A 120,896-nucleotide genomic window follows, 5' to 3' on the forward strand; every position below is an offset into this window, starting at 1 on the left:
AACCCTGATAATTGACACAGAGAAAAAACATTAAGAGGTAAAAATATGCTTAGCACTGGGAGGGAGGGAGGGAAGTAGGTTTAGAAGCCAAGCTGAGAAGCAATGAAAGGGATTGGTTTCTATCATTTGGTGGCTCAAGCCAAACACAGAGACATATATGGGGGGACAGGAAGATCTTTATCTGTTCATAAGCACACTTCTAACTTCTCCCTCCACTGGTGGTTTTAGTGAGAATGAGTGGAGCAAGCGGCTTTGTGGGTCGTAGTGGATGGAAAAGGGCGCCTGAGTTTGATCAGTGGACAGTCCCATCTTAGATTTAGGTCTTTAATCTACTTTGAGGTGGCTATCATTATTTATTTATTTATTTTTCAGTATATGGTGTTAGAGAATGTTGTAATTTCACTCTTCTCCATGTATCTGTCCAATTTTCCCAATACCACTTCCTGAAGAAGCTGTCTTTTTTCCTTCATGTATTCCTGCCACCTGTCGTACCAAAACCAGATAAAGACACTACCAAACAAGATTAGAGGCCAATATCTTTGATGAATATAGGTGTAAAACTCCTCCATAAAATCTCAGCAAACTGAACCCAACAACACATAAAAAGGATCATACACCATGATCAAGTTGAATTCATTCCAGAGACACAAGGATGGTTGATTGATGTATAACTGAATCACATTGCTATACAGCTATTGTATAGCATACCTATTGTACACTAATACAAAATTGTAAATCAGCTGTACTTCTTTAGAATAAAAAAAAAAAGCTGCCCTGAGAATCTAACCACCACAGGTGCAAACTGCAGCCATAAGCAGTTTCACATTTCCAATTACATCAACCTGAATTAAGGAGCTGGTGATCCTACACAGGGAGTCATAAATGATGTGCTGGGTATGATGACAGGACCAACAAGTGACATTTGTTTGGCTGTGAAAATGACTTTTTGTGCACAAAAAGAAAAGTGAAAAAACACTCATAATTATATCACCTAAAGATATCTGTTGTTGTATTTTGGTATGCATGTGTGCATGCTAAGTCACTTCAGTCATGTCTGACTCTTTGTGACCCCATGGATGGTAGCTGTCCAGGCTCCTCTGTCTGTGGGATTCTTCAGGCAAGAGCACTAGAATAGGTCGCCATTGCCTTCAATGGAAACCCATTCCAGTACTCTTGCCTAGAAAATCCCATGGACGGAGGAGCCTGGTAGGCTGCAGTCCGTGTAGCCTACCCATGGATGGAGGAGCCTGGTAGGCTGCAGTCCATGAGGCAGCTGATGCTTTCAGACAAGTTACGTAACTTGGCCACAGTCCCAGCCAGTAAGTGCTGGAGTCAGGATTTGAGCCCAGATCCGACCAGTTATGGATCTTGTGGCATTAGTCACCCTGCTCCACTCTGGTCCCAGCCTGAACTCCCATCCTGAAAGCCGGGGAGACTGGAAGTCCCCCATCAGGGACCCTGGAGAGGAAGAGGCTCCTTCAGAGAAAGGTGGGCCGCTCAGGTCCCTGCCAGCTTTTCTGTAACTGCAGTCATCAAGGCTCCCTCTAGTCTTCCTTGTGGATCTCCCAAGCCTTCTCTTTTCTTGAACAATCTAGAAAGCTCACAGCTTGGCATTCAAGGCCCAGCATCATCTAGTCTTACCAGACCATCCCCTGGAGGAGGTAATGGCAACCCACTCCAGTATTCTTGCTTGGGGAATCCCTCGGACAGAGGAGCCTGGAGGGCACAATTCACAGGGCCGCAGAGAGTTGGATACAACTGACTTGTATGGACTGAGGCAGAGACTTGGGTACTGGTGCTCAGGGCCCTGGGGCTTCCATGCTGGCTCAGCGGTAATGCAGGAGACCCAGGAGATGCAGGTTCGATCCCTGGGCTGGGAAGATTCCCTTGGAGAAGGGAATGGCAACCCACTCCAGTATTTTTGCCTGGACAGAAGAGTCTGGTGGGCTACAGTCCATGGGGTCGCAAAGAGTTGCTACAGTCCATGAGGTCGGACAACAACAATGATGCAAAGTCTTACCTTATTAATTTCTGAGGACTGAGGCATGGGGACATGTCAACCCTTTTCCTGAGTCAGTTCAGTTCAGTTCAGTCGTTCAGCCATGTCTGACTCTTTGCAACTGCATGGACTGTGCATGCCAGGCTTCCATGTCCATCACCAACTCCCAGAGCTTACTCAAACTCATGTCCATAGAGTCGGTGATGCCATCCAACCATCTCATCCTCTGTCGTCCCCTTCTCCTCCTGCCTTCAATCTTTCCTAGCACCAGGGTCTTTTCCAAGGAGTCAGTTCTTCACATAAGGTGGCCAAAGTATTGGGAGTTTCAGCTTTAGTCTCAGTCCTTCCAATGAATATTTAGGGCTGATTTTCTTTAGGATGGACTGGTTGGATCTCCTTGCTGTTCAGAAGTATCAATTCATCAGTGCTCAGCTTTCTTTATAGTCCAACTCTCACATCCATACATGACTACTGGAAAAACCATAGCTTTGAATAGACGGACCTTTGTTGGCAAAGTAATGCCTCTGCTTTTTAGTATGCTGTTGAGGTTGATCGTAACTTTTCTTCCAAGGAGCAAGCTTCTTTTAATTTCATGGCTGCAGTCACCATCTGCAGTGATTTTGGAGCCCCCCAAAAACAGTCTGTCACTGTTATCTCAACTATTTCATTGCAGGGACTTCCCTGGAAGTCCATTGGTTAGGACTTTGACTGCATTTTCTCATCTCTCACACTGGTTTTAGCTCCTCGCTGAATGGGTGGCTTGTTTTTTAATCATACAGAATCTGAAAGGGAGATCCTTTCTCTGCAAACATAATGAATTCTTTATTGGCCACATAAGAAATGATGGGCTTGGTAAATGGATACAAAGGTATGAACACTTGGATAATTGTACAGTTGGAGATGTGAAGTTTGGGATCATAAATGGCTACATGCTAACCAAGGATGTATAAACTGCTAAAATTCTGAGTTAGGTGGTTTTCTAGTGACCCAGGTGCTGAATGATAGGAACTGCATGGAATTCTAAGGAACACTAAAGTTAAAGGGTTGAAGAATTCCCTGGTGGTCCAGTGGTTAGGACTCTGTGCTTTCACTGCAGAAGTCCCAGGTTCAATCCCTGGTCAGGGAGCTAGGATTCCTCAAGCCATATGGCGTGGCCAAAAAATCAAAATAAATACAAGGTTGGATGAGGGAAGCACCTTTAGAATGAGAGGATGCTAGTCAGATAGGTAGAAGGCTAACTGAAAGGAACAGCATCCAGAATTCAAGTCAGAAGATCTTTTTTTTTTTTTCATAATCCTAATCTTTTTATTTTCTTTTTTAAATTTAATTTTATTATTATTATTATTTTACTTTACAATATTGTATTGGTTTTGCCATACATCAACATGCATCCACCACGGGTGTACATGTGTTCCCCATCCTGAACCCCCCTCCCACCTCCCTCCCCATCCCATCCCTCTGGGTCATCCCAGTGCACCAGCCCCAAGCTTCCTGTATCCTGCATCGAACCTGGACTGGCGATTCGTTTCTTATAGGATATTATATATATTTTAATGCCATTCTGCCAAATCATCCCCCTGCCCCCACAGAGTCCAAAAGACTGTTCTATACATCTGTGTCTCTTTTGCTGTCTTGCATACAGGGTTGTTGTTACCATCTTTCTAAATTCCATATATATGAGTTAGTATACTGTATTAGTGTTTTTCTTTCTGGCTTACTTCACTATGTATAATAGACTCCAGTTTCATCCACCTCATTAGAACTGATTCAAATGTATTCTTTTTAATGGCTGAGTAATACTCCATTGTGTATATGTACCACAGCTTTCTTATCCATTCATCTGCTGATGGACATCTAGGTTGCTTCCATGTCCTGGCTATTATAAACAGTGCTGCGGTGAACACTGGGGTACACATGTCTCTTTCCCTTCTGGTTTCCTCAGTGTGTATGCCCAGCAGTGGGATTGCTGGATCATAAGGCAGTTCTATTTCCAGTTTTTTAAGGGCACACTGTTCTCCATAGTGGCTGTAGTAGTTTGCATTCCCACCAACAGTGTAAGAGGGTTCCCTTTTCTCCACACCCTCTCCAGCATTTATTGCTTGTAGACTTTTGGATCGCAGCCATTCTGACTGGCATGAAATGGTACGTCATTGTGGTTTTGATTTGCATTTCTCTGATAATGAGTGATGTTGAGCAAATTTTCATGTGTTTGTTAGCCATCTGTATGTCTTCTTTGGAGAAATGTCTATTTAGTTCTTTGGCCCATTTTTTGATTGGGTCATTTATTTTTCGGGAATTGAGCTGTAGGAGTTGCTTGTATATTTTTGAGATTAGTTGTTTGTCAGTTGCTTCATTTGCTATTCTTTTCTCCCATTCTGAAGGCTGTCTTTTCACCTTGCTTATAGTTTCTTTTGTTGTGCAGAAGCTTTTAATTTTAATTAGATCCCATTTGTTTATTTTTGCTTTTATTTCCAATATTCTGGGAGGTGGGTCATACAGGATCCTGCTGTGATTTATGTCGGAGGGTGTTTTGCCTATGTTCTCCTCTAAGAGTTTTATAGTTTCTGGTCTTATGTTTAGATCTTTAATCCATTTTGAGTTTATTTTTGTGTATGGGATTAGAAAGTGTTCTAGTTTCATTCTTTTACAAGTGGTTGACCAGTTTTCCCGGCACCACTTGTTAAAGAGATTGTCTTTTCTCCATTGTATATTCTTGCCTCCTTTGTCAAAGATAAGGTGTCCATAGGTACATGAGTTTATCTCTGGGCTTTCTATTTTGTTCCATTGATCTATATTTCTGTCTTTGTGCCAGTACCATACTGTCTTGATGACTGTGGCTTTGTAGTAGAGCCTGAAGTCAGGCAGGTTGATTCCTCCAGTTCCATTCTTCTTTCTCAAGATTGCTTTGGCTATTCAAGGTTTTTTGTATTTCCATACAAATTCTGAAATTATTTGTTCTAGCTCTGTGAAGAATACCGTTGGTAGCTTGATAGGGATTGCATTGAATCTATAGATTGCTTTGAGTAGTATACTCATTTTCACTATATTGATTCCTTCAATCCATGAACATGGTATATTTCTCCATCTGTTAGTGTCCTCTTTGATTTCTTTCATCAGTGTTTTATAGTTTTCTATATATAGGTCTTTAGTTTCTTTAGGTAGATATATTCCTAAGTATTTTATTCTTTTCATTGCAATGGTGAATGGAATTGTTTCCTTAATTTCTGTTTCTATTTTCTCATTGTTAGTGTATAGGAATGCAAGGGATTTCTGTGTGTTGATTGTATATCCTGCAACTTTACTATAATCATTGATTAGCTCTAGTAATTTTCTGGTGGAGTCTTTAGGGTTTTCTATGTAGAGGATCATGTCATCTGCAAACAGTGAGAGTTTTACTTCTTCTTTTCCTATTTGGATTCCTTTTATTTCTTTTTCTGCTCTGATTGCTGTGGCCAAAACTTCCAAAACTATGTTGAATAGTAGTGGTGAGAGTGGGCACCCTTGTCTTGTTCCTGACTTTAGAGGAAATGCTTTCAATTTTTCACCATTGGGGATAATGTTTGCTGTGGGTTTGTCATATATAGCTTTTATTATGTTGAGGTATGCTCCTTCTATTCCTGCTTTCTGGAGAGTTTTTTTTTTTTTATCATAAATGGATGTTGAATTTTATCAAAGGCTTTCTCTGCATCTATTGAGATAATCATATGGCTTTTATTTTTCAATTTGTTAATGTGGTGTATTACATTGATTGATTTGCAGATATTGAAGAATCCTTGCATCCCTGGGATAAAGCCCACTTGGTCATGGTGTATGATCTTTTTAATGTGTTGTTGGATTCTGATTGCTAGAATTTTGTTAAGGATTTTTGCATCTATGTTGATCAGTGATATTGGCCTGTAGTTTTCTTTTTTTGTGGCATCTTTGTCAGGTTTTGGTATTAGGGTGATGGTGGCCTCATAGAATGAGTTTGGAAGTTTACCTTCCTCTGCAATTTTCTGGAAGAGTTTGAGTAGGATAGGTGTCAGCTCTTCTCTAAATTTTTGGTAGAATTCAGCTGTGAAGCCATCTGGACCTGGGCTTTTGTTTGCTGGAAGATTTCTGATTACAGTGTCAATTTCTGTGCTTGTGATGGGTCTGTTAAGATTTTCTATTTCTTCCTGGTCCAGTTTTGGAAAGTTGTACTTTTCTAAGAATTTGTCCATTTCTTCCACGTTGTCCATTTTATTGGCATATAATTGCTGATAGTAGTCTCTTATGATCCTTTGTATTTCTGTGTTGTCTGTTGTGATCTCTCCATTTTCATTTCTAACTTTATTGATTTTATTTTTCTCCCTTTGTTTCTTGATGAGTCTGGCTAATGGTTTGTCAATTTTATTTATCCTTTCAAAGAATCAGCTTTTGGCTTTGTTAAGTTTTGCTATGGTCTCCTTTGTTTCTTTTGCATTTATTTCTGCCCTAATTTTTAAGATTTCTTTCTTTCTACTAGCCCTGGGGTTCTTCATTTCTTCCTTTTCTAGTTGCTTTAGATGCAGAGTTAGGTTATTTATTTGACTTTTTTCTTGTTTCTTGAGGTAAGCCTGTATTGCTATGAACTTTCCCCTTAGCACTGCTTTTACAGTGTCCCATAGGTTTTGGGTTGTTGTGTTTTCATTTTCATTCGTTTCTATACATATTTTTATTTCTTTTTTGATTTCTTCTGTGATTTCTTGGTTATTCAGCAGTGTGTTGTTCAGCCTCCATATGTTGGAATTTTTAATATTTTTTCTCCTGTAATTGAGATCTAATCTTACTGCATTGTGGTCAGAAAAGATGCTTGGAATGATTTCAACTTTTTTGAATTTACCAAGGCTAGATTTATGGCCCAGGATGTGATCTATCCTGGAGAAGGTTCCATGTGCGATTGAGAAAAAGGTGAAATTCATTGTTTTGGGCTGAAATGTCCTATAGATATCAATTAGGTCTAACTGGTCTATTGTATCATTTAAAGTATGTGTTTCTTTGTTAATTTTCTGTTTAGTTGATCTATCCGTAGGTGTGAGTGGGGTATTAAAGTCTCCCACTATTATTGTGTTATTGTTAATTTCCCCTTTCATACTTGTTAGCATTTGTCTTACATATTGTGGTGCTCCTATGTTGGGTGCATATATATTTATAATTGTTGTATCTTCTTCTTGGATTGATCCTTTGATCATTATGTAGTGTCCTTCTTTGTCCCTTTTTACAGCCTTTGTTTTAAAGTCTGTTTTATCTGATATGGGTATTGCTACTCCTGCTTTCTTTTGATCTCTATTTGCATGGAGTATCTTTTTCCAGCCCTTCACTTTCAGTCTGTATGTGTCCCCTGTTTTGAGGTGGGTCTTGTAGACAACATATGTAGGGGTCTTGTTTTTGTATCCATTCAGCCAGTCTTTGTCTTTTGGTTGGGGCATTCAACCCATTTACATTTAAGGTAATTATTGATAAGTATGATCCCATTGCCATTTACTTTATTGTTTTGGGTTTGAGTTTATACACCCTTTTTGTATCTCCTGTCTAGAGAATATCCTTTAGCATTTGTTGGAGAGCTGGTTTGGTGGTGCTGAATTCTCTCAGCTTTTGCTTTTCTGAAAAGCTTTTGATTTCTCCTTCATATTTGAATGAGATCCTTGCTGGGTAGAGTAATCTGGGCTTTAGGTTATTTTCTTTCATCACTTTAAGTATGTCTTGCCGTTCCCTCCTGGCCTGAAGAGTTTCTATTGAAAGATCAGCTGTTATCCTTATGGGAATCCCCTTGTGTGTTATTTATTGTTTTTCTCTTGCTGCTTTTAATATTTGTTCTTTGTGTTTGAACTTTGTTAATTTGATTAATGTGTGTCTTGGGGTGTTTTGCCATGGGTTTATTCTGTTTGGGACTCTCTGGGTTTCTTGGACTTGGGTGATTATTTCCTTTCCCATTTTAGGGAATTTTCAACTATTATCTCCTCAATAATTCTTAACTATATATTTTATTAATTATTAACAATAATTAATAGCTATTATCTTTCTCATGGTCTTTCTTTTTGTCTTCTTCTTCTGGGACTCCTATGATTCGAATGTTGTGGTGTTTAATATTGTCCTGGAGGTCTCTGAGATTGTCCTCATTTATTTTAATTTGCTTTTCTTTTTTCCTCTCTGATTCATTTATTTCTACCATTCTATTTTCTATTTCACTAATCCTATCTTCTGCCTCCATTATTCTACTATTTGTTGCCTCCAGAGTGTTTTTGATCTCATTTATTGCATTATTCATTATATATTGACTCTTTTTTATTTCTTCTAGGTCCTTGTTAAACCCTGTTGCCCATAAGAAGTATTGCTACCATTCCTACACTGAGAATATAACCAAACTTTTCTGGACTCAAAAAAAAGTATATAAGGTCATGTATAATACAAGTAAAATAAACTATTAAATAATCTATTAACCAGAGTTAATCAATATAAGGAGATCAAAACACTCAATCCTAAAGGAAATCAACCCTGAATATTCATTGAAAGGACTGATGTTGAAGCTGAAGCTCTAATACTTCGGCCACCTAATGCAAAGAGCCAACTTATTGGAAAAGACCCTGATTCTGGGAAAGACTGAGGGCAGGAGAAGCTGGCAGCAGAGGATGACATGGTTAGATGGCATCACCAATTCAATGGACGTGAGTTTGAGCAGACTCCAGGAGATAGTGAAGGACAGGGAAGCCTGGTGTGCTACAGTCCATGGGGTTGCAAAGAGTCAGACACGACTGAATGACTGAGCAACAACAATCAATATAAACATATTAGTCCCTATACTTCTATTCTCATGTATGTAAATGTTTAACCATCTCACATTTGCCTAAGAAAAAAGGGGTTTTCCAGGATGTGAAACTTTCAGTGCTAAAGCCAGAAAAGTCCTGGGCTACCTGGGATGAGCTGATCACCCTGTTATAGTTTTTTGATTTCTTTTTTTAAGCAAATAAGTTTTAATACATCTAAGTTTAACATCTTAAGTACATTTTAAAACTTTTAAAAACTGAAAAAAATTTTTAAATATTTTATGTCAGCATTTTTTCTCCTTTTTTTAATTAGAGCATAGTTAATTTACAATGCTGTGATATTTTCAGGTATACAGCAAAGTGAATCTGCTATACTCTGTTATAGTTTTTTAATGTGTTTTTTAAAAAAATTGTTTAAAAGAATGCGTTTTACACAAAGATGGTGAAAATGTAGTACATGGCTTTCAAGAAGCAGTTCTTCCTTGGGTGGTCAGCCACTGAGCCAGCTGACCAGTTTACCAGAGTCACCAGGTTATGAGACTCCCCACACACACAGCACTCACCAGGCAGGAGGCAGAACCAGAGCTGCACTCAGCCCTAGCAGCTTGTCCATTGGCCTCAGAAGGCAGTCCCTTAAGTAGGTCAAAGGGCCTCGCCTCCCCCACCCCAGGGCTTTGGCCTTATACTAGTCCTGGTAGAAAGTGAAAAGTGAAAGTTGCTCAGTCCTGTCCGACTCTTTGTGACCCCATGGACTATACAGTCCCTGGAATTCTCCAGGCCACAGTACTGGAGAGGGCAGCTTTTCCTTTCTCCAGGGGATCTTCCCAACCCATGGATCGAACCCAGGTCTCCTGCATTGCAGGTGGATTCTTTACCAGCTGAGCCACCAGGAAAGCCCAAAAATACTGGAGTGGGTAGCCTATCCCTTCCCCAGCAAATCTTCCCAAACCAGGAATCAAACCAGAATCTCCTGCATTGCAGGCAGATTGTTTACCAACTGAGCTATCAAGGAACTCCTGTCCTTGGTAGAGACGGGGGCCAGTCATTGGCAGAGCAGGTCCACTAACAGGGTCTTTTTTTTTTGACTGAAGGATAATTGCTTTAAAATATGTGTTGGTGTCTGCCATACATGAACATTAATCAGCCATAGGTATACACATGGTACCCTCCCTCTGGAACCTCCGTCCCACCTCGGTCCCCATCCCACCCATCTAGGTTGTCACAGAGCCCCGGGTTGAGTTCCCTGAATCATACAGCGAATCCCCACTGGCCATCTATTTTATATGGTGCTGTGTATTTGCAGGGCAGCAATGGACATATAGACACTGAGAACAGACTTATGGACACAGCACGGGCTGGGAGAGGAGAGGGTGGGATAACTGCAGGGTAGCATGGAAACATGTACACAATCAGGGTCTTTTAACAAGCTCAGTGCTCTTCTACCACTGACTCCTCACTTCAGGAGGTATCACAGGCTCTCAGAGTAAATCCCCAGTTGATGAAACTTTTTCTGTTTTTCAGGGAAAGTGAGAGTGTTAGCTGCTCAGTTGTGTCCGATTCTTTGGGACCCCATGGACTGCAACACATCAGGCTCCTCTGTCCTCCACTATCTCCCAGAATTTGCTCAGATTTATGTCCATTGAGTCGATGACACTATCTGAACATCTCATCCGCTGCCATCCCTTTTCCTTTTGCCTTCAATCTTTCCCAGCATCAGGGTCTTTGCCAATGAATCGGCTCATTGCATTAGGTGGCCAAAGAGCTGGAGCTTCAGCATTAACATCAGCCCTTTTAGTGAATAAGAAGGAGCCCAAGAAACAAGCAGAGAATAGAGGTCACTAAATATAAACCCGTGATATTACTTAGTTCCAGTTTTTAAATTAAATTTTTCTTAACTGAATTCTCTAGTTAATAGTTGAACAGAAAATGAATATAAAGAATTGAATGCAGAACTGAATGACTTAAGTGGAATTATATTTCCTATTTCCCTAATGGGGAAATTGGGGGCTATAGATTAATGACTTGCCAAGGTCTCCAGTATTCTTGCCTGGAGAATCCCCATGGACAGAGGAGCCTGGTCACACAGAGTCGGACATGACTGAAGCAATGTACCATGCAGGGTTTCATAGCCAGTAGATGTTAGAGTGAGTCTTTAAACCCAGATTCACCTAATTTCTGAGTCTGGTCTCTGGCTGGGACACTTCCTGGTTGGGTTTCTGCCTAGATACATTACTGCACGATCTGATGGAGATCAGCGTGGGCCTGGAAGCTTGTGGTGGTTCTAGACGCCACTTGTCTGGCTGATGCCCTGGAGAAGATTCCTGCACTGAGAGAGAGATCATGCCTGATGACCTCTAGGTCGACTGACCATATAATTTATTCTCTAGATTGAAGCTCCGGAGAAGGCAATGGCATCCTACTCCAGTACTTTGCCTGGAAAATCCCATGGACGGAGGAGCCTGGTGGGCTGCAGTCCATGGGGTCGCTAAGAGTCGGACATGACTGAGTGACTTCGCTTTCAATTTTCACTTTCATGCATTGGAGAAGGAAATGGCAACGCACTCCAGTGTTCTTGCCTGGAGAATCCCAGGGATGCAGGAGCCTGGTGGGCTGCCGTCTATGGGGTTGCACAGAGTCGGACACGACTGAAGCAATTTAGCAGCAGCTGACTGAAGCTCTGGGGAGTGAAAGGGGCGTTTACTAAGTAAGCTTGGAATACCATGAATTAGAACTAACTGTTAGTTCTCTCCCAACTTTGTAAGTCTCATGGGCTCAGGATAAATTTAATATATGACATTATCAAGTGCTCAATTTCTGATGGACCTCTGCAGGCTCCTCTCCTGAAAAACCAGAAGAATTTCACAACACGTCATTCACGGAGGTGCATGTCTTATTCAGCATTAACTCCACCATTTAAAATGACCATTATCTTCCAGTGCAACCTGGTTGGACACATTATGGAATGTTGTTTAAGAAACTATGAGGAAGAATGGATGAAGGAAGGCCAGCCAGGAATGTGGGGCAGCATATTCTTCTTTGAGGCAAGCATGGCCTTTTCTGGTGTCGATTTAACTCACGATACTTCTAAATGACTTATGTGAGGTTCAGATACACAAGTAGAGCTATTTTAGTCATATCACATCTCCATTTTATTTTAGCATAATCAGAAAACTGTCACCGGCATTTTCCAGTGGGGCCACATTTCCTAAATCTTTTCTAAAAAGTATAAGTGTTGGTGATTCATATTTACTGTCCTTAAAGTATAAAAGTCTTTTTTAAAAAGTATAGTTGATTTACATTACTGTATTAGTTTCTGGGGTACAGGAAAATGATTCAGCTTTACGTAGACAGACCAGACACACATACGCACATGTATGTATCCTTTTTCATATTCTTTTTTTTTAAATTTTATTTTATTTTTAAACTTTACATAATTGTATTAGTTTTAATACATACATAATTGTATCATATTCTTTTCCATTATGGGTTATCACAGGATATTGAATATAGTTTTTGGTGCAAAACAGTAGGACCTTGTTGTTTATCTATTTTATATATGGGAGTGTGTGTCTACCACTCCCAAACTTCCAGTTTGTCCCACCCCTATCCACTCTCACTTTTGTTAATCATGGGCTTGTTTTCTAAAGTGAAAGTGCTAGTCACTCAGTTGTGTCCAACTCTTTGTGAGTCTGACTATAACATGGACTGTGGCCTGCCAGGCCTCTCCGTCCATGGAATTCTCTGGGCAAGAGTACTGGGGTGGGTTGCCATTCCCTTCTCCAGGGGATCTTCACGATCCAGGGATCACACCTGGATCTTCTGCATTGCAGGCGTATTCTTTGCCATCTGAGTCACAGGGGAAACCTTGAGTATATTTTTGTTTAGTAAATAAGTTCCTTTATGTCATATTTTAGGTTCTATATAGAAGCGATGTCATGTGGTATTTGTTTTTCTCTTTCTGGCTTACTTCACTTAGTATAATAATCTTGAGATTTTTCTACGTTGCTGCAAATAGCCTTATTTTGTTCTTTTTTATGGCTAAGTAATATTCTATTGTGTATATGACCACATCTTCTTTATCAATTCATCTGTTGATGGACATTTAGGTTGATTCCACGTGTTGGCTATTGTGAATAGTGCTCCAACAAACATTGGGCTGCATGTATCTTTTTGAATTAGAGTTTTCTCCAGATATATGTTCAGGAGTGGGATTTCTGGGTCATATATATATATATATATATATATATATATATATATATATATATATATATTTGGACTGTTTTCCATAGTGGCTGCAATAGCTTACATCTCCGCCAGCAGTGTGGCAGTTTCCCTCTCCTCCTCACCCTCTACAGCATTTGTTATTTGTAGAGTTTTTCATGATGGCACCAAGATCTTTCCCTGAGGAAGCATCAACATGTTTGAGGAGCATAAACTTCCATGAGAAGTTTTGGCCAGCTCATTATCTTCTGCTTTCCACTCTCTTTTCCTAGCTTCCCCAGTGATAGATAACATGCCTCTTTCCAATATCACAGTACTCATTGTGTCCTATGCACTATTATCATCAATACAACCTTCAAGTTTGCATAGACCAGGGTGGAAGTAACGCTATGGAAGAAGAATTTTGTTCTTTGGTGGCTCCAATAATCTGTTCATATCCTGCTTTCTCCATTTTCTACTCCTTCCTCACCCTCTGTTCTTGCACAGTGATGACCGGAGTGATGTGGGACTCAGGGCTCTGTGGGCAGCTCTGGAACCCCACTATCCTGTGAGAGGGGCTGCTGAGCATACAGGAGATTCTGGACCATTCAGCAAAGTTCATCATTGTGGGGACTGGGTATCAATGACATCCTTCATCCAAGCACCCCACACTGCTGCAGAATTTACTCTGAATCACATTTGTCTTTGGAAGGCGGTGGAGGGGAGTTCTCTCCTCTCACAGTGTGGGAGGAGCTGGACTCCCAGTCTGTGGCTCGTGGGGGCTCTGGGCCCCTTTCCCCTCTGATTGCTTTCTGGGCTGGCAGACCCTCATGCATTCATGTATTTGTCCTACTATTCTTGTTGAGTCAGAAATAGGGCTGAGCGCCTGCTCTGTACCACGCAGTGTATGGAGAGCTTCTGGGGAATGATTAGCATGACTGTCAAGGTCTCTGCCATGAAAGGGTTGTTCTGATGGAGAAGGAGAGAGGGGAATGGGAGACACCCCCCATCCTGCATTGTGACCTGGAACAGTTTCTCTAGCCCCCAACCTGCATGCTGGGACCTTGCTCCATCATCTTTCTCCTTCCTTTGGCTGGATCTCCTAGAATGAATACTCTTATTTGGGAATTAGCTATTTTTATTACACATGACTAATCAATTCAGGATGACACAAAATTGTACTTTCAAAGGTACTGGGACATAGGTGTTCCTTTGGGCAACAGCAACAAAATTTTAAATTAAATTATTTGCTTCTTTTGTAGTCTAGAGAAATAAGAGTAATATAGCAGGAATTATTTAATATTTTATAAAATAGACTGGTCCTCTATAATGCTTTAGTTCCTTTTTTATTTGGAAAGTATTTGCCATACATTTAATGTGTATAAGGCTGAAGATACATCCTAATTCAGATATGCATGATAGCAGTAGATGTGGATACTGGTTTATAGAAAATACTTAGTGGATTTGTCTCTCAGTCATGTCTAACTCTTTGGGACCCTGTGGACTGTAGCCCACTAGGCTCCTCTGTCCGTGGAATTCTCCAGGCAAGAATACTGCAGTGGATTGCTATTTCCTTCCCCAGGGGATCTTCCCGACCCAGCGATTGAACCAGGGTGTCCCGCATTGAAGGCACATGCTTTACCATCTGAGCCACCAGGGTTTGCTTTGACAACTACCCTCGTATTGTCAACACGGATTCAGTATTGAGAGGCCCTGTGACCTCTCACTTATGAGCTCAACCAGAGGGAGGGGGAAGGGAAAGCAAAAGGCATGGGATGCACCTACAGTGAGTGCACCCCGAGCCCTGAGGCAGGCGTCAGCCAGGCCGGGTACTGGTTTGAACTCTGGGACTGGAGGGCAGGGAATAGTAGGGGACTTTGGACCCAGAGGAAAAAGCTATTTCAGCAAAGCCTATTCTCAGGAGAGGGCTTCCAAGTGGCTCAGTGGTGAAGAACCCGCCTGCCCGAGCAGGAAATGTGGGTTCGATCCCTGGGTTGGGAGATCCCCTGGAGAAGGAAATGGTAACCAACTGTAATATTCTTGCCTGGAGAACGCCATGGACAGAGGAGCCTGGCAGGTCACAGCCCATGGGGTTGCAAAAGAGTTGGACCCAGCTGAGCCGCTGAGTACATACACACCCACCCACAGGAGAGGCTCTTGTTTTGGGGCCCGGGGCAGACGGATGTCCAGAGAGTAAAGAGGCCAGGACTGGTATCCAGTTTCTCACCCAGCTTCCTGGACAGCAAACAGATTACATTGCATTGGTATTGTCACCACGAATGAAAAAATATTATTTCATTAGCGGTGACAACAGTAGCAACAGTACTCTTTATTATTAACTAAACTCCATATTGTATTCAGAGTTCCTTAGCTTCTTGCCTAATTTTTCTTTTTCTCTTCCAGGATTCTTACATTTCTTTTACTCACCACATCTCCCTACCTGCTCTGGACTATGACAATTTCTCAGAATTTCTCTGCTTTTTTGTGATGTTGATAATTTTGAAGATTACTGTGCAGTTATTTTACAGAATGTCCCTTGTTTGGGGTTTGTCTGATATTTTTCTTGCAATTAAACTAAGGTTATGGATATGGGGGAGGAGAACCACAGAGGGGCAGTGCTATTCTCAGGGCTTAGTATCTAAGTTATATGCTGTTAACCTGCTTTATTGCTGTTGATATCAACCTTGATTATCAGGCTGAGATACTTTTTCTCAGGCTACTCCAGATAAAGTGACTTTTTCCCTTTTACCATACTATGCTCCTTGAAAGCAAGTCACTATTGCCCATTAACTCTGTTTTTAATGTTCTTTTAACTTATTTGTACTTTTAAAATGTTTTACAATAGTCAGGGTTCACATTGCTCATGAGAATATGGCTAAGAATGCAGTTATTAAAAATGTTTTTATTTTTTGGTCACACCATGCAGCATATTGGATCTTAGTTCCCCAACTAGGGATTGAACCCAGGCTCCCAGAAGTGGAAGTGCAGATTCTTAACCACTGGACAACCAGAGAAGCCCCAAGAGGATTGCTCTTAAAATAAAAAGAACCTCTCACTGGTCCTGCCTCCATCACCCTGGCCGTCCATAGTTCTCCTTAGTATCCATGTGGGCATGTGAAGTCATTTCAGTCGTGTCCTACTCTTTGTAATACCATGGACTGTAACCCGCCAGGTTCCTCTGTCTATGAATTCTCCAGGTCAGAATACTGGAGTGGGTTGCCATGCTTTCCTCCAGGGGAACTTCCCAATCCAGGGACTGAACTTGCATCTCTTATATATTCTGCACTGGCAGGCAGGTTCTTTACCACTAGCACCACCTGGGAAGCTCTCTCCTTAATACAGCAAGATCTAACTAGACAAGCTTAATGTGGGCTGGAATACTTGAGTTGGTTTTTCACCAGCAACGCTGATGGAGTTTTTCCTGATGTTTTACAGGGTGTTTTTTTTTTTTTTTGTATTTTATTTTTGGAGTATAATTGCTTTACAATATTTTATTAGATTCTGCTTCACAACAAAATGAATCAGCTAAATGTATACATATATCCTCTCCCTATTGAACCTTCCTCTCCCAAACCCCCATCCCACCTCTCTAGGTTGTCACAGAGCGCAGAACTCCCTGTGCTATACAACAGCTTCCCACTAGCTATCTATTTTACACATGATAGTTTATATATGTTAATACTACTCTCTCAGTTTGCCCCACCCTCTCCTTTGCCCTGTGTCCACATGTCCATTTTCTGCATCTGAGTCTCTGTTTCTATGCTCTGCTAATGCGTTCATCAGTACCAGTTTTCTAGATTCCATATATATGCGTTAATATACGACATTTGCTTTTCTCTTTCTGACTTACTTCAATCTTTATGACAGACTCTAGTTCTGTCCATATCACTACAAGTGACCCAATTTCATTCCTTTTTATGGATGAGTAGATGGTCTGCAGCCATGAAATTAAAAGACACTTACTTCTTGGAAGGAAAGTTATGACCAACCTAGACAGCATATTAAAAAGCAGAGACATTACTTTGCCAACAAAGGTCCATCTAGTCAAGGCTATGGTTTTTCCTGTGGTCATGTATGGATGTGAGAGTTGGACTGTGAAGAAGGCTGAGCGCAGAAGAATTGATGCTTTTGAACTGTGGTGTTGGAGAAGACTCTTGAGAGTCCCTTGGACTGCAAGGAGATCCAACCAGTCCATTCTGAAGGAGATCAGCCCTGGGATTTCTTTGGAGGGAATGATGCTAAAGCTGAAACTCCAGTACTTTGGCCACCTCATGCGAAGAGTTGACTCATTGGAAAAGACTCTGATGCTGGGAAGGATTGGGGGCAGGAGGAGAAGGGGACGCCAGAGGATGAGATGGCTGGATGGCATCACCAACTCGATGGACATGAGTTTGGGTGAACTCTGGGAGTTGGTGACGGACAGGGAGGCCTGGCATGCTGCGATTCATGGGGTTGCAAAGAGTCAGACATGACTGAGTGACTGAACTGAACTGAACTGAATATTCCATTGCATATACGTACTACATTTCCTTTAATCATTCATCTGTTTTTTAACATTCAGGTTGCTTCCATGTCCTGGCTATATTATAGAGTTTAAAGACAAAGCTCTGGCTTAGGCGGCACCTTACAAAGGCTAATCTAACTGGCCTTACATTTTATTTTCTATCTCACTTCAATTTTAGGGAGAAAATACCATGAAAAAAATTTACACTTGACTTTCTGAAAATAGAAGTAGGTATACAGAAGACTTTCTCACAAGTTCAAAAAATTTTACTGAAATTAAAAAAATCATACAAAAATGAATTTTTAGACTCTACAAAAGAAACAAAATATTATTCATACTTTGTTTTAATTTATGAAAGAGAAGTGTAAGATTATAGTAAAGAAGTAAAGTAAGATGATAATATTCTTGCATCATGAGTGGTTAGGGAAAGAAAATAAAGGAAAAGGGTAATGACAGAGGAAACAATACAAAGGAGAAAAGAGAGGTCAAAAGGTCAGAAAAAACACACACAGAGCGACAGTGATAATAAGATGGTGACAGATATTTCTAGTCATAATAATAGAAGCATTTTTACTCTAAAGAGAAGACACAAATCTTCCTATGCCTGACAACTTACTAAACTCATTGTTCTTATAAAGCTGCTGTTCCACATTCTCAATTCTTCCCAAACTTCTTGGAAGAGCTGCCCACTCTCACTACATCCTCCTGTCCTGGTCCATTCGCTCCTGAACCTGCTGTAAGGTGGCTTCTGTGCCACTTCTCCACTGAACCCGCTCTGCAATAACATGCATGTTGTCATGGAAACACCGAACCCTGCTCTTCTGTCCTGCTTCCCCACCTACTTCCAGGACCGTAATCCATGAGTTAGTGACTAGACAGCAACAACAATTGTTACAGTGCTCTTTTTACTTAAATATGTGTGTGCTTTGGATGACTTTTGGTGCTGTCCTTGAAAATCTTTGGAGACCAAAATCTGCTTCATCCTTAAACCAGTGTAGTACTTATGCCCCATCTCTTTCCCAAGGGATCCTGGTCCAGGGTAGCTATATGGAATGCACTGAATGTGTTCTGCACACCCTTTTTGGAGAGTGACCTTCACCCACTTTTTCTTTGGGTAGCCTCTAGTGTCAATGACTTGTCCACCCCCTTTCACACCTCACTCCCTAGAGAACCTCTGTAAGCCTCATCACCAAAGCTGTCGATAGATTCTGAGTATGTATGTAGCATCTAAATCTGATGATCCTACTTTTTCTTCTTTGGACCTTGGTACTTGGTGTCTTCTTGGACTTTGAGGCCTCTCTGTCCATCTTCCAGGTGGACACATTTTCCTGAGTTTTCCACTAACTCCATGAATTCCTGATGTAGAAATGGGACCCATCCCCTTTCTGGGCACACTGCAGTCACTGCTGAGCAGGTGGGATCAGAAACCAGGCAGCCAGAGGAACAGAGTGACTGTGAGGGATGAGGGTGGGATGGGGATTTACAGATGTGAAGGAAGCAGGAGATGAACCAAGGGTGAGCTGAGCTGAGAGAACTTGGTGTTGGGCGGAAGGAGCCAGTGGCCAGGAGGGAAGTGAAGAGGGAAGCTTGGAGGAGAGAGGAGGACACTGCATGCTTGGCAGGAGGGCGTGTGGAAGGATCCAGGACCAGAGATGCCAGGAAGAGAAGGGTGAGGGGACACCGCCACTGACAGGGAATTAGCATTTAGTGACTCTTCCAATGCAGTGATCTTCCTCTGTACATATTGCAGAAATCTTGGCCTTTACAGCAAAAACTTGAAACTTTGAGGCGTCCGCGCACCAAGTTCCAAGCTCTACATTTATCGTAACAGTCCAGTTGCGTGTGGTTGTAGAGCCAGCCATCTGGATAGGAAGGATGTTGACGCTCAGCACTGGAGAACCGAACCTGGAGCCTCTCCCAGCCACGTCCAGCCCAGCCTTAGACCAGGGACATGTCCACCTCCCAGGGAGGGCCCTTCAGACTGCAGCCTTTCCCCAGGGTCAGGAATAAGGCACCTGCTCAAGGCAGAGAAGCCCCGTGTAACAGCATTACCTTTCACGTTGAAGAAGGACATATCGGAAGTTCTGCAACCGGGGCCTTCTTCGGCGGTGCAGTTCCCCTCGCCATACAAACAGATGCCCCTCTTAAAAATCGTGCAGACCTTACACAAGGTGGCTGGTGCTGCAGAGAAACACACAGGGAAGCAGAGGCCGGGGTAGGATGGGCTGCGACCAAGGTGTGTAAGACACAGTAGGACCTAGGAGTTGAGGGGCAAAGCCTGGCTCTAAATACTTGTCCTGCATGCTATCTGGGGAAAGACATACCCCCACTAGGCTGCTCCCATTGGATATTTAAGGAAATGGGGTCTTTCACATGGGAATCTCAAAATCCATTCAGGATATATAACTTTGTGTATACTTTATGAGTGAATTGCATACTATGTGAATGATGCCCCACTAGAGCTGTTTGTTTTTCCAGAATAACCTTGAACAAGAATATGACACATTATCTGCTGGGAGATATGGCAGAAACTAGAAGGTGAGATATGAGAAGGAAAAAAAAAAAAAAAGCTATGGGTTCTAACCAAGCGAGTGAAATTTCCAAGCTTGCACCTGAATAGCACTAAGATTATGTCTGCTCAGCCTTTTTTCCCTGGGATCTGGGCTGAACACCCCCATAGTATCAGCTCTGTGCTCACAAGCTGCCTTTAGCTTTGGAGCAATTGTGCAAACACACTCAGTGCATTCCATATAGCTACCCTGGACCAGGATCCCTTGGGAAAGGGATGGGGCATAAGTACCACACTGGTTTAAGGATGAGGAGGCAGATTTTGGTCTCCAAAGATTTTCAAGGACAGTACCAAAAGTCATCCAAAGCACACACATATTTAAGTAAAAAGAGCACAGTAACAATTGCTGTTGCTGGCTAGTCACTAAGTCATGTCTGACCCTTTGTGACCTCGTGGACTGTAGCCCTATAGGCTTCTCTGTTCATGAGATTTTCCAGCCAAGAAGACTGGAGTGGGTTACCATTTCCTTTTCCAGGTGATCTTCCCGACCCAGGGATTGAACCCAAGTTTTCTGTATTGGATGGTGGATTATTTACCACTGAGCTACCAGGGGAGGATGTACAGCAAGTACTTTCCAAATAAAACAGGAACAAAAGCATTATATAGGACTAATTAATTATATAGTCTATTTTTTTAAAATATGAAACAATTCCTGCTATATTACTCATTTCTCTGCCACAAAGGAAGCAGATAATTTTTTTTAATTTAAAATTTTGTTCTTCAAAGGAACATCTATGTCCCAATACCACTGAAAGGGGTCTGACAGTATCTTGAATTCATTAAGCATACATAATATTACATTAAGCATACAAAATATTACAAAATAGCCAATTCTATATAAGTATTGGTTCAAAATAAGCCATCCAATTACCTGCTCTTACTACATCACTGCCTCTTGGCTGTGTCTTTATGGAAAGTCTGGAGCAACCATTGACTCTGCCTCATAGGGCCAGCCAAGCAAAGCACAAATCCTCTCCCCTTGAGAAGGGGCCCCAGCCCCAGTCTGCCCCACGGAGGGACTGACCCCGCTCTGAGACCTTGGAAAGGAACCTGAACTCTTTCCCTGGGAGCAGTCCGGGTGGGGACAGCAGAAAGAGCCCTCAGATCCTTGCCGGTCAAACCATCCCACAACCTCCTCCTTGACTTTGTCCCCTCCCGAGCGGGTCGGGTCACCAGGCGGGCCCTGCTGCCGAGCCCAGCTCCACATCCCCAGCCCCGGCCCAGCACCCACAGGGACTCACCCACTCCTTGGAAGAACACGAAAGGGAAGACCCCCAGCAGCAGAAGCAGCAGTAGGAGCTTGTCCATCTCTGTCCAGGGGTGCAGGGGGGTGGAAAGGTGCAGAGGTGGCTGGAGCAGGGGAGCAGAGTGCCCAGGGAGGGTGAGGACAGACTGCGCTTGTGTGCGGGTGAGAGGAGGCCGTGCACTCTGGACAGAGCCGCCCTGGGCTGTGGGCAGGAGCTTCCTTTTACACACCTGCCCGTGGGTGTTTCACAGCCAAGTGGGCCCAGGAAATGATCCCACAGGACCAGCCCCCTTGGACACTTACAAGGACAAATGTCCCAGGTGCCACCCCTGTGCCCTTGAGGCTGCAATCTAATCAGTGGGGGACATGAGGCCTGATCAGATCTCTGGGCCCCTCAAGAGTCCCCGATTCTTTATTCTCTGGGCATTTCACTGCTCCAGGCCCAAGAGCAAGAGCTTCTCTTGTGGGTAGGGCTTTGCTGAAATAGCCATTTCTTCTGGGTCAGACGTCCCCCGTGACTACCTCCCCTCCAGTCCCGGAGTCCAAGCCTGCACCCAGCCTGGGGGGACACCTGCACTGAGACTCAGGATACACTCATTGTAGGTGCAGCCCATGCTGTTTGCTTTTCCTTCCGCTTCCCTCTGTTTTTACTCAGTTAGGACCATGCTGCTGCTAAGTCACTTCAGTCTTGTCTGACTCTGTGCGACCCCATAGACCGCAGCCCAGCAGGCTCCGCCGTCCCTGGGATTCTCCAGGCAAGAACACTGGAGTGGGTTGCCATTTCCTTCTCCAATGCATGAAAGTGAAAAGTGAAAGTGAAGTCGCTTAGTCGTGTCCAACTCTTCGAGACATGGCCCTCTGCTAAATGAAAAATACTCATGGGGCTTCACTGCTGGTGCAGTGGTTAAAATCTAGCCTTCCAGTGCATGGGATGTGCGTTTGATCCCTGGTTGGGGAACTAAGATCTCACATGCCTCACAGTCAAGAAACCAAAGCACGGGACAGAAGCAATATTGTGACAAATTCAATAACAACTTAAAAAATACTCAGGACATTTGTTAACAGCAGTAAGGCAGATTTTATTCCAGGGAACAACTCTAGCGGGGTTTGGTGGTAGGGAAGAAAGCTTGGACTCAGTTCTGAGTCCATCAAAGACTAGTGAAGATTTATAGACAAGGGGCTGGTTGGGGCGGAGGGTGGCGTCAATGATGTAAAATTACTAACAGGAAACATTAGATCTAAGAGAAACCTGCTAGGTTGACTCAACAGGATTCTTGCTGAGGGTAGCGTGTTAAGATATGGAGGCAGGGAAGGAGGAATTTGATCAGATTATCAAGGTGGAGGGTTTTACTAAAAACTGAGCCAGCAAGATTCTTGCTAAAACTGGACTGGCCTTGCCAAGAACACGGTCCAGGTCAGGAAACAGGACAAAAAGAGACCTTAGAGGAGCTTGACTCACTTTTGGTGAAAGTAAAGAGTCCCTGTCACCTCTCAGAGTCAAGTCGGTGTTGGCAATTGTGAGAGTAGTTAGAACAACAACACTTATTTAGTATTTTCAAAACCCAGGATCTACAAATGCAAATACATCATTTGAGATTTATCTTCAACCTATCATAAACACATAGTAAACAAATATGCAAAAGCAAATCCTATCCAAACAATAGAAGTAATGGAGACCTTAGAGCTAGGTAGATGGCTACATTGTTTTACAATGTATAAAACAATTTCTACCATATTCAACTCTTTTTCTAGCCCCTAAAAGCATAGATCCTGCATTCACCAAGTTGGATTTATATAGACAGAGATGATCACTGCTCCAGGACTAAATAGGAGGGCTCAGAATTTTTACAGACACTTGGTCATTGGCATGGACTAACTAGGTGACCCACACAAGGCAAAGAGGGTGCAAATATTTTTCCTATATTTTAATTACATTTTTTTTAGAGCTATGTCAGTTTTATTTTATTTTTTAATTGGAGGATAATTGTTTTAAATATTGTGTTAGTTTCCACCACATATCAACATAAATCGGCCATAGGCACAGATATGTTCTCTCCCTCTTGAACCTCCCTCCCACTTCCCACCCCATCCCACCCCTCCAGGTTGTCACAGAGCACCGGGTTGAGTTCCTTGCATCAGCAAAGGAGCAAATTCCCACTGGCTACCTATTTTACATACAGTAATGTATATGTTTCAATGTTACTCTTTCAATTTGTTCTTGCTACTTATATTCTTTGGAGTGTCTTCATGTTTTATAAAAATAGCCAGTTCCCCAACAATGATATTCATGCTTGGATCCAGCCAAAGGAAGGAGAAAGATGATGGAGCAAGGTCCCAACGTGCAGGTTGGGGGCCAGAGAAACAGTTCCAGGTCACAGTGTGGGGTAGGGGGTGGGGTCTCCCATTCCCTTCTCTCCTCCATCAGAACAACCCTTTCATGGCAGAGACCCTGACAATCACTCTCACCATTCCCCAGAAGCTCTCCGCACACTGCGTGGTACAGAGCAGGTGCTCAGCCCTATTTCTGACTCAACAAGAATAGTAGGACAAATGCATGAATGCATGAGGGTCTGCCAGCCCAGAAAGCAATCGGAGGGGAAAGGGGCCCAGAGCCCCCACGTGCCACAGACTGGGAGTCCAGCTCCTCCCACACTGTGAGAGGAGAGAACTCCCCTCCACCGCCTTCCAAAGACAAAGATGACTCAGTGTAGATTCTGCAGCAGTGTGGGGTGTGTGGATGAAAGACGTCATTGATACCCAGTCCCCACACTAAGGAACTTTGCTGAATGATCCAGGGTCCCCTGTATGCTCAGCAGCCCCTCTCACAGGATAGTGGGGTTCCAGAGCTGCCCACAGAGCCCCGAGTTCCACATCACCCCTGTCATTGCTGTGCAAGAGCAGAGGGTGAGGAAGGAGTAGAAAATGGAGAAAGCAGGATATGAACAGATTATTGGAGCCACCAAAGAACAAAATTCTTCTTCCATAGTGTTACTTCCACCCTGGTCTATGCAAACTTGAAGGTTGTATTGATAATAATAGTGCATAGGACACAATGCAGACTGTGATATTGGAAAGAGGCATGTTATCTATCACTGGGGATGCGCAGGTGGCTCAGTGGTAAGGAATCTGTCTGCAATTCAGGAGCCGCAGGAAACATGAGTTTGACCCCTGGGTCCAGAAAATCCCTGGAGGAGGGCATAGCAACCCACTCCAGTATTCTTGCCTGGAGAATCCCATGGACACAGGAGTCTGGCGGGCTACAGTCCATAGGGTCACAAAAAGTCGAACACAACTGAAGCGACTTAGCATGTATCACTGGGAAAGCTCAGAAAAGATAGTGAAAAGCAGAAAATGATCTGGTCAAATTCTCAGGTCAGTGCGTCACTCTAGAGAATAAATTATATGGTCCATCTACTTTGAGATCAGGTCAGTTCATTTCAGTTGCCCAGTCGTGTCTGACTCTTTGCGACCCCATGGACTGTAGCACGCCAAACTTCAGGCACCATCTCTCTCCCAGCACAGGAAGCTTCCCTGGGCAGCAGCCAGACGGGGTGTCTAGAATCACCACAAGCTTCCAGGCCCACTGGATAACATCCTTGTAAGTGTCCAAGGGGGCCGGTCCTGTGGGAACATTTCCTGGGCCCACTTGGCTGTGAAACACCCACAGGCAGATGTGTAAAAGGAAGCTCCTGCCCACAGCCCAGGGCGGCTCTGTCCAGAGTGCGCGGCCTTCTCTCACCCGCACACAAGCGCGGTCTGTCCTCACCCTCCCTGGGCACTCTGCTCCCCTGCTCCAGCCACCTCTGCACCTTTCCACCCCCCTGCACCCCCGGACTGAGATGGACAAGCTCCTACTGCTGCTCCTGCTGCTGGGGATCTTCCCTTTCGTGTTCTTCCAAGGAGTGGGTGAGTCGCTGTGGGAGCTGGGCTGGGGCTGGGGATGTGGAGCTGGGCCAGGCAGCAGGGCCCGCCTGGTGACCCGACCCGCTCGGGAGGGGACAAAGTCAAGGAGGAGGTTGTGGGATGGTTTGACCGGCAAGGATCTGAGGGCTCTTTCTGCTGTCCCCACCCGGACTGCTTCCAGGGAAAGAGTTCAGGTTCCTTTCCAAGGTCTCAGAGCAGGGTCAGTCCCTCCATGGGGCAGACTGGGGCTGGGGCCCCTTCTCAAGGGGAGAGGATTTGTGCTTTCCTGGGGTGGCCCTATGAGGCAGAGTCAATGGTTGCTCCAGACTTTCCATAAAGACACAGCCAAGGGGCAGTGATGTAGCTGGAACAGGTTGCTGAAAGGTCATCTGGAACCAATGTTTCTGTTACAAGGGACAATATTTCCATTGTCACTTAGATATGTTTGGACATCAGATTCCTTGTGGGGAGCGAGGTATGGTGGGAAGTTTTGTGAGACTGCAACCCTACCTTGGGGCCAGCACAAGAGTCTGGCCTCAGGTAGCTGTATGTAGATGATCTCATTGTGTTCTTCATAATAGCATCATAGCTAAGGGGACAGCTTTAATATTATTTTTAATAGAGTCAAAATCCCTGTGTAGGGACTCCCCTGGTGGTCCAGTGGTTAAGACTCTGTGCTCCCAATGCAGGAGGCCTGTGTTCCATCCCTGGTCAAGAAACTAGATCCCACATGCCACAATAAGACCCACTGCAGTCGAGTAAATAATTAAAAAAAAAAAAATCCCTGTGTAAAAAACGCCTGTCCTTACAGAATCCACAGTCATAATATGATGCAAATGTTCCCAAGCTTTAAGAGTATATTGGAAGGAAATATTTAGGATCTTGCTTTTCCCTTGACCCCTTGACCCTACCAGTGTTCTAGCCCACCTTAATATCAGCCCATTTGATTCTGTAATCAACATTTGCTTCTATTTTCTGTAGCTCCAGATACATTATGTATGGTCTGCAAAAATTTTAAGAAAGGTCAGTGTTTGCAGGGCAAAGGCAATTGCACCATGGAACAAGGTCCCGGATGCAGAACCAGAGATTTCTTCCTTTTCTCAGAGAAAGGTAATGCTACGAAGCCAGGTTCTTCTGGCTCCAGCTGGTGCCTCACTCCTGGGTAGGGGCTGTAGTCTGAGGGGCCCTTCCTGGGAGGTGGACATGTCCCTAGTCTGGAGGCCGGACTGGGTGTGTCCAGGGGAGGTTCCGGGTATGTTTCTATGGTGCTGAGAGTCACTGTCCTTTTCTTCCAGGTCGATGGAATTTCAACCACACTGAACTGGACTGTTATGATTTCTGTACGTCTTCAAATTACTATATTGGGGACCTGAAGATTTCATCCTTTTGCTGCAAAGGTCGAGATTTCTGTAATAAATATATCGGAAAAGGAAAAGAATGATCAGGTCACTAAGTGCTGATTCCCTGTCAGTGGTGGTGTCCCCTCCCCCTTCTCTTCCTGGCATCTCTGGTCCTGGATCCTTCCACACGCCCTCCTGCCAAGCATGCAGTGTCCTCCTCTCTCCTCCAAGCTTCCCTCTTCACTTCCTTCCTGGCCACTGGCTCCTTCCCCCCAACACCAAGTGCTCTCAGCTCAGCTCACCCTTGGTTCATCTCCTGCTTCCTTCATATCTGTAAATCCCCATCCCACCCTCATCCCTCACAGTCACTCTGTTCCTCTGGCTGCCTGGCTTCTGATCCCACCTGCTCAGCAGTGACTGCAGTGTGCCCAGAAAGGGGATGGGTTCCATTTTCTACATCAGGAATTCGTGGGATCAGTGGAAAACTCGGGAAAATGTGTCCACCTGGCAGATGGACAGAGAGACCTCAAAGTCCAAGAAGATACCAAGTACTGACGTCCAAAGAAGAAAAAGTAGGATCATCAGATTTAGATGCTACATACATACTCAGAATCTATCGACAGCTTTGGTGATGAGGCTTACAGAGGTTCTCTAGGGAGTGAGGTGTGAAAGGGGGTGGACAAGTCATTGACACTAGAGGCTACCCAAAGAAAAAGTGGGTGAAGGTCACTCTCCATGGTCCTGGAAGTAGGTGGGGAAGCAGAGAGCAGGGTTTGGTGTTTCCATGACAACGTGCATGTTATTGGCAGAGCGGGTTCAGTGGAGAAGTGGCACAGAAGCCACCTTACAGCAGGTTGAGGAGTGAATGGACCAGGACAGGAGGACGTAGTGAGGGCGGGCAGCTCTTCCAAGAAGTTTGGGAAGAATTGAGAATTCAGAACAGCATCTTTTATAGGAAGAGCGACCTTAATGAATTTAATCAAAGAAAAGTTTTTTCTTCTTAATGTTTATTTCTTGGTGTTTACATTTGTTTAATGTAAAAATCCTCTTGTTATAACTAGCTATGTATGTTTATACATCTTCTCCTTTTCTGTTCTTTTTGTCTTATCTCCTTTTTTTTCTTTTTCTTTTCTTCTCTTGTTCTTAACATGCTTTTTCTCTTTTATTTTGCCATGCGGAAATGGAGATCATTACTTGTGTTTTTACTGCTTATTTTGATTATTTCCATTCACAATTTAAAACAAATTAAATTGGGCATGCTATATTTCTTTTGAGAAAACAAATAAGAATAAATTAAACCACTTTATGACTTTCATTCACTTTTTAAATATTTGTTTTATTTTTATTATTTATTTAGCTGTACTGGGTCTTGGTTGCAATATGTGGATCTTCAGCTGTGGCATGTGGGAATCTTAGTTCCCTGGTAGGGATTGAACCTGGGCAGCTTGCATTTGGAGCACAGAGTCTTAGCCACTGGACCACCAGGGAAGTTCCATGACTTTTATTTAGTTAAAACATTTCAAAGTCATAAGAAAAATCTTCCAAAAATCCTATTTTTTTTTTCAGAATATCAGGTTTAAATTTTTTTTTTTTAATATTTGAGCTGAAATAGGAAGTGGAAAGGAAGACAAATTGGATAAGCCACTGAGGAACATGGCTTAAGCTAAAACCTTGTTATTAAATGTGAAAGTGTGAGCAACAACTCCATCAAGACCAATGACAATAAAACCCAACTCAAATATTCCAGCCTATATTAAGCTAGGTGTACTTATATTTGGTTCCACCAAAAAGAACTGTGGATGGGTCATGGTGATGGAACAGGATCAGTGAGGGCCTTTTATGATTTTAAAGACTGACTTTTATCACTTATCACCTAATAGGATGGCTAATATCAAAAAAACAGAAAGCAAAAGTGTTGGTAAAAATGTAGAGAAATGGGAAAGCTTGTGCACTGTTAGTGGAAATGTAAAATGGTGCAACCATTATAGAAAATGGCATAATGATTGCTCAAAACAGTAAAGATAGAATTCCCATATTATTGTTATTAGTGTATCCTTTTTACCAGCAATTTCAGTTCTGGGTATGTAACCAAAAGGGTTGAAAGCAGGGTCTCGAAGAAATATTTGCACACTCATGTTTATAGCAGCATTACTTATACTAGCTAAAAGGTGGAAGCTACTCATGTGTTCACCAACAAATACTGTAAATGGGTAAATAAAATGTAGTATGCTGCTGCTGCTGCTGCTAAGTCGCTTCAGTCGTGTCCGACTCTGAGCAACCACATAGATGGCAGCCCACCAGGCTCCCCTGTCCCTGGGATTCTCCAGGCAAGACCACTGGAGTGGGTTGCCGTTTCCTTCTCCAATGCATGAAAGTGAAAAGTGAAACTGAAGTCGCTCAGTTGTGTCTGACTCTTAGCGATCCCATGGACTGCAGCCTACCAGGCTCCTCCATCCATGGGAGTTTCCAGGCAAGAGTACTGGAATGGGTTGCCATTGCCTTCTCCAAAATGTAGTATTCCAATCCCAAAGAACGGTAATGCCAAAGAAAGTTCAAACTACCCCACAATTGGACTCATCTCACATGCTAGCAAAGTAATGGTCAAAATTCTCCAAGCCAGGTTTCAATAGTACGTGAACCGAGAACGTCCAGATGTTCAGGCTGGATTTAGAAAAGGGCAGAGGAGCCAGAGATCAAATTACTGACATCCACTGGATCATAGAAAAAGCAAGAGAATTCCAGAAAACCATCTTCTTGTGCTTTATTGATTACACCAAAGCCTTTGACTATATAGATCACAACAAACTGGAAAATTCTTTGCTGCTAAGTCACTTCAGTCGTGTCCGATTCTGTGTGACCCCATAGACGGCAGCCCGCCAGGCTCCACTGTCCCTGGGATTCTCCAGGCAAGAACACTGGAGTGGGTTGCCATTTCCTTCTCCAATGCATGAAAGTGAAAAGTGAAAGTGAAGTTGCTCAGTTGTGTCCGACTCTTAGCAGCCCCACGGACTGCAGCTTACCAGGCTCCTCCGGCCATGGGATTCTCCAGGCAAGAGTACTGGAGTGGGTTGCCAGTGCCTTTTCCAGGAAAATTCTTTAAGAGATGGGGACACCAGACCACCTTACCTGCCTCCTGAGATATATGTATGCAGGTCAAGAAGCCACAGTTAGAACTGGACATGGAACAAAAGACTGGTTCCAAATTGGAAAAGGAGTATGTCAAGGCTGTGTATTGTCACCCTGCTTATTTAACTTGTATGCAGAGTACATCATGTAAAATGCCGGGCTGGATGAAGCACAAGCTGGAATCAAGGTTGCCGGGAGAAATATCAATAACCTCAGATACCAGATGACACTACCATTATGGCAGAAAGTGAAGAAGAACTAAAGAGCCTCTTGATGAAAGTGAAAGAGGAGAGTGAAAGAGTTGGCTTAAAGCTCAACATTTAAAAAACTGAAATCATGGTATCCAGTCCCATCACTCCATGCAAATAGATGGAGAAACAATGGAAACAGTGATGAGACTTTATTTTTGGGGGCTCCAAAATCACTGCAGATGGTGACTGCAGTCATGAAATTAAAAGATGCTTGCTCCTTGGATGAAAAGTTATGACCAACCTAGACAGCATATTAAAAAGCAGAGACATTACTTTGCCAACAAAGATCCACATAGTGAAAGCTATAATTTTTCCAGGAGTCATGTATGAATGTGAGAGTTGGGCTATAAAGAAAGCTTCCAAACTGTGGTGTTGGAGAAGACTCTTGACAGTCCCTTGGACAGCAAGGAGATCAAACTAGTCCATCCTAAAGGAAATCAGTCCTGAATATTCCTTGGAAGGACTGATGCTGAAACTGAAACTCCAATACTTTGGCCATTTGATGTGAGGAACTGACTCATTGGAAAAGACCCTGATGCTGGCAAAGATTAAAGGCAGGAGGAGAAGGGAATAACAGAGGATGAGGTGGTTGGATGTATCACCAACTTGATGGACATGAGTTTGAGCAAGCTCTGGGAGATGGTGATGGATAGGAAAACCTGGCGTGCTGCAGTCCATGGGGTTGCAGAGTTGGACACAACTGAGGGACTGAACAGGACTGAATATACACGAAGGAATGTCGTTTAGTTAGTTCAGTCGCTCAGTCATGTCTATCACCTGGCTATCACCAACTACTGGAGCTTGTTCAAACTCATGTCCATCGAGTCAGTGATGCCATGAAGGAATACCGTTTAGTCTTAAAAAGGAAGAAAATTTTGACACATGGTTCCACCTGGATGAACCTTGAGGACATTGTTCTAAGTAAAAGAAGCCAGGCTCCATCTTATGACAAATACCGTATGATTCCACTTATGTGAGGTTTCTCAACAAGACAAATGCATACACAGGCACACCTCGATTACCATGCTTCACTTTATTGTTTTATTGTGGTGATCTGGAACAGAAGGAGCCATAGCTCCCCTGTATACCTGTTGGAAAGAAGTGGAATGTGGCTGCCAGGGGCCTGGGAGGTGGGAGATGGAGAGTTATTACTGAAAGGATACAGAGATTCAGTTTTGCAAGATGGAAAAGTTCTGAAAGTCAGTTTCACAACAGTGTGAATATACTTAACATTACTGAACTCTATTCTTTGGAATGGTTAAGGTGATACATTTTATTTATGTGTCTTACCATAACTAAAATTTTGAACAGCAAATAGAGAAATTTAAAAGATGCACTTTTATCCTTTCAGTAAAAATGAAGAAAAAACAATTCCCCCAAAATCCTGCTTTTTGTTATCCTTTACTCTTCACTAATGATTGATGGAAATTCTGTAGGTATTGTAGAAAATTTGGAACATACAAATAATCACAGAAAATAAAATACTTCTGCAGGAGGGCTATACTTATCAACTCGCTCCAAAGAGCAAAGCACAAAAATGGGAAGGAGTTAGGGAGGACACTTACAAGAAATAATCTGGCAAATAATTACTCAGTAGGTGATCAAAGTTAATATCATCCATGATAAGACAGGTTGGTATTATCTACACATAATCCAGGTCTAATAAAACATCACAAAAACCCATACTGAGGTTCCATACTCCTCAAAAGGATTGAATGCTATTTAAAAAAACAGGGAAAGTCTGAGAAACAGCCATAACCCAGGGGAGGGAAGGAGACATGATGAGAAAATGAAATGTGAAATCCTGGAAGAGAAAACAGAAATGAGGCAGGAACCTAATGAAATCTGCATGCAGTATACAGTTTAGAGCTAAATCAATATTTTCTCATTAGTTGTGATAAACTTTTCCTATAAATCGAAAAATATTGCAGAATTAAAAGTTGTTGGAAAAAACCACCCAAACATGTCATTAGAGAGAAACACTGTGATAATTTAATGTATAATGTGTATCTTATTGGCTTTTTCATGGTAAGTATATACACATACACAGGGCTTCCCTGGTGGCTCAGTGATAAAGAATCTGCTTACAGGGCAGAAGATGTGGGTTCAATTCCTGGGTCGAGAAGATCCCCTGGAGAAGGACATGGTAACTCTTCTTGCCTGGGAAATACTCTGGACAGAGGACCCTGGCGGACTATAGTCCATGGAATCAGTAGAGTCGGACACGACTTAGCGACTAGACAACAATTCACTTGGTTGCTGTATATTTTTGTTTACCAGAGCTCCTATAAAGTTGTTTTAGCCAGTCTCTAGTTATCATTGTAAATTTTCAGTGCAGTTGGATAAATATGAAGGCATGTGATTGCTGAATCATATGGTAAGAGTATATTTATTTTTGTAAGAAGTTGCCAAACCATCTTCCCAAATGGCTGTACCATTTTGGATTCCAGGCAGCAATAGATGAGACTTGCTATTGCTCTACATTCTTGCCAGCGTTTCGGGTTGTCAGTGTTCTCGGTATTGCCCCTTCTGATAGGTGTAGAGTGGTATGTCACTGTGGTTTTCATTTGAATTTCCCTAATGATGTATGATGGGAGCATCTTTTCATGGACTTATTTGCCTCCTGTAAGTCTTGTTTGGTGAGATCTTTTTAAGGTCTTGGCTCCATTTTTCAACTGGGTTGTTTGTTTTCTTGTTGAGAGGTTTTTTTGTTGTTGTTGTTTAGTTTTTATTTTATATTGGAGTATAGATGATTTTTACAATGCTGGGGTAGTGTCAGATGTACAGCAAAGCGATTCAGTTATACATGTACATATACCTATTCTTTGTCAGCTTCTTTCCCATGTAGGTTATTATAGCATACTGAGTCCCGTTGTTAACTTTTTAAAAATTCATAGTACGTTTTGGATAACAGTCCTTCATCAGCATGTCTTTTGCAAACATTTTCTCCCAATCTGTAGCTTGTCTTCTCATTCACTTGACAGTATCTTTTACAGCACAAAAAATCTTCACTTTAAAGAAGTTCAGCTTATCATTTCTGTCTTTCATGGGTTGTAGATTCAGTGTTACATCTATGTTATCACCAAACCCAAGGTTATCTAGATTTTCTTCTAGGTTCTTCTGTAATAGTCTTCTAGTTTTGCAATTTCCCTTTATGTCTTGTGATCCAGTTTGAGTAAAACTTGTGAAAGGTGTGAAATGTGTGTCTAGACTTTTTTTCTTTTTTTGGCACATGGATGTCCATTCGTGATCCATTTTTTGACAAAACACTGCAGTTCTTCTTTAATAAACAAAAAATTATTTTCAATTAAAAATCTCACGATGAAAATCAGCTTTGGACGAATGCTCTGCTGAGACAGAGGCAAAGATTTAGACGGAGGTCCTTGTGGCACCGAGCCTCAGGTTTATCCTCCTCCATGCTCTGTGAGTTGATGGGCTGCATGTATAGCTAGGTTGCCATTGCACGTGCTTGGTGCTTCTGTTGTGTTATCTCAGTAGATCTTAGTGATGTTTGACAGCTTTTCATTTATTCCTTGGCCTTGGAGAGCAAGAAAGTTCTGTTGTTCCATCAAATGTGTGTTCTGTATGCCATATTTATTTCTTTTTAAAATAATTAAGTTGGCTGCACTGGGTCTTGGTTACAGCGTGTGCAGTCCTCAATCTTCTTTGAGGTATGTGGGCTCTTTAGTTGGGGCGTGTGCGATCTAGTACCCTGACCAGGGATGGAACCTGGATCCCCTGCATTGGGAGCCTGGAATCTTTGCCACCGGACCACCAGAGAACTCTCTGTATCCCATATTTCTTGGAGAAACTGTATCTGGGCCTGGACTTTGCACTCTGGTCTTCTTCACTGTTTGAAGGTTAGATCTGACTTACTGTTCTCAGATGAAACGCTCTGTCACAGTCCTGCACCCAACAAAGGGCTTTCATTGCCCAGGGAAGGTGGGCATCTTCTGGAGGAGCTCATCAGAGGGGAGGTGGAGTGCTCAGTGCCATTAGATGTGGGTGGTGCGTTTCAGTACAGGCTTCACGGGTAACTGCGCAGAAAACAAAGGGCTTCAGGAGGTGGACAGGAAGGACTCTACGGGCTCATGATTAGGAAATAGACACAGAGAAGTACAGAAGAGCATGCCAGCACATCCTAGACATATTAGCTAGAGTAGCACTGATGTATGAAATCTCTTACCTAGCCCCTGGCCCACTCTGGGGGTCATTGAATCCAAATTATCCCAGCTAAGAGAGAAAGGGCTGAAATGGTGACAAGCCCTCAAGCCCTACAGTGCGTCTGAGAGGTGCTGGGAGGAAAAATCAGAAATCTTCATCTTAGAGACCCATGGCACCAGCAGCAAAATTGATTAAAAGATGAGGACTGCTGAGGCATCCAAGGGTCATAATCCTGCTGGTATAACCTCCAGCTCTCTGCTATATCTAGGGAAATTCACCTCCTCTGAATATACCATTTTCTACTCTTTAATTTGACTGTCTTTGAGATCTAGCTGATCTCCACTACACTGGGACAACCTCCCTTGCATCCCCCTGTCTGTGCTAAGGTCTCTGGTATACACAGCCTGCTGCTGTAGTGAACTTACCTTGCTTTCTCTATAAATCCTTTTTTCCCCTCTGGCTAAGTGGAGAGTTGCTTAGAAGAGGGAGCATTTCTTACATTAATTTTTTTTTAATTGGAGGATAATTGTTTTACAATATTGTGTTGGTTTCTGCCATATATCAACATGAATCAGCCATAGGTATACGTATGTCTGATCCCCCTTGAACCTCCCTCCCACCTCCCACCCATCCCACCCCTCTAGGTTGTCACAGAGCACCTGATTTAATCTCCCCGCATCATGCAGCAAGAACGACAGGCCTACCTTGCCCCAGTAAGCTAGGCAATTAGCGTGCTCTCCATAAAACTTGTTAACTCTGAGGGACTTCCGTGATGGTCCAGTGGTTAAAAATCCACCTCGCAATGCAGGGGACGTGGGTTTGATCCCTCATCAGGAGAACTAAGATCCTGTATGGTGCAACTACAGGATCCTGTAGGCTTCCCTGATAGCTCAGCTGGTCAAGAATCTTCCTGCAATGCAGGAGACCCCGGTTCAATTCCTGGGTTGGGAAGATCCCCTGGAGAAGGGATAGGCTACCCACTCCAGTATTCTGGCCAGGAGAATTCCATAGACTGTAATAGTCCATGGGGTCGAAGACTCAGACGTGACTGAGTGACTTTCACTTACGCTGCATCTAAGACCCAATGAAGCCAAATAAAATTTAAAAAGTATTTTGAAAATATTCTCCTGGTGTTGCTCACCACACCACCTCTAGTACTTTTCATTGAGCCTGGAACTCAGCAGGTTTTCAGCAAGTGTTCCGTGCTTCCCTGGCTTAGAGGGAGAAGCTGCTGTATGCAGTCAACAACTAGAACCACAGCTCCCCCTGATGGTGCTAGTTCCCCGGTGCTAAGTCGTTTCAGTCATAGGGACTGTAGCCCCATGGATTGTAGCCCCATGGACTGTAGCCCCCCAGGCTCCTCTGTCCATGGAATTCTCCAGGAAAGAATACTGGAGTGGGTTGCCATTTCCTTCTCCAGGGGATCTTCCAGGGATCAAACCTGTGTCTCCTGGGTCGCTTGCATCGGCATGCTGGTTCTCTACCGCTAGCACTGTACTAGCGAATCCTGGGAGAAGAACCTCAGATTGGACTTTTAAGAGGCATGCTCCATTCTGAAGCCTGTCTGTTCTATAAATCTCTCTTTCCTTAAAGCAGTATGGCTTCCCGCAGAGTTGGCCTTTGGGAACAATTTGTTCTGCTTTTTTCTTTCACAGGGAATGTTCTGACATGAACTAAGACCCCAGGTTCAACTTGCTGCCATAATGAAGAGGTTATTCTGGGAACTGCTCTTGAAAACCTGCTGCAGAACAAGGGATTCCTTCCCAAAGCTATTTGCAATATAATAGTGTGAGATGCGGGTCACTTGGTCACATCCTCTCCATCCTTATAACTCAGGCTTATCTATTTTCTTCTCTTCAGGATTCATATTTATTTATTCAGGTTTCTCTTGTATCACATTGACCTTGGGGAAGTCTGTTCTCTGGTCTTTCTGTAGCCCCATGGCCCACACAATGTATGCCTGTTCCCTGCACACCCCACCCCACACAGAGCCTGCATAGTGCTGCTTCTGTTTCAGTAAATACATTTTGTTGAGGCAGTCCAGGTGTGGGATGGAAAAGAATTTCCAGACACAGAGTATTTTAGAAGAGAGTTTATTGAGAGCAAAAGACTAAGGTAGTGAGGGGTGCTGCAAAGACGGTGGGCTGACTTCCCGAAGATGAGGGAGAGCCGACGGAAGGGAGAAGAGAGCGGGAGACCGGCTCAGTTAGAGCAGCAGGCTGGCTCAAGGGAGACTGATGCTTTTGTGGGCTTGTGGTCAATTTTTATAGCCTCAGGACAAGGCAAGTTCCTGTGGCAAGGGTTTGCATTAGGTCATTGGTCAGGATTCTACATGGCACATATGTTACTTAATATAGAGATGGAAGCTGGCTGGTTAGGAACAGGATGGCTTAAGAAAATCAGGATGCCATAGCTCATGACAAACAGGATGGATCGTGACAATAGCTGCCATGGAGCTTGGTTAATTCTGGATATACTGCCCTGTGACCCCAGCATGGGGCTCCACACTGTGATGCTGAAGGAAGATGATGGTACAGACGCATGAATGAAGATGTTACAGACTTTGGGAAAGGAAGAGAACATTCAACCACAGTGAAACCCATTTTGCCTGTTGGTTTGATTGACATAAACCTTTTGTGCCATACAGTTCACTAGTTTAAAACCTTACCATTCAGTGGGTTGGTATATCCACAGAGTTGTGCAACCATTATCATATCCCACATCAACATGCTCTTAACTGTGTTGACCACAGACCCAGTGAAGTTAACACGATGTGCATTAAATAGATGTTTATCAGAACACTCCTTTCCTGTATAACTCTCTTCTAAGATTTCCAGCACAGTCAATCCATCCTGATTTCCAATTGTGTAATGTGAAGAAAGCTGAGTGCCAAAGAACTGATGCTTTTGAACTGTGGTGTTGGAGAAGACTCTTGAGAGTCCCTTGGACTGCAAGGAGATCCAACCAGTCCATCCTAAAGGAAATCAGTCCTGAATATACATTGTAAGGACTGATGCTAAAGCTGAAACTCCAACACTTTGGCCACCTCATGTGAAGAGTTGACTCATTGGAAAAGACTCTGATGCTGGGAGGGATTGGGGGCAAGAGGAGAAGGGGACGACAGAGGATGAGATGGCTGGATGGCATCACCGACTCGATGGACGTGAGTTTGAGTGAACTCTGGGAGATGGTGATGGACAGGGAGGCCTGGCGTGCTGCAATTCATGGGGTCTCAAAGAGTCGGACACGACTGAGCAACTGAACTGAACTGAACTGAATGTGGTTGTGGATTCTAAATTAAAATAAATACTCAAAACTTAAAGAGCCTTAAAAAAAAATAAAGAGCCTTGGTGATGGAGAGGTTGAAGAAGAGAGGGTGGAAGAGCTAAAAAAAGGAGGAAGGTAAAAAGAAAGGAGGAAAGAAATGTCTATCTGTTAAAAAAGTGACTCTTCTCGTGGTCAGTTGCCGTCCTCCCTGTCTTCAGCTTGTGATATATCTGCCCACCCCATCTGTGCTAACGTTCTCCCTTCTGATTCATAAGAATAGACTAAAAGCCTGAATCAGCTCTATACATGTTTAATACAAAGAAACACCAGCCAAAAGAAAAAAGACTGGCTGAACAAGCAGTGAACTTATCTTTTAGAAACTCCTCATTCAGGGGAAATGATCAATCTGAAGGGAGTGAACATGGATAAGACTCCATGAAGGGGCGGTTTAATAGGAAACCTCATCCGGAATGACTTAGTGTGGTTATTGCAGAAATCAAAGTGGCAGAGCATATGCTCAGCATGCTGAAAAAACCAGAACTTGTTTCATAATTGGAACAGTTTTTCTCGCAGCTGATCATCTCATCCACCGTGCAAGAAAAAATCAGATCCACAGGGGTCACAGTGAGAGCCAGACTATTGGCCAGAGAAAACGACTGTAAGAAGCAAGTGTCCACTCTCCCTTAGGATTGGACGTAGAGAAAGAATATTCTCCAAAGGCTTGTTGTTGTTGTATAGTTGCTTCAGTCATGTCTGACTGTTTTGTGACCTCGTGGACTGTAGCCTGCCAGGCTCCTCTGTCCATGAGATTTTCTCAGGCAAGAATACTGGGAGGGGTTGCCATTTCCTCCTCCAGGGGATCTTCCTGACCCAGAGATTGAACCCATGTCTTCTGCATTAGCAGGCAGTTTCTTTACCACTGAGCCACCTGGGAAGCCCCTAAAAAGGCTGCATGCTCCATAAAAGGAGTTTGGCTTTACGTCTTGAGAAGTCACATCTCCTGGAAGACCCAATATCCAAGATAACTGTCCTGTAAGAAAGAGCTGTCCTTGCTGGTGGAATAGACTGGCCTCTTCTTCAAAACCATTGGTATAACAAGCACTTTCTGGAAACCTACTGGGCTAAGCACTGGATGAAAACTGGTGAGCAATAAAGAGTTTCTTTATCTCTAGGATATTTCAATGTATTAGAGGAGTTTTAGACTGTTAGAATATTGTGTGATTAACAGCAGGGAAATTTGAAGACATGAAGGTAGGCTTGGGATCTTAGGAGAGCCAGAGGCTGAACCCAGGAACGGTGTACAATGGCAGCTCTCAGGTCTGTCCCTGCTTACGCAAGCTGCTGCTGCCGCTAAGTCGCTTCAGTCATGTCTGACTCTGTTCGACCCCATAGGCAGCAGCCCACGAGGCTCCCATCCCTGGGATTCTCCAGGCAAGAACACTGGAGTGGGTTGCCAATTCCTTCTCCAGTGCATGAAATTGAAAAGTGAAAGGGAAGTCGCTCAGTCGTGTGTGACTCTTCACTACCCCATGGACTGTAGCCCACCAGGCTCCTCCATCCATGGGATTTCCCAGACAAGAGTACTGGAGTGGGTTGCCAGTGCCTTCTCCGCTGATGCAAGACTTCAATATTAAGTGTCTGATCACCCCACACCTAGGACTTAGCCCCTCACTCCCTCTTCTCAAAGAAATTTCCCAAGTATTCAGACACCATGCCATATAAGAAACTGATTTTATTGGGGAGAAAGTTGGATTCTCTTGTCTCTAAAGCTTAAGGTCTCACACCTCATTTAAGACAATGTCAAGAATAAACCATGGAAATAACCTCAGTGTATACACACATACACAGGAATATTTTTGAAAGTATTTCTCTATATATTATTTATTTGACTGTGCTGGGTCTTAGTTGCGGCATGCAGGATCTAGTTCTCTGAGCAGGGATTGAAACTGAGCCCCCTGCATTGAGAGCTTGGAGTCTTAGCCACTGGACTACCAGGGAAATACCCCCACACTGGAACATTATTTAGCCATTAAAATAAAAAATTAGAAAATCCTGCCAATCTGTTGTGACAACGTGGATGGATATTTAGGGCGTTATGTTAAATGGAATAAGTAAGACAGAGAAAGACCAATGCTATATGATCTTATTTATTTGTGAAATCAAAATAAACAAACTCGCAGAAAAAGAGATTAGATTTGTGATTACCAGAGGTGGTGGGTGAGGGTAGGGGAATTGGATGAAGGTGGTCCAAAGATACAGACTTCCAGTTATAAATTAAATAAGGACTAGGGGTGTAACACACAAGGCAACAATTGGAGTTAACAATGCTGTATGATATACAGGAGAGATGTTTTAATATTTTAATTAAGACTCTTACTAAAAACAGTTTCAGATTCATAGCAAAATTGATGGAAGTATAGAGATTTCTGTTATACCCCCTACCGCCAAAATACACAGTCTACCCCATTAATATTCCCCACCAGAGTGGTGCATTGGTTACAATCGGTAAACCATGTTAACACATGATAGTCACCCAAAGACCATAATTTATAATACAGTTCACTCTTGGTGCTACACATTCTATGGGTTTGGACAAATGCATAATTATGCGTATTCATCAGGTGAGAGATTTTTTACAGCCGTGTTGATCAAAAACATTGTCAGAATGTTCTCATGGAGAGGCTAGTAGTGTTTTCTGTGTTTTTCCAGCTCTTCTGATACATTCTGTGCAGATAACTCACATAAGAGAAATCTAACAGCCTAACTACACACCACCCACACCTTGAATCCTGAAAGCACACTTTCCTTCACCACCGTTCTGAAAAAGTAACCCCTTTCTGGGCTCTAAGAGCCCTCTGCAGCCACTGGTCAGTGAATGAAGTGAGGCTATGAGGAGGTCTCAGGTAGCTGCTGCTGGGAGCATCTACATCAGCTCAGAGATTTAAGTTACATCAAGAACTTCCCTGGTGGTCCAGTGGCTAAGACTCCGCATTCCCAGTGCAGGGGGCCTGGGTTTGATTCCTGGTTGGGGAACTAGATCCCACACGCCACAGCCAAGAGTATGAATGCCACAAGTTAGACCTGGTGCAGCCAAATAAGCACTAATAAATAGAATAAATATTAAAAGAGAAGTTATATCAGCATAGGCTAACAGACACAGAGACAGTAAAAATGAAGAGTCTTTTTGATTCCCAGTTTTCTAGGGACAGGAAGCAGACTGAGACCTCTGGGAACATGGGCCATTTCTTTTGGAGAAGGAAGAATGATTCAGAGGAAGGAACTAAGAACCCAGAGGGCAGAGGGCGGGGCTAAGACCCACAGGGAACCATTCTCAGCTGCAGGACTGACTACCTGTGAAGGGTCGGACTTCAGAATTGTCGTGGATCCGTGACTGTGTCTCAAATGATCCCTTTTTTGTTTGTTTGTTTTTCCCCTTTTACGATTTTTCTGATGTGGACCATTTTAAATGTCTGGATTCAGTTTGTTACAATATTGTTTCTGTTTTTTTGTGGGGTTTTTTTTGGTTTGTTTTTTGGCTGCGAGGCATGTATGACCTTAGTTCCCCATCCAGGGATGAAACCAGCATCCCCTCGCATTGGAGGATGAGGTCATCGCCACTGGACCACCAGAGAAGGCTCACATTATGTGCTTTTGAATGAAAGTGTTTATTGCAGTTATTCTACCTCTATCGTACTCGTCTATGTTAGGTGTGTGGAGAGCGGGTATCTGTCTCTTCAGTTCAGAGAAGCTTGTGGCCCTTATAGCCTGTACTCCCCAAGAGAAGCCACAGCAATGAGAAGTCCAAGCACAGCTAGAGAGTAGCCCCTGCTCCACAACTAGAGAAAAGCCCGCACAGAGACGAAGACCCAGCACAGCCAATGAATAAATATATTAAAAAAAAATAGATAACAAGAGTTTGGTGAGGATGTGAAGAAACGGAACCCTGGCACATGCTGATGGGAATAGAATCGGGTACAGCCCCTCTAGGAAACAAGATGAAGTTTTCTCAAAACATTAAAAGTAGAACTTTCGTATGAGCCAGCAATCCCACGTCTCCCACAACATTTTAGGACAATAACTGTAGCAGTAAAGTCATACCTAACCCGGTCTCCTTTTCCTCCTTTAAGCAAGACTCTATACATCTTTTCCAGAAACAGGGTCAAAGCTCTTTCCGGCTTTGTTCAGTAGCTTCCTCAAATATCACACACTCAAAACGTCAGGGCCTAAGAATCAGTTCTTTCCTGGTTGTCTCGATTTGTCTTACTCTCTGATTGGGTGGTGTCTTCAAATCGATGCTTCGTTTGTCTGTTTAGAATAATAAAACTGAAGAGAGCAGACTCAAAGGTTCTGACCATACACTTGAGAGTCAGAGGGGTGAATCAGATAGATTAAGGTGGCATAGTTTGACGAACAAAGCACCTCACCAATAGGACACAGACTTTTCCCTTGGGGTCATTTATTTGTTTAATTCCCTTTCTCTGTTCTTCATTCTCTCTTCTTTCTTTCCTCATTTTTTGAATTCTTCATTTAAAAAATGAAGTCTCCCTGGCTCTCCCTCTGAAACTCTCTTATCTATTCTACATAATTATCTAAATATGGAAATCCAGCACAGCTGAGGGGAGCTGGAAGCATATCTGATAAACTCTGCCAATGAACCTAGGAGAATTCTACACAGCACTGATATCATTGATTAGCATGCCCATTTAAAATCTATTATGAGGACTCCTCTAGTAGTCCAGTGGCTGAGACTCCATCCGTACTCCTAATGCAGGGGTTTGATCCTTGGTCAGGGAGCTAGTTCCCATGTGCAGCAACTAAAGATCTCACATGCTGCCGCTAAGACCTGGTGCAGCCAAATAAATAAATAAAATCTATTTCGCTTTTTTCTATCCACACTGTAAATGCAATACTTAATTTGGTAAAGAATATTGGGTCAGGGAATAGAATTGGAGGCCTTATTATGTAGTAATTATTATAATAATGCACACTCTGTCCTCAGACATTGGATTTTAAATCCTGATTATAGCATATATCAGCTCTATGAACTTAAACAAAGTACTTTAAGTCTGTGCTTATATTTTCTCATCTGTAAAATAGAATAATGCCAGTAAGTACTTCACTGAGCGGTGATGATTTTAAATGATTCAGTACTTGTACAGTGTTTAGAAAAGTGTCTGATGATTAGCAACTTCTCAAAGAACATTTGTTATTCTCATTTGCGAAGGCAAATTGATTTTTATTTTCTATATGATTTAAAACATAAACATAAAAAATTGTAAATCTATGTTATTGGGCATGCAATGAATAAAGATGCAATTTATGACTTTACTAACATAAATGAGTAAAACTGTATTTCAGTAGTTTTTGAATTGAATATTAATTAAGTTAAGTTCATATCAATCCAAATTGAATTATTATAACTGTAGGATGCTAACTGTAGTTTTTATGGTAACCAAAGAAAATATCTGTAGAATATACACAAAAGGAAACTTAAAAGAGAAAATTGTTCACTACAAAAAAAATCAACAAAATGCAAATTGTAATGGAGGAAATGAGGACTCAAAAAGCTATAAGACATACAGAAAACCAATATTAAAATGGCAGAGGTTTGGCCCTTCTTTGTCAGTAATTACTTTAGCTATAAGTGGATTAAACTCTTATAAAGAGGCAGAGATGGCAGAACAGATTTAAAAAAAAATTCTCCATCCATAAGCTATACAACAAGAGATTTACTTTAAATCTAAAGACCCAAATAGGTTGAAACTCAAAGGATGAAAAAAGATACTCCTTGTAAATAGTCACCAAAAGAGACCTAGGGTACCTAAAGTAATAACTAACTGATCTAAGTTACCAGAAATAAAGAATGACATTATATGTGGATAAAAGGGCCAGTTCATTAAGTGTGTGTGTTTGTGTGTGTTAAGTCACTTTAGTCATGTCCAACCCTTTGCAACCCCATGGACTGTGGCCTGCCGGGCTCCTCTGTCCAAGGGATTCTCCAGGCGAGAATACTGGAGCGGGTTGCCATGCCTTCCTCCAGGGGATCTTCCCCACCCAGGGATCGAACCCACACCACTTTATGTCTCCTGCATTGGCAGGCAGGTCCTTACCATTAGCACGTGGGAAGCCCAGTTAATTAAGATGTTGTGACAATTATACGTAGGCCAAATAGAAACCAAAATATATATTGCAAACTTTGACAGCGTTGAAAGAAGAAACAGACATTCTACCTCAATACTTCACCTTCAGTAATGATAGGAAAAACAAATAGACGATCAATAAGGAATTAGAGGATTTAAGCAATATCATAAACCAGTTAGATGTAACAGACATTGTAGATGCCAACGACAGCAGGATATGCATTCTTCTCGAGTGACATGGAATATTCTCTGTGGAATATTACAAGGCCCTCCTTGTAATATTGTTTGAAGACCTCTCCAGGCCTTGAGTGTTAGGGGTCTGATGAGATTTAGGATACTGGACATTTGAGAAGTAAAATAACTTGGAGAGTTTTGCCAGATCATTCTTTGTCCGGTATCCCTTCCTTCTTATTGAGTGCGTTATGGAAACAGCCCATGAGTTCCCCTGAATATAGCCTTTTTATTCAGTAGAGTTTTTATTGTAATACCTTCAGTGTCCCCATGTCCCAGTGCAGCCTCCCCCATTCCCACCCCCCCACCTTAGACTTGGGGTTTGACCCCAACAAGAACAGCAGAACCAGACAACGGGGTGTGGTTGTCTAAGTTGAGCCCAGACAGCATTTCAAAGTCACACTACATTTCTTTTTTGTCGACGTTTGATTTCTTTCGGGCTTCTTGGTTCTCAGGAGGCAGTGTGGGTGTTGGCTAAGTGTGAAAGCATTTCTGGATCTTGATGTTTGTTAAAGAATGGTGGGCAGAATGCTGTCAAGGGGAGGTCACTAAAAAATAGCTGAATATCTCGGGCTAAACCTCTTCTGCTATGGGATTGAATGGAACCACATCCTTTACTGGTAAGCTATTGCAGTGGCTTGTATTACAACAGAAGAACACATTTTTCTCCCGAGGGGTGATGCGTGTGTACTCTGCACATCTTCTTGGGCAACCCAGCACAGAATATTGGTAGATATAATCTGAAGAGCAGGAGAATAACCGGGCCACAGATTAGACATCAGACAGGGCACAGAATGTTCCCAAGTGAACAGTCCCTCCCTTTCCGCCTATCCCCATAGGTAGACCCTGGACTTGAAACCCCTTCCACAAAAGGGGCCGTTTCCTTCCAGGGTGACTTGCTTCTGCTCCCAATGCCCACACACCTTTACAGCAAAGTTGCTGTAACAGACAGACTCTATTAGGGATTCAGTCACTGAATACTAGAAATGCAAAGGAATTTGGAGACCATCCATCAAAACCTCATCACTGTACAGATGAGAAACTGTAGCACAGTCAAAGTCCCATCCCTCCCATTCTCCTCCCTGCATCTCACCTCCGGTGTAATGATGATAGTATACTTCTTTGGTCTGGCATGCTAAATCAGGATATCTGGGGTGGCAGGAACCTAAATTCTTTCTGCAGTTTTTGCCAATATATTCATCACAGGAGGTGCAAGAAATCAATCTCATCATGGGAGGATCTGGACAATATGGGAGAACCACAGGGTGAGAAAAAGGAATGCCAAGTGGTAAAGGGGAAGAGAGCTGGGCTGCCGCTGTAGGTGTCAGGATTGAGGCCGGAAGACCAGACTTCCCAGGCCTTCCTCCTTGCTCCCTGAGGATGCTCTCTGCAGCACCAGATCTACCAAGGAATCTGTTTTAGGAGTCACATGGTAACCAGGAAGTGGTCTCCCTTCTTTCTTTTCAGGCTCACCCTACAGCTATGGCTTTGAAAGGGGCACTGAAATGGGCATTTAATTGCTAGTAGGGCTGGGTGAGGTTAGTTGAGACAGATGGCCCAGGATCTAATGAGGGAGAAGAAGGAGGAGGATCTCCCTTCTGAACTTTCTTATTAAGCCCTGGGTGTTAGTTGATGAGTCTAATTTTCCCAGCTATTGATGCCTCAATGGTTCTTTATTTTTTTTTCCAATAAAATAGTATTTTTTGAAAGTCGCTCAGTTGTGTCTGACTCGTTGCAACCCCAAGGACCATAGCCCTCCAGGCTCCTCTGTCCATGGAATTCTCCAAGGCCAGATACTGAAGTGGGTAGCCATTCCTTTCTCCAGGGAATCTTCCCAATCCAGGGATCAAACCCAGTCGCCCACATTGCAGGTGGATTCTTTACCACCTGAGCCACCAGGAAAGCCCAAGGATACTGGAGTGGGTAGACTATCCCTTCTCCAGTGGATCTTCCCAACCCAGGAGTCAAACTGGTGTCTCCTGCATGGCAGGTGGACTCTTTACCAGCTGAGCTACCAGGGAAACCCACTGATTCTTCTTTTTTTCCAATAAAATAGAATTTAGAACGAGTTTATTACCTGGAGAAGGGAATGGCTACCCACTCCAGTATTCATGCCTAGAGAATTTCACGGACAGAGGGGACTACAATCTATGGGCTCACAGAGTTGGACACGACTGAGCGGACTAACACATACACATGAGTTTCTTAAGCGTTAAGAGCAGTTCCTAAGCTGGAAGCTTTCAAATTTGGGACTGATATGAAGCTCAGAGACCTGATGTTACAGGACGACTTATAGAGTGAAAACAAGGAAATTGTTTAACATTACAAAAATTGATTATTACAGTGGGGTTTTCAGAGGGCAGGGATTGGTTAGAAGTGGTTGTTATCGTTTGTTTAGTTGCTAAGTTGTGTCTGATTTATTGTGAACCTGTGGACTGTAGCCTGCCAGGCTCCTCTGTCCAGGGAATTTCCCAGGCAGCAAGAATACTGAATGGGTTGCTATTTCCTCCTCCAGGGGATCTTCCTGATCCAGGATCTAACCTGAGTCTCCTGCATTGGCAAGTAGATTCTTTATCACTGAGCCACCTGGGAATCCCTAGATGACTTAAGTTTCTTTTGATTATCAGAGGCATTTATAAGAAATAACTCCCTGGTAGCTCAGATGGTAAAGAATTGCCTGCAATGCAGGAGACCCAGGTTAAATCCCTGGGTCAGGAAGATCTCCTGGAGAAGGAAATGGCTACCCACTCGAGTATTCTTGCCTGGAGAATTCCATGGACAGAGGAGCCTAGTGGGCTACAGTTCATGGGATCACAGAGTTGGACATGATGGGCAGACTCTCAATTTCATTCACTTCAGTTCAAGAGTTAGATTTGGTTTTGCTCAGCCCCAGTAGTTCTTTATCATTCCTTTCCCTCACACCATTCTTGGGAGTGAGAGTGTGGAGAGCTACTGGGCGGCAGGAGCAGCGGAGTCTTCAGGAACGTTTTTCATGATGGGGAAGGGAAGTATCAGCCACTGAGGCTCAGGGGCCTGGCTCCAGCAAAGGCTGTCTCTGTAGCTCCTGTTCCCCAATCAGGTCTTTTTGGACATTACTCCCATCCCCCATCACCCTGCCCCTCTGCCTCCCTGCTTTTGGACTCACGCTCTCTGAAAGACCAGCACAGAAGCACGAGCGTTCCGGGGAGCAGGAGGAATAGGAGCCAATCCATACAGACTGAAGAGAGGACAATGAGGCAGGCAGTCAATCTCCCGGAAATGCTCAGCGATGGTGCCCCAGACAGGATGCAGAATGGAGCTACAGCTGCGGTTCCCTCCTCATCTCCTCCTCTGTGAGTTATGCCCTGGGCTGTAAGAGCTGCACTTTCTCTACCTATATTGGGAGGCCCTGACTGTAAGGTCGTGGGTGTCCTGCTTCCTCTTCTCATTCCACCGCCAACGTGGGGACTCAACCGAGGAATTTACATGGGAAAGAGGTGACCTTCCTCAAGATAGTAAGAATCTCATCCCAGAGAAGACAGGGGATCTAAGTAAAGCAGAGATGGAAGTCACCTTCAGAGTCCACATTTTCTGCTTATTCAACTTACTGTGTGTAAAGCTGCAGACTGTTCCCCTGAGCCCAGGTATAGGGCTTTGCTTCGCAGGCATCACAAGTGCACGGAACACTCCCGTGTTGTGTTGGGTTCCTTGATTTAGCCAAATCACGTCACTCTGGGCTGGTAAAAGGAGAGGCCACTCAGGTCACGGTAAGTAACTGGCTCACCTCAGATTTGGGGAATGTCTGATAAGAATGGACTTGGAGGGACTTCCCTGGTGGTTCAGAGGTTAAGAATCTGTCTGCCAATGCAGGGGACACAGGTTTGATCCCTGATCCAGGAAGATCCCATGTGCTGTGGAGCAACTAAGCCCGGGTGCCATAACTAATGAGGCTGTGCGCTTAGAGCCTGAGCTCTGCAACAAAAGAAGCCACCGCAGTATTCATTGCTCTCCAGGGAGGATAAGCCCTGTTCACCACCACAAGAGAAAGCCTGTACACAACAGTGAAGACCCAGCCCAGCCAAAAAAACAAGTAATTAATTAATGGAGTTGGAGACTATAAATTCAGTTATCATTAAAAAATGTCCAGCACAAGGAACCTAGCAAACCCTATTTTATCAAAATCCTCTCTATGTCCCATTGTCTTTGAATGACCCGGAAAACATTTGTTTCCCAAACTTTAACTCCTTATATACGCCTTACTTACTTTCCCTTGAAGACTCTGTGAAATGAAAATATCTCCTGCTGTACCAATAAACAAGAAATGTCACAACCATCAGTGACTTCTGGCCTCCACATGTGAATGAGAGTCCCAAAACTTCGATCCAGTGAGTGCTCCCCCCACCAGCCCAGAGATTGCAGAGGAGCTGGAGGAATGCAAGAAGCAGCCATCTGCCACTGCTTAAATGAACAAGGAAACAGGGTTTGCATCGCACGCCGGTCAGAATGGCTGCCATCAAAAAGTCTACAAACAATAAATGCTGGACAGGGTATGGCAAAGAGGGCCTCGTACACAGCTGGTGGGAATGCAAATCAGTACAACCACTACAGAGAACAGTGTGGAGATTCCTTTAAAAAATGGGAATAGAACTGCCATACGACCCAGCAACCCCACTGCTGGGCATACACATCAAGGAAAGCAGAATTGAAAAGGACACATGTACCCCAATGCTCACTGCAGCACTGTTTATAATAGCCAGGACATGGAAGCAACTTAGATGTCCATCAGCAGATGAATGGACAAGGAAATTGCGGTACATATACAAATGGAATAATAGTCAACATAATATTCAATATAAAAAAGAATGCATTTGAGTCAGTTCTAATGAGGTGGATGAAACTGGAGCCTATTATACAGAGTGAAGTAAGTTGGAAAGAGAAACACCAATACAGTATATTAACACATATATATGGAATTTAGAAAGATGGTAACAATGGCCCTATATGCAAGGCAGCAAAAGAGACACAGATGTAAAGAATAGACTTTTGGACTCTGTGGGAGAAGGTGAGGGTGGAATGATCTGAGAGAATAGAACTGAAACATGTATATATTACCATATGTAAAACAGATGACCAGTGCAAGTTCGATGCATGAAGCAGTGTACTCAAAGCCAGTGCTCTGGGACAACCCAGAGGGATGGGGTGGGGAGGGAGGTGGAAGGGGGTTCAAAACGGGGGGACACATGTGCACCTGTGGCTGATTCATGTCAATGTATGGCAAAAGCCACCACAATATTGTAAAGTAATTATCCTCCAATTAAAATAAACTAATTAAAAAAAAAAGAAACAGGATTTGGCCCCAAATAGCTGAGGTGCGTATGAAAGGAATGAATTCCATGAGCCCAGAGGCTTGCATCTTCCCATATATAGAATGCTAAATTCCTTAAATTAACACCTAATCTTTGATGTTCAGATGCCTGCTTCCTTTGTTGCAAACTTGTATATAACCTGACTCCCCCTCTCACCTCCTTGGAGCAATTTTCTCAGAGCTATTGAGCTCCTGTCTCCCAGGCTTCCACTGGGGAGGCTTGGGAGTCCTAAACGTTCCCAACAAAAGAAATAACTCTACTTTCAGGTTGCGAAGACAACAGGATTAGTTGGTTGGGGAGCTCAGATCCCACATACCTTGTGGCCAAAAAACCAAAGCATAAAACAGAAGCAATACTGTAACAAATTCAATACTTTAAAAAAGGAAAAACAAAAACAAAAACCCTTCAGGGAGCTCAGCATTTTTTTTTTTTTTTAAGAGCACGAACCACCAGACTCATTGCAAGCCCTGCAGTAAATCTCTCTCTGCTCCAAACTTAGTTTGTTTGGCCTCACTGTTCATCAGGAACATGAACGTGTACCTATAGAGAGACTGACGCTGGCAAAGGCCAACTCCAAGCACTTCCTAATCTGCAGCTCTGGGAGAGAACTGAATCTAGCTGCATGGAGACAGCCTGGAGGGCCTGGAATGTGGTCCCAGCCAAATCTTAGATCCCATTATTAATCAACTCTGGCTGAATATAAAATAGAAAGTTTTTTTTTTTTTTTAAGAAATGCCAATAGCCCATAAAGCCACTACCACTCTGCGTAAGTAGTCTACCCTCTGTCTTCTGTCCCATCTCCCACCAGTCAGTAACACCGCTTGGCTTTATGGGCTATTGGATTGGGGGCCCTATTTCTGCTATTTCCATTATCCCGACTCCCCCTGTTCTTCTGGGCTGATCCTTGGAAGACAATCGGCAGATACAAATCTGATTGCACTTGTTCAGGAGGATTCTTGGCAAGGAGCATAGGCCGCACTGTTAGAGCCAGACTGAAAACACTGTGCTTATTGGGCATGGCCTCTGTGCAGGCCAGCACAGAAGAGCTGTACAAAGTAACAATAACAATAGCACTGCAGATAATAACAGCAGCAACAACAACAGCAACACATAATAATAAATAACCTGACAATTAAATATGCATATATTATGATTCAAATTAAGCTCCAGTATACCTGTGGTACTATTCCATCAATTTTGAAATCATAGAGACCTGAGCAGAAAGTTCTTATCATGATATCTTTGAACCTGAATTCCAGACTTCTACTGGGGAGAGGAACTTTTCTGAGATGAGGAGGGGAGAATGGAGATGTCACAGGAATCTTTTTTAAAAAAAAATTTATCTGTTTGACTGTGCTGGGTCTTAGTTGCAGCATGCAAACTCTTAGTTGTAGCAAGTGGGATCTAGTTCCCTGCTCAGGGATCAGACTTGGGCCCCTGCTTTGGGAGCGCAGAGTCTTAGCCATTGGACCACCAGGGAAGTCCCTCACTTTCTTGTCCTGTGTTTGAGCACACATTCTCAGGAAATTTCTAAGACATAGAAAGGAGAGTGCGTCCTCTAATTTTGCATTGTCAACAGTTTGGCACAGTTTAAGTCTTTGAAATTACAAGAGTTGGGTTTTTTTTTCTCAAGCATATTTATTATCTTCTAAATGCATCCATGCCCTCTTGTTCCTTTTCCACCCACTTCTGGATGGTGCCAAGACTTCTTGCTTTGTTCCTTGTCTCACCTGACTAAGCTTTTCACCTCTCATCTGATGCCCATTTGGACTTTAATGACCAGAAACTATCTCATCTCTAGACCTCAAGAAGATGTTCTGTTCTCCTAACCCCGCAGGCTGTGTCCGAGTCTTAGTTGCCAGGCCTAACAGGCTTCCATACACCGAACTACTGTGTCCACAGCCTGCCTCCTACCCTATCTGGGCTATATGAAACTCCCAAGAACACTCCCTGCATTATTGCCCCTCTTTGAAAGCAGGATCCAATCTAACTCTCCCTGGGACTGTAGGTCATGACCAAGGGATGTGCTTCTCTCAGGGTCTCATCACCTTGACTTGGGTTAGGCAACACCTCCTGCAGTTTCATCATTGTATTCCTTCCTCCGAGCCTTCTCCCTGGTTGAAGTGCTTAAAATAATCTCTTTCCAGCTTTCCTTCCTTCTTTCTTCATTCCTCCAAGCAGCCTCAGTATCCCAGCTCTGAAACGACAGCTGTCCAGCGACAGTACTCCAAGCACCAGAAGCAAAGCTTGCTTCTCTAACCAACGCTCCTAAGACTCCCTTTCGAGGGATGTAATTCAACAAATGCTCAGAAAAACAAATACCGGATATTAACACATATATATGGAATCTGGAAAGATAGTACTGATACACGTCTCAGTTTGGGAATTTTACGGCCAACCACTTGAAACACAAGAACATTACAAGAGTTTTAAAAGTCTTGCCAAGTGATTAAGAATCCCTGGCCCATGGAAACCAACTGCTTTCTTCCCACAGGAGACCATTATAGCATCGTGCTCAGGGGTTGGGTGGAGCTCTGTTTAAAGCTGATTCTTCACCTGCTGGATGTGTGACCTTGTGCGTGTCCTTTAACCTCTCTGACCTGTGGAGTTTTTTTTTTTTTTTCACTAGAGAAAATATATATTTATCTATCAAGAAGAATTGTGAGGGATAAATTAGCACACGTGAGCTATTTAATTGTTTTAAAATATAGCTTTTGAGGAGGCCAGGAGACATCATCAGTGGAAATGACAGAGGAGGGAGCTCTGAAGGACAGTCCCCCTCAGAGAAACACTGACCACAAGAGTAAAAGTCATCACAATCAACTTCATCTCAGGTTTACAGCAACCACAGAAAGGATGAATCTGAATGAGACAGTTTCCACATGGTAGGAAAGTTTTGTGGCATTTTTAAAATAATAGCTTTTCTCCTAACTTGCTCCCTCCATCTACACACACACACACACACACACACACACACACACAGGAAATAACAGGGGGAATCTATATACAGAACTTCAGGAAACTGGTCAGGGATAGTCTCTCTGAACACAAATTGTTTTTATAATCTGAAGGGATACCATTTATTTTTGTTTCTTTAAAATTTTTTTATATTGGAATATAGCCGATTAACAGAGAAGGCAATGGCACCCCACTCCAGTACTCTTGCCTGAAAAATCCCATGGATGGAGGAGCCTGGTAGGCTGCAGTCCACGGGGTCGCACAGAGTCAGGCACAACTGAGCGACTTCACTTTCACTTTTCACTTTCATGTATTGCAGAAAGAAATGGCAACCCACTCCAGTGTTCTTGTCTGGAGAATCCCAGGGATGGGGGAACCTGGTGGGCTGCTGTCTATGGGGTCGCACAGAGTCGGACACGACTGAAGTGACTTAGCAGGAGCAGTATAGCCAATTAACAATGTTAGGATCGTTTCAGGTGAACAGCAGAGGGTCTTAGCCATACATATACATGTGTCCATTCTCCCCCAAAGTCTCCTCCCATCCAGGCTGTCACATGACATTGAGCAGAATTTAAAGGGATACATGTAAAACCTTGGTAATAAACTCAGCAAAACAGAGGGCTATACGCCCCCTTGGGACGGCTGGTCTCTGAGCATGGCTTTCACATACTGGTGAATTTACCATGAAAAGTGGAAGAGGAATCTCTTATTTCTCCTTTGCTGAAGTCACCCTTGGAAAGAGTTCTCCTGGTGAATAGCCAGAGTTGGCTGACGCGGCAGATTGAAAGCCTAGGGCCTTTTATTTGAGCTGTAAGCTACAACAGGAACAATGGGTAGATAGATTATTGGCTACTTCTTCATTGTTTTTGTTGACTACCTCCCTAGTCACTTTAACATCGTTTTATCTTTTCCCACCCTCAGCACCGTTGGCATGAACTATCTAGAGAATTGTGGACACGTTGAACAATTTTGAGATTCCCAGCAAATCCTTGAGGATGGGGAGTCTCATGGTAGAAAAGAATACACATAGAAGGTCTCCCCAGAAACACTTCTTTTATGTTCTTTCCTGGATATCCACATATTGTCTGAAAATTCCATTTTCACATCCCTCAAGAGGGTAGAACTTCTCTGGTTTCATCTAGTCTCAGTCAACCGGAACGGTGCTGCTCCCTTGCTTAAGGGAAAAGGAGACACGATTTTCTGACTGAACTGTTCCTTCAAACCCTGATCTAGAAGAAACTGTTCTTTTTCTGTCAGATCACTGGTATAAATCCTATGGGTACTGGAAAAACCCCAGGAGCTTATGGTCACTGGGCTGCCTTGGAATAGTAACTGTGGTTCTTCATCTTGTTGACCTTCCCCCAAGGGGCTTCCCTGGTGGCTCAGATGGTAAAAAATCTGCCTGCAGTGCAGGAGACATGGCTTCAATCCCTAGGTTGGGAAGATTCCCCTGGAGAAGGGAATGGCTACCCACTCTAGTATTCTTGCCTAGAGAATTCAATGCCTGGAGAATTCCACAGACTGAAGAGCTTGCTGGGCTGCAGTCCATGGGGTCATAAAGTGTTGGACATGACTGAGCCATTAACACTTTCACTTTCAAGGTAGCATCTGCCTAAGCTGAGAGCTTTTTCCTCAAATCAAATCCTGGCAATCACCCACCCCATTAAGCTCTTTAGAAATGACATTGTGTGAAAATATCTCAATTATCAATGAAGTTCAGGATATTTTTACTGTATTCACCTTGGAGAGTAGTGATATGTCTTTTGAAAATAATGGTAACCGTTGGAAAGTGGATGTCTATTCAAGAAATACCATTTTTATTGTTTTGCATGATAACGGAGATGCAAACCAAAAATCCTAGCTCATCATCTAAACATCTTCTAATCATCTACATAAAGGTATAACTGAGTACTCAGCTAATCACTTCAGAGGTGAGAAAAATCCAGGGCCAGGGCTGCTCCTCTGGACTAACTGTACCTCCAGAACCCTGATGGTACAGTGATGGAGAGAAGGGCATCGTGAGTACAGGGGTCTAGACTCCATGGGAACAAAGTAAATGTTAGTCACTCAGTCGTGTCCACCTCTTTGCACTGACGCCTGCCAGGCCCCTCTGTCCATGGAATTCTCAGGCAAGAGTCCTGGAATAGGTTGCCATTCCCTTCTCCAGGGGATCTTCCTGACCCAGGGCTCAAACATGGGTCTCCTGCATTGCAGGCGGATTCCTCACCATCTGAGTCAAGGCATAAGATCTGACTCCATGTGAGGTTTGGAGCAATAAGCAAAAAGGATTCTTTCCTGAATACTTTTAAGTCATGGGTCTATAATTTATGACATAAGAATAATTATTTTGGGTGCCCTAAGAGGATAAGAGGAGAAGGTGATGGCATCCTACTCCAGCACTCTTGCCTGGAAAATCCCATGGACAGAGGAGCCTGGTAGGCTGCAGTCCATGGGGTCTCGAAGAGTCAGACATGACTGAGCGACTTCACTTTCACTTTTCACTTTCATGTATTGCAGAAGGAAATGGCAACCCACTCCAGTGTTCTTGCCTGGAGAATCCCAGGGACGGGGGAGCCTGGTGGGCTGCTGTCTATGGGGTCACACAGAGTTGGACACGACTGAAGTGACTTAGCAGCAGCAGCACCAGCAAGAGGATAAGAAAAAGGATTAGGAACACTGAGAAAAGTATGGACTGTGACCCAGCAAGAAAATCAGGTATTATGGGATACTAAGACCAGGAATGTGGATTTGAGGAGATTTTAGGAGAAAAATAAGCTAATAAAATAGAGTTCAGGGACTTCCCTGGTGATCCAGTAGCCAAGAATGTGCACTCTCAATGCAGGGGCCCTGGGGCTTGATCCCTGGTCAGGAAACTAGATCTTACATGCCACACCTAAGACTTAGGACAACAAGCTAAATACTTAAAAATATAGTGTTCAAATATAAACACGGAGTTCAGCTGGATTGGTAAAGCTGAGAAGGGAACATTTCTGCTTTAGGAGAAGGGGTATAATAATATCAACAGAGAGTTATGAAGTGAGGAGACAGTTTCCGGTGGGGCAGAGGAAGAAAACCTTCCCTTCTTTTGTGTGGGCTGCCATTAGCCAAAGAATTAAATACAGGATTCCTAGAAGGAAAGGAGGGGAGATCTCAAAGGTCAAAGAAAGGAATGTGAGGAGGTAAGAGACGACGCTAAGTTTCCCGGCTTGAGAGCAGGAGAGAGACAGGTCTGCCAGTGGGAACACAGGGCTTCCCAAGTGGCTCGGAGGTAAACATCCTGCCTGTCCATGGGGCAGACTCAAGAGACGCGGGTTCGACCCCTGGGTCGGGAAGATCCCCTGGAGGAGGAAGTGGCAGCCCACTCTAGTATTCTTGCCTGGAGAATCCCATGGATTTTCTTACACAGTCTCAATCTCCTCCACAGGAATTCTACATTCAGTCACTGCCCCAGTTGGTTAACTTGTCACTCTCAGAGCTGAGGAAACTGCCCCTCCTCATACCTGGCTCGCTTGGCATCAAGTGGGAGGGACCAGCTGACCTCCCTTCAGGAGAAGTAATCTGATCTGTTTGTTTCATTCCAGTATGACCAAAAATGGGAAACTATTTCCCTCCCGAGTACCCTGTCACCTCATCTGCACTGAACCTCTCCATCTCTCTTCCCCATTTCCTATAGTACTGCCTTTTAAAGGCTCTTTGGTTACCCCTCTTTTGGACTTCCTACAGTCCAACTATTTACACTCATATTCTCTCAGATTTTTTTTTTGAAAAATTTTTTTTTGATATGGGCCATTTGAAAGTCTTATTGAATTTGTCACAATATTGTTTCTGTTTTATGTTTGGGTTTTTTTGGCTGTGAGGCATGTGGGATCTTAGCTTCCTAACCAGGAATTGAACCTTCACCCCTCTGCCTTGGAAGGCAAAGTCTTAACCACTGGACAGGCAGGGAAGTCCCTTCTCTCAGCTTCAATGAGCGTCTCAGTGTAAATGTCTCTGAATCTAACTCCCCGTGCCCTGATTTATCCTGGTCTTCTCCCACAGTGTGCTCTAGTGAAAAGACCGCAGGACACGGCATCAAAGCTTCCTGAATGCTAGGACTGAAATGAATCAGACCCAGGGCTTACCTAGGCAGTCCCTCTTCCTCACAATTTGCCAAAAAGAAACATTTTAGAGTTCTTGGCTTCCCTTGAAGCAGGAAACACCTTTGAAGGACTTCTGTAATGTCCCCACCCCTAGCCCTTCCTGGGGAAGCCCAACCTGGTAGATATATAAAGAGGCACCTTGCAGCTTCCTGCTCCAACCTGCTCTTTCCTCCCTCTGAGATGGACAAGTCCCTCCTGCTAGGGCTCCCTGTCCTCCTCTGCTGCTTTCGAGGTGAGAGTCCCAGTGGTTGACAGTTGGAGAGATGTGTCCAGGATGTTGGAATGGGTTGGGGTTCCCATGACAGAGGTTCTTTTATGAGAGTCATAGGTAACAGCAGCTGTCATTCTAACGCCATGACTTTCACACACGATGCATCCCATCCCTGGAACCTTCAGCAAAATCTTAGTGTGCTTGCAGAAGAAAATAGGTAGATTATAAGGGAACTGACAAGATTTTCATAAAAGCTGTGAGGTGAGTTTGTAAAATGAGGTCTGCAGAGAGTATATCTTTTTTTTTTTTTTTTTCTTAACAGTACTGTGCGGGTCATTTGCAGACCAAGAACATGAAAGTGAGTAGAGACAGAAGAGTCATGTGGGAAGGCCAATTTGAGGGGAGGGGGAGATGAGAGGGGATGCATGAGCATTGAGGGTTGAAAGGAATCCGGAGACTAACCTTGGATTCCAGCACTCGGCCACTTCTTCCAGCAGGATGGGGCTGGGGTGGGAACTGACTTTGAGCCTGATGGAAAAGCACAAGCAGCAGTTGCCAAGGCAAAGGATCCGTGTGTTAAAAGATGAGGGAACGGGAAAGGGGGAAGTAGAATGTTGATTTTTCAGGTGCTAGCTGGCTAAATCCACAGAGTAGCAATTTCATGAATTTCAGAGGCTTTGTCACCTTGCAGCTTTCAGCTACTTGTGGGTAAGAAAGTCAGAGAGGTCAGTTAAAGTGAAGGGAATGTGGGACTTTCTTGGGGGTCCAGTGGTTAAGAATCTGCCTGCCAAAGCAGGGGACACTGGCTAGATCCCTGGTCTGGGAAGATCCTACACACCCCAGGGCAATTACTGAGTCCGAGTTCTCTATCTAGCCCGTGAGCAGCAACAAGAGAAGCCGCTGCAATCAGAAGGCCGGGCCTTGCCACTAGAGAGTAACCCCGACTCGTTGCAACTAGAGAATGTTGGTGTGTAGCAAGGGAGACACACAGTTCAGCCAAAAATAAAGTAATTTAAAAAAAGAAGGCAATGAGGCACTCACGCACACACAAAATGTTCATTTATCTTTCTCCTTCGAGTCTGTGCTGTATCCTAAGGGGTAGTGGAGAGGCTGAGAGGCCCTCTAGAGGTGAAGAGAGTTGAAATGAGGGAGAGATACAGAGATGCCCTGAGATGGGAACTAGGCTTTGGAGGGACAGAAGGGCCCAGAGTGGCTCCAGGTGAAGAGTTCAGAATGGACCTTGTGTCCATTCTGTGTCCAAATCTTAGAGAAAATTGCTACTAAGTGTTATTTCTCTTTGCCAGCACAGTCAATGAACTATCTGTTAATGATCGCCATTTTCCTGGTGAGTATGGAGAGGATACGGTCTGATGCGCTCAGCCTTGATTTTGTTCCTCTTTTCCTTATCTTCCCACCAGTTCTATGAGCTAAACTCCAGAGACCAGAAAATCTAGCCCTTCTCTCGGCTCAGCCACCACTTGATAGAGGTGGATGCCCTCCCTTCACGGGTCTCAGGAAAGCCCTCGGGGCTCCCAGAGGACTTCAGGTTTGAAAGGGCAGATGGATCCTTTGGCAGCAGTGCTTTCACATCTACTTCCCTACTCTCTGGCCCAAATTATAGAAATTATTCAGTGTAGGATGTGCCACATCCAGTTTCCAAGACAGAAGTGTTCCAGAGGCAGAGGACTATGTATTGCAGTGAAAGAAGAGGCTTGCACGACTGGGAGGATTTTCAAATGTAAGTTGTGGGTGGGGGGCGGGAGGACGGGGTGGTGGAAGCAGACAGGGACATGCTGGCCACAGGAGAAAGGAGGGACCCTGCTTCAGACCAATCCTAGCGTCCCTAGTGTGAGTCACTCGGTTGTGTAGGACTCTGTAGGACCGCATGGATTGCAGCCCACCAGACTCCTCTGTTTATGGACTTCTCCAGGCAAGAATACTGGAGTGGGTTGCTGTTTCCTACTCCAGGGGATCTTCCCAACCCAGGGATCAAACCGGAAGTCTCCTGCATTGCAGGCAGATTCTTTACTGTCTGAGCCACCAGGGAAGCCCTAGGATGACTGAATATCTCTACCCCATCACATGCCATGATGAAAAATAGATACAGGTGGTCTCTACGGAGTGGGGATCTATAGCTATGGAATCAGTATTTTGAGAAGCCTGAACAAAACAGAGGAGACTAAGTTGACGGAAAAGGAAAGGCCAGTGGAGAACAGAGCTAAGTGTTGAAGTGAGGCGGGCACTTTGTTTTTTCCCGGCCTGGCCTTTCCCTGTGGGAAGTTTTAAACTGTGAAAATAGAGGGGCCAGGGTCAGCAATAGATACAGGCTAAGTGGCCCTTCATAGGTAAGTCTGAACAGCATGATTTCTTGGTTTTCCTATCCTTTGTGCTGAGCGATACCTTAGTATTTCTAACCCTTACTTATACCAGCGTCAACATGCTCAGTGGAGATGCCCAGCTCTGGCAATCCTTGAGTTTCTGCTCTCATTACAGCCCCACATTCAGGGATTTTTTTTTTTTTTTTTAATTTTTTTGCTTTAAACTGCTCTGCTATTGTCTCTCTTTTGGGAAGTAACCAGACTGCCACATCTTCCAGTTCTTCACGTTTAAACAACCGAGACTTGAACAACACGAGGTTGTGTTTTGTTCACTGGTGCAGGCTGGGAAGTTTTTTGTTTGGGTTTTGGTTTTAGAAACCTCTGTGCTGATAAGTTTCTCCTACTTCTGCAGATGATGGCACTCTCTGGTTAACCTTCAGGGGTTGCCTAAAGAACTGCGCCAATGTGAACAACATAAAGTGGAGTGTCTACCTGGTGAACTTCAGGTGTTGCAGGAGCCACGACTTGTGCAATGAAGACATCTAGAAATCACTGGTTCTTTTCTGGCTCCAGTCTCTGGGTAGGTGACATCTTTGGCTCCACCTCGTCACAGTAATCTAAAAAACACATTTCAGATTGGAAATACACAACTCTGCCTTCTGCACATGTAAGAAGAAAGCCCTCTCTCTTTCCAGATTTTCTGCCATGGCCCCTGGAAGGGGGTGTATGGGGAACATCTTGAACACAAGATCAATACATCCTGCATGTTGGTATAGAATCCAGTGCATTCACTGAACACCCAAGCTGCTTCAGAAAGGAAGAAGGGGGGATGGAGAGGGTAGGATGAATTGAGAAAGTGGCATTGACGTATACACACTGCCAGGTGTGAAACAGATAGCTAGCTGTGTGTTGCGTTAGTCACTCAGTCGTGTCTGACTCTTTGTGACCCCATGGACTGTAGCCTGCCAGGCTATTCTGTCCATGGGATTCTCCAGGCAAGAATACTGGAGTGGGTTGTCATGCCCTCCTCCAGGGGATCTTCCTAACCAAGGGATCAAACCTGTCTCCCATATTGCAGGCGGATTCTTTACCATCTGAGCCACCAGGGAAGCCCAGATAACTAGGGTAGCCACAGGGAACCCAGCCTAGTGCTGTGATGACCTAGAGGGGTGGGATGGGGGAGGTGAGAGGGAGGCTCAAGAGAGGATATATATATATACATACACACATAATTATGTCTGATTTGTGTTGTTGTATGGCAGAAACCAACATAGCCTTGTAAAGCAATTATCCTCCAATTACAAAATCAATTTAGGAAAAGAAAAGGCAGAAGAGGATAAGTCAATTTTTTGTTCCTGCTCCTTCCCTTCTTTCTGAGGCAGAATCTGTTCATTTTTTTCTCTTGGGATTTTTCTTCTTGTCTCACTCCAGTTAAAGCGCACAACCCTGGCCTCATGAGGAAGGAGGGGGTGACATGAAAAGAGATGACTTGAGTTTTCTTGAATTTTGTTCGTGAATGTTATTCCCAGAGTGAGGAGAAGGGCAGAATGGAGAAAGAAATTCGTGCCTGAACCATGAAGAGTGAAAGATTGTCTGCCGTATAGAATGAGACTCTCTCTGCGGTTTGGGGTTGGAGAAGAAAGGAAGGTGTGTTTGGAATTCTAGAGATAGTTGGGGAGGAGTGGGAGGCAGGCTCAAGAGGGAGGAAATATGTGTATACATACAGCTGTTTGACCTTGTACGTCGGAAACTAACACAACATTGTAAAGCAATTATCCTCCAATAAATAAATATAGCATAAAAAGCATAAACAAATAAGGAATAAATGCCAGAGTCTTAACAAAGAGACTTAAAAGAGTGTATAAATTCAGAAAAAGTCATGTCTAAGTGTTGTTTCTGGCATAGCAGATGGCTAATTAAGATAGGTATTTTCATGGAAGACTCCAACATTCTTTGAAGTCAAAGTTCTTAAAAAAATCTTTTGGTAAGGGAAAAAACATTAACCAAAAAACGTTTTATAACTTCCTCCCCATGGATAAGAGAATAAGAATGATACTTTGTGGATGTTTTCAGTGTACTTCATCAGAACTTGCTTTATGACCAAAAATATTTTGTTTTATGCAACTATAGACTATTTTCTCATTCTTTCTTGGACTCTTTGGGATTAATCTAGTATTTGTCATTTTATCTTCTCTATTACCTTATGCATTCTTTAAAAATTCTTTTAATAGATATGCCTACTTGACTGTTTACATGCTACGTTAAGTTAGTACATTTGCCAATTTATTAGCAACACAATAATATTATTGAATATAAGAATTTGATTCCACTTTCTCGTTTCTGCTGCTTATGCTACTATTGCCAGTGTGTTGGTGTTTATTGTAGTGAACTACACTTAACACAAAATTTGCCATTTTAATTATTTTAAATATACAGTTCAGTGGCATTAACTAATTCCACATTGTTATACAACCATCATCGCCATCCATCTCCACGTGGATCTTACATCCATCATCTTTTTCATCCTACAAAACTGAAACTCTGTATCCATCAAACAATACTCCCAATCCCCTGGCAGTCACATTCTACTTTCTAAGTTTCGCTATATTAGATACTCCATATAAATGCAATTATCCAGTGTTTGTCCTTTTGTGACTAATTTCACTTGGCATAATGTCCTCAAAGTTCATCCATGTTGTAGAATGTGCCAGCATTTCTTTCATTTTTAATGCTAAATAATATCCCATAGTATGTACTTATGGCATTTTGTTTATCCAGTCATCCACGGATGGACATTTAGGTTACTTCTACCTTTCGGCTATTGCAAATAACATTGCAATGAACACAGGTATACACATGTCCATTCAAGACCCTGCTTTCAATTCCTTTGGATATATACATCCCGTCCAGTTCAGTGCAGTCACTCAGTCGTGTGTGAAATGATTAAATTGGGTGGTAGTTCTGTGTTTAAACTTTTCAGGAACTGTCATGCGCTTGTCCACAGCGGCCGTGCTGGCTCACATTCCCACCAAGGGTGTCCTGGGCTCTAATTTCTCCACATCCTTACCTACACTTGTCATTTTGTTTTTGTTAGTAGCTATCGTTTTGAGTGTGAAGTGTTATTCATTATGGTTTTTATTTGCTTTTCCCTAATGATTAGTGATATTGAGCATCTTTCCATGTGCTTATTGGCCATTTGCATATCTTCTTTGGAAAAATTCGAGTCCTTTTGTCTACATTTTCATCAGCTGACTGTTTTTTAGTTACTGTGTTGTAGGAGGGTTTTTTTTTTTATACATTCCAAATATGACCGCTTATCAGGTATACAATTTCCCATTCCATAAGCAGCCTTTTCACTGTGTTGATTCTTTCCTTTGATGCACAGAATTTTTAATTTTGATGTATTCCAACTTATTTTCTCTTTTGCCTCCTATACCTTTTAAAATATTGAAGTATAGTTGATGTACAATATTATATAAGTTACAGGTGTACAATATAATGGTTCACAATTTTTAAAGGTTATACTCCACTTATAGCTATTATAAAATATTGGCTATATTCCCTTTGATGTACAGTATATCCTTGTAGCTTATTTTATACATAATAGTTTGTACCTGTTAATCCTCTACCCCTATATTGCCCTTCCAACTTTTCCCCTCTCCACTGGTAACCATTAGATTGTCCTCTATATCTGTGAGTCTGCTTATTTTCTCATTATATTCACCAATTTGTTGTATTTTTTGAATTCCGCATGTAAGTAATGTCATACAGTTTATGTTTCTCTGTCTGACTTATTTCACTTAGCATAATACCCTCCAAGTTCATACATGTTGCTGCAAATGGCAAAATTTCATTCTTTTTTATGGCCAAGGAATATCACATTTTTGGGGTGTATATACACACACCAGATTTGAGCAGTTTGTAATGGCTCAGATGCTAAAGAATCTGCTCGCAATGCAGGAGACCTGGGTTCAATCCCTGGGTCAGGAAGATCCCCTGAAGAAGAGAAAGGCTACCCACTCCAGTATTCTAGCCTGGAGAATTCCACAGACAGAAGAGCCTGATGGGCTTTACTTCATGGGGTCATAAACAGTTGACTGACTAACACTACTACTTTCACTATATACACCAGATTTTCTTTATCCATTCATCTGCTGATGGACCCTTAGGTTATTTCCACATCTTGACTACTGTACATAATGTTTCTATGAATATTCGGCTGCATATCAATATCAGTATCAGTTCAGTCCCTCAGTCGTGTCCGACTCTTTGTGACCCCATGAACTGCAGCACCCCAGGCCTCCCTGTCCATCACCAACTCCCAGAGTCCACCCAAACCCATGTCCATCAAGTCGGTGATGCCATCCAACCATCTCATCTTCTGTCGTCCCCTTCTCCTCCTGCCCTCAATCTTTCCTAGCATCAGGGTCTTTTCAAATGAGTTAGCTCTCTGCATCAGGTGGCCAAAGTATTGGAGTTTCAGCTTCAACATCAGTCCCTCCAATGAACACCCAGGACTAATCTCCTTCAGGATGGACTGGTTGGATCTCCTTGCAGTCCAAGGGACTCCCAAGAGTCTTCTCCAACATCACAGTTCAAAAGCATCAATTCTTCTGTGCTCAGCTTTCTTTATAGTCCAACTCTCACATCTATACATGACTACTGGAAAAACCATAGCCTTGACTAGATGAACCTTTGTTGGCAAAGTAATGTCTCTGCTTTTGAATATGCTGTCCAGGTTGGTCATAACTTTCCTTCCAAGGAGCAAGCGTCTTTTAATTTCATGGCTGCAACCACCATCCACAGTGATTTTGGATACCAGAAAAATAAAGTCAGCCACTGTTTCCACTGTTTCCCCATCTATTTCCCATGAAGTGATGGGACCAGATGCCATGATCTTCGTTTTCTGAATGTTGAGCTTTAAGCCAACTTTTTCACTCTCCACTTTCACTTTCATCAAGAGGCTCTTTAGTTCTTCTTCACTTTCTGCCATAAGGGTGGTATCATCTGCATATCTGAGGTGACTGATATTTCTCCTGGCAATCTTGATTCCAGCTTGTGCTTCCTCCACCCCAACGTTTCTCATGATGTACTCTGTATATATGTTAAATAAGCAGGGTGACAATATACAGCCTTGACGTACTCCTTTTCCTATTTGGAACCAGTCTGTTGTTCCATGTCCAGTTTTAACTGTTGCTTCCTGATCTGTACACAGGTTTCTCAAGAGGCAAGTCAGGTGGTCTGGTATTCCCATCTCTTTCAGAATTTTCCACAGTTTATTGTGATCCACATGGTCAAAGGCTTTGGCATAGTCAATAAAGCAGAAATAGATGTTTTTCTGGAACTCTCTTGCTTTTTCCATGATCCAGCGGATGTTGGCAATTTGATCTCTGGTTCCTCTGCCTTTTGTAAAACCAGCTTGAACATCTGGAAGTTCACGGTTCATGTATTGCTAAAGCCTGGCTTGGAGAATTTTGAGCATTACTTTACTAGCGTGTGAGATGAGTACAATTGTGTGGTAGTTTGAGCATTCTTTGGCATTACCTTTCTTTGGGATTGGAATGAAAACTGACTTTTTCCAGCCCTGTGGCCACTGCTGAGTTTTCCAAATTTGCTGACATATTGAGCGCAGCACTTTCACAACATTTGGGCTGCATGTATCTTTATAAATCAGTGTTTTTGCTTTTTTCAGATATGTACTCAGGAACGGAATTGCTGGGTCATACGGTAGTTCTGTGCTTCCCAGGTGGCGCTAGTGGTAAAGAACCTGCCTGCCAATGCAGGAAACACAGGAGACCTGGGTTGGGAAGATCCTTTGGAAGAGGGCATGGCAACTCACTCCAGTATTCTTGTCTGGAGAATCTCATGCACAGAAGAGCTGAGTGGGCTACAGTCCATAGGGTCTCACAGAGTCAGACATGACTGAAGTGAAGCAACAGCAGCGTAGTTCTGGTTCTAGTCTTCTGAGAAACCTCCATCGTGTTTTCCACGGTGGCTGCACCAATGTACATTCCCACCAGCAGTGGATGTGGGTTTCTCTACATCTCACCAGCATTTGTTATTTGTGCTCTTTTTGACAATAGCCGTTCTGACATGTGTGAGGTGATATCTCACTGTGGTTTTTTAATTTGCATTCTCTGATGGTTAATAATGTCGAGAATCTTTTCATGTGTCTGTTAGCTTAATCTGTATGTTTCTTCTTTGGAAAAATGCGTATTTAGGTCTTCTGCCCATTTTCAATCAGGTTGTTTGTTTTTTGATATTGAGTTGAATGAGCTGTTAGTATATTTTGAATATTAACCCACTGTCAGTCATGTCATTTGCAAATATATTTTCCCATTCCATAAATTATCTTTTGCTTTGTCAACGGTTTCCTTTGCCTTGCAGAAGTGTTTTAGTTAAATTAGGTCCCATTTGTTTATTTTTGCTTTTATCTCTTTTAAGAGACAAAATTTTATTTTATTTTATTATTTATTTTATATTTACTTTATTCAAAATAATTGCATTACCATTTCTATTAGGATGTGTTCTGCCTATGTTCTCTTCTAGGAGCTTTATAGCTTCATGTCTTACACTTAGATTTTGAAACCATTTTATTTTTATATATGGTATGAAAGAATGTTCTATCATTTGTGGCTGTCCAGTTTTTCCAGCACCCAGTGTTGAAGAGACTGTCTTTTCTCTATTGTATGTTTTTGCCTCCTTTGTTGTAGGTAACTGATCATCAGTGCATGGGTTTATTTCTGGGCTCTATTCTGTTCCATTTATCTGTGTCTGTTTCTGCACCAATACCACCTGTTTTGATTATTATGGCTTTGCAGTATAGTATGAAGTCTGGGAGGATTATATGTCCAGCTTTATTCTTTTTATTCAGGATCACATCTACATTCAAGTCTTTTGTGGTTCTATATAAATTTTAAATTATTTGTTCTAGTTCTGTGAAAAATGTCCTGGGTATAGACAGAGACTGCCTTAAATCTGTTGATTGCTTTGGCCAGTATGGTCATTTTAATAATATTGATGCTTCTAATTCAAGAGCACAGGATATCTTTGCATTTATCTGTATCGTCTTCAACTTCCTCAATATTTTATAGTTTTCAGAGTAGAGGTTTTTTACCTCCTTCCTTAAGTTTGTTCCTAGGTATTTTATTCTCTTTGATGCAATTTCAAATGAGATTGTTTCTTTATTTTCTCATTTTGATATTTCATTATTAATGTATAGAAATGCAACAGATTCCTATTTATTAATCTTGTGTCCTGCAGCACTGCTGAATTTATTTATTAGTTCTAATCATTTCCAGGTGGAGACTTTAGGATTCTTTATATGAAGTTATCATGTTGTTTGCAAATAGTGACACTTTTAAGTCTTCTCTTCCAATTTGGGTATCTCTTCTTTCATTTTCTTTTTGTCTGATTTCTCTGGCTAGGACTATCACTGCTACATTAAAAAGAAGTGGCAAAACTGGGCATCCTTGTCTTGTTTTTGGTATCCTTGTCTTGTTTCTGAATTTAGCTAGAAGTCCCAGCTTTTCACCATTGCGATATTGGCTGTGAGTTTGTCATAAGTGGCCTTTATTATGTTGAGATATGTTCCCTCTATACCAACTTTTAAAAGTTATTTCTTTACTTACGGCTTCACTGGGTCTTCGCTGCTGTGTGTGGGCTTTCTCAAGTCGTGGTGAGCAGGGGCTCCTCTCTAGCTGCAGTGCTGGCTTCTCATGGTGGTGGTTTATCTTGCTGTGGAGCATGGGCCTTAGGGCGTGTCAGCTTAATAGTTGTGGCACACAGGCTTAGTTGCTCTTTGACATGTGGACTCCTCCCAGACCAGGGATTGAATTGGTGTCCCGAAGCCCTATACTAACTCTGATGGGAGTTATTATTATTATTTTTTTATCTTAAATGGATGCTGAACTTTGTCAGAAGCGTTTTTCTGCATCTATTGAGATGATCGTATGGTTTTTATCCTTCCTTTCACTAATGTCATGTATCACATTGATTGATTTCTGAAAGTTGAATCATCCTTGTGACTGGAATAAATCCAACTTGGTCACAGTATATGACCCTTTTTATATATGGTTGGATTTGGTTTGCAAATATTTTGCTGAGAATTTTTGCATCTACAATCATCAAATACATTGGACTGTCATTTTCCTTTTTGATGTGTCTTTGCCTAGTTTTGCTATCAGGATAATGGCGGTATCATAAAATGAATTTGGCAGTGTCCCCTCCTCTTCAGTTTTTCTGGAATAGTTTGAGATGGGTAAGTAGAGTTCCCCTTTGAAGCCTCCTAGCCCTAGACTTTCATTTCCTTGCAGGTTTTTTATTATTATTATTATTATAAATTCAATTTCACTTCTAGTGATCTGACTGTTCAAATTGCCTCCTTCTCCTTGATTCTATCATGGCAGGCTGTGTATTTCTAGAAATTTATTCGTTTTTTTCTTGATTGTCCAATTTGTTGGCATGTAAATGTTCTTATGATCTCTTGTATTTCTATGGCATCGAGTATTATTTCACCTCTTTGGGTTTTTGTTGTTGTTGTTGTTCATTTGGGCCTTCTCTCTTATCTTCTTGGTGAGCCTGGATAAAGCTTTGTCAATTCTCTTAATCTTAAAAAAAAAAAAAAACACCACTTGGTTTCATTGACTTTGTTTTTGTCTCTTATTTAGAAACCCTGTTTCCTAATATTACTAAACCCTTCAGCTTGAAAGTTCCACACAATTGGTTTGTCTTATTTGATCCGTTTTGCCAGCTTAGGTTCACCACCCACCAAGGCACCATTGGCTGGAAGAGAACACTGGACCTGAATCTAGAGTAACTGCACTTGCTCAGGGACTGGCCTCCCTCCCTGTTCCCTCTACTTCCCATTTGTTTCTGTAAAATGTAAGGAGTGAGGCGGTACCACAACTGGACCCAGAAAATTAGGGGGTGGGGGGGGCTGTAACATGGAGCAGTATGGGAGTCAGAATCTCATGGAAACCCAAGACAGGAAGCAGACAGGACAGACTCGGGAAGCCTGGACCTGGAGTCTTCCGGATGCGATGAGGAAACCCGAGGGGCGTGGCCTCAGCGCTCCGCAGAATCCTGGCTTCCGCCTTGCTGTCGCCGTGGTCTTCATTTGTCACTCAGTGTGTGCCTGCTGCCCTCCCTGCGCCAGCTACTGTCCTCACGCTGCAGCTCGACTTTAGTGTGAAGCTGCCTCTTGGACCATTCTAGAAACTAATCACACGCCACAGTGAGTCCCCCATGAATCATTTCATAATTGGAGCCTGCTGCTACTATCTCCATTCTACTCGTATAAACCAATGGAAGACTCTACTGTATTTTCTACTTTGCAAGATGTTAAAGTATAATATTCATTCTGCTAAGTCCCTTCAGTCTTGTCTGACTCTGTACGACCCAGTAGACGGCAGCCCACGAGGCTCCCCCATCCCTGGGATTCTCCAGGCAAGAACACTGGAGTGGGTTGCCATTTCCTTCTCCAATGCATGAAAGAGAAAAGTGAAAGTGAAGTCGCTCAGTCCTGTCCGACTCTTCGAGACCCCATGGACTGCAGCCTACCAGGCTCCTCCATCCATGGGATTTTCCAGGCAAAAGTACTGGAGTGGGGTGCCATCGCCTTCTCCAAATATTCATTCTAGCATGATACAATTTGGGGGAAATTCCACCAGACATAACTTGGAAATATTTTAAAATTAATTTCTGTATTAAAATTTTTTATTTGGGCAAATAAAATATGGTAGAAACTAATAGCTAATCAGAGGTCTGCATATGAGGAGGAATACGACAACATCTAGACTAATATATATGTGTATGTAAATACATAGCTAAAAAATATAATAGTAACATGTGTAGATTTTAGCATATAGAAAGGTTAATATGATAAAAGAAATTTTTTCACCAAAGGTGAGTGAATGATAACTTGGGAATTCATTATTTTCATTTCACAACTAATTGTTTGTAAAGAAAACTACAGTGAAGATCTGAAACTCTTATCTCTCTTTGACATTTTCTGTTGAGGGGCTGTGCTAAGAGCCAAAAATACCTCAGTCTTCTATCCATGAGCACACTGAATGCAAGGTAGTATTTAAATATTTTTGAGGACTGGGTGGTCGAGTACTGCTCACATGCCAGGAGACAGGGTAACTGACTACCATTCAGCTAAGTGCCCATCTGGATATACTTGGCTTTGAACATGAAAATTAGATAACATGATTAGAAACATAGTGACCCAGTGCTACACGGTCAGGAGTAGCCATGGTTGGTACGGTTTCCCCAAAATGATGGCTGGTGCATGAGTCTAGTATACTGACTATTCCTTTCATGGAAGTTAGTGTTTTCTAATTTCTCACTGACTTTCCCGAGCCCCTGTAGAATACCAGCCCTTTCTAGCCCTCACCAAATACCTCTTCTATGCTCATCCCAAATATTCCCACAATCTCTTGTGATTTCTTGTCCTTAATTTTATTCCCTCTGCTTTCTCCTGACCTTCTCTCAGAAGCTCTTTCAGAAAAATACTTTGCTCCTTTTTGCCAGAAACTTTAGAACTCTGAATTTAGCACCAAACCTAAGGGCAAGTAAAGATTGCCTGGAGATGTCAAGTAGTTAATAGATGAGAAATCCAACCAGAAGGCAGCATTGACTTTGGGGGATTATGGCTTTCCACTTTCCTGTTAATGGATGCAATATGAGAGGAAAGACAGAGCTGCCATAGTTGATCCATTGGAATACAGTGGTGGGGTCTGGCTTCTGAGAAAATGTGAGATGATGGGAAAGACAGGACCAATGTGGAGGTGAATCCAGAGGCATGCCAATGGGTCTCCAGTTCTCTGACATGGAGGTAATGTAGAAACCATAATGTATGGTTGACTGTAGGTATATGACCTGCTGCTGCTGCTGCTGCTAAGTCGCTTCAGTCGTGTCCGACTCTGTGCGACCCCATGGATGGAAGCCCACCAGGCTCCACTGTCCCTGGGATTCTCCAGGCAAGAACACTGGAGGGGGTTGCCATTTCCTTCTCCAATGCATGAAAGTGAAAAGTGAAAGGGAAGTCGCTCAGTCGTGTCCGACTCCTAGCGACCCCATGGACTACAGCCTACCAGGCTCCTCCATCCATGGGATTTTCCAGGCAAGAGTACTGGAGTGGGGTGCCATTACCTTCTCTGGTACATGACCTAGAAGAGCTTGAATGAGAATCAAATACCAAAAGAAGTCAACTTTTAATTCAACAGCTTCTTTTCTGCAAGATCCTTTGCAGTAATGGGGGGAATTAAAGAGGAAATAAGCTGGCAAGAATGAATTCAACATTTCCAAGCAAGATTGCTCTTTTTCCTTCTTTTGTTTATTTTATCCAGATTCTAGCTGAAAAGATTCATTTCAAAGAATTTATATTCTTGGAGATGTTGGAAAAAGATTCTTGGGTCTTGGGAGATAATTGCCAGAAACATGCAATGGAGGAATAAAATTGAAGGATAGTTTTCTTAGAGAACACTGTTGGATTTATAAACAATTCAAAGATTTATATAATAAGCTACAGGTAATCCTTTGCACCAATTCAACATGCATGAATATCAGTTTTCACAGTGTAGTTAAGCAACATCTGTCCCCCGACGAGGCTGGACTTTTAGCTGTCACAATATTAACCGTGAGCAATTGCATTAGTTTTGCTACTGGCCTTTATTTAAAAATCATTATGCAGATAAAAGATATGCATCATGAACAACTACATAACACTACATAACTTCTTTCAAAGTCCTAATGATTGGTCACTGAAGAGCTATTAGTTATACATAGATAGTGAAGTATGTAGTTGTGTTTCCTCCTTGTCTCCCAGTGATAAACTGATGTGGTGTTTTACAAAAATCGATAATCAAAAGAGGGAACTAGTCAACAAATATGACAGAACAAAGAAATGAAAAGTGATGTACTGGAAGTGCAATTAGACTGGATTAGGAGATTGGAAAATGGCCACAGGACAGCAAAGATAGAATGAGACCTAGGGCCACATGAAGCTGCAGTACAAGCCATATTTTAAAAATCTGATGAATATAAAAACAGGATAAATTTGCTTCAACATCTTTTCGTTTACTTTGCACTGGGAAAAGAAAGTCACTTATGGTTGAAATGGAGCATTTACTTCTACTTTGGATTGAGGAGTGGAGTCAAAACCAAATCCCCAACCCTTTTGTTATTGAAGTTAGTTGCTGTGCTGAAGGAAAATGGTAATTACAAGGACATCTATTTACTGCCGATAAAGGCTGGTTTCATTGTTTCAAAGCTGACATGAATTATGTTAAGCTATTCAGTGAAACTACAAGCGCAGATAAGGATGTTACTGTGAAATTTGCATCCAGATTTGCATTTGGTACAAATTTGCATTTGGGTGTACCCAAATTTGCACCAAGAATTACAGGTAGCCCTTGTTTTGCACAGCAGTGAGAGACTGTACTGTGTGAAAAACTATACACTTTGAATAGAATATAAATGGAGTTAGAAGATAAGGATGACTGGGTGAATGTTGACATTGTGGCCAGTCAAGAATAAGCTCTAGATGTGCAAGAGGAAGAACTTGGTGAAAGCAAACATAAAGATTTACCTGAGGAAGACAGTTGTAAAGGATGAACCAGTCTCAGAGGAAGTGATGCTGTTGATCAATTTCACATTGAAGGAACTCCCAGAGATGTTGCAATACATTGACAGCACAAAGAATAAAATTTTGGAAGCTGATTCAAACTTAAAAGGAATGTGACAATTTGCTAAAGTAGAGCTAAGATGCTTACTCCATATTATAAGTTATACAATGAGAAGAAAGCAAGCACTTTTCAGACTGCTCTTAATAAAACATTCTTAACAAGAAGAAGATGTAAGATGGTATTACCACTGGGTAAGGGAAGGGCAAAAATTACTGGGGGGGGGGGATGGTTTCAAAATGTTAATCATTTTACTTGTAGACAACTGGTTCAAGATCACATATACTTTCCCTTCCCTCTAGTCCAAACTTTGACTTCTCTGGGAGGTTACCTCCATCATTGCACCTGTCATCATTTATACAGCAGTACGTTTCTCCTAGTAAGTCATGATGTAGGAGTTGCACTCCTTCACCATCCTTACAAGACAGTACTGAGTAATGGTAGAGCTGTCTGCCTAAAGAGAAGAGAAAAAAAGTTAGTCCCTCAGTCCTGTCCGACTCTTTGCGACCCCATGGACCATAGACCCCCGGGTTCCTCTGTCCATGGGATTTTCCAGGCAAGAATACTGGAGTGGGCTGCCATTTCCTTCTCTAGGAGACCTTTCCGACCTAGGAGTCAAACCGTGTCTTCTGCATTGCAGGTGCATTCTTTACCAGCAGAACCAAAAAGAAGAAAAGAGAAAAGCAAGTATGATCACCTTGCTTGATCTCACCATGTTCCAAGCAATGACATCTCCCCAGAAGCTCAAAAGTCTCTTATACACAGGAAACTTGCCCCAAGGCTATGTCTGCATCTCATCTATGTCTTTCTCAACAGGACCAGGCAAAAGACATCTGCCTCCTAGACAGCCTCCATCCCAGGTCTGTGTACGGAGAGTCCCACTTTCCCACCGGCCCATGGTCCCAGTCTCCCTCCACGTGTTGAATCCAGGGATCGTGGCCACCACTGATAGTATCTTTTGTCTCTTTCTATTCCCCCTTACAGAGAAGGCAATGGCACCCCTCTCCAGTACTCTTACCTGGAAAATCCCATGGACAGAGGAGCCTGGAAGGCTGCAGTCCCTGGGGTCGCTAAGAGTCGGATACGACCGAGTGACTTCCCTTTCAATTTTCACTTTCATGCATTGGAGAAGGAATTGGCAACCCACTCCAGAGTTCTTGCCTGGAGAATCCTAGGGACGGGGGAGCCTGGTGGGCTGCCGTCTATGGGGTCGCACAGAGTCGGACACGACTGAAGCGACTTAGCAGCAGCAGCATTCCCGCTTATCTGTAACACAATTGTATAAGTGTTTTGTGGCACAATCCTGTTAGTGATCAGTATATTCAACTTCCAACAGTCTTTCTTAGGCTTGAGACACTGCAGTCCATTAAAATAGTCACAAGAATGGCAAAGTTGAAACCCTAAAGGAAAAAAAGAAGCTTTGATGCAGAATTCTAGGGACAGGGATTCTGTTCAGAAGCCCACCCCCACCTGGAAACCTTTACACTCGAGTGGTGTAACACACACAGGAGGGATGCGGACACCCTCCCAGCTTCTGTCAGGGGGTCGTTACTCCCCTCAAGAAGTTAAAGACCTCCCCCTCTCACCCAAGGCTGGGGGCTAAAAGAAGACACTAGAACAGTCAGTGGGGAAAGGGGAGTGTAGCCAGGGAGGGTAGAGAGATAATATGAAAAGAACTCAAAAATGTTCCCTCTCTTTGTGGCGTTATTTATCCAAGAACTGAAAATGAACTGCTCCGTACATTTGTTTGCACCCAGGACTCTGTCTCCTGTAAAGAGAAGAAGAAAAATTCTCCTTGAACCGCTTCACACCAGTCAAGTCACCAAGTCCCTCTCTTCCTCCCCATACATTCTCTGCCCGCCCATTTGCCCACCAAGTACCACCCTCACCAGGCTTACTCTCATTCACGAAGAGCACCATGAACATGCTCATCAGAAGCAACCTGAACACCCGGGGGCCCATTCCTGCAGAGGTCCCAGGAGGAGGCCCCAGCCTCTTTTATCCCCACCACCTGCCCTCAGGCATCCCACTAGAATCGCAAAGGCATAAATTTCAGGTCAGTCGACTTGAATTCTCTCTCTCCAGTGTTCCCAGGAGACAGTACATCCTGTCTATTTCCACCTACTTAGAACTCAGGCTGAGCAGATGTCCTGTTTCATTTTATTAGATCTATCATAAAATACTAATTAATGCTGGTATCGAATCTCTCTCCCTAGTACCTCATCACATGATTGTATTTCTGCCTGCTGGTCTACACAACAGGTGTATGTCCACATCCACGTGATGTCCACTCGGCTACAACAAGGCTGGGGCCCTGAGCATCTGGGAGTGAGTTTCTCAGGTCCCTTAAGTACCACAACCCTCCCGGACACTCACCTCAGCCGATTCCCCAGATACAGTCTGACTGCCCGGTGGAGCATCCCTCTCTGAGATGGATGGGACAGCCCAGGAAAACAGGCGATGAGGTGGAAGTGATCCCCGCTTCCCTCCAGCTTTATTCATTAAAATTTTGAGTGGGGACAAAGACCAAGAATGATTACAATGGAGAGACAAACGCTCGGAGTGATGGGGAGAAAGAGGAAGAGATGCTTCGATTACTCGCTCAAAAGGGATGTGGAGGGATTAGAAAGTTAGAGCTAAGGATACACATGTGTACATGCGCACACCCCAAACTCCCTCACCACACTTCGCAGGCCCCTTTCCTATTTGTCATCTTCTCCAGAGTACTTGGGCTTCCCTGGTGGCTTAGATGGTAAAGCGTCTGCCTACAATTCGGGAGACCCGGGTTCGATCCCTGGGTCAGGAAGATCCCCTGGAGAAGGAAGTGGCAACCCACTCCAGTACTTACCTGGAAAATCCCATGGACGGAGGAGCCTGGTGGGCTACAGTCCATGGGGTCGCAAAGAATCGGACACGACTGAGCGACTTCACTTCACTTCCAGAGTACTTACCCACTTTGTCCTTCTCTAGCCTCTCCTTCCTTCCTTTGTCTCTCTCCCCTCACAAGAACAGGAGTTCCACAAACACAAGAGCTTCGTGTGTTGTGCTGCTTTCTTCTCAGCAGCTAGAGTGATGCCTTGCACAGATCAGATAACCTGGATGGCACGATGCGTGCGGTTCACCGGAGAGGCACAAGGAATGGGGCCTCTGCCGTGACAGCCTGATTTCGAGTTCCTGGCCTTCCCCTTGCGGTTAGCAGTCACAGCACAGAAGACAGGCAGTGGTGATGGCAGGTCACCCCTCTGGGGGAGGGAGCGGGTGGGGGCTGATTACCTGAACGAGCTCATCCCCAGAGCCACACACACAGTCTACCCAAGGGAGATTCCCTCATGTAATCTTCATTCAGAGAGGACCCCATGCACACCTGGGATGGGAGCCCAAGCGTGTTACCTGTCTGCTGTGTGACTTCAAACAGTTACTGAACGTCTCTGTGCCCCTGTGACTGCATAGTTGAGACAGGACCTCTCAGACCCATATCTGATACCTTTGTTAGGACTTAATAGACTCACTCCTGGGTGATGGCAAAGGGGAGGAGCCAAACATGAAGACCTGCTGGGCGTCTCAAACAGTCTTTGGGCATGAGACCCACTTCATCTTTTGAATTCTCCGAACAACTTCGTAGGTTGGGAATAATTGACTCCATCTCACCACTGACCCAGGAGCACTGAGAGCTGCAGCATCTTTCTCTAGGTATCACAAGGTGCACATGCCTGATTTAGTGGGCTGTTATCCATCCACTCCATCATGGTGTCTCCTTCTCTCTAGAATCTGGAGAATGGCTCCCAGGGCTCTAGCTCTAGAGTGACCTGCACCCTGAATCATCACATGGCAGTGAGAGATGGGGAGAATGGCTAAGAAAAATACCATTTCATAAAAATATAAAACCTCTCTCTTGCTCGCAGAGAAAACATTATTTATGGGCAAACTTTAACTGAAACACCTCCTTTCAAACACCTCTCAGCCCAGGATCTCAGTGTGGGCCACAGATGGACACAGGACAGCTAGGGAACCTCTCCCTGCCACTGATAGATGAGGACATGCTTTCCAACCCTCTCTTTTCACCCTGCCTTTAAATGAGTCCCAAGAACTAGATTCGCAGCACCCCCCAGCTTCCTGACACCCAGGGCCTGCTCCTGCTCCTTGAACCCCTGGCCTCCACTCAAGGGCAGACACTTGCTGCTCTTCCCTAGACGTGGGTGGAGGCGGTGCTGTGGGACATGGCGTCCTGCACTGTCCTCCTCAGAGCAGAAGCTGTACTCATCCGCTGGGACTACAGAAGGAGGGGAAAGGAATGACTTTGAGGCCAAATCAGGCTCCTTTGTAGTCAGCCCAAAGCTGGGTTTACTTTGCCCCTGTAGGAGGACAGTGAAAGGACATGGAAGGCAAAGGAAAATAACAATTCTCAGGGATTTCCCTGGTGGTTAAGACTTCGTGCTTTCAATGTAGAGGGTGTGGGTTCGATCCTTGGTTGGGAAAGGAAGATCTCTCGTGCTGCCAGGTACAGCATAAAAGTAAAAAAAAAAAAAAAAAAAATCTGAAGTATTTCCTGCATTCAGCAATATCTTCAACTACTTCAGCCAACCTCAGACAAGCACTGCTGCTGGCCTTGCTCAGCAGAGAGGAGGGCTGAGAGTGGATCACCTTGCCCCTGAGGAGTCAGAGGAGACAGACTTATTTTACTATTGGGTTCCATGAGAGCCCCTGGCCAAGCAGGAGAAGGAAAGTGTGGGTTAGGGAAACAGTCACGTTTCTTCCCTCTCTCCTGCCTCACTGCCAGACCAGCTGATCTCCTGATGCTGAGACCCACCTCCAACCCCTGCTCCCTCAAGCTGCCTGGATCAACCTCAGGACATTGCCCTGCACGTCTGGATCTCACCCCAGAAACCACTGACCCACCCGCTCTTCCTCTATAGTCAATCCAAATCAGCCTCCTGACCTGGCCCCACTTACCCTCCTTTAACTGTCTTCTCAACTTCCTAGGCTTGGACAGCCTCGAAGGTTCGCTTTTACCAAACAGGTAAAATAGAGGAGCTGGGCATGGAAGCATCATTGCCCAACGCCTTGACTTTACACCTATGAAACAGGACTGGATTCAGATTTCAAGGCAGTGTAAAGGCAGAGGGAGATGCTGATTCATGTCCTCTCAGTCAGCAGGGCAGAGATATGTCTGACTGGTAAGAGAAGCAAGGAACGTGAACTTGGAGTCAGATATGGGTTTTGAGTCACCACTTTTCATCAGTTCAGCTCTTCTCCATGCTGGGCTTAGGAGATTAACTCCTGGAACACATGAAAAGGGAGGGGATCAGTTGTGGTAAGACCAGGAATAATAACTAGCTGCTTCACAAGGACTCCTCTGAAATGTTTCTCCATGACCCCCTCCTGAGACATTTCCAGGAATGAATTATCAGGGTCTCAGTCTCGAAGGTAGAGAAGGCTTTCCCTTGAGGCCATTCCCTCAAGCCCCACCCCTTCATCCAGTTGTCACCTTCCAGTCCCGTGCTCTGAGAGTAACCCACCAACTTTAGGAGTGATGAGTACAGATGGGAGGTTCCTGTAAGCCGCCCCAAACAACAGTCCCCAACCTATTGTCTAGGACTGCAGTCACAACAGATGCTCACCCAGTCCTTCCTACTGCACAGGCTTCTGGGACATTGACTTGCCAGGCTGGAGAAGAGGGAGTGGAGGTTATACTGCCCCCCTAGTGGTGCATTTCTGCCAGTTCTTGCTTACCCCCTCTCCCGGAGCCCGCCCTGCTAAACCCAAGTACAATGTCCGCCAGGGTAATAACACTGACTTTGACGTCAAGGGTTCCTTGGGAAGTGGCTGGCAAACGTGACACTGTGGGATCCAATATCTCTATTTCCCCAAGCCAGGAGTGAATCAAGTGTGTGTTCACCAAGACTACCCAAATAAAAACCTGCATGATTGGGCTCTGGTAAGAACATGGATGTGGAGAAGGCAATGGCACCCCACTCCAGTACTCTTGTCTGGAAAATCCCATGGACAGAGGAGCCTGGTAGGCTGCAGTCCATGGGGTCGCTGAGTCGGACACGACTGAGGGACTTCACTTTCACTTTTCACTTTCATGCATTGGAGAAGGAAATGGCAACCCACTCCAGTGTTTTTGCCTGGAGAATCCCAGGGATGGGGGAGCCTGGTAGGCTACCGTCTATGGGGTCACACAGAGTCGGACACGACTGAAGTGACTTAGCATAGCATAGCATAAGAATATGGATGAAAGTGAAAGAGGAGAGTGAAAAAGTTGGCTTAAAGCTCAACATTCAGAAAACGAAGATCATGGCATCTGGTCCCATCACTTCTTGGGAAATAGATGGGGAAACAGTTGAAACAGTGTCAGACTTTATTTTTTGGGCTTCAAGATCACGGCAGATGGTGACTGCAGCCATGAAATTAAAAGACACTTACTCCTTGGAAGGAAAGTTATGACCAACCTAGATAGCATATTCAAAAGCAGGGACATTACTTTGCCAACAAAGGTCCGTCTAGTCAAGGCTATGGTTTTTCCTGTGGTCATGTATGGATGTGAGAGTTGGACTGTGAAGAAAGCTGAGTGCCGAAGAATTGATGCTTTTGAAGTGTGGTGTTGGAGAAGACTCTTGAGAGTCCCTTGGACTGCAAGGAGATCCAACCAGTCCATTCTGAAGGAGATCAGCCCTGGGATTTCTTTGGAAGGAATGATGCTAAAGCTGAAACTCCAGTACTTTGGCCACCTCATGCAAAGAGTTGACTCCTTGGAAAAGACTCTGATGCTGGGAGGGACTGGGGGCAGGAGAAGAAGGGGACAACAGAGGATGAGATGGCTGGATGGCATCACCGACTCGATGGATGTGAGTCTGAGTGAACTCCAGGAGTTGGTGATGGACAGGGAGGCCTGGCGTGCTGCAATTTATGGGGTGGCAAAGAGTCGGATACGACTGAGCAACTGAACTGAACTGAAGAACATGGAATGCTTTTAATAGTTTTCCATAGTAGCCTTGGGGGTTTCCCAGGAGGCATTAGTGGTAAAGAACACGCCTGTCAATGCAGGAGACATAAGAGATGCAGGTTCGATCCCTGAGTGGGGAAGATCCCCTGGAGGAGGGCACAGCAACTCACTCCAGTATTCTTGCCTGGAGAATCCCATGGACAGAGGAGCCTGGTGGGCTGCAGTCCATGGGGTTGCTAAGAGTCGGGCATGACTGAAGTGACTTAGCACGCACATATGCATCATAGCGTTGACCTCCTAGCCAGGACAGATGTCAGAAACCTTAACCAGCAGGAACCACTCTCTGAAAAATGTCGTCTGCCCAGACAGTACAGTGGGCTAGGGGCCTGCAGCTAAAGCTCTGGCTTGGGATGAGGAAGAGCCTGGCGGTGGGGGTGGCTGCAAGAGTGGTCTGTTAAATTTTAACTGCCACCAAGGCTTAGATCTGACTTGCTTGTTCCGAGTGAACAGGAAGGTCAGGAACAGTTTCTTCTACAATGACCTTTGAAGATGGAGGCTCAGGTTCAGAGCAGACTGTCTGGTTTTCCTTGGTGGGTGGACATCAAAGATGTTCACTGAGCTCTGCTAGTGTATCTGGGCGAGACTGGACCCCACCTGACAATTCTGGATGGTCACAGTCTAGGAAACAGCCAGAGAATGCATAGAGGTCCCAAGAAGCTTGTGTTAAATGTCTAGAAAGCCTCTCTCTGTGTCTCCTCTTCACTTCTAGGGTTTCCAACTCCCAGAGAATGCTGGCAACCCACCAGAGCCCTTCTAGATGTTCCAAACTTCTGGGAATTGGCAGTATTCCCTAGGTTGCTTGGGAGGAGAAGAGGGGATCGTTGGGTAAAAGGAAAGAGAGAGCCTGCAGGGAGGGTCAGGATTCTTGGGAGACAATCTATTTCCCAGCCAAGTTTAGATAAGGCAAAATTTCCCGAGCTTTAACACATCAGAGCAGGAACCTTATCAATTACTCAATGATTTTCTGATGGCTCCAGATCATGTGAACTCACATATTACCCTCAAGTAGATAGGAAGATCAAAAACTCCCTCACTCATACTACCATTCATGGCGGGAACCAAGGACTCAGCACGACAGTAGTGGAGAGCTTCTGTCTCAGAGGCAGTGAAGAGCAGGCTGCTGCCCTCTAATCAGGAAGTTCTCCGATTTGTTGTTGTTGTTCAGTCGCTCAGTCATGTCTGACTCTTTGAGACCCCATGGACTGCAGCATGCCAGGCCTCCCTGTCCTTCACTGTTTTCCGAAGTTTGCTCAAACTCACGTCCATTGAGTTGGTGGTGCCATCCAACCATCTCATACTCTATTCCCTGACACTGCTTATAAGTCGCTATCAGACTCCCGCTGCTGGACTTTCCAGATTCTCACATGTGCGTGCCTTTGCTGTCACTGGTAGTCCCTCTACCTCCCTTCCTACCTACCCTATCTTCTTGGAAGGCCCTTTGCTTTCTCATTCAGTGACATCACTCTTCCCAGCCAATTTGGGTAAGGGGAGTTCCTTTATCTCTGCATTGTAGCCCAGTGTGAAGGCTCCTATTTCTGCAAACAACATGTTTGTCCTGGATTAACTGGCTTCTCTCTTCACTCGCATAAAAGCCACTTAAGATCCCAAGCATCTTATAATTTTGATAATATTTGTTATATGAATTTAAAGCAAAGACTTCTTGGGAAGTTTTGAATGCATCAAATTAAGAAATGACAGAGAAACTATTATGCTGTTTCACAAAATTTATGCATCTAGATGAGCAACCTATTCTAATACCCATCTCGCTGCACATATGCTAACACCTACACAACCACCTCTCTGACTCCTGATTCATTTGGGGATATAATACTATTTAATTCTCTTGCTATCTCTCTTCACACATAGAGAGCAATATAGTAATCCCCTGCCTACAACAGTATTATTCCCAAAGCAAAGTAGTAGATTCAAAACTTCAGCTCCAGGACTTCCTTAATGGTCCAGCAGTTAAGAGTCCATCTTTCAATGCAGGGGACATGAGTTCAGTCCCTGGTGAGGGAACTAAGACCCCACATGCTGCAGAGCAACCACTAAGGCCCTGTGCCCTGGAGCCGGTACCACCTAGAGAGAAGCTCACGTGTTGCAGTGAAGACCCCACGTGTCACAGCTAAGACCCAATGCAGCCAAATAGATAAATAAAATATTTAAAAAAAAGAAAACCAGCTCAGACTTTTGCAGCTAGTCATGGGCTTTCAAATCATAGAATATTTGTTAAAAAGATAATGGTATTGGGCTTCCCTGGTGGTCCAGTGGTTAAGACTTCCCACTTCCACTGTGGGGGCACGTGTTCAATTCCTGGTCCCCTGGTCAGGGAAGTTCCACATGCTGCAAGGTGTGGCCAAAAACAAACCAAAAAAGACAATGGTGTTGATATCAGCATCATGGTGGATTGAGATGCACCCTTTGTCTCTCCCCCTCAATCAACAACCAGTTAAACATCCACAACTCAACAGAGCAGCTCTGCCCAACACACTCAGGATGCTGGAAAATCCACATATCGGTATATCTAAAGGTAGGTGGGCTGGAACACAAAGAAGAGCTGGAACCAGGACCACAGCACAGGTGGTGCCCACAGTCCCGGCCCCCAGTCACTCTGGTTGAGCCTGCAGCCCCAGAGAACCCGGTGGCAGCTGAAGAGATGGCCATATGCCCTGGGGCTCCCGCTGCTGCGGTGCCCACACACACAGGCCAGTGGGTATCAGCGACAGAGGAGCCTGGGACCCTGCCCTCCAGCCACAGGGGCATCCACAGTGCTGGCCTCCACCCACCACCCTTAGCAGCGGCTCCCACCAACCCAACGGTACCGCAGATGGCAGAGGTACCCTGATGTCAGCTCCCGCTCTTCCCCTAAGCAGCAGAGAGTGACATTCAGGAGACCGTAGCTGCTGTGGAAGTGCCTGCCGTCTCTGTGCCCCAGGAGGTGAGGCCAGAGACACAGCAGCGTTCAGGAGCACAGTGGGCTCCACCCGTGACACAGTGCAGACTCACAGCCAGAGGCAGTGCCGGAATAGGAAACTGAAAACTGGCCATAGTGCCACTCATTGGAAAACAAGAGAGAAGCCTCTCATGTCTAACCTGCTGTATCATTGGAATCAAATTTAAAAAAATCTTTAAGGAAAAAAGATGATGGCTACTTCAAACGTGCTGGCAAAGGAACCATCAAGCAGTATGAAGAACCACATAATACACAAAAAGTAAACAAAAACTTTCCAGAAATTAAAAAAGTCACAGAGTATTACAGTCTAACTGATAGAGAATTCAAAACAGCTGTCATGAAATTCAATGCGCTACAGGCTAAGAAGGCAATTCAATGAGCTCAGGAATGAAAGTAATGAGCAGAAGGAGGACCTTACCAAAGAGATTGAAATTCTAAGGGAGAAGCAAGCAGAAATCGTTCTGGAGCTGAGGAACTCAATTAATGAGATGGACAATGCATTGGAATCCATTGGCAATAAAGCAGATCATATGAAAAAGAGAATTAGCAAGCTAGACAATGGAAATCCAGAAGTGGTACAGGTAAAAGAGGAATGAGAATTACGATCTAAAAAAAAAAAAATGAGGAAAATTTATGAGAGTTAACTAAATCTTTTAGGAAGGGCAACATTAGGGTAACAGTTATCCCAAAAGGAGAAGAAGAGACGGAGAAGAGAGGAGACAGTTTACTTAAAGAAATAATATCTGAAACTTCCTGAACCTGACAAGGAACTGGACACACAAGTCCGTGAAACTAAGAGAACACCTAATTGCTTCAATGCAAAAAGACCATCTTCAAGACAGATGGTCAAAAGTTGAAGATAAAGAAAGAATGTGAAACATGGCCAAGGAAAAAAAAAGGATGGTAATCTGATGAATGGGAGAAGATATTTGTAAACAATACATTCAGTACAGTGTTAATATCCAAAATATAAGGAATTATACAACTCAGCAACTCATACAACTTAACAAAACAATTAAAAAATGGGCAGAGGATCTGAATAGACAGATTTGTTTATCTGAATAGACCTTTATTTCTTCAAAGACATACAGATGGCCAACAGGCACATGAAAAGATGTTCAGCATCACTCATCACTGCTGCTGCTGCTGAGTCGCTTCAGTCGTGTCCAACTCTGCGAGACCCTATAGACATCAGCCCAGGCTCCCCCGTCCCTGGGATTCTCCAGGCAAGAACACTGGAGTGGGTTGCCATTTCCTTCTCCAATGCATGAAAGTGAAAAGTGAAAGTGAAGTTGCTCTGTCGTGTCCGACTCTTTGCGACCCCATGGACTGCAGCCCTCCAGGCTCCTCCGTCCATGGGATTTGCCAGGCAAGAGTACTGGAGTGGGGTGCCACTGCCTTCTCCGCACTCATCACTAGGGAAATGCAAATCAAAACCACAGTGAGATATTATCTCACACCCATGGATGTGCTATTATCAAAATAGAATGATTATTACCAAAAAGGCAAGAAATCACAAGTGTTGGCAAGTACGTGGAGGAAACAGGACCCTCATACAGTGTTGGAACATAAACTGGTGTAGCTGCAATGGAAAACAGTATGGATATTCCTCAAAAAGTTAAGAACTACCATATGATTCACTTATCCCACTTTCCCAGAACCTACTTCTGGGTATTTATCCAAAACATACAAAAACACTACTTTGAAAAGATATATGCACCCCAGCATTTATCTTAGTGTTGTTTATGTTAGCCAAGATATGGAAACAGCCTAAGTGCCCATCAATGAGTGAATAGATAAAGAAAATTCTTTATTCTATTATAAAGAATAGATAAAGAAAACTTTTTATTTGAGTTGCACGCGTGCTCAGTCGTGTCCGACTCTTTGTGACCCAATAGACTGCAGCCCGCTAGGCTCCTCTTCCCATAAGATTATCCAGGCAAGAATACTGGAGTGGGTTGCCATTTCCTACTACAGGGGATCTTCCTGACCCAGGGATATAACCCAGGTGTCCTGCATTGCAGGCAGATTCTTTACAGTCTGAGCCACCATGGAAGCCCATTTATATATATGGACACTACACACACACACACACACACACATACATACATTATATATATTAATATATGTACAATGATATACTATTCAGCCTTTCAAAAAGATGAAATCTTGACATTTGTAACAACATGGATAGATCTTGAGAGTATTACACTGAGAGAAATATAAGATAGAAAAAAACAAATACTGTATGATTTCACTCATAGATGGAATATAAAACAAAACAAAAATCAATGACACCTAACCAGAAACAAACACACAGATACAGAAAACAGAGTACAGTTGACCCTTGAACAACACAAGTTTGAATTGCGTGGGTCCACTTATTCCTAGATTTTTAAAATTAAATACATACCACAGCACTACACAGTCCTCTTTTGGCTGAATCTCTGGGTGTGGAATCTTCTATAAGGAAGCCTGACTGTAAAGTTATATGTGGATTTTTGACTGGTGGAGGGTTGACACCCCAATCCTGACATTGTTCAAGGGTCACCCCAGAGAGGAAGGGGTGGCTAGAAGATGAAATGAGTATAGGAACCAAGTGTGTGATGATGAATGGAAACTAAATTTTTGGTGTTGAGCATGCTTTAATGTATATAGAAGTAGAAATATAATGTTGTATACATGAAAATTATATAATTTAAAGCAACTAAGCACAGGCTTTGTTGCTGCATAGCACATGGAATCTTCCCGAACCAGGAATGAAACCCATGTCCCCTGCACTGGCAGAAATATTCTCAACTGCTGAACTGCCAGAGAAGTCCTAAATTCACCATGATTGAGGGGGTTTAGCCTCCCCTGGTATTGCTGGAAAGATCTCAAAGGCAATAGGGTTTGGGGAGCTGAAACTATTCATTGCACTTTGGGCTCAATTTGGAGACCGTCCTGAAATATACATGCTCAAGCCCACAGCAATACGGTCCAACTCAGTGCTTTAGATTCAAAATTCTGTGGGTTGCCAAGTACTGCCATCAGACTGCTGGGGAGGGAGCAGGTCTAATAGAGTCATAATTAATAGTCGATTACTCAACCATCAACAAATATTAGTGGATGTTTGCCATCTGATAGATACTGGGGAATTGTTTGAGGTGCTGGAGATACTACTATGAACAAAAGAGACAAGGAGAGGGGGAAACAGTGCTTTGAAGAAGGATTCAGAGGACTAGTTCAGTTCAGTCGCTCAGTCACATCCGACTTTTGCGACCCCATGAACTGCAGCACACCAGGCCTCCCTGTCCATCACCAACTCCCGGAGTTCACCCAAACCCATGTCCATTGAGTCGGTGATGCCATCCAACCATCTCATCCTCTGTCATCTCCTTCTCCTCCTGCCCTCAATCTTTCCCAGCGTCAGGGTCTTTTCAAATGAGTTGAGGAAGGGATTTTGATCTAAAATGGAACCAGTTCTCCAAAGAAAACATACAGATAGCTAACAAACACATGAAAAGATGCTCAACATCGCTCATTATTAGAGAAATGCAAATCAAAACTACAATGAGGTATCACCTCACATCGGTCAAATGGCCGTCATCAAAAAACCTACAGACAATAAATTCTGGAAAGGGTGTGGACAAAAGGGAACCCTTTCGCACTGTTGGTGGGAATGCAAACTGATCCAGTCACTATGGAGAACAGTATGGAGATTCCTTTAAAAAGTAGGAATAAAACTACCACTGCTGCTGCTGCTGCTAAGTCACTTCAGTCGTGTCCAACTCTGTGCGACCCCAGAGACAGCGGCCCACTAGGCTCCCCCGTCCCTGGGATTCTCCAGGCAAGAACACTGGGGTAGATTGCCATTTCCTTCTCCAATGCATGAAAGTGAAAAGTGAAAGTGAAATCGCTCAGTCGTGTCCAACTCTTCGCGACCCCATGGACTGCAGCCTACCAGGCTCCTCCGTCCATGGGATTTTCCAGGCAAGAGTACTGGAATGGGGTGTCATCACCTTCTCTGAAAACTACCACATAACCCAACAATTCCACTCAGGTGTATAACCTGAATAGACCATAATTCAAAGAGACACCTGCACCCCAATGTTCATCACAGCACTATTTACAATGGCTAGAGCATGGAAGCTGCCTAGATGTCCATTGACAGATGAATGGATAAAGAAGTTGTGGTACACATATACAGTGGAATATCACTCAGCCATAAAAGGAACACATTTGAGTCAGTTCTAATAAGGTGGATGAACCTAGAGCCTATTATACAGAATGAAGTGAGTCAGAAAGAGAAAGACAAATATCATATATTAATGCCTATATTTGGAATCTAGAAAGATGGTGCTGAAGAGCCCATATGCAGGGCAGCAATGGAGACGCAGGCAGAGGGAACAGAGTTGCGGGCACAGGGAGGGACGTGGGGCAGACTAGGAGAGTAGCCTTGAAGCATGCATTACCATATGGAAAATTAGATAGCCAGTGGAGACTCATTGTATGACTAAGGGAGCTTAAATCCAGGGCTCTGTGACAACCTAGAAGGGTGGGATTGCGAGAGAGGTGGGAGGAAGGTTGAAGAGCGAGGGAGGAGATATATGTATACCTACAGCTGATTCATGCTGATATATGGCAGAAACCAACACAATATTGTAAAGCAATTGTGCTAAGTCACTTCAGTCATTTTCGATTCTTTGTGACCCCATGGACTGCAGAGTGCCAGGCTCCTCTGTCCATGGGATTCCCCAGGCAAGAATACTGGAGTGGAGTGCCATTTCCTTCTCCAGGGGATCTTCCTGACCCAGGGATTGAACCCGGGTCTGCTGCAATGCAGGCAGATTCTTTACCCTCTGACCCACTAGGGAAGCCAATTGTAAAGCAATTATCCTCCAATTAAAAATAAACAAATTTTAAAGAATGGAACCAGAGGATATGTAACAAAGAATCTCATGTGTGCTCCCTGAGAAGTATAGAACTTAATAACTGAGAGATTGATTTTGCATACATGCCTGATTTACAGGAGATTGACAATTATCTCCTGATCGATGAACATTCAGCAGAAATCTCTCCCCATCCTCAAGCCAATGAACTTACTGCTCAAACTCTGGCTGGACTTACCCCTCTTTGCACTTGTTGCCTGTAAATACAGCCCACCCCAAGCCCTCAATAGATACGTTTGTGTCTTGTGACAGCATGCCTTTCCCGAATTGCAATTCCCCTGCTATTCCTGAATAACCTCAAATTCTGGTCATTGAAACTTGCCCTGGTTTCCATCTTTATTTAGGTTGACAGAACAAAGCTAGGACCTGGGTCCTGTGTGTAGGAGGGCCTAGGATAAATTTCACTTTCCTTTTCTTTCTATTGGACTATGGAGATAGCTGGGCTTCCCTGGTGGCTCAGTGGTAAAGAATTCACCTGCAATGCAGGAGATGTGGGTAGGAGACGTGAGTCAGAAAGATCCCCTAGAGGAGGAAATGGTAACCCATTCCAGTATTTTTGTCTGGAATACCCCAATCCCTAGGGTCACAGAGGAGTTGGACGACTAAAGAACAACAAAATTCCACACTATGGATGTACCATAGATATGGAGATAGCCGTATTTAGCTTATATTGGGTTGGCCCAAAAGTTTGTTTGGGTTTTTCTGTAAGCTCATATGGAAAACCTGAATGAACTTTTTGACCAAACCAATAGTTTGCTTTTTTGTTCCACCTAGGCCAGTCACTCTATAAAGTCTGATATATTCATTCAGCCCTGCAAGATGGTATTGTTGAAATAAAGGAACTGAGCATTCATACATTAACTCCTTTATTGAGGTCCACTTTATGGAAGAAGTGTCATATCAGCTTAAAACAATGCTGGACTGGAAGAAACACAAGCTGGAATCAAGATTGCTGGAAGAAATATCAATAACCTCAGATATGCAGATGACACCACCCTTATGGCAGAAAGTGAAGAGGAACTAAAAAGCCTCTTGATGAAAGTGAAAGTGGAGAGTGAAAAAGTTGGCTTAAAGCTCAACATTTGGAAAACGAAGATCATGGCATCTGGTCCCATCACTTCATGGGAAATAGGTGGGGAAACAGTGGAAACAGTGTCAGACTTTATTTTTTTGGGCTCCAAAATCACTGCAGATGGTGACTGTAGCCATGAGATTAAAAGACGCTCACTCCTTGGAAGGAAAGTTATGGCAGACCTAGATAGCATATTCAAAAGCAGAGACATTACTTTGCCAACAAAGGTCCGTCTAGTCAAAACTATGGTTTTTCCTGTGGTCATGTATGGATGTGAGAGTTGGACTGTGAAGAAGGCTGAGCGCAGAAGAATTGATGCTTTTGAAGTGTGGTGTTGGAGAAGACTCTTGAGAGTCCCTTGGACTGCAAGGAGATCCAACCAGTCCATTCTGAAGGAGATCAGCCCTGGGATTTCTTTGGAAGGAATGATGCTAAAGCTGAAACTTCAGTACTTTGGCCACCTCATGCAAAGAGCTGACTCATTGGAAAAGACTCTGATGCTGGGAGGGATTGGGGGCAGGAGGAGAAGGGGACGACAGAGGATGAGACGGCTGGATGGCATCACTGACTCGATGGACATGAGTCTGAGTGAATCCAGGAGTTGGTGATGGACAGGGAGGCCTGGTGTGCTGCAATTCATGGGGTCGCAAAGAGTCGGACACAACTGAGTGACTGAACTGACTGACTGAATTGATAAATTGTGCCTTCAAATGGCAGCTCTGACTACACATGTAACCTTACCAAAGCATCTTAAATTCTGGTACTTCATAAGGTTGCAGTGAGAATAAAATGAGGTACTGTGTGTCAAGGGCTTAGAGCAACAATTGGCATGAGAAAATGCTCATTATATGCTGAATGCTAAAATTAAGCTTATAGTAAATTGTTACTATATCAAGAAGGATGGTGATGAAGGAGTCCCAGAGGGTGAACAGTATTCAGTGAACCGGGGCCTATTGTGGAAACAAGATTGCATTGAGAAGCAGTTATAGGATTAAACTAAATTAGGAGAGAGGATAAGACTAACTCTCCTTTGTTTTTGTTGTTTAGTCACTAAGTTGTGTCCTGCTCTTGTGACCCCATGGACTGTGGCCCACCAGGGCCCTCTGTCTATGGGACTTCCCAAACAAGAATACTGGACTGAGTTGCTACTTCCTTCTCCAGGGAATCTTCCCGACCCAGGGATCAAACCCTTGTCTCCTGCACTGGCAGGCAGATTCTTGATCACTGAGCCACCAGGGAAGCCCCAAGTCTCCTTTATTCTCAAATATGTTTGCAAGAGGAGCCCTGTGAATACAGAGTTTGCAGAAAGTTCAGAAACAGAACTTGAAGAGGAGTACTTTGAATTGCTGCTGGATCAAACTGTTCAAATGTGGGAGCATGTCCTCTCTTGAGCTGGGGGGCAGCCAAGTGTGAGAAAGCCTCTGGGCCTGTGTTGCTCACTGCCTGTGGCTTCAAAGCAGTCAGTGCCTCAGGGTAGATGATGGCCAGTGTCCAACAGCCCTAGAATAGAAACTTGGTTTCATGGATAGTATCATAGAGAGTACATTTAGCTTATGGCCACCTATGGGAAAAAAAACTCAAAATATCTTTGCTTATATACTGCAGTTAGATAAACTATGGTGGAGGCCATGCAAACAGGAACATAGTTGGGAAATTTAGGACTCGAGAAGATTTCTGAGGCTTTTAACAGCAAAACATTACTGTATGACTCAGGGAACTCAAACCAGGGCCCTGTGACAACCTAGAGGGATGGGATGGGTTGGGAGGTTGGAGGGAGTCTCACAAGGGAGGGGACATATGTATACCTATGGCTGATCCATGTTGATGTATGGCAGAAACCAACACAATATTGTAATTATCCTTTAATTAAATAAATTAAAAAATAGTACTGTAGAAGCTTAGATTTCATAAGATATGAGGAGGTCCTAGAAAATTCTCACTGCTTACTATAGTTAATTAAAGAGGAAGAAGATAGAAGAAACACTATGTTGGTTGGTAGGAGAAGCTTGAAGGCTCTCAAGTTGACATTCTGAACCCAAACCCAGCCTAGTTGAGAGGCACTGAAGCCCAGCAACCCAAGTCCCTCACGCAGTGGTAAAGGCTTCTGAGACTGCGAAAGGTGGTACCAGGCAAAGCTCTGTTGTATTTTATTTATTTATTTATTTTGGCCACGCAGCATGTGGGATCTTGGCTCTCAGACCAGGGATCTGACCCACACCCCTTAGAGTAGAAGCACTGAGTCTTAATCACTGGACTGCCAGGGAAGTCCAGTTTTATCTTTTATGTGATTTTTCACTTTTGCCTCCCGCAGGAACTAACCTGACCCCAATGCATCCTGGGTAAGCCTCTGTCCAGGAATAAAACAAGATTTGGTATAAAACAGAAGAAAGCTAAAATAATGTAGTAATATGCAGTGTGTGTGTGTGTGTGTGTGTGTGTGAGAGAGAGAGAGAGAGAGAACACGGTGTTGTGTCCAAGTCTTTGGGACCCCAAGGACTGTAGCCTGCCAGGCTCCTCTGTCCATGGGATTTTCCAGACAAGAATACTGGAGTAGGTTGAGATTTTTTCCTCCAGGGGACCCAGGGATGGAAACTGCATCTCCTGCATTAACAGGAGTGTTTTTGGGTTTTTTTTCCAAATTTCTTTTTTTTTAAATTTTATTTTATTTTTAAACTTTACATAATTGTATTAGTTTTGCCAAATATCAAAATGAATCCGCCACAGGTATACCTGTGTTCCCCATCCTGAACCCTCCTCCTTCCTCCCTCCCCATACCATCCCTCTGGGTCGTCCCAGTGCACCAGCCCCAAGTATCCAGTATCGTGCATCGAACCTGGACTGGCATCTTGTTTCATACATGATATTTTACATGTTTCAATGTCATTCTCCCAAATCTTCCCACCCTCTCCCTCTCCCATAGAGTCCATAAGACTGTTCTATACATCAGTGTCTCTTTTGCTGTCTCGTACACCTGGGAAGCCCTGTAATAGGCAGGGTTTTATATTTTTAAAACATATTTTGCAACAAGACAATAGCCTAGTAAGCCAGGGAATTACTCTGAGGAGTTTCCCAAATTCCTTTCCCTTTCGTTTATGGTGGAACCTGGGAGACACCCATGGGATGATTCTCTTTACAGTGTAAAGGGTATGCCCGGTCTCCCCAGTCCCCTGCATCAGCTTAACCCTAGGATAAGACAAAGGTGGGGGCAGGGGGAGGAGAGGGAGCAAAATATCAGAGTCTCACAGGCAGTGAAAAGAGGTAATTGATTTTGATTACAAGGGAATTTAGGTTGTTACTACACAATGATGGCATGAAGAACTTTTTTGAAAACCATAGGATATGCTGGAATATCTTTAGTACTCTCTTGTCCAGTAGTCTTGTTCAATAGTAACCTGTAATGATGCTATAAGGACAAAACCACCAAGAGTTCAGATCACACAGGATTGAAGGCTGGAATACGCCATCAGGTCAAGAGCCCTGTCCAGCTGAGACATGGGCGGAAGTGAGAGAAGGTGGAGCAGGCAGTGTGAATGCAGCTGTGACTGTCATCTTCGGCCTCATGTCCAGTTACAAAAGTGAGGACTGCATCAAAGATTTACACTGCTTGATCGTTTCAAGTCTCTCCCTTGACTCCCACTATAAGAGCCCTGAAAGTTGAACTTGAAAGTTGTTAGTCGCTTGGTTGTGTCCAACTCTTTTTGACCCCCATGGACTGTAGTCCACCAGGCTCCTCTGTCCAGGCAAGAATACTGAGTGGGTAGCCATCCCTTCTCCAGAGGAGCTTCCTGATGCAGGGATTGAGCCTATGTCTCCTGCACAGATTGAACATGTGCATTGCAGGCAGATTTTTTTTTTTTTAACCACTGAGCCACCTGGAAGTCCAGAAAGAGCTCTGGGTGGTAGCTATTTCCTAGATTTTGGTGAAAATATGGCTGAATTGCTATCATTTCCCAAGGTTGCAATGGGAAGTTTTTCATTCCCTGTGCTGGGAATGTAGTTTCCACTTAAATGAAAGAAAACGGGTACAGAGATCAATTCTCTATCCTTTTCCACTCTGCTCTCTGACCCACTGGAGATTTTTTTTCCTCTTGTTTCCACAATTCTTTCTTTGACAACAATAGACAATCATGGTAACAGGTCTTTTGTTGTTGTTGTTTATATTTATTATATAAAATTTTCACCTAGGTCTTATTCTGTTCATTTGTTCAAGTTGGAAAATGGAAATAGGAATAATATCCCAAGATGTGGTAAACCAAAAGAAAAGTCTCTCCAAGATTAGAGCAATGTTATCTGGCTGCTGCTGCTGCTGCTGCTAAGTCGCTTCAGTCGTGTCCGACTCTGTGCGACCCATAGACAGCAGCCCACCAGGCTCCCCCGTCCCTGGGATGCTCCAGGCAAGGACACTGGAGTGGGTTGCCATTTCCTTCTCCAATGCATGAAAGTGAAAAGTGAAAGTGAAGTCGCTCAGTCGTGTCCAACTCTAGCGACCCCATGGACTGCAGCCTCCCAGGCTCCTCCATCCATGGGATTTTCCAGGCAAAAGTACTGGAGTGGGTGCCATCGCTTTCTCTGTATCTGGCTGCAAGGAAGCCTAATAAGGGCAATTCACACGCCACACGCACTATCACTCAGAGGTACCAAAATGAAACATTTGTAACTCAACCTCATCTTGTTTTATTTTAGTACTTATAAAATTTTTTGCTCTGGCCACATCACATGGCTTGTGGGATCTTAGTTCCCCAACCAGGGATCAAACCTGTGTCCTCAGCAGTGAAAGTGCAGAGTCCTAACCATGGGACCACTGGGCAATTCCCTCATCTTGTTTTAGCGCTCTGTGCCCTATGATGGTAGAAAACACTTGGCCTTCTCAACCTAAAATTTTCAGGGGGAGTCAAGAAAGCAAGGGAGGTCAGGGGAAATGTTAGCAATAACATGGTCTCAACTGGAGACTGGCTTTAGTCAGATCCCACAGCAAAGCTCTGGCACAAGAACTGCCACAGACTTAGTCCCAACTTGATGGGAGGAGTTGGCCATTTGTTGGCTGAGGTGTTTGCTCTAGTTGGGAGCTTAGTATCCAGGTGAGGCAGCTCCCATTTGGCAGAGGGCTATTCTCCAGAGAAGGAAATAGCTGTGAGTTGTCATAGACCAACACTCAGTGCAGTTGAGTGACAGGTACACTGATCAGGAAAAAGGATTCCAGCAGGGCACCAAGGTCAAATAAAAGTCATCCATGTATAATGTCATATTCAGTGCTTTAATGCTGAGAGTACCAATGCTTGTTCTTGAAAGATTAAGGAAAGTTTTTAAAAATTAGAAACTTCTTGTTCAACAAAGCCAAGTTTTGTCTAAACATTGATTCACAAATATTTTTTAAAGTCTATTTTGAAACCCAATAGAAAACAATGATCTCTCTCTTTCTTTTTTTCTTTTTCCTAGATTATGTCTCCCAGCCCCATAATTCAACAGGTGAGAGAGCCTATATAAAGTCAGAAATAAAGATATGCTGTTTCCCCTAAATGTCCATCCACAGATGAATGGACAAAGAAGATGCAGTACATATGTACAATGGAATATTACTCAGCCATTAAAAGGAAGGAAAGAATGCCATTTGCAGCAACATGGATGCGCCTAGAGATTACCATACTAAGTGAAGTAAGTCAGACAGAAAAAGCAAGCACCGTATGATACCACTTGTACGTAGAATCTAAAATATGACACAGATGAACATATCTGTGAAACAGACTCACAGACATATGAAACAGGCTGTGATTAACAATGGGGGTGAGGTATAGGGGACGGAAGGGTTGGGAGTTTGGAGTCAGCAGATGCGAACTATTATATTTAGGATGGATAAACAACAAGGACCTACTATATAGCAAAGGGAACTATATTCAATATCCTGTGATAAACATATGGAAAAGAATATATGTATATGTATAACTGAATCCCTTAGCTGTAATTTCTGTTATAGCAGAAATTAACACAACACTGTAAATCAAATATACTTCAATAAAAAATTTTTAAAATATGTGTTTCCTTAACTCAAAATATCCCTGTTCGATTGACTTTTCCAACCTGCCTGCCTATTTTTAAAAAGTTATGTACACATCTCTCTTTACCCCAGCTTTGTATGGATAAAATCCCAAATGAGAATATCTCAGGAAGGATTATATTTTCAGACACAGGCAAAGGCAGAGACTACACCAGACTATTCAAGTAGAGGGGTGATCGGTTTATTGTAAGAATCTCATGTGGCATAATAAGGGAGAAAATTGATTATGGAAATCCAGGACCAAGAACTGCAGTATGCGTCATTCACAGGGAGAGAAATGCTGGGGTTACTTCATACCCGAGGAGGCTTCGCCACCTTGGCCACAGGTGTGCAGTTCCACCACCAATGCTGAGTGGTCTCTCTCTGCCTATCTGCTTTATTATATTAGGGAGGGAGGGATGGAAAAATGGAGAGAGGTGGAGGGAGGGGGAGGGAGGGGGAGGCGGGGAGGGGGAGGGGAGGAGGCGGGGAGGGCGCGGGGGAGGGATCTGCATCTCTTCCCACCACTGTTGTTGTTGTTCAGTCGCTCAGTCATGTCCCACTCTTTACGACCCCAAGGTCTGCAGCACTCCAGGCTTCCCTGTCCATCTCCAACTCCTGGAACATGCTCAGATTCATTTCCATCGAGTCAGCGATGCCATCCAGTCATCTCACCCTCTGTCGCCCCCTTCTCCTCTTGCCCTCAATCTTTCCCAGCATCAGGGTCTTTTCCAATGAGTGGCTATTTATATCAGACGGTCAAGTATTGGAGCTTCAGCTTCAGCCCCTCCAGTGAATATTGAGGGTTGATTTCCTGTAGGGCTGACTGTCTTGATCTCCCACCACCAGTAGCTTTCGCTGTTTCACTCCTTCTGCTTACTCGTAACTGCATCTTACATACGGCTCTCTGTAACTAGAACACTACTGCATGGAGTCGCTATACGTTCCATTATCTTCACCTGCTTTATTATCAACATTTTTGTCTCACATTTTTATGAGAAGAAACAGATTAGCCATTCTGGCACAAGGTCTCCATTTCCAATTCAATCACTTGGTTCAACCAAGTGGTCAGAGAGGGTGATGGCAGCTCCACCCACAACAAACTGTTTCTTGAATCTTAATTTCCACAAACTGAAATGCCCCTAAAATAGTTCTTGAAGCCTCATTCCTATGTTTGTCCAGTTTTTTCTTGGCCTGAGATTCCCCCCAAGAGGTCTACAAGAGAAAGATGTGGCTCATGTTGCCAGCAGATTAGAAAAGTCGAGTTAGTCTTCTCTAATTGCCATAACCCAGGGACACAAGGAGAGTGCCAGGGCTAATCCAGAGAATCCTAGCCCAGAGCAGTGAGTATGAATGAGGATAAAGTGTGGTTGCAGAATTCCCAGTACTGGTTTGGGATGATTTTGACACAAGTCTTTGCATTTCCATTCAGAATGGGATAAATAAAACAGACATTTATGTGATTAAAATAAGATTTGATACTACTACATTACCTAAAGTTGGCTTCTCAGGTGGCTCAGACTGTAAAGAATCTGCCTGCCAATGCAGGAGACCCAGGTTCGATCCTTGGGTTGAAAAGGTCCCCTGGAGAAGGGAATGTCAACCCAGTACAGTATTCTTGCCTGGAGAATTCCATGGACAGAGAAACCTGGTGAGCTACTGTCCATAGGGTCACAAAGAGGCGGACGTGACTGAGTGACTAACACTTTGCTTTTCCATATAGGACATAATGAATAACCAACTGAAATCTCAACAATATCCATGGCAGTACCATCATAAAAAACCCAAAACCTTGTAAATAGGGATTTGCAAAAATTCTGTCTGGGGCTCCATCATTAATGATGACTCCTCTTTTAACTACCTGCTGATTTTCTCACTCCCTGCCACTGGTTAGAAGAGGAGAACAAAATATAGGTTTGGCAAAAAAACATAAAGGGGATAGTGAGTTGAAGAATAATCAAAACTCCAGAAGAGATGCAGAACTAGACACCTTCGGGGAGATTGCAGTAGCTTTTATGTTTGCAACAGATGAGCTCTGTTCTCTTCTCAAAACTTAAGAAGTTGATGTCCTCACAGTTGGCCTTACACGACAGTTTTGAATAAAAATACATACTCCGCCCTGAGGATGTGAAAGAAAGGAAATACAACCATGATGACTCTGTTTTCTCCTACCATATTCCTAGGAATCACCTTTCTTCAGACAGTCACTGACTTTTCTCTAGACCCTAGTGAGCTAAGATGGAATCTATTAATTACTGACCCAGAGAACGGATTTTATTTTCTAACTTAGAGGGGGACATTCACCTCTCCTTCACTCAATACTGTCTTAAAGAAAAGTCCAGCTTTGCAGGACCATCCCATCCTTACCCATCGACTCACCCATGTGTCCTAATGATGAAAGGAGGTGACTGCCTCTAAGTGGGGGAGAGGCGGCTACTTCTCAGTTACTCTATGCCCACACTACCTTTTCTGGTAAGGACGTAGATGTTTTCAACAGCACATGTCTGTTTGTACTTCAGGGTGCAGGACCTCATGGCTTCATAGCATATCCCGAGATGATATTTTTTACATTTGTAACACATCGTTGAAGGCTCTGCCAGACACAGAAAGAGGTGCTTATAGGATGCGGTTTTATGGTGAAGGTTCTCCAGGTGGGGGGCTTCCCAACAGGAACTTACTACCGCCCAGTGCTCCCCAACTTTTCTTGGGACCCTGACTCCTTTGATAATCTTGTGAAAGCAAACTTGTACAGACAGGTTTAAATCAAACCCTGAATGTAATCTCAAGAGGTCAGAGTTCCCCTAAAAATTTATCTCTGGTCCCCAAGTAATGAGCCCCTTATCTAGCCTGATGATTTTGTTCAGTAATGGAGAAAAGGAAGCAAAGACAGGGATTTTAGCTCCCTAACTTCACGAAATGGACTAAATTGGTAAGATCAAACTCCTAGGATTTTACAGGAAGAATGGATTACAGCTTTCTCGAAAGAGGGAGGGAGAGGTACTCCTAAAGTGTCACCAATAACCTTTTTACCGAGGACTTTAGACTAGCCATGGTCGTACCTTTCATGTGTTCATAAAATTCACCTGTGAAAAGAGAAGTTTTTCTTATCATAGCTGCATATGCATCTGCCAAAGCCCCAAGAGCCAATTCTGGAAGTTTCTCCTCCCCTAGCGCCTTCCTTTCTCTTAACCAGCAACCAGCCCTCCCTTTGCCTCCAGGACTCACCCTTACTCATGCAGACTACAATGACAATGTGCAGCAGAAACAGAACAGACATCCTGGGACTTTGGTCATGTGCAGTTGCCTGTGGAAGGCCCTGGTTGATCTCCATCCATGTTCTGTCCTTGGGCTATTCTTCTAAATCATATAATCATAAAATTAGTATCTCAGTGTTCCCAGAAAGAACCAAAGCACCAACTCCAGTCCAGTGCCCATAAACCATCTATTGTAAAATTCTCCTCTATAGCTAAGCCTTGTGCTCTGCAAGGGAAGACAAGTCTCTTTGCCACATTTTAACCTTTTAAGACAGGGTTTGGATACTTTCATTCCTTTTAGCTCTTTTTGATAATCTCAGAATAATCAGATTTGTCATTGTCTCACTTAGACTGAGGCGTGTGCTTCAGTCATATCCAACTCTTTGTTGCCCTGTGGACTGTAGCCCACCAGGCTCCTCTGCCCATTGGATTCTCCAGGCAAGAATACTGGAGTGGGTCGCCGTGCCCTCCTCCAGGGGATCTTCCTGACATAGGGATCGAACCCCACGTCTCTTTCATCTCCTGCATTGGCAGCCGGGTTCTTTACCACTAGTGCCACCTGGGAAGCCCTAGACTGAGGCACCAGGAATTAAATCCAGGATTTCAAGTATGGTCTGAATGTGAGGGAAACACCAAAGTGTCCCTGCTGTGGTGTAGCAAAGGGAAGTTTCAGGAGAAGGAGAGATGTGCCTACTTTGACTTCAGGTGTTATTAATTGATGTCTTTTTAAAAAGTAAATATTTTCTACACACATACCAAATGGCTGCTGCTGCTGCGAAGTTGTTTCAGTCGTGTCCGACTCTGTGCGACCCCATAGACGGCAGCCCACCAGGCTCCCCCGTCCCTGGGATTCTCCAGGCAAGAACACTGGAGTGGGTTGCCATTTCCTTCTCCAATGCATGAAAGTCAAAAGTGAAAGTGAAGTTGCTTAGTCGTGTCCGACTCTTAACGACCCCATGGACTGCAGCCTACCAGGCTCCTCCATCCATGGGATTTTCCAGGCAAAAGTACTGGAGTGGGGTGCCATTGCCTTCTCCGAATGGCAGTATTATAAAAAGAGAAGATACCAAGCAAATCAGGCCACAAATCTGCAGCATCACGAAGGTTAGTGGCTAGTTAAGGTGAACACAAGTACATCAGCCACAGTTGACTTGGAGACCTAGATAAAGGACATTCAAATTTGACTGCATGACCAGGGATGGTGTCCCTGAAGAAAGGATACTTGTGCAGGACTCTGAAAGCTGCTGCTGCTGCTAAGTCACTTCAGTTGTGTCTGACTCTGTGCGACCCCACAGACGGCAGCCCACCAGGCTCCCCTGTCCCTGGGATTCTCCAGGCAAGAACACTGGAGTGGGTTGCCATTTCCTCCTCCAATGCATGAAAGTGAAAAGTGAAAGTGAAGTTGCTTAGTCATATCTGACTCTTTGCGACCCCATGGACTGCAGCCTACCAGGCTCCTCCATCCATGGGATATTCCAGGCAAGAGTACTGGAGTTGGGTGCCATCTAGTGATGTGTTATTAATAGCTAGAATAAGTGAATAGGGTTGATGTTGTTGTTGTTCAGTCACTGATCTTGTCCAACTCTTTATGACCCCATGAACTGCAGCACACCAGGCCTCCCTTCACTATCACCCAGAGTTTTCTCAAACTCATGTCCATTGAGTCAGTGATGCCATATACCCATCCCATCCTCTGTGGTCCCCTTCTCCTCCTGCCCTCAATCTTTCCCACCATCAGGGTCTTTTCCAATAAGTCAACTCTTTGCATCAAGTGGCCAAAGTATTGGAGCTTCAGCTTCAGCATCAGTCCTTCCAATGAATATTCAGGGTTGATTTCCTTTAGGATTGACTGATTTGATCTCCTTGCAGTCCAAGGGACTCTCAAGAGTCTTCTCCAGCACCAAAATAGGGTGGTGAATAAGGACAGGCACCCAAAGGCACAGCAAATGTCAAAGTGCAGAGATATCAAGCAACCTGCCACATGGGGCATCCTTCCGTTCTCCCGAAGGAGAGGAGACACTGAGGCCTCCCCGGTTGGATCTTAGAAGCCCAGGCATAATTAGTAAGCATGGTGGGTTCCGTGCTCCAGATGGAGACTCAGCTGGAAGTTAAAGGGAAGAATGACATGGAGAGACCAAGCGTTGGTGAGCAAGGCCCGTAGCTTTATTTTCAACAGGGGCTTATATACCCTAAGTTACACATAGAGGATAATAGGGGATGCAAAGTCAGCAGTTTTTGATCCTTATCAAAAACCAGGGTTTCTTTCCTGCAAATTTATCGTATACAAATGGTTTAGGTGATTTACATCATCTTCTGGCCAGAAGGCCTATTAACATTTTATGACTCTTGACAAGGACTTATCAACACTTACTTTCTCTAAGAGTAATTATTTTAAGGTTTGGCGCCATCTTCCGAAGATAAAATTGCATTCCTATAGGGCGGATGTGTAATGGGTTTACAACAAAGGAAAGAATTTATTACCTTAAGGGTCTAAAGTTACTAACACCAAGGCCACTACTTATTTTTTCTACATACCAACTATATTAATTAATACACATTCAAGGATACAATTCAGGGGATGTGAAAACTTGGCAACAAACATTGGCTCATCAATGAAATCCCTTACTGGTCTTATTCTGACAGTTTCTAACTCTCTGAGAGGCTCTAAGCTATTTGAATATCTTAAGCTTCCCGTGCCTCTCGAGGCTGGGAGACTGTAAACAATCGTATGCATAGCTGTAGGAGTCCGGGTAAATTTGTCAGGCGAGTTAGAGAGCCATCTGAGGGGTTTGGATTTAAACACTCCTAATTGCCCAGGAACTTTATTAATTGGAGCTGTAAGTTAACTCTTTGACAGAGAGAGTGAGATGGTGGTAGGGGACAGCCCCCAGTAAAGTCAGAGGTGAGAGCACAAAGCAATAAAGTAGGCAGACTCTGGTTTTTTGGGGGGGTAGATGCTCGAGAATATCCGGGGGGACTCCTGAGGCTCGATCCCACCTTTGCGTATGTCGAGCCTCCTTCCTCATAACCTTTGTCACGAGTGGAATGCCTCATCGGCTCCCGGCAAGGAGCAGTCTGGGTCCTTTTGCTAGGGTAGGTGTCAGAAACTTCAGTCAAAAGGAGCCACGTGTGGGAAAGGGCACCTGGTCAGGAAAGCTGGTGATGGAGTAGCTGTGGCTGTGGTTTTGGCATCCAAGGGTCAAGAGCTGTGAAGATGATAATTGGGAGCATCATGTCATATTTTGTTTCATCAAGGCTTCCCTTGGGCTTTGGGTGTTGGAAAAGATGGAAAGACTGACAGCTTCTTCTGGAATGAACTTTGGAGACACCATCAGTTTCAGAACAAACTGATTAATTTGCTTTGGGTGGGTTAGCAGCTGGGAACTAATTGAGTTCTGAGTCATTGAAGACTGCATGAGAACTGGGTCTGTTCTCACAGCTCGAGCTTGAGGTCACCCATGTGCTGATGATGCCCAGTTTTACATCTCTACCTCTGACCTCTATTTTGAGTTCCAGATTCACATCTACAAATATCCATTCTACTTTAGATACCACAGTACATTGTTTCCAAGAGAAAATTTGATGGGTGAGGGACGAGAAGTAAGATCAGAGAACCTAGTGCATGGGTGGCATTGCAAAATTCTACAGTCCTAACTGGAAATAGGAAAGAGGTTCCAAACTCAGTGGGGCTTTCAGAAAATATCTGCCAGAGGGCACCTTGAAGGCAGTAGCATAGAAATTGGGCAAACCCTCTGTGGTTTAACCTAGAATTTCTTCTTCCTTTGCTTTAATTCTAGAGTCACTCTCTTTAAAGATAGAGAAGAGGAAACAGGTGGCACACAAAGGCTCAGAAGCTTGCCTTCTTGATAAGCCTTTGGAAACTCTTGAAAAATGCTATCCCAGTTTCTCACATCTTCTTCTGAAAGATAGAAGATAGAAAACTGGATTCACAGACTTCACAAAGTTGACTTCGATTCTAGAATCAATTATTTTCAAAGGAACAGACTCATGTTAAAGGCCTATGGTTCTCTTAGGCAGAGATGGACTCAACACTGTGCTCATTTAAAAGAAACATCATAAATTTCATGGCACTTGAGCTAAGGCTTGATTTCACCCAATTGTTACCTGTCCTCTAAAAATGTCATACTTGAGACATTTTGAAGGACATACCGTTCCTACAGCTAAAGAACATGTCATTAAATGAGTTCACGATAGCAGATTCCTATTATCTCTAGCCAAAGTACCATATGTTCACTGATGGGTCAGTGAACTGTCAAAGACTGACAGTGCCTGAACCAGTCATAGTTTTCAGTGGTTTACCCATGGTGAACCTCACCTGAGTTAATTTTTGTAGAGACAGATCCCTAAAGCATCTGGGCCAAACTGGCCAGATACACAATATAAATTCTCAAAAGATCAAGCCATGTGATAATCCTAGAGACGATTTCACAGCCCTACAAAGTAAATATCTCCTGGCCTTGGGAAACAGATTTCTGGTAAAATGAGAGAGTTCTGGGCTGAGCATCAGAAGTTCTAATTGGAAGGCCCAGCTTAGTCATGGATGATCCCATCTTTTCACTTCCTTCACTCTTCTTTTGCTCACCCATAAGACGTGCAGCTAGGTGAGCTTTTTTTTGATCTTATTTGTTGCCCTGCTCTCATACATGAAACTGTGCTTGGCCTATAAAAGTGCTCAATGAATATTAGTCGAATGTATGAACAAACCTCCAAGAGGCATTCAATCAAAATGGTTAAAGGTATGGCTTCTGGAACTAGAAGATCTTGCTCTGAATCCTGGCACTATAAGTCACTAGATATGTGATCTTGGGAAAGATACTGGACCTCACCAGGCCTTAGCTTCCTTCTCTGTGAAATTAGAATAAGAATAATAACTACATTAATAATAATTACTGTGATGAATAGTATATATATATACAAAAAAAAAGTTAACTTCATGTAAATGCCAACACTTTTTAACTACTATCCTCTGTGATAGGCAGAGAAAGCAAGAAACTGCAGCGCCCAGAGATGACTGTGGGCCTGGTTCCCCTCAGGCATGAATAATCCCTGCCCTGTGATGAAGGGCAAGGTTTCCTCTTGTAGCCTACAGGCCTGTGTGTGCTGCCCCTGGCTTCTTTTCTTCCTGTGCGAGGGACTTCTCTGTCAAGATGGGCAGACACTTCTTGTTGCTTTTATTCCTCCTCGGCTGCCCCTTGGGTGAGTCAAGAGACTTGAGAAGCGGGCTCCAGAGCCAGGATCGAGGGGGCTCCCTGGGACACTCTGTTTGTGTGGGTGGTGTCCAGGCTGGGCTGAGTCTTGACTACATTTATAAGGGAGGGGAAGCCAGCCTTTAGAGTGCTCCCTGGGCCTCCGTGCCAACTTGTCTGACCTTTATAACATTCTACCATTCCCCACCAAGGGCTCAAGCCTCTATGGCTGCCCCTCTAGGGCTCCCCTACCAATCTGTCCCTACCATTCCCCATAATCAAAACTCTTAGCAAGATATCCCTCAGTACATTCTTCCCATATATAAATCTGTGCCCTATTTGCTGACGGAGCTGGTCAGTCTGCAGTGAATAATTTCATAGTTGGCTTTACTGACATCAAGGGTTTTGATACCCTTACCAGGGATTTTTATATTCAAACAAGTGATTGTAGTAAAGAAAATACTGGATGCACTGGGATCAGACAGGTTAAAAAATAATTCAGTCACTGTCTTAAATTCTCTGGTTGCTCATCTGGGAAATGGGGAAATACTTAGTTACAAGGCTTTTGTGAGCATTAAATCAGATAATAAGGAAAGAGAACATGGCCCAAACGAGATGCTCAAGAAATGATACTTTCTCATATAGGTGTATTAAGGAGCATTTTTTAAAATTAAACTTTATTTCAATAAGTTCACCCCACAGTACCACATAAAGTGTCACTGACTACGGTATATGATTCAGGAGGCTTTCACATAGATTCAGTTTGAAGTTCAAAACAGACTATATCGCCTAACCATATCTAAGTGATGAATATCAGAAATCCCATCAGAGTAATGGGTCAAACACTTTAAAGCATTCAGCCTTATTATCCCACTCTATCTACATTGCTGCCAAGTAAGCCAGGTTAGCATTAACAGAATCATCTTTAAGCCGGAAAATCCATGCCACAGAGGCTAAATCTTTGCTCAAAGTTACCAGGTTAAAGGGGCTTCCCTGGTGGCTCAGATGGTAAAGAATCCGCCTTCAGTTCAATCCCAGGGTTGGGGAGATCCCCTGGAAAAGGGAATGGCTACCCACTCCAGTTTTCTTGCCTGGAGAATTCCATGGACAGAGGAGACTGGAGAGCAGTCCATGGGGTCACAAAAGAGTAGACACTTCACTTTTACCAGGTTAAAAGGGCTAAATTGGGGGTCAGAATCCTTTTGCTCTCACAATGACATTTTTCCGGATGTGGAGTTGGTGAGAGCTCAAACTGCTCACTCCCTGATCCCAAACACCCGCAAGCCCACTCCCAGGTCTAGAAAGGTCTGCTGCTAGGCTGCTGCTAAATCGCTTCAGTCGTGTCTGACTCTGTATGACCCCATAGACGGCAGCCCACCAGGCTCACCTGTCCCTGCGATTCTCCAGGCAGGAACACTGGAGTGGGTTGCCATTTCCTTCTCCAATGCATGAAAGTGAAAAGTGAAAGGGAAGTCGCTCAGTCGTGTCTGACTCTTAGCGACCTCATGGACTGCAGCCCACCAGGCTCCTCCATCCATGGGATTTTCCAGGCAAGAGTGCTGGAGTGGGGTGCCATTTCTTCTAAGTCTCTGCCTCCCCTGGCCTTACACCAGCTCTGTGCTCTCCAGCAGTGACACCACTGAGATGCATAACCTGCCACCTTCGTACACAGACGGATCGCTGTAGAAGAGGCTTTGGAGTCTGTGTTGCTAAGAATTATGAGAGCTGCATGATCTTAAAGATCTTCCAGGGTAAGTTAGAGGGTCCGGGGAGGTGCTGTGAGATTCCTAGAAAATTCTTAGGAGAGCAAATATCTATCTCAGGCTAAGGTCAATTCAAGAGAGGAACCAAAGTGCCACATACCCCAGGGTACGGGACCCTGTGCATGCAGACTGAAGAGGACTTGGGGAAACGAGCCAGGAGGAAGAAACTTGAGTACAGAGGGTTGAAGTTTTCCAGGGAACTTAGGCAAATAACTCCTGCAGGGGACCCGTGATGTCTTCCTCTCCCTTCCTGAGTCCCCTTGGGAAGTACAAGATGGGAAGCCAACCCCAGACCTACCCTGATGCCCTATTAAATGTTTACAGACAGGACTAGTGCCACATGTGACTTGTCTTTAAAAGAACTTAGATCGCTGGCTGATTTTTCTATGATTCCTTCTTATTACAGGTGGCACCCTCCAGTTATCATATCTGGTGTGTCAGAGATTCTGCAGAGATCTGACATACAGTTTCCAGGGTCGAATTTATGTTCACAAATGCTGCAACTACAATTATTGTAACTTCAAAACGCTAAAATACTTCTACTCCTGAGTTGTCCCTTTAAAATGTTACCAATACTTCTCTGCCTTCACAGTTGGCCTGCCCTGGCTTTTCTGCCCTGTCTGTTCTGGAGGGACCCCAGCCCTCTCTGTAACTCAGTGGTAGCCTTGCTATTGCCGAAGCTCGGTTTCTACCTCAGTCGGAGGATTACCACCCTGGACAACAGAATTCTCCCATTACAAGGACTGGCATTTCTGTACTTCGAGAAGCTTACCCTCAGAAGCACAGTAGAAAATTTTAAAATAAGACCATTCTAGATCCTGGTGGAGTATCTTAGCTAGTGGAGGTGGACTAGAAATTCTTCAGCTGAAAATTCACAAAAGTTTTTGTCTGAAACTCACACCATGATTGTAGTTAAGCAGAAATAGCAAAAAAGCAGATGCTGGACACTTGAGATTTTCCTCTGTGGACAAAAATTATTGTCCCCAGTGGGCAGTGTCCACCTCACACTCAGTCATGATTTTCTTGGCATTTACGAAGTGTCTGTATATACAATGTTAGTAGGGGGCAGCAAATAAAGGACTTCTTGCCTCTGTGGCATTCACAGCTCACATACAGCCACTTCTAGGCCTGGAAAGATGTGTGTTCAAGATATATGACGACTCTCATTTCTTCCTCTTCCTCTTCTAGTCTTTCTCAGTTCCTTTCCTCTTTTGCCACCGCTACCACTCTGACTCACCAGCGACCCACACCATTGCTACATAAATTCTCCTTCCTCTGAATACCCAAGGCACTTTATCAGTACTTTTTTTCCCTCTTCCTCACAAAAAAGGAATCATTTCTGTTTGTCTAATTTGTTCTAGAATGTTATAAATCACAGCAAGAACACCTGTCTTACTCATCTCTAGTTGCCTTTAGCTGGCCAGTTAGACTTCACTGGGTTTAAAAGAGCTGCAGTAAAGCTGATGGAATTGTTCTTGTCCATTTGTTTATCGTGGCTTGTTGGTTTTTTACTTATTTTGTTGAGTGTACTGAGAATGGTAACCACTACTCCCTAGCAGACATGAACGTTCACTCCAGTGCCAACATACCATGTGTCTTCCTCAAAGAAATTATGAAAAGGACATTTCTGATTATGGGGCCCTCCAGTATTCAAATACATTAACTTAAAACAACTTTTTTTTGATGGGATTCTTCCAAAACTCATTACTTACTTCAATATTCAAAATTAAAACTATTATTATATCAAAGCCTTACAAAACAGGCCTGGAAGTTTAGAAAGGGTAATCTGGCCCAACACTTGGAAATATCTGAAGGCAGACATTTTCCTGGTTTTAACAATGTCAGGATTAATTATATAAGTTTTTTTGCTCTCAGATTTATCTATGCAATATTAAGTTTCCCTTCAATTGTGCATCTAACAGCTTTAGCTCCTATTGATTATTATTAGCGAGATCCTTCATTCATTATGAGATGAATAATAATCTTCTTTTTGTAATATTTATTTTTAACTGATTGATGATTGCTTTACAATATTAGTTTGATTTCTGTCACACATCAACATGAATTAACCATAGGTATGCATATGTCCCCTCCCTCTTGAATCTCCTTCCCACTTCTGGCAATTATCTTCTTAATTGAAGTATAATTCATGTATAATAAAATGCACATATTTTAAGTATAGAGTTTGATGTGATTTGATAAGCAGATAAACCTATATAACCACCATCCCAATTAAGACATAGAACATTTTCATCATTCCTGTAAGTTTCTTCAAATAACAATCTACTCCCAGAAGTATTATTCTAACTTCCATCACCATAGAACTAATTTCATCTGTTCTTGAACTTATTATAAAGACAATTATACAGAAAGTACTGTCTTGAGTCTAGTTTCGATCACCCACCGTAATATTTTTAAGACTCCTGTGTTTTTCACTTATACCAAAGGTTTGTTCTTTTTCTCCCATTGTGTACATACACCGGGCTTCCCTGGTGGCTCAGACAGTAAAGAATCCACCTGCAATGTGGGAGACCTGGGTTCAGTCCCTGGGTTGGGACGATCTCCTGGAAGAGGGCATGGCAACTCACTCCAGTATTCCTGCCTGGAGAATCCCCATGGACAGAGGAGCCTGGCAGGCTATAATCTAAGGAGTCGCAAAGAGTTGGACACAATTGAGCGACTAAGCACAGCATAGCACATACATATACTACAATTTATTAAGTCAATTCTCTTATGGATGGACATGAGTTGTTTTCAGCTTTGGGCTATTGTAAGGAAATCTGCTATGAACATTCTCAGATGAGCCGTTTTTATTTTTATTTTTTTTTTCTTTGATAATTTTCAGGGTTGTTTTTCTTTTGTAGGTGGGTGGTTGTGGGATATTTAAAGTCATTTTATTTCCAATGGATCATACTTTCTATTTTTGATATAATAGAAAAAGTGCCCCTTATTATGTGGTTATATCTACAAAAACAGCATCTCAAGTAGTATTTGTTTGACAAAAGATACATAAACTTCTTTCCAATAATGAGGTATGTATAAATGATATATGAAATAGCCCATTGAGTGTGATGATAAGTCAATCAAATGGGTAAGAACACTGTTTTATAGCAGTGAGAAATGGAGTATTCCTGCCATATCTGTAAACTAGGATGTCTTGGACATTAGTGATTCTAGCCCTCCAAATGTGAATTTCTGAGCCCTAAGGGTGCCCAGGAATTTTTAAAATTTGTATCACATAAGAATTTTGACAGTCATATACCCTCATCTCTCTTGTGTAGGTAATTAAAAGTAAAATGTATGAGTCACAGGGTAGACATATCCATAACTTAAAAAGAAACAACCAAAATAGTTTACCAAAGTGGTGATACTAATATAGAGTCCTACCAGTACTGTATGAGAGTTCCACTTACTTTGGGTAAGAAAATAATTCATTCATGTTTCCTGCTAATAGTTTCTTGGATTAAATTGACATTTTGTCTACTCATTTGGAATTTATCCTTGCAAGAAATTGATCCAAGTTACTATATTTCCATGTGACTAGCCAATTAACCCAATAATATTTATTTGAAAGTTTGTATTTTTCTCAGCTAATTTGATATGCCTCTTTTCATTAGCACTTAACACTCTGGGTTCTCTACTCAGTTAAATTTTTCTACACATTACCTCTACCTCACAGTATACACAAAAAGCAAATTCAAACTTTTTGGATTGTAGGTCTAAAGTGAAAAGTAAAGCAATAAAACTTCCAGAAGAAAGCATAGCATGTATTAATAACTTTGGAATAGGCTAAAGGTTACTTAAACATCACCTAAACAGCAAAACTATTTTTTAAGAATTGATAAGTTAGATTTCACTAAAATGCACAATGTTGGTTCATCAAAATGTATCATTAAGAGAGTGAAAAGAAGTTAAAGACTTGGATAAGATATTTGCAATACTGATATCCTCTATAGAATTTGTATAAAGAACACACACACACACACACAAAAAGAACACAAAAAATCTTATAGCTTTCCTAGTTAAAAAAAAATGCTAAGGGAATTCATCATGACTAGATCTGACTTGCAAGAAACACAGAAAGGAGTTAGTTAATACAAGGTGAAATAAAAATATGCTAATTAAAGACATGAAGACATATGGAAACATATAACACATTGGTACAGGTAAATATACAGTCAGAAAACTCTAATAGCATGGTTTGTTAACCACTGAACTATACTACAAAGATCAAAGGAAAAAGCATTAAAATAATTTAGCTACTATCATTTGTTAATGAATGTGTGTGTGTGTGTGTGTGTGTGTGTGCTCAGTTGTGTCTGACTCTTTGCAACCACCTGGAGTGAGTCCATGCAATTTTCCAGACAAGAATACTGGAGTGGGTTGCCATTTCCTACTCCAGGGGATCTTCCCAACCCAGGGATCGAACCCAAGTCTCTTGTGTCTCCTGCATTGGCAGGCAGATTCTTTATCACTGTGCCACCTGGGAAGCAAAATATAAAAAGAGGAAAATAATGACTTCAAAATATAAAAGGACAAAGTAAAAGGGTGAAACTTTCATTGATACTCAAAATTAAGTTGTTATCAACTTGAACTAGGTTGCTTTACCTATAAGATGTCTTATGTAAGACTCCTGGTGGAGGGGAAGTTGGAAGAACGGAGTCAAAATGTACAACCTTCCAGTTACAAGATGAATAGCTACTAGGGATGTAATGTAATAAGGGTGAAAGAGCTGGCTTAAAACTAAATATTAAAAAGAACTAAGATTATGGCATCCGGCCCCATTACTTCACGGCAAATACGGGGGGAAAGGTGGAAGAAGTGAAAGACTTCCTCTTCTTGGGCTCTAAAATCACCGTGAATGGTGACTGCAGCCATGAAATCAGAAGACATTTGCCTTTTGGCAGGAAAACTATGACAAACCTAGACAGTGTGTTGAAAAGCAGAAACATTACTCTGCTGACAAAGGTCTGTATAGTCAAGGCTATGGTCTTCCCAGTGGTCACGTACGATGTGAGAGCTGGACTGTAAAGAAGGCGGAGGGCCGAAGAATTGATGCCTTCTAACTGCGGTGCTGGAGAAGCCTTCCTGAGAATCCCTTGGACAGCAAGGAGATCAAACCAGTCAATCTTAAGAGAAATCAATCCTGAATACTCGTTGAAAGGACTGATGCTGAAGCTGAAACTCCAGTATTTTGGTCACCTGATTCGAACAGCTGACTCATTGGAAAAGTCCCTGATGCTGGGAAAGATTGAGGGCAGGAGGAAAAGAGGGCATTAGAGAATGATGAGATGGCTGGATGGCATCATCGATGCAATGGACATGAACTTGAGCAAACTTCCAGAGATGGTGAGGGACAGAGAGGCCTGGCATGCTGCAGTTCATGGGGTCACAAAGAGTTGGACACGACTGGGCAACTGAACAACAACAACTCTATATCTTCATGCTATCCCTTCACTGTTTATTGTACAGTTTCTTTTACAATTTTCTTTCTTTTGTAATCTATGCACTGGTTTTAGATTCTTTCTTCTTTTTCATTTAGAGGAAACATTTCTTTTAAGGGAAGTTTAGTATTGCTGAATTCTTTTAGGTTTTGCTTATCTGAGAAACAGCTTCTCTCTCATTCTCTCTTAAATAATAATCTTTCTGGGTAGAGCGTGCTAGGTTGCACATTCTCCTCCGTTTGTACTTTGAATATATTATGCTGCTCCTTTCTGACCTGCATAGATTCTGCAATTGGGTGATGCCTTGTAAGGATTCCCCTGTATATAACTCTTTCTCTTGTTGTCTTTAGGATTCTCTCTTCCACTTTTGCCCGTTTCATTATGATATGTCTTGCTATGGGTCTGTTTGCATTCATTTTGCTTTGGGACCCTCTGGACTTCCCAGGTCATACAGTAATAAAGAACCTGCCTGCCAATGCAGGAGATGCAGCTTCTATCATCAGGTCAGGAAGATCCACTGGAGTAGGAAATGGCAACCCATTTCAGCATTCTTGCCTGGGAAATTCCTGAACAGAGGGGGAGCCTGGCAGGCTATCATCCAGGGGGTTGCAAAGAGCCACACAGATCGAGCATGCATGCACATGCTTCCTGTACCTGGATATATTTCCTTCTTTGGGTTTGGAAAAGTTTCAGCCATAATGTTCTGAAGTACGTTTTTTACTCCTTTTTCTCTCTCTTCTTCTGAAAAGCCTATAATGCCTGTGGATGTTGGCACCTTGTATATTATCCCATCGATCTCATATGTTGCTTCATTTTTTTTTTTTCATTAGTTTTTCTGTTGTTCTGATTGGGTGATTTCCACTATTCTGTCTTTCATATCAGCACATTCATGTGTTCTTGTCTGTCATTTATTCAGCTATTGATTGTTTCTAAATGTTTTTTTTTAATCTCAGAAATGGCATTATCTATTTCTGATTGTGTCTTTGTAGTTTATAGTTTTTTGTTAAAATTATCTGTGTTTATATCACTACTCTTTCTTAATTCAGTTAGCATTTTTATTACTAACATTAAAAAAATATTTATTTTATACCAGAGGAGAGTTGATTAACAATGTTGGGTTAGTTTCTGGTATACAGCAGAGTGATTCAGTTACGCATGTATATGTACCTATTATTTTTCAAATTCTTTTCCCATTTAGATTGTCACAGAGTATTGAGCAAAGTATTCCCTGTGCTATACAGTAGGTCTTTGTTGGTTATCTGTTTTAAATATAGTGGTGTGTATATGTCAGTCCCAAACTCCCAATGTGTCCCTTTCTTCCCACCCTTTCCCCTTGGTAACCATAAGTTTGTTCATTAAGACTGTGAGTCTGTTTCTATTTTGTAAATAAGTTTGCTTGTATCTTTTTTTTTTTTTTTTTTAGATTTCACATATAAGTGATACATATGGTATTTGTCTTTCTCTGACTTATTTCATTTAGTATAACAATCTTCAGGTTCATATATGTTGCTATAAATGGCATTATATCATTCTTTCTAATGGCTGAGTAACATTCCATTGAATATATGTACCACATCTTTATCCATTCATCTGTCAATAGACATTTAGGCTGCTTTCATGTCTTAGCTATTGTAAATAGCTCTACAATAAACACTGGGGTGCATGTACCTTTTGAGCCATGCAGGAGTGGGATTGCAGGGTCACATGGTCGTGCTTCCCTGGAGGGTCAGAAGTTAAAGCATCTGCCTGCAATGCGGGAGACCTGGGTTTGATCCCTGGGTTGGGAAGATCCCCTGGAGAAGGAAATGGCAACCCACTTCAGTATTCTTGCCTGGAGAATCCCATGGACAGAAAAGCCTGGTGGGCTACAGTCCATGGGGTCGCAAAGAGTCGGACATGACTGAGCGACTTCACTTTCACTTTCATGGTCCCTCTATTTTAGTTTTTTAAGGAATCTCCGTACTGTTCTCCAAGTACCAACTTACATTCCCACCAAAAGTGTAGGAGTGTTCCCTTTTCTCCACACCCTCTCCAGCATTTATTGTTTGTAGAGTTACTGATGAAGGCCATTTCTGCTGGTGTGAGGTGATACCTCATTGTAGTCTTGATTTGCATTTCTCTAGTAATTAGTGATGTTGAACATCTTTTCATGTGCCTCTTGGCCATCTGTATAACTTCTTTGGAGAAATGTCTATTTAGCTCTTCTGCCCATTTTTGAGATTGGGTTGTTTGTTTTTTTGATATTGAGAGCAGGAACTGTAAATTTTGAAAATTAATCCCCTGTCAGCCACATGATTTGCAAATATTGTCTCCCATTCTGTAGATTGTCTTTTCATTTTGCTTATGGTTTCCTTTGCTGTGAAAAACTTTTGAGTTCAGTTAGGTCCCATTTGTTTATTTTTTAAAATTTCTATTACTCTACGAGATGGACTGAAAAATATATTGCTGAGATTTATGTCAAAGAGTGGTCTGCCAACATTTTCCTCTAACAGTTTTATAGTATATTTAAGTCTTTAATTCATTTTGAGTTTATTTTTGTGTATGATATTGAAGAATGTTCTAAAAAATTTTATTTTTTACATGTAGCTGTTCAATTTTCCCAGCACTATTTTTTATACTTTAATTAAAAAAAACTTTTTATTTTGTACTGGGTGTAGCCAAGTGTTCAAACTGTAGTGCTGGAGGAGACTCTTGAGGGTCCCTTGGACTGCAAGGAGATCAACCAGTCAGTCCTAAGGGAAATCAACCCTGAATATTCATTGCAAGGATTGATGCTGAAGCTGAAGCTCCTATACTTTAGCTACCTGATGCAAAGAGTTGACTCACTGGAAAAGACCCTGATGCTGGTCAAGATTGAAGGCAGTAGGAGAAGGGGATGAACAAGGATGAGATGGTTGGATGGCATCACCTACTCAATGGACATGAGTCTGAGCAAACTCTGGGAGATAGTGAAGGACAGGGAAGCCTGGCATGCTGCAGTCCGTGGGGTCGCAAAGAGTGGGACACGACTTAGGGACTGAACAACAGCAAACAATAGCCAATTAGGAAACAATGTTGTGATAGTTTTAGGTGAACAGTAAGGGGACTCAGCCACAGATATACACGTATCCATTCTCCCCAGAACTCTCCTCCCATCCAGGTTACCACACAACACTGAGCAGAGTTCCAAGTGCTATACAGTAGGTCCTTGCTGGTTACCCATTTCAAACTAGCAGTGTGTACATGTCAATCCCAAACTCCCTAACTATCCTTTCCCCCCATCCTTCCCACCAGCAACCCTAAGTTCGTTCTCTAAGTCTGCCAGCAGCATTTTAAATTTTTTTTTTATTTTTTATTGGAGTACAGTTAGTTTACAATGCTCTGTTAGTTTCAGGTATACAGCAAAGTAAATCAGTTACACATATATTCACTTTTTAAGATTCTTTTCTTATATCAGTCATTGCAGAGGGTTGGGCTCAAGCTGGCTGTGTTCCCTTTAAGTATGTGTTTTTTCTTCTCCTTGTAGGGCTTTTGGCCCAAAGGAGGGGCTGTGCTGCAGTAAATGAGGCTCGTGTGCTGTGTTGCCTGTGTAGGCATCCACAGCTCTGCCTGGACACAGCCCAAGGTCACCCTTTTTTCTGTTTTGGTCATCCCAGACCCAGGGCAAAGTTGTGGCTTGGAGTGAAAGGGGCCAGAGCATTCACTAGGCTGGAACCAGGGAAAGGGGTATTATGGTTGTGGGAATTGAAGTGACTGTGCTGCTGTCAGAGGTGTGAGCTGTTTTCCTGATGCTGTTTGAGTAAGTACCAACCATGGCCAGTAGCCCCACATGGACCACACCCCAGGCTCCTAGGGTGCCTCTGTATCCCTTGATTGAATCTTTCCCCAGCCTGGCAGTTCTAGATCTTGTGTCTGCCCTAGATCCTGTGCTCACCTGTGGCACGGAGCAAGCAGGACCAGTGGATTCACCCAACTCAGATTGGTATGCATGGCCAGGTGGCAGCCACTAAGGCAAACCTCTCTCAACACTGTCAGCAAGCCAGCACCTGCACACTCCCTGGGAGTGGAGTCTAGGCTTCTCCAGCCTTTCTCTCTGTCCTAATGTTCTCCCACCAGCCAAGGGGGCTGGTTTGTTTCTATGCAGGAGTTCTGGGACTGGAACACCCAGTCTGCCTCAATCTGCTCACTCCCCACGGACAGAGTCCTCTCTGTGGTCTTTATTTCCCTCCTAGACTCTTCCTGGGGCACAGGTCCCAACTCAATGCTGTTTTCCCCCCATCCTACTCAGTTACACGGAAATCTTTCTTGCAGCCTTGGTTGTATAAGGGATCTTCTTCCAGTTTCCGGCTGGTTTTTCATGAGAATTGTCTCACGTGTAGATGTATTTTTGATGTGTTTATGGGACAAGGTGAAATCCAAGTTCTTACTCTGCCATTGCGATCCCCCTCCAAAATATTCTTTATTTTGAAGGAACTTTATCTAACAGTAATGTGACTGTAATTTTACCCTTCTTATGCTTAGTGTTTGCAGGTACCTCTTTTCCTTCCCTTTTACTTTTTTCTTTAAAAAATTATTTATTTTTTACAGTAGGTCCTTGTTGGTTATCTATTTATTTATTTAGGTGTAAATTATTTTATATTTTATTTTATTTTTTAAAGAAAATGTGTACATATGTATATAATGGAATATTACTTGGCCATACAAGAGAATGAAATAATGCCATTTGCAGCAACATGGATGGGTCTAGAGAGTATCATACTAACTAAAGCAAATCAGACAGAGTTGGACAAATACTATATGATATCACTTACATGTGAACTCTACAATATTGCATTGGTTTTGCCATACATCAACCTGAATCCGCCACGGGTGTATACGTGTTCCCAATCCTGAACCTCCCCTCCCACCTCCCTCCCCATACCATCCCTCTGAGTCATCCCAGTGCACCAACCCCAAGCTTCCTGTATCATGCATTGAACCTGTACTGACAATTCATTTCTTATATGATATTATACATGTTTCAATGCCATTCTCCCAAATCTCCCCACCCTCCCTCTCCCACAGAGTCCAAAAGACTGTTCTATACATCTGTGTCTCTTTTGCTGTCTCGCATACAGGGTTATCATTACCATCTTTCTAAATTCCATATATATGAGTTAGTATACCGTATTGGTGTTTTTCTTTCTGGCTTACTTCACTCTGTATAGTTGGCTCCAGTTTCATCCACCTCATTAGAACTGATTCAAATGTATTCTTTTTAATGGCTGAGTAATACTCCATTGTGTATATGTACCACAGCTTTCTTATCCATTCCTCTGCTGATGGACATCTAGGTTGCTTCCATGTCCTGGCTATTATAAATAGTGCTGTGACGAACATTGGGGTACACGTGTCTCTTTCAATTCTGGTTCCTTGGTGTGTGTGCCCAGCAGTGGGATTGCTGGATCGTATGGCAGTTCTATTTCCAGTTTTTTAAGGAATCTCCACACTGTTCTCCCTAGTGGCTGTACTAGTTTGCATTCCCACCAACAGTGTAAGAGGGTTCCCTTGTCTCTACACCCTCTCCAGCATTTATTGCTTGTGGACTTTTGGATTGCAGCCATCCTGACTGGTGTGAAATGGTACCTCATTGTGGTTTTGATTTGCATTTCTCTGATAATGAGTGATGTTGAGCATCTTTTCATGTGTTTGTTAGCCATCTGTATGTCTTCTTTGGAGAAATGTCTATTTAGTTCTTTGGCCCATTTTTTGATTGGGTCATTTATTTTTCGGGAATCGAGCTGTAGGAGTTCCTTGTATATTTTTGAGATTAGTTGTTTGTCAGTTGCTTCATTTGCTTTTATTTTCTCCCATCCCAAAAGCTGTCTTTTCACCTTGCTTATAGCTTCCTTTGTTGTGCAGAAGCTTTTAATTTTAATTAGATCCCATTTGTTTATTTTTGCTTTTATTTCCAATATTCTGGGAGGTGGGTCATACAGGATCCTGCTGTGATTTATGTTGGAGAGTGTTTTGCCTATGTTCTCCTCTAAAAGTTTTATAGTTTCTGGTCTTATATTTAGATCTTTAATCCATTTTGAGTTTATTTTTGTGTATGGTGTTAGAAAGTGTTTTAGTTTCATTCTTTTACAAGTGGTTGACCAGTTTTCCCAGCACCACTTGTTAAAGAGATTGTCTTTTCTCCATTGTATATTCTTGCCTCCTTTGTCAAAGATAAGGTGTCCATAGGTGCATGGGTTTATCTCTGGGCTTTCTATTTTGTTCCATTGATTTATATTTCTGTCTTTGTGCCAGTACCATACTGTCTTGATGACTGTGGCTTTGTAGTAGAGCCTGAAGTCAGACAGGTTGATTCCTCCAGTTCCATTCTTCTTTTCGTAATTTTACCCTTCTTATGCTTACTGTTTACAGGTACCTCTTTTCCTTCCCTTTTACTTTTTTCTTTAAAAAATTATTTATTTTTTACAGTAGGTCCTTGTTGGTTATCTATTTATTTAGGTGTTAATTCTTTTGTATTTTAAAAATTTTAACTGGAGGATAATTGTTTTATAATATTGTGTTAGTTTCTGCTGTACAACAATGTGAATCAGCTATAAGTACACATATACCCTCTCCCTCTTGAGCCTCCCTCCCAACCCCCTTTTACTTTTAATATATCTATTAATATTATTTATAAGTCATATAATTTATAAGGCATTTCTCATAGACAACTAGTTGGATATTGCTTTTTATCTGTTGGGACAATACATACTTTTAACTGGAGTTGTTAGATCACCAATATTTTATTATCATGGTTGGATTTAGGTCAACCATTTTTCCACTTGTTTCCTATTTGTCCCCTCTGTTTTCTGTTCCTGTATTTCTTTTTCTTTGCTACCTTCTTTTGTTAAATATTAAAAAAATTTCCTTTAATTATACATTGGCATTTTTATCAATACAAATGATACTTTTTTGTAAATTTGTAAATCAATACAAATTTATTTTTTAATATTTGCCTTTTATAAATTTAGGTAGTGAGGGTTTAATTCTAACATTCTCTCAGTTGTCTGAAATGTTATTTCATCTCAATTGTTAGAGTATAAGAATTTGTAGGTAGAACATTTTTCTCTTTCAACACTTCTAAAATGTCATTTCATTAATTCCTGGCTTTCATCGTTTCTAATAAAAGTTGTTCATATTTTCATTGTTTCTTTTTTAAAGATAATGATTAGCCATTTATTTGGGCTACATTTAAATTTTATCATTGTGTTTGGGTTTATAGCAGGTGGACTATAATGTACCCTGGTGAGACTTTTGTTGTTATTGCTGTTTGCTTTATTATTATTAATCCTGTTTGAGACTGAGGTTCTTGATAGATACTCTACATTGATTACTTTTGATAATTTTAGAAAATTTGGGGTCACAGCCACTTCAAAACCTGTTTTGTTTTCTCTCTCTTCTTTCCCAATTGGAATCATTTATGAGTATGTTAAATTCATGTGTTGGGTATTGACCCATATATCTATCATGCTCAGTGTGTCTTCTAACATAATAATAATACGTGTGTTATTACCTTTAGTGGCAGTGGTAGCAGTGACATCTCTATGTTTCATTTTGGATAGTCTGTTGATCTACATTTCCGTTTATTTAGTATTTCATTTTCTGGATCTGGAATCCTCTCAAGCTAACCAAATGACTGCTTAATTCAATTTGAATATCCATTTGGTTCTTACATTCTATTTTTCTGTCAAAATTTCTCATTTCCCCCCATATTTTCTCTCATTTAATTTATCCATAATATATATGTAAAGTCCTCACTGATAATTCCAACATCTGGATCATCTATGAATCTGCTTCGATTGGCTATTTTTTCTCTAGCTTAGCATTCGTCACTCAGCCATGTCTGACTCTTTGCAACACCATAGACTGTAGTCTGCCAGGCTCCTCTGTCCATGGAATTCTCTGGGCAAAAATACTGGAGTGGGTAGGCATCCCTTCTCCAAAGGATCTTCCCAACCCAGGGATTCAACCTGTGTCTCCTGCTTTGCAGCCAATTCTTCACTGTCTGAGCCACCAGGGAAGCCCAAATATAATGTAAGTGTCATGTAAATAGTTGAAGATGAGTGGAAAACTCAAGTTTTGTTTTTTGGAATTTTATGAAAAATTTTTTTCAAATATTTTCCGTCCTTCAGTTGAATCCATGGATATGCAGATATAAAGGGCCGGCTGTATTTTCTTCAGACTGTATTTCTCTAGCTTAACGATTACATTTTCCTGCTTCTTCACTTTCCCATAAATTTTTATTATACTCCCAGCATACTAAACAGTGATATCTACTTCCCAGAGGGAGTAAACTCTCCTATATCCAATCAATATTTGAGCAAGGTCAGGACTATGTGGAAGAGTTGGTTTCATTTCACCACTGACTTCACATGCCTTGAGGCAGTGGGAGCTAGATCTGTGTATGGCATAATCTCCTTCATCTAACATCTGGCAGAAATGTAAAAATTCCAAACCATCACATCTGCCCAAGAGGTTGTTAAAAGAACTATGCTGGTTTCTCCTATTCAGTCATTCTTTCTATGCCGAGCCTGTTTCTCTAGGCACTTTGAAAAGCCTTGGCAGTTGTTTCCAGGGAAGAAAGTTCCTGATGGTCTTTTACCTCAAAAGCACTCATTTCTTTCCGGAATTGAGTTTCTTTTTAATTTGAACCCAGAGATTTCCAATATCATTTTAAAGTATTTGTCTTTGTATTATTTTATCCATTTTTTCTATTTATCACAGAGGGAGACATTGTTTCTAATAACTCTCCACATTTTCAGTTCAGTTCAGTTCAGTCGCTCAGTCGTGTCTGACTCTTTGCGACCCCATGAATCGCAGCATGCCAGGCCTCCCTGTCCATCACCGACTCCCAGAGTTCACTCAAACTCACGTCCATCGAGTTGGTGATGCCATCCAGCCATCTCATCCTCTGTTGTCTCCTTCTCCTCCTGCCCTCAATCCTTCCCAGCATCAGAGTCTTCTCCAATGAGTCAACTCTTCGCATGAGGTGGCCAAAGTACTGGAGTTTCAGCTTTAGCATCATTCCTTCCAAAGAAATCCCAGGGCTGATCTCCTTCAGGATGGACTGGTTGGATCTCCTTGCAGTCCAAGGGACTCTCAAGACTCTTCTCCAACACCACACTTCAAAAGCATCAATTCTTCGGCGCTCAGCTTTCTTCACAGTTCAACTCACACATCCATACATGACCACTGGAAAAACCATAGCCTTGACTAGATGGACCTTTGTTGGCAAAGTAATGTCTCTGCTTTTAAATATGCTATCTAGGTTGGTCATAACTTTCCTTCCAAGGAGTAAGCATCTTTTAATTTCATGGCTGCAGTCATCATCTGCAGACCAGAGCCAAAAGTGTCATATGCATTTTTGAAATGTCTTTTACAGGGATATCTTGAATGTCCCTCATTGTTAATTTTTTGTTTGCTAGCTGTCACACATCTAAGCTTTTCTATATGTTTTTCTTTTCTCAAATTGTATTTAATAGGGCCAAACTCTAAATCATATAATTTAGACTGATCTTAGTTTGGTTTAAGCTCTAATTTTTTTCATACCACAAGGATTTTTATTTTCCGAACCATTTGACAGTAAGTTGATGACATGATGCCTCATTATCCTTGAATTATTTAGTGTGTGTTTTCTGAAAACAAGGACATTTTCCTTTGTAGCCACTCCACAACCATCACATAGCATTGGTACATTATTCCATCATGAAATCATAGATCTCAATCTAGGTGTTACCAATTTCCCAATAATATCATATATCAGATCAGATCAGTCGCTCAGTCGTGTCTGACTCTTTGCGACCCCATGAATCGCAGCACGCCAGGCCTCCCTGTCCATCACCAACTCCCAGAGTTCACTCAGACTCACATCCATCGAGTCAGTGATGCCATCCAGCCATCTCATCCTCTGTCATCCCCTTCTACTCTTGCCCCCAATCCCTCCCAGCATCAGAGTCTTTTCCAATGAGTCAACCAACTCTTCGCATGAGGTGGCCAAAGTACTGGAGTTTCAGCTTTAGCATCATTCCTTCCAAAGAACTCCCAGGGCTGATCTCCTTCAGAATGGACTGGTTGGATCTCTTTGCAGTCCAAGGGACTCTCAAGAGTCTTCTCCAACACCACAGTTGATATATATCATCTATATATATAATATCATCTATATAATATAATATCATCTATATATAATATCATACATAGAAAACGAATTCAATCCAGGATAATAATATTGTATACAGTTGTCATGTCTCTGTAGTCTTCTCTAATCTGGAAAAGTTCCATAGTCATTTCTTTCTTTTCATGACCTTAAAAACTATATGCTAGTATTTTGTGCACTGTTCCTCAAACTAGGACTACCCAGTATTTATCATGATTAGATTTGGGTTAGGGATCTTTGGCAGGATTATCATAGAAGTGATGCTGTCTTTTCTTCATGTATCCTATCATGTAGTACATGATTTTGTTTCATCTCATTTCCAGAGATGCTAACTGATGGTAATTAAAATTATTTCTTTTCTATAAGGTCACTCATTTTTTGGTAATTAACAGCTATTGTAGGGAAATTCTTTGAGATTATGTGAACAATCCATTATTTTTCCACTTTCACTACCTAGCTTTATCATTCATTAGTATTTCTCACCTAAATTAATTCTTACCATGATTGTTGCCCAGCTGGTGACTTTTTCATTCAAACATTTCTTTTGTGTCTATTAGCTGACATTCTACTAAGGGAAGTCTTTCTCTTATCCCCATTTATGTATTTGATTATATAAATATAAACTCACAATTCTTATTCCGTTTAATGGATCCTATTTTGATACTATGATACATACCTTGATATTCAGATTTGGCCAGGAAGCATCCCTTCAGGTTTGATTCTGAGTTCTGTCAACATTCTCCAGCATTCTTAGAACATTTCCTTAATCTGCCACAGTGAAATAGTCCAAGATCCAAGAAGCCTGTTGTACTTTGCATCCAAGAAGTCCTACTCCTATTTAGTGGGAAAAGATATTTGGAAGCCAAAAATCAGGGTATTGGGTGTCACTGCTCCTAAGTCCTTTCCATAGTCAGAGAACAAACGTATATACACACATACACAAACACACACTTACATCTACGATTCATTCTAGTATTACCTCTTTCTGTGTTTATAAGTCCTTCAACATTAAGAATCTACAATAATGAGGAGACATCGTCTTCAATACATTTCGTATTTTGTCAGTCTCCACTGCACAAAAGCAGACTCCCACTGCTGCCACTTACCTGGGCTGCCACACTCCACTCCTGGCCACTGCCATTGCTAGCCTCTGTGCAGACACCCTCTTCACAGCTCTCAGTCTCTGAATCCTTTTCTGGGGCTTTCCTCATAGCTCAGTCAGTAAAGAATTTGCCTGCAATGCAGGGGACCCAGCTTTGATTCCTGGGTTGGGAAGATCCCCTGGAGAAAGAAATGGCCACCCACTCCAGTGTTCTTGCCCGGAGAACTCCATGGACAGATAAACCTTGAAGGCCACAGTCCATGAGGTTGCAAGAGTCGGACACAACTTAGTGACTAGACCACCATCACCACCACTCATCCACTTGAACTCTAATACTCTGCACGAAGCTGCCACTGATCTCTACGTAAGTCGGCCTTCTCATGTGGTGTGGACCCTAACAACCAACACTAGACCCAGTCTACTCAGTCACCAACTTCCCTTGCTCACATACTTGCACCACTACTCTGCTCTGCGTGGACGCCATCCTCACCAAAGTCCGACTCTGGCAATCTGTACCAAGATGCGTGGATGTTATCCTCAGCCAGTTTGGGCTTCCAGTACCCTATGTTGGGCCTAATCTCCTCCATGGAGACTTACCTTA

General features: G+C 43.0%; 3 protein-coding genes, 3 long non-coding RNA genes and 1 other non-coding gene across 12 annotated transcripts; 4 read left to right on the forward strand and 3 right to left on the reverse strand.

Moving 5' to 3' along the window:
- The first annotated feature begins 3,052 nt into the window (after positions 1-3,052).
- On the forward strand, positions 3,053-3,125 carry TRNAE-UUC (transfer RNA glutamic acid (anticodon UUC)). Its single transcript has one exon. It is a non-coding gene; the product is annotated as a tRNA-Glu (tRNA).
- Positions 3,126-24,795: 21,670 nt separating this feature from the next.
- On the forward strand, positions 24,796-28,399 carry LOC139180604 (uncharacterized). The gene is made up of 3 exons (XR_011564843.1): positions 24,796-25,188; positions 26,167-26,295; positions 26,481-28,399. It is a non-coding gene; the product is annotated as an uncharacterized lncRNA (long non-coding RNA).
- Positions 28,400-40,777: 12,378 nt separating this feature from the next.
- LOC139180588 (uncharacterized) lies at positions 40,778-47,243 on the reverse strand. The gene is made up of 3 exons (XR_011564802.1): positions 46,850-47,243; positions 44,798-44,944; positions 40,778-44,444 (listed from the first exon to the last, which is right to left on the reverse strand). It is a non-coding gene; the product is annotated as an uncharacterized lncRNA (long non-coding RNA).
- A 9,037-nt stretch (positions 47,244-56,280) lies between these two features.
- On the forward strand, positions 56,281-67,540 carry PATE1 (prostate and testis expressed 1). Of its 5 annotated transcripts, none has more exons than XM_070783200.1 (6): positions 56,281-56,378; positions 56,680-56,715; positions 57,667-57,702; positions 57,979-58,095; positions 59,088-59,255; positions 67,428-67,540. In XM_070783200.1, the coding sequence occupies exons 1-5, from the start codon at positions 56,327-56,329 to the stop codon at positions 59,219-59,221; spliced, it is 375 nt and encodes a 124-aa protein (XP_070639301.1). In that variant the 5' UTR covers positions 56,281-56,326; the 3' UTR covers positions 59,222-59,255; positions 67,428-67,540. The 5 variants fall into 5 exon arrangements, with proteins under 5 accessions (XP_070639301.1, XP_070639302.1, XP_070639300.1 ...); XM_070783201.1 differs by having other exon boundaries at positions 67,433-67,540; XM_070783199.1 differs by lacking the exon at positions 67,428-67,540 and adding an exon at positions 60,107-67,189.
- On the reverse strand, positions 67,280-75,854 carry LOC139180744 (uncharacterized). The gene is made up of 3 exons (XR_011565007.1): positions 73,263-75,854; positions 72,383-73,132; positions 67,280-72,011 (listed from the first exon to the last, which is right to left on the reverse strand). It is a non-coding gene; the product is annotated as an uncharacterized lncRNA (long non-coding RNA).
- A 17,987-nt stretch (positions 75,855-93,841) lies between these two features.
- PATE2 (prostate and testis expressed 2) lies at positions 93,842-98,673 on the reverse strand. Its single transcript, XM_070782387.1, has 4 exons — positions 96,583-98,673; positions 96,417-96,440; positions 95,822-95,950; positions 93,842-95,476 (listed from the first exon to the last, which is right to left on the reverse strand). The coding sequence occupies exons 1-4, from the start codon at positions 96,686-96,688 to the stop codon at positions 95,340-95,342; spliced, it is 396 nt and encodes a 131-aa protein (XP_070638488.1). The 5' UTR covers positions 96,689-98,673; the 3' UTR covers positions 93,842-95,339.
- A 3,020-nt stretch (positions 98,674-101,693) lies between these two features.
- On the forward strand, positions 101,694-106,410 carry LOC109554082 (prostate and testis expressed protein 3). Of its 2 annotated transcripts, none has more exons than XM_070782388.1 (3): positions 101,694-101,828; positions 103,447-103,569; positions 103,988-106,409. In XM_070782388.1, the coding sequence occupies exons 1-3, from the start codon at positions 101,780-101,782 to the stop codon at positions 104,128-104,130; spliced, it is 315 nt and encodes a 104-aa protein (XP_070638489.1). In that variant the 5' UTR covers positions 101,694-101,779; the 3' UTR covers positions 104,131-106,409. The 2 variants fall into 2 exon arrangements, with proteins under 2 accessions (XP_070638489.1, XP_070638490.1); XM_070782389.1 differs by having other exon boundaries at positions 101,695-101,828; positions 103,450-103,569; positions 103,988-106,410.
- Positions 106,411-120,896: the final 14,486 nt, after the last annotated feature.

This window comes from Bos indicus, chromosome 29, assembly GCF_029378745.1.
Source record: "Bos indicus isolate NIAB-ARS_2022 breed Sahiwal x Tharparkar chromosome 29, NIAB-ARS_B.indTharparkar_mat_pri_1.0, whole genome shotgun sequence".
Classification (NCBI taxonomy): domain Eukaryota; kingdom Metazoa; phylum Chordata; class Mammalia; order Artiodactyla; family Bovidae; genus Bos; species Bos indicus.

Excerpts from the sequence above, each read along its gene's own strand:
- PATE1 (XM_070783203.1), top strand. The coding sequence starts at position 57,849 with ATGCCCTCCCTTCACGGGTCTCAGGAAAGCCCTCGGGGCTCCCAGAGG. Across the intron at positions 58,096-59,087 it reads GACTGGGAGGATTTTCAAAT|ATGATGGCACTCTCTGGTTA; the intron begins GTAAGTTGTGGG and ends CTACTTCTGCAG.
- PATE2 (XM_070782387.1), bottom strand. The coding sequence starts at position 96,688 with ATGGAGATCAACCAGGGCCTTCCACAGGCAACTGCACATGACCAAAGT. Across the intron at positions 95,951-96,416 it reads ATTTTATGAACACATGAAAG|AGCCTTCAACGATGTGTTAC; the intron begins GTACGACCATGG and ends TGTGTCTGGCAG. Across the intron at positions 95,477-95,821 it reads CTACGTCCTTACCAGAAAAG|GGCGGAGTATGTATTTTTAT; the intron begins GTAGTGTGGGCA and ends TCACATCCTCAG.
- LOC109554082 (XM_070782388.1), top strand. The coding sequence starts at position 101,780 with ATGGGCAGACACTTCTTGTTGCTTTTATTCCTCCTCGGCTGCCCCTTG. Across the intron at positions 101,829-103,446 it reads CCTCCTCGGCTGCCCCTTGG|CAGTGACACCACTGAGATGC; the intron begins GTGAGTCAAGAG and ends TGTGCTCTCCAG. Across the intron at positions 103,570-103,987 it reads GATCTTAAAGATCTTCCAGG|GTGGCACCCTCCAGTTATCA; the intron begins GTAAGTTAGAGG and ends TTCTTATTACAG.